This window comes from Hibiscus syriacus, unplaced genomic scaffold, assembly GCF_006381635.1.
Source record: "Hibiscus syriacus cultivar Baekdansim isolate YM2019G1 unplaced genomic scaffold, ASM638163v2 tig00110320_pilon, whole genome shotgun sequence".
NCBI classification, from domain to species: Eukaryota; Viridiplantae; Streptophyta; class Magnoliopsida; order Malvales; family Malvaceae; genus Hibiscus; species Hibiscus syriacus.
The window spans coordinates 215,602-322,535 of record NW_024062679.1 but is presented as its reverse complement, the minus strand read 5'-3'; the positions used below and the strand labels follow the sequence as shown (position 1 = coordinate 322,535).

Below are 106,934 nucleotides of genomic sequence, written 5' to 3'. Positions count from 1 at the left end.
TAGCACCAATGACGTGACGTGACGTGACGCATTGCTTCGAGGGTACGGCATTGTAAAGAAAGACTACTCGTAAATCTTATTATGGTCGTCCTTAGTTGTCTCATTGGTTGTCCGGATATCCCATTAACAACAATTGTATCCACATCTTGGTTTATATCAAATTTTTTTTTATCATATGGTCATAAATATGATATATGTATAGACGTTATTTATAGAATTTTTTGTGTTAGAGACCATTATTTTTAATATATCATATTACCAAATCATCAAATTAACAAGAATTAATAGTTCAATAACGCACTAGGAGAAATCTCCTTCCTTTTCATAGAGTTTCCTCTTCCCCTCCTTTGTAGACAAAATCAATATTAGATTTAGAATTTGTCAAAAAATAATACTTATTTCGTCCCACTAAATGTGTGTTTTTTTAAATTGTTTCATTCAAAATATCATATTAGAAAAATCAATAAATAACAATACTTATGTTTTCTTTTTTACTCTTGTATGTTCCACTCTTTTACACCTATCAAAATAAATCTGTCAATCAATTTTTAAGGATTTTTTTTTCATTTTCTTTAGTTAAATATATCTCCTAAATTATGTGTATAGTCAATATGAGACACAAATTATTGTTAAATATATCTCTTAAAATTATGTGTATATATAATCAATATGAAAGACAAATTATGGGACAAAAAGAGTAATTCAATAACCAAAATATAATAGATTAATAACATAAATAATTGAAACATAATTTTTTTCTGCATCAATAATCAAAATAAGACAAATTAAAAATAAAAGTGACTAACTGAACAAGTCTAGTATGTCAGTCATCAAACCCTCGGTGTACTCCAAGGTTTGTGACGGAACTAAGGGCCGCTAAAAATCCTTGTGGCGCAAAAACAAACGCCGCAAAAGATTGTGGCTTTGTGAATGACAAACGCCGTTAAAGTTATGTTTTTAGAGGCGTATTTTTTACAAATGCCGCTAAAAGTTATGATATTTAGAGATATTTAGAGAAGAAAAAAACGCTGCTATTTATATTTTCTTTTGTGGCATTTGTTGAAAAAAATACCGCTAAATGTTATGACATATAGTGACATTTGTGAATTTAAAACGCTGCTATTAACTACGTCTATAAACATTGCAATAGTGACATTTTTTATACAAACGTCGCTAATTAAAATAGATTTTTCAAATGCTATTCTCTGCTCTTTTTTTGCCCAAATTTAAAATTTTAACTTGTAGCATTATCCAATAAACTTTACATACATAACAATAAACTTAGAATTTATAATAATAAATCAAAGTTTACATTAACGTAAAATTTAATGTAGTTCAATATTGATAACTAGAATAAAAAAAACATATATCTAAAATAACACCTAAGATGCTAGACTCTAGGGTTGATTTTGTCGTATCATCTGTATTGTAACACCCCAATTTAGGGGCTAAAATTAAGAAATTATAAAGTGGCGGATTTAATTGATATTTTGAAAGAAACATTGGGGATTAAATTGTAAAGTTTTAAAGTTGGCAGACCGTTTTATAAAGTGCAGGAAAATTCAGTGGCTAAACCCATGATTTAACCATTTCTTATATATGATGAATTATAAGCTCCTCCCCGTGCGCAGGTTTCATATTTTCCAGATTTCCCTTCTCCAACAACCCAACTTCCAACTCCGATCTACTCGCCGTCCGACCTCCAAACGACGAGCCGAAACCACCATCGTGTTCGTTGTCAATCGAGGAACAAAACCCCTCAAACCTTTGGTCGTGAATCATCACCGTTCGTCGTGAATTTCAGTCGAAAGTATCATCGGTAATAACTCGATTTTAGTTGGTTTTTCATCGATTCACGACGATCGGGTCATCTGTTTACGACACCTCCCGCACCATCGTGTTCGTTGCATCGTTCCGAGTTTGCCGCTGTCATCCTTGGTCTCCGTCGACGGCGGCGCGTGAGGAGGTGAAGCGGTCAAAGTTTCCGATTTGTTGAAATCGAGCTCTACGCCGTTCAAAATTGTGAACCGAGCTTTGTAAGTATCTCGAAATCGCTCAAAATAATTTTTAGAAATTTTTCCGGGATTTTATCACTGTTCACGCGCCCCCACGCTCCGCCATTGCGCGTGGGGAAGAAAAAAATGACCGGTTTGACCGGTTTTGGTGCATAGTTGACCGGTTTGATCGGTCACAACCCGACTCGACCCGTTTACCCGACCCGACCCGACCCGTTGACTCGACTCGTTGACCCGTTGACCGCTGTTGACCACTGTTGACCAAAACTTTGACTGGCTTTGACCGGGCATTAAACGACCTTTGACTTCGACCGAGTATACCTATCCTGAAATTTTTCGACGTTCCAAATCCGATTCCGATGTCCGTTTTTCGAAATTCGAACCCGAAGGCCTCGAAATTGCCGGTCAAACCCGTTGACTTTGATTTTGACCAAAAATTCCAAATTTCCTAAAAGTCACATTTTATGCTTTCGACGTCCTGAATCCGAATCCGAAGTCCGTTTCGCCAAATTCGAACCCGGTAAGCCGTCTTTCACTGATTTATCACCCGATTTGATCCGTTTATCGCAATTAAGCTCCTTTTCTGATATAATTGTATTTTGATTTATATACGAGTTTGGAAATCTGTTTTATTTTTAAATAGTGATAAATGATTTTATAAGTTTACATGTTCTGATAAAAAGTTTTAAAATTTCCACTATTTTTACGGTGGGTCGCTCCGGTGGCCCTAATGTGACTTCCCGAATCGGATCGGGCTACCCGCATCGGTTTGGGGTGTTACATTTAGTGGTATCAGAGCTATGGTTTAAGTCAAAAATTTTCAAGATAGACCGGCCAGTCGAATGTCAAAATATGTCTGATCAGTACATGCCCCTCAAACCTTTGGTCGTGAATCATCACCGTTCGTCGTGAATTTCAGTCGAAAGTATCATCGGTAATAACTCGGTTTTAGTTGGTTTTTCATCGATTCACGACGATCGGGTCATCTGTTTACGACACCTCCCGCACCATCGTGTTCGTTGCATCGTTCCGAGTTTGCCGCTGTCATCCTTGGTCTCCGTCGACGGCGGCGCGTGAGGAGGTGAAGCGGTCAAAGTTTCCGATTTGTTGAAATCGAGCTCTACGCCGTTCAAAATTGTGAACCGAGCTTTGTAAGTATCTCGAAATCGCTCAAAATAATTTTTAGAAATTTTTCCGGGATTTTATCACTGTTCACGCGCCCCCACGCTCCGCCACTGCGCGTGGGGAAGAAAAAAATGACCTGTTTGACCGGTTTTGGTGCATAGTTGACCGGTTTGATCGGTCACAACCCGACTCGACCCGTTTACCCGACCCGACCCGACCCGTTGACTCGAACCGTTGACCCGTTGACCGCCGTTGACCACTGTTGACCAAAACTTTGACTGGCTTTGACCGGGCATTAAACGACCTTTGACTTCGACCGAGTATACCTATCCTGAAATTTTTCGACGTTCCAAATCCGATTCCGATGTCCGTTTTTCGAAATTCGAACCCGAAGGCCTCGAAATTGCCGGTCAAACCCGTTGACTTTGATTTTGACCAAAAATTCCAAATTTCCTAAAAGTCACATTTTATGCTTTCGACGTCCTGAATCCGAATCCGAAGTCCGTTTCGCCAAATTCGAACCCGGTAAGCCGTCTTTCACTGATTTATCACCCGATTTGATCCGTTTATCGCAATTAAGCTCCTTTTCTGATATAATTGTATTTTGATTTATATACGAGTTTGGAAATCTGTTTTATTTTTAAATAGTGATAAATGATTTTATAAGTTTACATGTTCTGATAAAAAGTTTTAAAATTTCCACTATTTTTACGGTGGGTCGCTCCGGTGGCCCTAATATGACTTCTCGAATCGGATCGGGCTACCCGCATCGGTTTGGGGTGTTACATTTAGTGGTATCAGAGCTATGGTTTAAGTCAAAAATTTTCAAGATAGACCGGCCAGTCGAATGTCAAAATATGTCTGATCAGTACATGCCCCTAGACTGCAATCATACCTCTCTGAGCCGGAACTCCAGGGCTGAGTCCCTATCTGTAACGAATAAACCGAAGTTTCTATCCGTTAAGGCTATACTTGTACAAAAAGGAATACCAGTAACATCTATCTTAACGCAGTAAAGTACCTTAGCCATGTGAGAGTTATTCATCTGAGAAATTCTGACTCGACTCCAGAAATAAAATTGAGATATGTTGCTGCTCTAGGAGCCTATTCACGTAACCAAGGCTGAATTGATTTCACAATGATAAAGTTGTTTTGATTACTTACTTGGACTGAGGGAGAATTCTGAAGAGATTGATTACTCGAGAAAATTTTCGTTCAGATTCTTTTATTGAAATGAGGAAGAGTTCTGATAAGAATGTATACTCAACTGGTTAAGGATTAGTGGAGATTCCGTATTTCTATAAAAAAACTACTCGAAGATATGGAAGAGTTGATGAAAGTTTCATTTCTACAATTATGTGACATGAATGAATTTCGAGGACGAAATTCTTTTAAGGAGGGGAGAATTGTAACACCCCAATTTAGGGGCTAAAATTAAGAAATTATAAAGTGGCGGATTTAATTGATATTTTGAAAGAAACATTAGGGATTAAATTGTAAAGTTTTAAAGTTGGCAGACCATTTTATAAATTGTAGGAAATTCAGTGGCTAAACCCATGATTTAACCATTTCTTATATATGATGAATTATAAGCTCCTCCCCGTGCGCAGGTTACATATTTTCCAGATTTTCCTTCTCCAACAACCCAACTTCCAACTCCGATTTACTCGCCATCCGACCTCCAAACGACGAGCCGAAACCACCATCGTGTTCGTTGTCAATCGAGGAACAAAACTCCTCAAACCTTTCGTCGTGAATCATCACCGTTCGTCGTGAATTTCAGTCGGAAGTATCATCGGTAATAACTCAATTTTAGTTGGTTTTTCATCGATTCACGATGATCGGGTCATCTGTTTACGACACCTCCCGCACCATCGTGTTCGTTGCATCATTCAGAGTTTGCTGGTGTCATCCTTGGTCTCCGTCGACGGCGGCGCGTGAGGAGGTGAAGCGGTCAAAGTTTCCGATTTGTTGAAATCGAGCTCTCCGCCGTTCAAAATTATGAACCAAGCTTTGTAAGTATCTCGAAATCGCTCAAAATAATTTTTAGAAATTTTTCCGGGATTTTAGCACTGTTCACGCACCCCCACGCGCCGCCACTGCGCGTGGGAAAGAAAAAAATGACTGGTTTGACCGGTCACGACCCGACCCGTTGACCCGACCCGACCCGTTGACCCGTTGACCATTGACCGTCATTGACGACTGTTGACCAAAACTTTGACTGGCTTTGACCGGGCATTAAACGACCTTTGACTTCGACCGAGTATACCTATTCTAATATTTTTCGACGTTCCAAATCCGATTCCGCTGTCTATTTTTCGAAATTCGAACCCGAAGGCCTCGAAATTTCCGGTCAAACCCGTTGACTTTGATTTTGATCGAAAATTCCAAATTTCCGAAAAGTCACATTTTATGCTTTCGACGTCTTGAATCCGAATCCGAAGTCCGTTTCGCCAAATTCAAACCTGGTAAGCCGTCTTTCACTGATTTATCACCCGATTTGATCCGTTTATCGCAATTAAGCTCAGTTTCTGATATAATTTATGTTGATATGTATCTGAGGAATTATTTGAAGTTGAATTGAAGATCAAAGGCATTCGAATGGAATTTTTATGGTCGATCGATATTGCACGGAAATTGAGGTAATACTTTACTACCTCTTTATGCTTTATGGAACATGTTGATATCGGTAAATGCATGAATAAGATAATGTTGATCACTTTTGTTGAGTTGAATAATTTATACACTTAATATGAATGTGGTAGAAATTCTGCAACTGAATACGGATCGAATGACTAAGATAAGAGATTGATAATTGTTAGAATTAAATTACAAGTTTGTGATTGGTGATAAAGAAATCAGCTCTGGATTTGTAACTTATATTTTATATCATCAAGGGTTAAATGTTAAAGGTACTTGGATGAAAAATTATGAGAATACTCCGATATGGTAAAATTACAAAATTACCCTTATGTTGGAAAATGATAAGAATTGTCCCTGGAAGTTGGTTAATAACACTGAAAAGACATATTGATCAGATATAACTACTGATGTGCATAAGAAATGTTAGTTTTATTTGGAAATTATGGATAACCGATTTTAATCCTATGAGAGTTTGTGAAGGAATCATTTCAAAATCAAAGAATGTTCGGGAAAGCAATTGATCATAGGATCTCTAAATTATAATTATTTTCGTTAAGAGCTAATATTGAAATTATCTGGTTAAGAAATTACGAAAATGCCCTTGAGAGATAAAATAGTCTGACCCTGGATGAGAGAGTACTTTGAGGATTTGTACTTAACTCGATTAAGTACGAATTTAATTGTTAAGATCCTGTCTTTGTATAGAAAAATTTATAATATTCCGTTTGTAAAATCTGAGAAGACACTTGTAACATCCTCAATACCGGGTTAGTGACTAAATCGTAAGGTTTCAAAATTTGGTAATTTAAATTAAAATAATTGAGTGGTTTAAAGACTTATATGAGAAATGAGGTGTAAGATCAAATTGAAAAGAATGAGGAATGAAAGGATAATATGGTCATTTGCAAGGAAAAGAAAAATATAATAATAATAAATGGTATATATAGATACACGTGGAAGGAAGGAAAGGAAAGTTTAGAGGTTTCCAGAGTTCTCTTATTTCTTTCTTCTTCTTCTTCACGTGTGAAGCCAAGCAAAGGTGAGTTTTCTTGTGATCAAATTCTTGATGAATTTAAGGTTTCTTATTGATCTTTAGTTGATAACTAAGCTTAAGGAAAGCTTAGATTATCTTAAAACCATAAGATGAGGAGTGTATGAAGAATTAAATAAAGGAAGTATAAAAGTGAAATTTTGGAATAGGGTTCTTAATAAGAATTAGAAGTGAAATTTGACTTGTCATTAAGTTAACTAAGAAGTATGAGGTGTTAGAATTCAAATTAGAACATGTTGGAATTTGGGTTAGATTCTTAAATTCTACATGGAGAATTAGATTTATAAGTTTTAGAAGTATTTATTGGATAATAATTAGTTTAAGTAAGAGTATGCAAGTTAGGGATATTAAAAGAGGGGAAATATAAAGTGTCAAGTAGAGTTAGAAGAGATTTTCGTGCTTAAATGACATTTCTGGGCAATGTGCATCGATGCACATTCATTATGCACCGATGCATCAATGATAAATCCCAGAAATTTGTTGAAGGTGCATCGATGCATATGAAGTGCATCGATGCATTAATTTAAATACAAACATCGAATGTCGTCAGTGCATCGATGCATAAGGAGTGCATCGATGCATTTATAATAAAATGAACATCGAATGCCCTCAGTGCATCGATGCATCAGAAGTACATCGATGCATGCCTCCATTAAAAGATGAAAATGGCTTTTCTTTTAGCCTAAGAAATGATAGTTTAGAATATACTAATTAGTATATTGATAAGTATCAATGAATTACTATGTAGATATCGAGCCTAAACGAGTTCTGGAACAATCAACAAGTAGGATCGATCAAGGAAAAAACAAGGAAATATAGGTGAGTGCATATGCATAGCATGGATATAGTATTATAATCAGTTCTAGACTTATGATAAGTCTAGATTCAATATTTTAATAGATGATTACATTCCATATTATGAAACATGATATAAGTTTATACCATATGCATTACATGACATGAATATGCGGGAAATGATATGCCTATGTGATAAAGGTATGAAAATACTATGTCTACGTGATACAAATTATGTGAAGTGTGAAAGCCCATGTTATGTAGATAAGAACTATAGGTATAGTTGGCATGCCAAGGGTAGAGGGTCTACGCGGTCCTTCGGGATATATATATATTCTGTGGAACATGTGTGAAGTCTTGTAAGACACATACTTGATCCCTAGTATATGTATATGATTCTTAAGGAATAATATGTGGTCCTTATGGACATTATTATATGGCACTACAGTGCAATTCTATGCGGTCTTTCGGGATATATATATATTCTGTGGAACATGTGTGAAGTCTTGTAAGACACATACTTGATCCCTAGTATATGTATATGATTCTTAAGGAATAATATGTGGTCCTTATGGACATTATTATATGGCACTACGGTGCAATTCTACGTGGCACTTCGGTGCAATTATACGAGCTGTGGTGACAACATAGTGCACAACCTCACAATACTCACATACCTTAGGTTCTCAATATGGTATCATGGGCCAATAAACTTATTAATACAAATTCATGAATGTTAAAGTAATATGCTTACAGGTATGGATATTGGTGATGTAAACTACATTGATTAAGTACATGTTTTCATCCCATTTCATATCATTATGACATTTTTATTACATTTCCTTGTTATTATTATTACATTGCCTTACTAAGTCGATGACTTAGCGTGTGAGTGTTTCACACGTAGGATCCAAGAAAGTAGACATGACACGTTAAATAGTTGGACAACATTACTCCTACAACCACCAGATCAGAAGCAACTTAATCAGTAGGTCATTTTGTTATGTAAATGGCAGTTGGCATGTAATTAAAGGGTTAAGTTGTGTATGCTCTGAATATTTTGGTAAACTTATATTACAATATGTATATTATCGTATTTTCTTAATATAAGTTCAAATATTTTGCTATTATTTGTTAAGAGTTGTGTTTTAAAAGTCAATGTAGTATCTCTGACTCATATCCGGGTCGGGTACGGGTTGGGGGTGTTATATTTAATGGTATCAGAGCTATGGTTTAGCCGATTCTAGGCATAAACCAGAGTCTATAGAGTCTTTAAATGGAATACATGCCAACAAATAGTGAGAACTTCTGATCTGGTATAGTATGAGTATGTTGTTTTGCTAATAGAACAATGTGTTTATTCTTATTAGATGTCCGGACATAATAGCTCCCGAAGTGAAGCGGGAGAAGATAGGCCTGCTGAAAGCAGTAATTCACCTGCCCTGGCCAGGCAAGGTGAAGAACAGGCATCTCAAGGAGTGCCTGTGCAAGATCAAGATATGTTCTTCAGAACGTTAGACGCTATTCTAACGCGTCTTCAACCTCCTGCTCCACCAACTCAAAGGATGAATGTAGCAAAAGAGTTGAGAGGTTTAGGAGCTCCCGAATTTAAGGGAGAAACCGAAAAAGGTCCAGTGTCAGCGGATCTTTGGTTGAGTGATTTGAAAATCATGCTAGAAGGTCTCCACTGTTCCGAAGTGGAGAAATTAGATGGAGCTGTATCTTTATTGAGGGGTCAGGCGAGGATATGGTGGACGAATGTCACCATGAGGATGTCAACCGACCAGTTGACTTGGTCTTTATTTTTAGAAGAATTTAAAAACAAGTATATTAGAGATCAGTTTATTCGACAAATGAAGCAGGAGTTTATGAATTTGAAGCAGATGAGTCGCTCTGTTTATGAGTACAAATGTGAGTTTAATAAGTTGAGCAGGTTTGCAGCTGAGCTTGTGCCTACTGAAAAAGATGCTTGCGAATGGTTCGTGGAGGGCTTGCGCCCTAGACTTAAAGAAATGTTGATAGTATTAAACTTGTCCTCGTTCCAGGAGGTGATCAATCGTGCAAAAGCTCTTGAAAGGGCTCAGAATGAAAGATTTGGGGACTCAAGAGTTTAGACATCAAAGAGAACGACTACTTCTTCTAGCTCAGTACCATCAAAAAGGGGAAGAGACTCAGGATTTCGATCGCAAACTAGATCCGAATCAGTTGCATCCTCAGCAAGAGGAGCAAGTCAGGTGAGACCTAGACAGACACAATCAGTGGGATCGGGTGCTGGGAGATTCTCTCAGAGTCAAGGGAGACAGTGTCAGCACTGTGGGAAAAACCATTTTGGGGCTTGTCGGATGGCTGCTGGGACTTGTTTTCGATGCGGAGATACCAGACATTTTATCCAGGATTGTCCATTGATTGTTGGTGAGCATGCACCATCTGAGAGAGTTAGTTCTACCTCACAGAGAGGACGAGGAAGAGGTAGAGGAAGGAACCAGTCTGAATCCTCTATGCAACCGGAAGTTCGATCCACTGCTCGGGTATACAATTTAAAGACAAGTGATGACCGTGATGATCCTGATATCATTGCAGGTACTTTTCAACTGTATGATAAATTAGTATTGGTGCTGATTGATCCGGGTTCTAACTATTCTTATATTACCAGTAAATTAGTAAAAGAATTGAGAATTCCTATAGAAGCTACGAGTAATGTGATGATAGTAACTAATCCGTTAGGGCATAGTACTCGGGTGGACAAGGTTTGTAAGGGGTGTCCCATAAAGATTCAGGGAATTGAATTCTCTGCTAATCTAATGGGATTACCCTTTGACGAGTTTGAAGTGATTCTGGGAATGGATTGGTTGTTTCATTATTATGGGAATGTCGACTGTAGATTGAAAAAGGTAACGCTGAAGAGTCCAAAAGGAATAAAAGTTAATGTGATCAGTGAAATGTGTAATCCTTTAGCAAATGTAATATCAGTGATGTCTGCCAAGAAATTACTGCTACAAGGATGTCAGGGTTTTCTTGCAAATGTGATAGATTCAAGAGCTCAAGAGAAAAGGTCAGAGGAGATTCCAATAGTTCGAGAGTTCCCTGATGTTTTTCCTGCTGAATTGTCAGGATTACCTCCAGGTAGAGAGGTAGAGTTCCAAATTGAAATAATGCCGGGAACAGCTCCGATTGCAATGGCACCTTATCGAATGGCTCCAAAAGAACTGCAAGAGTTAAAGAATCAATTACAAGAGTTGCTAGAGAATGGATTTATCCGACCAAGTGTATCGCCTTGGGGAGCTCCGGTGTTATTTGTTAAAAAGAAGGATGGATCAATGCGTCTTTGCATTGATTATCGACAGCTCAATAAGGTGACAATCAAGAATAAGTATCCCCTTCCACGTATTGAGGATTTGTTTGATCAGTTAAAAGGAGCTTCAGTATTCTCGAAGATTGACTTACGTTCCGATTATCACCAATTGAAGATTCAGGAGAAAGACATTCTGAAGACAGCTTTCAGAACGAGATATGGTCACTATGAATTCATTGTAATGCCATTTGGAGTAGCGAATGCACCTGCTGCTTTCATGGATCTTATGAACAGGATTTTTCAGCCCTACTTGGACCAGTTTGTTGTTGTCTTTATTGATGACATACTGGTGTACTCGAAATCCCATGAAGAGCATAGCACACATCTGAGGATCGTCTTGCAAATTTTAAGAGATAAAAAGTTGTATGTCAAATTGTCCAAATGTGAGTTCTGGTTAAAGGAAGTAATTTTCTTGGGGTATGTGATCTCCGCAGATGGGATTAGGGTTGACCCTCAAAATATTAAAGCTATAATGGATTGGGAAGTTCCTAAGAATATGTCTGAAGTTCGGAGTTTCCTTGGACTTGCCGGTTATTATCGAAGATTCGTTAAGAATTTTTCGATGATTGTGCTACCTCTAACAAAGCTGATGAGAAAGAACATACCGTTTGTTTGGACTCCTGAATGTCAAGAAAGTTTTGAAGTTTTAAAGGAAATTTTGACAGAAGCTCCTGTATTAGTTCAACCAGAAACTGGCAAGAATTTCGTAGTGTTTAGTGACGCGTCCTATAATGGGTTAGGGTGTGTGTTAATGCAAGAAGGAAAAGTGGTAGCGTATGCATCAAGACAGTTGAAACCACATGAAAAGAATTACCCCACCCATGATTTAGAAATGGTTGCTGTAGTGTTTGCTCTCAAGATTTGGCGTCATTATCTTTATGAAGAGCGTTGTTACTTATATACGGATCATAAGAGCCTGAAGTATCTGATGACTCAAAAAGAGCTAAATTTGAGGCAACGTAGATGGGTAGAGTTCTTGAAAGATTATGATGTGATAATTGACTATCATCCCGGAAAAGCTAACGTAGTAGCAGATGCCTTAAGCAGGAAAACGTTTGCAGCCTTACGAGCTATGGATGCAAGATTATCTTTAACTGGAGACGGTGGTCTATGTGCAGAGTTAAAACTTAAACCAGCATGGTTGGATCGAATTAGAGAATTGCAAAGTAAAGATGAAATGTGTTTGAAAAGAATAGAGCAAATAAAGAATGAAGAAATTAAAGACTTTGAGGTTAAGTCAGATGGAAATTTGTATTACAAAGGAAGAATTGTGATACCCGACAATGAAGATTTGAAGAAAGAAATATTGACAGAGGCTCATTGTAGTCCATTGACGATACACCCGGGTGGAACCAAGATGTATATGGATATTAAGAATCGATTCTGGTGGTCAGGGATGAAAAGAAACATCACTGAATTTGTGTCTAAGTGCTTAGTATGCCAACAAGTTAAAGCTGAGCACCAAGTTCCATCTGGATTATTATAACCCCTTTCCATTCCTCAATGGAAGTGGGATAATGTGACGATGGATTTTGTTTCGGGGTTACCCTTGACTCCGAACAAAAGAGATTCAATTTGGGTCATCGTTGATCGTTTGACCAAATCAGCTCATTTCATTCCCGTCAGAACTAATTTCTCTATGGAAAAATATGCGGAATTGTACATTAGAGAAATTATTAGATTGCATGGAGTGCCTGTTTCTATAGTTTCTGACCGAGACCCTCGATTCACTTCGAGATTCTGGAAATCTTTGCAGGGAGCGTTGGGAACTCGCCTTAACTTTAGTACAACCTTTCACCCTCAGACGGATGGGCAATCAGAAAGAACTATTCAAATATTGGAAGATATGTTGCGAGCATGTGTTATTGAGTTTAAAGGGTCGTGGGAGAAATATTTACCACTGGCAGAGTTCGCTTACAACAATAGTTATAAATCCAGTATTAAAATGGCACCCTATGAGGCGTTATATGGGAGGAAATATCGTACTCCATTAAACTGGTATGAGCTCAAAGATCGAAGTGTAATTGGTCCAGATTTGATTCAAGATGTGGAAGAGAAAGTGCGGGAAATTCAGCATAACCTCAAAGTGGCATCTGATCGGCAAAAGTCCTATTCTGATCTTAAAAGAAAAGGGATTGAGTTCGAAGTTGGAGATAAAGTTTCTCTTAAAGTATCTCCCTGGAAGAAAGTATTACGTTTTGGTCGGAAGGGAAAGTTAAGTCCTAGATTCATTGGGCCATATGAAAATGTTAAAAGGATAGGACCCGTGGCATATCAGTTATCCTTGCCACCGGAAATGGAGAAGATTCATAGCGTCTTCCATGTGTCCATGTTACGAAGATATAGGTCTGATCCCTCTCACATCGTTGCACCAGAACAAGTAGAAGTCCAATCGGATCTGACATATGAAGAAGAACCAGTGAGAATATTGGCTTATGAAGTTAAACAGTTGAGGAATAAATCAGTTCCGTTGGTCAAAGTTCACTGGAGGAATCACAAAGTAGAGGAAGCAACATGGGAGCGTGAAGAAGATATGCGTTATTAATACCCCTATCTGTTCGTGCAATGAAAATTCGAGGATGAATTTTCTTAAGGGGGGAGATTTGTAACATCCTCAATATCGGGTTAGTGACTAAATCGTAAGGTTTCAAAATTTGGTAATTTAAATTAAAATAATTGAGTGGTTTAAAGACTTATATGAGAAATGAGGTGTAAGATCAAATTGAAAAGAATGAGGAATGAAAGGATAATATGGTCATTTGCAAGGAAAAGAAAAATATAATAATAATATATGGTATATATAGATACACGTGGAAGGAAGGAAAGGAAAGTTTAGAGGTTTCCAGAGTTCTCTTATTTATTTCTTCTTCTTCTTCACGTGTGAAACCAAGCAAAGGTGAGTTTTCTTGTGATCAAATTCTTGATGAATTTAAGGTTTCTTATTGATCTTTAGTTGATAACTAAGCTTAAGAAAAGCTTAGATTATCTTAAAACCATAAGATGAGGAGTGTATGAAGAATTAAATAAAGGAAGTAGAAAAGTGAAATTTTGGAATAGGGTTCTTAATAAGAATTAGAAGTGAAATTTGACTTGTCATTAAGCTAACTAAGAAGTATGAGGTGTTAGAATTCAAATTAGAACATGTTGGAATTTGGGTTAGATTCTTAAATTCTACATGGAGAATTAGATTTATAAGTTTTAGAAGTATTTATTGGATAATAATTAGTTTAAGTAAGAGTATGCAAGTTAGGGATATTAAAAAAGGGGAAATATAAAGTGTCAAGTAGAGTTAGAAGAGATTTTCGTGCTTAAATGACATTTCTGGGCAATGTGCATCGATGCACATTCATTATGCACCGATGCATCAATGATAAATCCCAGAAATTTGTTGAAGGTGCATCGATGCATATGAAGTGCATCGATGCATTAATTTAAATACAAACATCGAATGTCGTCAGTGCATCGATGCATAAGGAGTGCATCGATGCATTTCTAATAAAATGAACATCGAATGCCCTCAGTGCATCGATGCATCAGAAGTGCATCGATGCATGCCTCCATTAAAAGATGAAAATGGCTTTTCTTTTAGCCTAAGAAATGATAGTTTAGAATATACTAATTAGTATACTGATAAGTATCAATGAATTACTATATAGATATCGAGCCTAAACGAGTTCTGGAATAATCGACAAGTAGGATCGATCGAGGAAAAAGCAAGGAAATATAGGTGAGTGCATATGCATAGCATGGATATAGTATTATAATCAGTTCTAGACTTATGATAAGTCTAGATTCAATATTTTAATAGATGATTACATTCCATATTATAAAACATGATATAAGTTTATACCATATGCATTACATGACATGAATATGCGGGAAATGATATGCCTATGTGATAAAGGTATGAAAATACTATGTCTACGTGATACAAATTATGTGAAGTGTGAAAGCCCATGTTATGTAGATGAAAACTATAGGTATAGTTGGCATGCCAAGGGTAGAGGGTCTACGCGGTCCTTCGGGATATATATATATTCTATGGAACATGTGTGAAGTCTTGTAAGACACATACTTGATCCCTAGTATATGTATATGATTCTTAAGGAATAATATGTGGTCCTTATGGACATTATTATATGGCACTACGGTGCAATTCTACGCGGTCCTTCGGGATATATATATATTCTGTGGAACATGTGTGAAGTCTTGTAAGACACATACTTGATCCCTAGTATATGTATATGATTCTTAAGGAATAATATGTGGTCCTTATGGACATTATTATATGGCACTACGGTGCAATTCTACGTGGTACTTCGGTGCAATTATACGAGTTGTGGTGACAGCATAGTGCACAACCTTACAATACTCACATACCTTAGGTTCTCAATATGGTATCATGGGCCAATAAACTTATTAATACAAATTCATGAATGTTAAAGTAATATGCTTACAGGTATGGATATTGGTGATGTAAACTACATTGATTAAGTACATGCTTTCATCCCATTTCATATCATTATGACATTTTTATTACATTTCCTTGTTATTATTATTACATTGCCTTACTAAGTCGATGACTTAGTGTGAGTGTTTCACACGTAGGATCCAAGAAAGTAGACGGGACACGTTAAATAGCTGGACAACATTACTCCTGCAACCACCAGATCAGAAGCAACTTAATCAGTAGGTCATTTTGTTATGTAAATGGCAGTTGGCATGTAATTAAAGGGTTAAGTTGTGTATGCTCTGAATATTTTGGTAAACTTATATTACAATATGTATATTATCGTATTTTCTTAATATAAGTTCAAATATTTTGCTATTATTTGTTAAGAGTTGTGTTTTAAAAGTCAATGTAGTATCTCTGACTCATATCCGGGTCGGGTACGGGTTGGGGGTGTTACAACACTTGACCCGAAAATATTCGAATAAGGAGTAAATACTTGAAGAGTAATTTATCGGAGGTATTCTGCTGACAGAATTGTTCGAAAGGACTGAAGTAAATGATAAGATTGAATTAAATAATAAGACCGGATGGAAGGAAATGATTGAAATATTCTAGAATTATAAAATGACCAAATTACCCCTGGAATAGAAATGACTCAAGAATGTCACCAAGCTCAGGAATGAATGGATATACTCAAGCTTTGAAATGAATAGAAAAAAATGTTAAGCACCAAAATGACCAAAATGCCCTTATGACCTAGAATAAGTAAATGTCTTGGATTAATTAAGAAATCCAAATAAACATGGATGTTGTGCTACCAGTAAAAGTTGTGGAACGCAACTTAAGTGATTAACCAACGTTAGTACTATATCATTACCTGAATGATATAAGTATCACTTGAATGTTTGTTCATCTTCTCAAATTTGGATCGATGATAATTCTGGAAGTACTTGGCGCAACTCAACTCTATAGCGCATACAATACTAATAAGTGGGTAGTCGTTAGTCAAATAACCACGAATAGCAAAATGACTTTATTATATGAATAAATTGAAATGAAATGAAGTACAACGTGTATTTGAAATTCAGAAACGTCTGAATTATTCTGGAAAACTTTAAAGTAATCGGGATAGACTTGCTTACCAAACGAACTAAGTAACATCAATGACTAAGGATTAAATAGGTGATTTGATGAGTTTGGAAACACTGTTGAACTTACATGATGAATTGTCATTATGGGTTATGAGCCATGGATCAAGTACGTCAGTATTTCCTGATATTGTTGAAACGTGGAAATGAAATAAAGACCGTTGGAAGATTTATTCAGTGATGATTATGGGGATGATCTATGGATCTGCACTATGGTATTAAAGAGTGAATACATTGGAAGGATAATGAATTGACTTGTTGACATGCATCAGTTTGAGAGTTGTGTAACTCAAGTTGTTTGATAATATGATCGATAGTCGTAGATTGTAAATGACTTGAATCTTCGATTCTATATTTCATCTAAAATCACTTCGTCATGTTTGAAAAAAAAAAGAAGTAACGCAAATGGAAAAGATTCTGAATATCTCATTTGGTTCAATTGGGTTGAAATCCTATGAATTTCAAGTATATTCCTGAATACCCCTGATTGTTTGGGTAATGGAATCACTCGCAGTAAATCTGAATTTAGAATTATTATGTATAAAGGTTCCTGAATGTTTTCCTAAAGCACACGAAAATATAGTGGGATTCTAATGTATCAACATTAAATGTCTGGCTAGATCGGTTAGTAATCGATTCTCCTCAATAGGACCTTGTTCCAGGAATTCGTTCAAATTTCATAAGTTTCATGTTATCCAAAATGATAACTACAATGGCCTCTGGAAATAATTGGATTCTCTAGTGTGTTCCCTACTTATTACTGAACTGTTTTATTGGTTTTAATATGTGGTACACCGAATTCATTGGTTATTGTTTTATGGATGCACCAATTTAATGTGACAATTTATGGAATATGGCTGCTATCTAATTTTTGTTTTGAAATGGTATATGATTACCATGTTTTTGGATTTATGGAATTTATGTCACGGTGCAATTGAATTTTGGAATTGAATTACGATGGAATAGCTCTGATCAAGCTAAATGGGCCTAATGTGACTCTTGAGGGCCCCAAGATGTTTCATTAGGTTGGCTTTCCTTTGCTGTGTGCTTAGGGTAAGCTATATGGACTTATTGACTTGGGCTTAAGGATACAAGCTTCATAGCCTATCCTTAAGTCGGCTTTCTTTTTGCTATGTGCATAAAGTAAGCTATATGGAAAATAATTTTGGGAACTACTGATGGTGTACCAGAAAGGGTTTAAACTATGATTTTCAAAAGTTAAACTCTTTTACGAAATTGTGAGATTTACTGGACTATGATTTGTACCTATTATGATTTTATTATATTGTTGGAACACACTAGACATCCTATTCGATCTCCTGAAAATGTCATACTTTGAAAGGTTTCTTATGAACTGAGATTCATGGCTTCTACTCGATGAACTTCTAAGGGAACCCCAAATTATTCTACAAGCTGGTATACGTATGATTCAATAAGGAAATTATATGGCTTTCCATTTATCTACATTCATGTAGCATCATCTGGTAGTTCTGTATTACTGAGCTTTCCAAAGCTCACTCTATTACTCACCTTTTTAGGTTAAAACAATTGTACCAGTGCATCTATCGACTTCAGTAAGGGAGTTCTTCCGGCGTGGTTGCAGAGTATGGTACTTGTGATTAGGGGGCATGTAATTGTATTTTGATTTATATACGAGTTTGGAAATCTGTTTTATTTTTAAATAGTGATAAATGATTTTATAAGTTTACATGTTCTGATAAAAAGTTTTAAAATTTCCGTTATTTTTACGGTGGGTCGCTCCGGTGGCCCTAATGTGACTTCCCGAATCGGATCGGGCTACCCGCATCGGTTTGGGGTGTTACATGTATCATAGTTTGAAGTTGATTTTTGAAAGTCTTCACATTTTTTCTGATTTGTTGCTTCTCTCTCTGTTTCCCTCCCTTCGGTTTCGGGTTTCATTTGAGCAATTTTTTTATCCATTTCAGCCAACCTAACTTTTAATTGGGAAGACTGACTGTGTGATGAAATGTACTGTGATGAACTGGATCCAAAATATTTGTTGGGGTAACGAATGATCCTTGACAGCGAACCCAACCATGTCTTTCAGAACCCAAATCTTCATTAATAACTTGATTTTCGATCTCATTCGCGTTAACAATACCATGACTTGAAGACATAGCTTCATACTCCGCTCTTTAATCCCTCAATTCAATAATTATTTTTAATAAAAATGTCAGACTATAGATATAAATATAACATAATTCAAATCTTGTGTCTAATAAATGTACCATAATTTCTCCAACTTCATCAGTCATAGGAGTGCCATCCTTTTTTGTATGTGTAATGTCGAAGATCTTTATTCGTTCAACTTTACTATCAGACGTCTTTTCCTACAATGTAGAATAAAAATTAAGTCTTGCAAAAAATTAATTAATAATAGAAATAATTTTAGTTACTATGTGCTACCAAGTCTAAATCACTATGTGAATAATCAATAATACATCATCATTAGTTATACAAGCAAAGCTCTTCAATCCAGCTGTGTGAGTTAATTTTTGTTGTTATCTGCTAGCAACACCAACATGCTCTAGGTCCTACAATTTAAAATTTGTACTTATAAAGTTAATATTATAATGACATTATATTATTTTTGAAAAATACATCATATATGTCCTTTCTTTGAACTCCAAAACTTGATTGCATCTTCCCATTGATACATGAGCATTCCAGGTGGGACAATTTGCAGCTTCTCTTCAAGACTAAGATCATTCTTGAAATATTTCTTTATTAAAGAACTCTTGTGGTCTCTCCATTTCTTCCCTAACACTTGCTTCAAATAATTGTCTGAGAGCTCTAAAGAAAATTTCTCCTACAAATAACATAAATGTTCAAAGTAAATATAAATTACTATTGAACTGTAATGTAGTATCTATTATAATGAAATTATTACCTTAACAAAATCCACAGCCTAATTTTTGTTACTATTTGGTATTTCACGCCATGACTCATAATTGATCAGTAAAATATTAGCATTACGTGCAACCATGCCTAAGTAAACGGATAGAAGACGTGCTTCTAGGCCATTAGGTTGACCGACATCGTTTCTTGAAACTTTCACACGGTTCCCATGAGGAAGTTGGTATAATTCCTTCAACGTTGTACGTCCTCTAGTCTTGCGTCTTCGACCATTTTCAACTATATAAGAAATAATTCAATGTAAGTTTTCAAAATCAACAAACAATTAAAGAAAGTGTCGAACATTACCTTCAATTTGTACAGCTTCTTCAACAGTAATCGGAACTTCCAAAGATCCAACACCACTCGATTCCTCATTATTTGTTTTTTCCTCCTCTTGAGAAGCTCGAACAATCCGCAAATCAATTAATTTTCTCCTAGGCATAATATATTTAATAAACAAACAATAATTTTAGTGAAAATATTATTATTAATGAATATATTGAACGACAACATGTTATAAGTTATAATATTATAAATTAATAAATTAAGATATAAAATCTTACTACATTGTTATGTCATATCAATTTTCATAAATATCTTCTCTTGGCTTGCATTCACAAAATCTAAATTTAGAAAAGTTTCGACTCCATTTCGATATTCGTCGCTTACCATTGACAAATTCATCAAACTCTTATCCATTTCGTATTTATGAAATATCAATTTCAAATGTTAATTGTTAATATTATAGAGAAAGTAAGCAACTAAACATAAGCATTACATTTACTTTCACAGTTTAAATTATAAATTATAATACAAACAAATTCAATGTTTATTTTATTAATTACATAAGCAACTAAACATAAGCATTACATTCAATGACATAAGCTTATGAAATATATATTATTTGTTTCAAGATAAAGACCGTTGAATTCATAGTTTATTTTATTAATTGAAAATTTTAAAAATGAAAATCAATGGTATATACATTTAATCACATAAGCTTATGGTATATATATATATTAATTGTTAAGACTTGGATCTTAACTACAGTACACCTTGGCCTATAGTTTTACCATGCTACAGTTCAACCTCTTCTACAACTACATATTGTTTATATAGGAATAGACACAAATCTTATCTTAAATAAATAAAATTATGTATTTCAAGATAAAAAAAATGAATTATCAATGTAAAATATATAAAAATTTAAAATTTTCAAAGACAATCACTCCACACACCCTCCATTCATCACTATATCCATAATCAATGATAACAGAAGCAAGAGGGCTTTGTATCTCCTAACACTCTCAAAATTCCTACTTAGTATACTATTATAGATTAGTTTTATACATTAAAATTGTATCTTTAGCTATCATTTTACTTTGTTCGCCGATCATTATTTATAACTTCTTAAAAGTTATGATTTGTAATATTCATCAATTCATATTTATGTGAATTTGAAATTACATTTCTAAATATTATTTATCTATAAAACTTTAGCAAATGTTAAAATGTTAATATTTTTTTCTATTTTTAAATCTTGTACTTCTTTTTTTTAAATCCAAACATTTTTTTTCTAAAAATTAGAAATTAGTAGAATAAAACTTCGATCGCAACATAACGTTAGGGTCCTTATTTTAAGGTTTCTGTTATCCGCCTCCTATGAAACACTCAAGAGTAATCTTGTGTGGTTTGGCTTTTGCAGGAGACAAATTCTTTTGGTTGAGGGATGAGGAATTTGCTAGGCAAACTCTTGCTGGACTTAACCCTCTTAGCATAAAACTTGTGACGGTGGGAAGGGGACACAGATTGTAATTGTTATGATTTTTTGTGCGTGTATAATTCAGAGTTTTTTTGTTTAATTTATCATTGTTGGTTACAGGAATGGCCATTGAAGAGCATACTCGACCCTGAAACCTACGGTCCTGCAGAATCCGCAATCACCACCGACCTTATTCAACGAGAAATCAATGAAGTCATAACTGTCCATAAGGTAATCTGAATAACATTTTTTTTCAGCTGCGTTGCTTTTATTGTATTTGCATAACATGCTATTTTTTCTTCAATTTCCATTTATGCAGGCGATAGATCAAAAGAGACTATTCATCCTTGATTATCATGATTTGTTCCTACCCTACGTGAGAGAGTTAGAGATCTTAAAGGCCGTGCACTTTACGGATCACGAACCATATTTTCTTTAACCCTGACGAGACTTTGAAGCCTATAGCCATCGAGCTAACTCGACCACCGATGGACGGCAAACCACAATGGAAGGAAGTTTATACGCCTTGTTTACATTCCACCGGAGATTGGCTTTGGAAACTTGCCAAAACACAAGTTCTTGCTCATGATTCAAACTACCACCAGCTTGTTAGTCACTGTAATTACTATAGTTTCACTGATTCAATTTCTTGATTGTTTTCCTCCAAAGATTATAATTCTTTTAGCATAGGAAACCTGAAACTGTGCTTTGCAGGTTGAGAACTCACGCTTGTGGTGAACCTTATGTCACTGCAACCAATCGACGTCTCAGTGTGATGCATCCAATTCATCGACTACTGCATCCTCATCTCCGGTATACGATGGAGATCAACGCATTGGCCCGAGAATCATTAGTCGCTGCTGATGGACCGATTGAGAAAATCATGACCCTTGGCAAGTATTATCTAGAGGTTGGCTCCGTCTTTTACGACCAACATTGGCGGTTTGATCAGCAATCATTGCCTGCAGATTTGATTAGCAGGTATATATGATTTCTTAATTATCTAATTCTTTTCTAATTATTGATCATGGGTTTCTGTTTTCTTATTACTTTTTGTTTCATATTTTGCAGGGGAATGGCGGAAGAAGATCCAAGTGTTCCTCAAGGCCTTAGGCTAACTATCAAAGACTACCCTTATGCCAGTGATGGTCTCTTACTCTGGGATGCCCTCAAACAATGGGTTACTGAGTATGTTAATCACTACTATCCAAACCCGAGCGTGGTAGAAGCTGATCAAGACCTTCAAGCATGGTGGACCGAAATCCGAACCGTCGGGCACGGTGACAAGAAAGATGAACCATGGTGGCCGGTTCTTAAAACCCCGAAAGACTTAATCGAGACCCTCATGACTATAATTTGGGTTGCAACAGGTCAGCATGCCGCTGTCAACTTCGGACAATACACGTATGCAGGGTACTTCCCTAGCAGGCCTTCGTTCACGAGAGCTAAAATGCCGAACGAATACCCTACCGACAACGAATGGCGACGATTCTTGAGGAAACCCGAAGCTGCATAACTCGAATGCTTGCCTTCTCATATTCAAGCAACTCAAGCAATGGTGGTTTGGGATGTGATCTCACATCCATTCCCCGTATCTTAAATATCATGTACTCGTAAAAACTAGTTCAATTCTAAGGAAAACCAACTTATTCTTAAAGTGAACATAATTGTCTTAAAGAAAGAAACAGAACATAATGCGAGGCGGACAACCTCTTAGAAACAATACCTTTGTCATCAATCTCCGTCTATAGATGATGACCAACGGGTGTTGGGGTATGATCACACCTCTTAGAAATTTTAATTATAGTTTAGATATTTTTTTTATTATTATTAATTTTAAAAAATTAAATTTAAAATTTGAGTGACAAACATTATTTATCCTTTTAAAGTTTTGAGGTCCAGTCCAATTCAATTTTTGAATAGTTGGGACCTTGGACAAAGACAAAAGAAAAACCATGAATCTCCAGTTAATAAAATCTCACCATCATTTAGAATAGCAATTATCAAAACCATGAATGGAGAAAAGTCAAACTTCCAGATGAGAGCAATAAACAAAAATCCAAACTACAAAAAAAACAGAAATAAAAGTTCACATATATGAATCAACAATGCATGAAGATTAACGTTTTCAAAAATTGTTTCCTATAAAATAAAATAATTTCATTAGTTATGTACTTACCACGATACGGATTGTGATGGAGACGACATAGATCTGAGAAAGCAAAGAAAGCAAAATCATGCATTGCAAAGTATACCATGTAAATCTTAGACCACGTTTAAGAGAAGAGAGTAAATTACAGTGTAGCTCTTCATCCTTTGGAAAATAGCTTTGCTAGTTAACACGACACTGATAATAACACTCAATTCGGGTTCCATAAGAACAATGTCCGAAGCACTTCGTGCGGCATCTGTAGCATCAACCACAACAATACTTATATCTGCCTTTCTTAAAGTAGGAGCATCATTAACACCATCTCCAATCATTTCATAAATGCGCTTCTTCTCCTGCAACTTTTTCACAATTTCGTATTTGTGCTCTACAAAAAGTGTCATAAATAGATGTTAAGAAAATAAACGAAGGCAAGGGTGAAGAATTCCTTGCTTGTGGATGGCCAATATGCGAAAACCAGTTACCTGGAAACACGCCAGCAAAACCATCTGTCTTCTCGATCAACTCTTCAACTGGAAGGGCAGCTATGTTTGCATCCTTGTCTTAACCCAGCAAAGAAGCAGATGGGTACATGTTCGTGCCCATTCCAAGTCGGCGTCTAGTTTCCTTAGCAATGGCAAGTTGATCACCTGGACATAATACAAAAGCATTTACTGAGCTAATGCCTCAAATGAGGTAATGCTAACAGAATCGTGCATGAATAAACTCATAAAAAGATTTAATTACCAGTGATCATCTTGACATAAACACCGAGATTAAGAGCTCTGTGAAAGGTTTCAGCACTGTCATGCCTTGGAGGATCAAACAGAGGCAACAAACCTACAAATTACCATGGAGAGCAAGCACTTTCTTTTTGTTTTTTCTGGAAATTGCTGTTAAAGTATAGCAAACAAGAAATGGTAAGGGAACTTTTCGGTATTAAGATAACAGAATAGTGATTAGAACAAAATGAGTTCTATGAAAATAAAAATAAAACCTGTCTAGCAACAGCTAATGACCGAAGCCCACGCTCGGTAAGCTTGTCTATGATGGAATGAACCTTTTTCTTAAGATCTTCTCTTGCATTGCAAAGGTCCAAGATCTGCCAACAGATACAAAATAAGAGTTACGTAAGACCTCGTAAGTTTTCCTATATTATCAGCTGAAACTTGACAACAAGGTTACCTGTTCCGGATCACCTTTGCTTGCTAGGTGCCAGTTTCCATTGGAATCAATGTAAGTCAACGCAGTTCTTTTGTCAACAGGATTGAAAGGCAAGAAATGGACCTCTCTCATGCCAGCTCTTGCCTGTATGAATATCATATCGAACATAAATATTCATGTAAGAGTCATTTCCCCTTACTTTTAGCAGAATCAAGAAATGAAACAGGAGATATAAGAAATCGATATACCTGCTTAGGATCAGCAAGCATTCCAACAATGGCGGCATCAATGGCATCTTGATTTTCAGTTCTAGAGGCCCTTGCGGCAAGCAGGACAACGTGCTCTTTGTCCACATCCTTTACAAACACCTCAATCAAGTTTTTATCAACACTGAGCTTGTTGAGTGTCAATGTTCCTGTCTTATCACTACAGAGGACATCCCCTTTCAATCTCGGATTGAAATGAAGAATGCGAGGAGGATCCTCGCCCTCCACTGTCTTTAACCCTTGGCAGTTCCATCATAAACTGCTTTACCATCACTGACTCATCCTCTTCTTTCGATACTGCAATTTTCGGATCATCCTCTGCATGCTTTCGTTGAAAGAGCTTTCGTTGAAAAGAAGACCCGACACAGTCTTGAACTCCGACATTCTACGCGGAGGTGTCCGGCTTCCTGCTTGGCGGACGAGTTTCGGGTCATCGTCCGGCCGAGCATGTGCCGATTTGTCGGTGAAATCCTCTTCGCTCTCGAGAAACAAAGGTCTGGGCAATGCGTCAGTATAGAAACCAGCGGGATTTTGAAGCTCATGAACAGAAGGTAGAGGAACAAAACCCCCATCAAGAACTGAACCAGTCTAAGTTAACTCAGCGACACTAACGAGTCAAATTCTGCTCTCTTCATCGTTTACTTGAAAAGAAAAGGCGTTGGTTTCTGTGATTTGGGTTTATGGAGATGGGTGAAGAGCTGAAACCCTATATTTGATTCACAGAGAAGAGAGTAAACCAAGAGGATATGTACTAGTCTATAACGTCGTTCGTATAAAACGTCAATAAAGTATGAGTCATTAGCGGCACCATTAATGTATTGATAAATTGTGGTGTTTATTAAAAAAACGCTATTACAGTATGAATCTCTTATGGCGTTTTTTTCAAAAATGGCATTATATATGTCCTATTACGGCATAAAAACGCCACTAAAGTACGAGTTTTTAACGGCGTTTGTATAAAAACGCCATTAAAATACGAGTATATAATAGGGTTTATATAAAAATATCACTAAAGTACGAGTCTTTAGTGGCGTTTAAATAAAATTGCGACGTTAAAAAAATGCCGCTAAAAATACCGCAATAAACCCATTTTACTGTAATGAAAGCACATATCGAGAAGAATTCCATAAACTTATAGTAGTTTTACTAATCTACAAAATGATTCTTGAAAAGTATTTGAAAAAAAAATAAAAACCAAAAGAATCCAATCAAAGCAGCAAATTTACAAAGAATTGAAGCAACTTCCACATGACTTTCGTACACACTTCACACTTGAAAAGAAATGGGAACAAACCTAGTACAATACCTGAACTTGAGACTTTGGATGCAGTGCAATTTTATCTATAGCTTTTATGGACTTTGAACTAATCAACAGCTATGAGCTTGAGAATGGGTTCTCCACCAGTTATCTGCAAAAATGCTTGTGGGTTAGTCAATTGATTCCTTGCAGAATATCGGCAAGAACAAGGAATGCGAAGCAAAAATTACAGATATACTAAAAAAATAGGAAGAGGATTTCAACTATAAAAGGGAAATTTTCATCACAGGAAAAAACACTTACTTTTTCAACATATTGATGAGAAGTGTGAAGATCTTTAAAGGATCGGAGTTTGGGATCTCAGAAAAATGAAAAATCGTTGTCGCTGCGTATAGCGCTTCACTTATTCAGAATCTGAAAATGCAAAAAACACTTATTTTTGGAACTGGAAGACAACCCAAATGAGAGAATACAATAATAGGGTCTTGGGTTCTTACTGAGCTTCGTTTACTTGGGGGATAGCTTCCGCCTCTTATACGACCCTTGAGAAGGACGACTTTTGACGGCGAGAAGAACAACCAGAAATATTACTTTTGGCGGAGAGAAGAAAAAAATGAAATGAATGAGGTGGAATAAGAAGTGGGGAATGAAGGAAACCCTATTCTGTAAAATTGTGACGTTTTATTGACAAACGCCACTAAAGTATGCACAATAATGGCGTTTGTATACAGATACGCCACTAAAGACAACCATTTTACGGCATTTCTAAAAACGGCACTATATTTTAACTCTATTGCGGCGTTTTATATACAAACGCCACTAAAAGTGCAGACGAAAAAAGCCACTATACGAGCTTTTAAAATAGTGACACTATATATATCAGTTTTTAGCGGTTGTTTTGAAAACGCCGATATATTTAAAACATTATTTCAAACATGACCAAGAATGATATTATTTCAAATGTTGTCCTTTTTTGCTTTAGTGTTCCATGAATGATATTCTTTCAAACATGACCAAGAAAAACAGTGGCTGCTAGTTTTTAATTAAAAAAATGTAATAATAGAATTTTGTAACTTGCAACATAGAAGATTTATATATGCTAGTTTTGGTGCTAGGTAGCGTGCACTCTAATACTAAAATTTATATTGTCTTTATCTTTGTAGCATGATGCTATGCTTTATGATGTTTCTCCATAGCATTTTAAAACCAGAAACAGTACACTTAAGTGGTTGTGGTGGTTGATAAAAAAACTTGAAATTAGTACAAGAAAAAGAAAGCATCGTAAAAATTTAAGTCAATTTTGAATCAAAATACAACACTTATCCTAATCTTATCACTCTGGAATTAGTTAGCTACTCCAAGTTAACTATAAGAGATCTAATTTGCATTTATAACAATCAAAATAGCAATAAACTATGCCAAAAAACAGAGTTAACAAAAAAAACAAAAGTCAGTCAGAATAGAAAACAGATTACTCTCAAATTATCGATATTAAGCTCCGGTTAGTGAAGTAGACTGGAAATACGATATCTGCTACAAAGTTAAGAAATCAAAATCCAATGTTAAAATCAATCTGGAAATTACAACAGGAACTATATCAACAATTTACAACGCCACACAAAGACAACAATATCTACTAGTATTAAAATACAGTCATAACAGTAAACACATGTATCCATTTTCTCTTCATTAGTATATTCCAACCTTCACTCCACACGAAATGACAGATTGATAGCAAGACAATAGTTCTGACAAGCAAATTCTTCTTGAAGAGACCGGCACCGAAGCCCTCAAAACATGTAAAGGAGAAAAATGAAAAAGGAATAAAGGTTTGGGGACTAAGATTCTAAACTTGTGGCATTTGTTACTAAAACGCCACTAATGTACAGACAAATAGCGGTATGTTGCAGCGTTTTAGAAAATACCACTAAAGTATGCATATTTAACGACGTTTGTCTAAAATGCCACTAAAGTATGGTTCTGTAGCGGCGTTTGTTTAAAAAGTCACTAAAGTATGGGTCTATAGCGGCTATTGTTTAAAAAGGCCACTAAAGGATGAGTATTTAAAGGCGTTTGTTTAAAAACGCCACTATAGTATGGTTCTGTAGCGGCGTTTGTTTAAAAAGGCACTAAAGTATGGGTCTATAGCGGCTATTGTAAAAAAAAGCTACTAAAGTATGAGCCTGTAGCGGCATTTTTGAAAAAAAACGTCGTTAATGTTATCATTTTGTGGCGTTGTGCCTAAAACGCCGTGATATATATTAAGTTAGTGGTGTTTACATTCAAAACGCCACTATAGATTTATTTTGCTAGTTACAATTGAACATATATTACATTCTATTTACTTAGGAAAAAAAAACTAGTTCGACATCATCATCTAAGTAAGTTCCAGTTTTTGCAATCACAGGGACATCTCATTATCATCTTATAGATTTGACTTTTGTTATATTATTAGATTAATAAATATGATAAAAATATATATAACGAACGTAATATTATTTTAACACGAATAATATGATATATTGAATACATTATTACAAAATAATTAATAAAAATATCAATACACATTTAATAATTATATATATATATATATATCAATAAATAAGAACCTTTAAGTAGAGATATATGCACAAGGTTAAAAAATAGATATATGTACTAATTTGATGAAAATAATATTATATTATATTTGATCTAGATTAATTAGTTAATAAATTAAATATAATTTGATATATAACGTATAAAAGACAAATTGTATTATAAAACTGAACTTTCTCTTGTACTAAAATAAACTTAAACTAACTGAAGAAATAACTAAAAGGGAGTTGAAATTAAGATGTATCCTTGAGGTGCTGAAAGGCAATGCTACTGCAATATTTGAAAAGCAAAACGTGATCAATTTACTGATATGATATAAGTTAATAGGGTGAAAAATTAAGGTTTAAATGGAAAGGTTCTTCTGGTTATTCTTGGGAGTGCCAAAGGGGTCACGGATGGAGTGATGGGGAACGTAGCATGCGGCGGACTTTCAAGACGGCAATCATAACCTTCGAATCGCAACGAAATCAAATCGCCAGATTTGTAATAATAGTAGAAAATAAGACGTGGAGTCCAGATGATAGCACCTTCGTCTGAGCCGGGATTGAAGTTTAAAACCCTAAATTCTTCATTCTCCGTTGGAAACTCTTCTCTCAAACCCACTATTCGAGGGTGTCTAGCCAATGCCTGGAGGCTAACACTGTGCTTCAATATCCATTCACTAGTATCAGCATTAAACATCCACATCCCAATTGATTTTAAACTATTGACCTTCTCTGCATATTGAAGTCGTCCCATGCATGAACCGATACACCCTCCTCTGTTCTCCTTCTCTCTATCATCTCCACCAGGGAGTTTAACGTAATCGCAAATGACATAATCATTATCATCGCTAATGGTGTACCACAAAAGGAGGCGAGGTCGGCCTAATCGAAATAGCTTCCCATGCAAGTAAACAGCTGTTGTATCTACACTGAAAGTGTTATTATCAACTGGGCGGTTGTACTTAACTTTCCGTACTTCAGTCCATGAGTAATAATGTAAACACAAAACATCCACAACACCGTCTTTGGGGAAGCTAAGGATTCTAACAACACCGGCATCGACTGCAAGAAGGGATAAAAAACTGCGTTTACGCCGAGGACAAGGGATAACGAGAAGTTGCTGGGTTTTCGGATTCCACAAAACATACTTATATTCTGAGGGGTGTTGGAAGAGCATCAAACCATTGCAGGAGTCGAGCAAAAAGTCTCCGCTGCCCAAATATGTTCGGAAGACTTCATAGCGGACAAAAGTAGGCCAAGCAAAAATAGCCTGAGCCACAACCTTAGAGTCAGGAAGTAACACTCTACGAATCATTTTCTTGGCAAAAGTCTCGACAGATATATCACATCCCAAAAAGGGTGTTACTTTGGGGACGCAATAGCCAAAAATCAATTCATACCATCCTTTGGAAACACAACAGCATCTCACCATAATCTTAAGTGGCAATCGGCAAAGCACTTCAATCAGCAAATCATCGCAAAATGGTCCCTTGTTTCTTGCCGGAGCGACTAATATGTCGTGCCCGTGGATGTCAGGAGCCTCCATTGGCTCCACCGTATACCCTTTCGCCGCCATGTTTGAAAAGATTTTCTTAAACTATTATGCAACTAAAAAAGCCTAACTCAGCCTCACTTCCTCCTCTTTAAATACATCAGTCAACTGTACACACTTCAAATAACCTTTCATAGGTTTTTCTTGTTTCCTTTACTCCAAGTAATGTGTTTATGTTTATACTTTGGTAAACAAATTTTAAACGAACTCAAATCTTTAGTTTATTTATTTATATAAATTATATATTTAGATTATTATCTCATAGGTAGAGTTCATAACTAGGTTAAAAAATTGTTGTGTGTATATATATTATTTATTTATTTTATTTGGTAAATTATCAGTTAATAAAATATAATGATTTAATCTCTTTATGAAATAAAAATGAAACCTTTATCATTTACATTTTTATTATATTATATACAAATTCTCTGATATAAACACTTGATTAGAATTTAATTTTACTTGAAAAGGAGTAAATGGGACGGAATCTCATTATCTTTTCATACTCATAGAATTCCATTAAAAACAAAATACACAACCTTTGGCGAGAGAAGACAGTCACCACACGGTAAGGATAACTTTTTTTTGTATATCCATAGTCCCATATTTTGTCTTTAGACTCTCTCTATAGGGACTTTGTCATACACACTTATTTCTAATTATTTACACCATTGTTTTCTATTTAGCCACCTCATCTTATCTGATTTGATTTCACTACAAACAAAACCATAAACCATATATTTGTGTTGAATTTGAACGTACATCAGCCTCAACTTCTTAGTATTACATTCGACTTAGTGATGAATTAATCCGAATTAAATCTTATAAAAATGTATTATAATATTATCCTTTCAATCTAGTTTCACATATTAAAAAAATGAAATGACAGTAATAAGTCATTTCAGCTTTACATTTCTTTATTTGGAAATTAGTTACGGGCTTAAAAAAATCAGATAGCAGATTCAACCAATTGAGCTTTTCAACTATGGATATCAGCAATTGATATAGTATAAACAAATATTAAATAGAATAACTATGAACTGAGTTAATGGGACACAAATGTCATAGATATAGAAGGTAACGCCCATGCATTGTAACTCGTAGATACCACGAGAAAATCAACAAGATTTTGAAAGAAGAAGAAAAAGGGGGTTAATTGGTAGCCCAAGAGAAAATGAAAGGGGCAGCAAAGCCAACCCCAACATCGAGTCAGAGGACAGCCCCACATACGAACAAACAAACAAAACAACTCTTCCCCACGCATGTGACCCAACCAACCACACTCTTCCCACGTATGACTCCTTTTTTATTTTTATTTTACTTATTTATTATTTGAGTTTTAACAAGTAAATAGTATTATTATTATTATTATTCATGCTAAAATAAAAATAAAGAAATATTAAAAAGAAAAATGGTTTGGTACCCAGCAGAGATTCAGCCTTTTGTCAACAGATCTTCCAGTGTCCCAACCCACATGTCCCCACTTCCTTTTCAGTCTTAAGTTCTTCATTTGCTTCATATCTTTTCAAATGAAAATAAAATTGCTTTTCCCATTCTTGAAGAAAGCTTGATTCTTTAGTTAACATTCTTACAAAAAAGGTAACATTTTTCTATACTTTTCTTACCAAAAAATACGAACGCTTTGTTTTTGGTTAAGAATTGTGTTTCTGGGTTGGTTTGAGTAGTTGTTTAAGCTTTGAAACTCTTGTGTTTTCGTGGTTTACACTGTTAAGTTTAGATGGTAATAATATCAACAATGCATGGTAAAAGATAATACATGTTTTCTCTTTACTCGGCTTACTTGTTTCCAATGTTTGGTTTGATGGGGTTTTCTTGTTTTAGATCTGTTTCTGTTTTTTTACAAGAAACGCACATTCATTGTCTTGTACGTTTTGATTAATGTTTTCTGTTTTAATGCTGTTGTTTGGTAGCTGGGAAATTTCTTCTTTTTTCCCCCACTTTCCTTTTCTTTAAGGAATCTTCAAATTCACATCAGTTTGGCTGTTAATTTGAAATACATTAAATGCTCCCTTACTGACAATTATAACGACAGCTCATAGAAACAAGACCACTGTTTTTGCTACTGTTGTACTATGTTGTTTTTTCTTTTTACCCAGAATCCAGATGGAAGTTTGATGTGTTATGTTCATAGTTCTTCCTGGATTTTGCAGGTGTTTTGTGTTTCAAGTTTAAAGCTTTCTTACTAGTGTCTGCCTAGTGATTGTAGCCGGTTTTTGTGTTTCAAGTTGAAAGCTTTTTCTTTTGTGGTAATAAAGAAACCAGACACTTTAGTTTTTGTTTCTGATAACACTTGTCCCTTGTTACCTCTTGCTTAACTGTAAAGTGTTCTTTAGAACAAAGATGCAGAAGCCTCCACAAGCTGTAGACTTCGCCTTGAAGGAGACCTCGCCGAACATCGGTGCAGGAGCTGTTCCAGGCGATAAGCTTTCGAGCACCTATGACCTCGTCGAGCAAATGCAATACCTTTATGTTCGGGTTGTGAAGGCCAAGGATTTACCTGGAAAAGATGTTACCGGTAGTTGTGATCCGTATGTCGAAGTTAAACTTGGGAACTACAAGGGAATCACTAAGCATTTCGAGAAGAAGAGCAATCCGGAATGGAATCAAGCGTTTGCTTTCTCGAAAGAAAGGATTCAAGCTTCTGTTTTGGAAGTGTATGTGAAGGACAAGGATGTTGTCGCAGATGATTTAATTGGCAGGGCTCTGTTCGATCTCAATGAAATTCCGAAAAGGATTCCTCCGGACAGTCCATTGGCACCGCAGTGGTATAGATTGGAAGACCGAAAGGGTAATAAAGCCAAGGGAGAGCTCATGCTTGCTGTCTGGATGGGAACTCAAGCAGATGAGGCATTTCCTGATTCATGGCATTCAGATGCTGCATCGGTTGGCCCTGATGCCGTTTCAAACATCCGATCGAAAGTCTATCTTTCCCCCAAGCTTTGGTATGTGAGGGTGAATGTGATTGAAGCTCAAGACTTGGTACCTACCGATAAAAGCAGGTTCCCTGAGGTTTTTGTGAAAGCGGTTCTTGGAAATCAGGCTTTGAGAACTAGAGTATCTCAAAGCAAGACTATCAACCCAATGTGGAATGAGGACTTAATGTTTGTAGCTGCTGAACCTTTTGAGGAGCCTTTGGTTCTAAGTGTAGAAGATAGGGTTGGATTGAACAAGGACGAAACATTGGGTATGTGTATGATCCCTCTCCATATCGTGCAGAGAAGGTTAGACCATAAACCGGTGAACAGTCGGTGGCTCAATCTAGAGAAACATATTATTGTCGATGGAGAGAAAAAGGAGATAAAATTTGCAAGTAGGATTCACTTGAGGATCTGTTTAGAAGGAGGGTATCATGTTTTGGATGAATCTACACACTATAGTAGTGATCTTAGGCCGACAGCAAAACAGTTATGGAGACCAAGCATTGGAATCCTGGAACTGGGTATCCTAAGTGCTCATGGACTGATGCCAATGAAAACGACGAAAGACGGACGAGGAACCACAGATGCTTATTGTGTGGCTAAGTATGGGCAGAAATGGGTCCGGACAAGGACAATCGTTGACAACTTTATGCCAAGGTGGAATGAGCAGTACACTTGGGAGGTTTTTGACACTTGTACTGTCATTACAGTGGGTGTTTTCGACAATGATCATATACATGGGGGAGCCGGAGGGTCAAAGGACTCGAGAATTGGGAAGGTACGGATTCGGCTTTCTACACTTGAAGCTGATAGGGTCTATACTCACTCGTACCCTCTTCTGGTGCTGCATCCTTCAGGGGTTAAAAAGACTGGTGAAATTCAATTGGCTTTGAGGTTCACCTGCTCAAGTTTGATTAACATGCTGCATATGTATTCACATCCACTATTGCCTAAGATGCACTACATTCATCCATTGTCTGTGATTCAGCTTGATGTCTTGAGGCATCAGGCTATGCAGATTGTCTCGATGAGGCTGAGCCGGGCTGAGCCACCATTGAGGAAGGAAGTTGTGGAGTACATGCTCGATGTCGATTCACATATGTGGAGCATGAGGAGAAGCAAAGCAAACTTCTTCAGAATCATGGGAGTTCTCAGTGGGTTGATTGCTGTTGGAAAATGGTTTGATCAAATCTGCAACTGGAGAAACCCTCTTACAACCATTTTAATTCACATCCTTTTCATTATATTGGTTCTTTATCCCGAGCTAATACTTCCCACAGTTTTTCTCTACCTTTTCCTAATTGGAATCTGGAACTTCCGTTGGAGGCCACGGCACCCTCCTCACATGGACACTCGACTCTCTCATGCTGATGCTGCCCATCCTGATGAATTGGACGAAGAGTTCGATACCTTCCCCACTTCTCGACCTTCTGATATTGTCCAAATGAGATACGATCGTATAAGAAGCATAGGAGGCAGAGTTCAGACTGTGATCGGTGACCTCGCAACTCAAGGGGAAAGATTCCAGTCTCTACTAAGCTGGAGAGACCCTAGAGCAACCACTCTATTTGTGACATTCTGTTTGATTGCGGCCTTGGTTCTTTACGTCACACCATTCCAAGTCATTGCTCTTCTCATGGGCCTTTACGTCTTACGGCATCCGAGGTTCCGCCACAAACTTCCATCTACACCCCTTAACTTCTTTAGGAGGTTGCCTGCAAGATCAGACAGTATGTTATGAGCTCAAGTCAATGTGCTTACCATCCCCTTGTGTTGGTGACAAATTCATGGTTTTGTTATCAATTATGTGTAATTTTCGTCTTCCTTATTTAGTAAACTTCATGCTGCAGTCTGGTTTTATGCTTCTTTTTCATCCTGTCAATCTGTTGTATCCTATGTTGTCAATCACTAGATTCAAACTTCTTCAAAGTTCCATTTCTCTCGTTCTCAAGAGTTCGGTTTCAATCTCATCCCACTCGATATTAAGCTGATTCCATAGACCACATTTAATTTTTTGTCGGATCAGAAAATTTCAAACAAACAGAATCTTGTATCAATCAAGTAAAATGTTTATATGAAAAAGTTTGACGGTTTAATTGGTTCTTTCTACGCAGACAAAACCAAATGATACTTCAACCATGTTTTGCACAAATGAAAGAAAAAGATGAAATAGGCAAGAGCTAACGAGCATGACGTTGAACAGCCTGACCAATCATACACGAAAAATAGCTAAATAACTGTATACATTTCAGGTTCAACATGAGAATGGTCTGATCCCTCCACCTTACAACCCCATCTTATGTCTCCGACTGCATTTCCTTTTTACGGGCTAACAGCATATCACTAATAAATGCTGATTAAATCAAAATACCAAAGATAATAATAGTTGGATTAAAAAGGATGCTTCCACGCCATGCCGGAAAAACCAGCTTTGAATGATGGGGAAAAAATTGTATGATTGTCAGTTAACCAGCATGTGATCGAATCCTGCACCGGTTTGAAGTGATGGTACCCGACTCACCCCGACATTGTGAAGCAACTGCTGCAGCCACCTCCTAGTGGTTTGATCTTCCTAGAAGCATGAACAAAGTGGATGAGACAAACAAGGAATATGTAAAAAGAATCGGAATCAATCTTTTTGACAAAGGATTTCAAGATAAAACGAGTTCCCATATCGAATCAACTAAATATAACCCTTAGCAGCTGGATTCTACAAGATAAAATACAACTTGATTATCGTGCATTTATTCTAACCAATAGCAAAAAATAGAAATATTAGTACTTACACGAAGGCAACTACTAAAGGTGGCATCTCGTAACATATCTGGAAGGCAACTTCTTAACGCATCGCAAGCCCTATATTATGAAGGAAAGCCCAGAGACCGTCAATTTTATGCATAAACCTCAAAACGAAATTATGGAAAAGTAAAGAAAGAGGATGAGCTAAAGCCAAAAACTAATGAGCGAATCCATGATCAACTTCATTAACAAACCTTGGGTTATCTGATAATCGAAGATAACATCGAATAATATGTTTTAACAGTCGTGAAGGGGGTTGCTCAGCAAGTGCTGCAACCATATTTCCTAGAACTCGACCAACTGCAAAAAACCGCTCTGCAGTAGTGCAAATATAGTCCAAGCCAACATCATCCAGTAGAATCTTCTGAACTATAAAAGTGGCAACCTGCCATCAAACAATCATTGTAACTTATCAAGAAAGTTAACTGGTTTAAAAACCTATTTTTGGGTATTCAAGTCTGCCAAAAATAAATAATTGTTCATGTATTTGCCGGCCTTGGCAGGTTGCCCGGCTGCCAGCATCTCAAGAATGTAAGTTTTTATCCTAAAAATTTCACTACTAAAACAAAAAACATAATGTCAGATGGAATACATAGGGTGTAACATCCTCCATACCGGGTTAGTGATTAAAGTGTAAGATTTTAAAATGTCAGTGATCAAATTAAAGTAATCGAAAAGTGAAGGAATTAATTAAAGATGTTGGGTAGGATGAATTATTAAGTGAACGAGAACTAAAAGGGTAAAAGGGTCATTGAGCAAAGGTAATAATTAAATAATTGATAATGGGTATTATAATATCCAAGTGAAAGAAACAAGAGTTTCCAGATAACTCTTGATTCTTCTTTCTTCTTCAACGAGAAGAGCCCAAGCTAAGGTGAGTTTAATTTCTCTTGATTAATCCTTCAAATTCAAGCATGGTTTTAATTATGGAAGCCTTAAGAAAGATTATAAAAGGAAAAGAGTTGTAGAAACTCAAAGAATTGTAAGTTAAGGGAGATTAAAGGTTAGAAGCCATTGAATGAAATATTGGATTAGAGGTCATAATAAGAATTAGAAGTTGGATTTGACTTGTTATCAAGCTAATTAAGAAGTATAAGGTGATAGAATTAAAGTTAGAACATGTTGGTATTTGAGTATGATTCTTGAATATCATGTAAAAGATAGGATTTTGAGTTTAAGGAAGTGATTATGGAGTAGAAACGAGTTTAATTATGTGTATGAAAGTTAGGAATATTAATGGAAGTGAAGTATGAGGTATGGAGCTGAAAATGAAGGGATTTTCGAGTTCAAAAATGTGATTTCTGGGCAAGGGGAATCGGTACCCATTCAAGGGGAACCGATACCCCCTCAAGCGAACCAGAATTTACAAAATGTTAAGGGGGAACCGATACCCCCATAGGAGGGAACCGATTCCCCCTAAAGGAAAATTATGAATATGGGTTTAATAAGTTCGTTTAAGTTGCTAGTATCCGATTACAAGATGTAGGTATCTAATGATTGCCTCAAAATGTACATTTATGTAGATTCTGCGCGTAAAGCAATTCCGGAACATTTGGCAAGTAAGATCGATCAAGAGAAAGATAAGAGATTGGAATTGACTAGTGAGGCCAAGGTGAGTGCATATTCAATAGTATATGGTGTGATGGGAATAAGACTTGCGATGAGTTTATTTCCTGAAGTGTTACATATGGATTCATGATTAAAGGCATGAGTTGAATATGAGTGTATGTATGTTTGATTATCTGAATTGATATATTTTGTATGTGCCATGTGGTTTATGTAAAAACACGATTAAGTGTTATTAAGAGAATATAAAATAAGTTATGAAATTATAGGAATATAGAAGATAAGTCGAGAAATGTAGGGAAATAGAAATAGATGTTTATTAAGAGTCATAAGAGAACAAATATAAGTAATATGATAATGAAATATAAGACTATCCGAATACATGGTTATGAGATAAAATATGTAATAATAGGAAAATATGATGAAAGTGAGTTTATGAGAAGTGATATGAACTAGGTAAACATGGGTAACAGTATATGCATAATGGAAACATGACTTGGACAAGTACATAGTGGTATGATTTATTATGAGAATTAGTATAATGGAGCTATATGAAAAGATTATAATGAATATATGAAATTGAATTAAGTAAAGAGATTAAATTAGTACCTAAATTAAAATACTATTAAATGATATATGTTTAGAAATACGACATAATTTATAATCTAAGGGAATACAAAGAAATGGAGCATAAGGTAGATAATATGATATCCGTTATTATATATCTATATGATATATGTCATCATGTAATATGAAAGGACTCTGAAAATTGATATAAGCTATGAGAAAGTGTTATAGGTGTTTCTATGTGTTATATGAAGCATATATGATCATTTGTGAACAAGATATGATATGTATGTTTATATGAATATCTGAGAAATGATCTACGCTATATGATATGATATATGTGATTATGTGCATTTTGGGATATATGTTGTATGATATGGATCTATGTAACTACGTAAGAAAGTATATAAGCTATGTGACATGTAAATGTGACTCATATGAAAATGTTCTATGAGTAATTGAACTATGTGTTATGTGAAATGATAAGTATAAAAGAAAATGCCCATGTTATGTGTCTTGAGAGCTACGGTATAGTTGACATGCCAAGAGTCGAGGGTCTATGTGGTCCTTCGGGACATATATGTATTCTTTGGAACATGTGTGAAGTCTGGTGAGACACATACTTGATCCTTGGCATATGTATATGATTCTTAAGGAATGATATGTGGTCCTTCGGGACATATATGTATTCTTTAGAACATGTGTGAAGTCTGGTGAGACACATACTTGATCCTTGGCATATGTATATGATTCTTAAGGAATGATATGTGGTCCTTCGGGACATATATGTATTCTTTGGAACATGTGTGAAGTCTGGTGAGACACATACTTGATCCTTGGCATATGTATATGATTCTTAAGGAATGATATGTGGTCCTTCGGGACATATATGCATTCTTTGGAACATGTGTGAAGTCTGGTGAGACACATACTTGATCCCTAGTATATGTATATGATTCTTAAGGAATGATATGTGGTCCTTATGGACATTATTATATGGCACTACGGTGCAATTCTACGCGGCATTCCGGTGCAATTCTACGTGGCACTTCGGTGCAATTATACGAGCTGTGGTGACAGCATAGTGCACAACCTCTATAGACTCACATATCTATAGTTTTCACATGTGTACATGGCTTTGAAAAGAGAACATAATTTGATATAATGATATGTGTATTTCTCGTGACATGGTAGAAGTGCATATATGTCATGGTGATATGGGATGCTATGTGTTTATATATTATATGATTATAGAAATTAGTAATGTATTGTGGTTTATTAAAATATATATAATATGTTTATATTCATTATATGTTCATATGACGGAATTGAAGTAATGACAAGGGAATTAGTAAGGATAAACAGGTTGGTGATATGAGAACAATGTATGTGATATATGTATATGGTGTGTGATATGATGTGTGCATGATATGATATATGTGTGATAGGGGTTATGGTATCTGTTACGTAATATACATGAATATATGTTGATGTATATGTAAATAAGTTGTATAATTTGATAGCATAAAACAGTCATGCATGATTAGTGGGTATGAATTCCATTAGATGTGTTTTCTTTATGCCTCACTAAGTCATCAACTTAGCGTGTGAGTGTTTCACACGCATGGTACAGAAAGTGAATATGGAAGCTGTGAGGAGCAATACAGGTCAGCATCTCCCTTACAAGATTTCAGATCAGAAAATAGATGAGTTAAATGATTTTTGTTATTTTGAATATAATTGGCATGTACTAATTGATTGAGTTAAATATGCTCTGATCGATTTTGGTTATTGTGGTCAAATTATGTAACTAAACTGCTTTTACTCTAAGGAAAGTTTTAAATTTTCTTTGAATTTTGTCAAGAGTCAAAGTTTGAAAAGTTAATGTGACACCTCGGACTCGTATCCGGGTCGGGTACGGGTTGGGGTGTTACATAGGGAAGCACAAAAAACAGATAATTTAGCACAGTTGGTATATAAGTAACGAAATCAACAAACCCAACTGTTTTTGATAGTTCGCTGCCCATCTCCATCGTGCGCAGACATAAGGGGATTATCTCAGTTGAAAGAAGGAAGCTGATAACTTCTGTATCATCAACCTGCAAAAGAAAGAAATAGCATTTTATTAGTATATTTAGAATTATTACGCAGACACATATGAATAACAATAAAGAGAGAATTTCTAGTTTGATTCCAATTTGACACTTATAATGCCTCTTTCCCACATGTTAAGTGTTGCAAGGAACAAAGATTTTTATATAAGAAGCAAAGATCATATGTTAAAACAAAAGCCAACATAAAGAACATCATCTATTGCATGCTCTCAAATCTGAGGGATCTAAACAGGGAAAGAGAAGAAAAAACAATATACATAATTGACTTTTTCCCCTTTCTGATACATATTACATGTTTCAAGTGGAAAGACATCACTAATTACCTAGGAAATAGAGGCACAACGCTCTCAACTAAAGAGATGGGGAACAGCAAGTAATAAGGAACTCCATAGTTCATTAAATTAGGCTCCTGATAAGCATTCAATATATAATTCCTACTGGGTAGATGATTATGATTACAGAGTTCAAGTGACACATAAGAGGAAAACACTATGCAAATAGGGTTTTAGGATAGCCATCAAAGCTCTTCCTTTACACAGTTTGTTACAAGTCTCTTTGACCATAAAATTCCAAAGGCTGCCTATGGAGTTTATAATAATATGTAGTAGATCGTGCAAAGCCCCACATCCTATTTACAGCAGTGGGTGAACCACATCTTTTGTCATTATGTTTTTTATCATATATTTTACACAAGGCCACTCAATCCTCCCCATGATTTGTCATAGAGTACCACTTTACTTTTAGAATTCTTTCGCAGTGCTTGGATCATACATTTACTTCAACCTAGCATGATCTAGTTTATTGTATAATGGCATTATATTCCATGAAGATCGACGATCACATTGCTGAAAATTCAATCAACTTAAATAAAAAAAATGAATTACCTTCACCAAGGCACCAATGACACCTAAGCTAGTAAGCCTCAAATACTCAAAAGGCCTTGATTTACTTGTTGTATTGAGGAAAGGATACAGATACAAGGGTATATGAGCTGCAAATGTAAAATAATTAATATGAGATGTCAATTAGAAATTTAGAATAGATGCAGCTTTATACAGGTGATGAAAAGACTATTTGTCATTTGTTAAATATATATAGGAAGCAAGAAAGTAACATCACTACTGCAAAAGAAAAGAAAAGCTTCCTTATTTGAGGAGAGAGGGGAGAACGCAGACAACAACATACTAACAACAAGCAAAAGGACCAAGCAACTAAGTGATAATGTGGTAACAAAATGTAACCTAACCCTCCACAAACAAGCTATGCATGCAGCCCAAAGGGCATAGGGCACACAGGATAGAACTTTTAGTACAAAGGTACCTACAAAAGACAAATGCACAAATGTCCAACATTAATTCAACCTTTCTGTCATTACAACCTCATGAAAAGGAACAAGAAACCAGTTTATTTCCACTTTCAATGTTTTTCTCTTTTAAAAAGCTCAAAGGCTAAGAAAATGTACTAAGTTTCAGTCAACAACTTTACCCCCAACATAAAAGAGTGTTTAACCCACTTTGTATCATAGTTCTAAAAGTTATTAAAAGATGTTAGAAATTTTACAATAATCAACCATTAACTTTTGATTATGCATATAGCAATTTGTTTACATTTACCAGTCAGCAACCATATAAAATTTCTAGTAGTCTTCTCACAGGAATTTCAGTTCAAATAAAATTTCAATAATTATAGGGGTGTTTTTACTTTATACAAAATCATTTGAAAAATAACTACATTAAAATAAGTATTATTATTCTAAAAACTGTCGTGAAATTATAATCTCCACAAGTGTGGCTAGAGGTTTTCCATATGACCATTTAATAATTAAATGTTTTATTCCTTTTCATAAATGTGCTCATGTAAACCCAGTAGAGTGAAATAACTCTATCGTTGGTGTCTAGGATAATCTGTCTAAAGAAAAGAAATCTTATGGTGAAAAAGATATTTGAAAAAATCAGTAAAATTGTTTATTCCACGACCTCACAATATTTCTCGCCCTATACAATGAATACTCGACTTCTATGAGTTCAAAAACAAGAAATCTCAATACAATGACCTACACTTTGGTACTTGGAGGAAATTCCATTTTGACAGCATGCTATTTCAGAGGATTATCCATAATTAATCACAAAATGTTCTTATATATGCAACTTCAATAATTAAATAAAAAAAAGTAAATATTCAGGTCATTTGCTAAGCAACGAAGTGCACAAGGATGCTCATCAGATAAGAATGTACCATTTAGGAATAACATCCTTGTGTCCGGATGAGAAGCCACACACTGTAAGAAAAGATGAAACGTAAGACACGTTAGCACAAATTTAAAAGAAAATAAAATGGTGGACTGGCCATTTGCCTTGGTTGAACCAAGAACTGAGCCTATGAGTCCAATACGTATAAATAAACCAGCTCAGCCAGAAACCGAATTAAAAGGGTTTTAGATTTTCTATTATTATTCTTTTTAAGTGGTGGGAATTTGTATCTTTGGCTTTCTATTTCTATATTAAATACCATAACATTTATCATTTTCTTTTGTTATTTAATACCAATTCAATATTAAAACCATGTAAAAGATGTTTAAACCCCTTTTACTGAAACAGCCGGTTGGACTGATTGAACTGAAACTGACAGCTCTACCAGTTCAACCTCTGGTCTGGGTTTTTTTTATGGATTTATTCGTTAATTAGCAATGCATTTGAATTGACAAATACCAAAATAAATAAAAGTTCCACAAAACTCCATCTTTCTTCTCCAACAACAATTTGAGGGGGGAAATGTAAAACAAACTCACAGGTAACATTAGTCAGGACTCATGATTTACCATTAGTGAAGCGAAAATTCAATCCAACGGAAACAGTAGGAAAGGCCAAAATGATATCACCTGAAGCAGTGCAAGAGCATTACAAACTCGATTCGACTGAGCTGGGGTTAGATTTGGTGGTGAGAGAACAGGATAAATTGAGACTATCTCCTGCAAGAAAAAATGGCTTAGCATCAAGAAATTGAGACAGAATAAATGCCTAAATATGACAAATTTTTCAATTACCAATTGGCACCTCAATTAATAAAAGAATATATAAGAAGCATCTAGAATGCCAGAAGTGGTTATTTGACTAAAATAGACAAGAATCTACTTGTTTTGACCGCGAAAAATTAACGCCTGAGAACTTTTCCAAGTGCAAGTTAAAGTGAAAATAAACTCAAAAATCAATTTACACCAGCTATACACTTATTTTGAAGCAAACATTTACCTTTTTCCCCCAACAAGTCATTTCTCACTGGGCAAAAGTAATAATCCTTTCTACTACAGCCCCAATCAAATAAAAACAACTTTTTCCTACCTCTTCCTATCCTTTTTTCCTATTGATTAGGTCCAAAAAGAAGCAAATGTTTTTGCAAATCGAGTTAAAATGAATTTATATGTGAAATAATCCAAATATCAGAAATGTAATTGCAACAAATAAAAATTTCACATGCTACAAGCACCTAAAAAGGAATTCCAAGTTTTACACTTACAGATAAATAAAGAATAGTCGAATAAATAAATGCAAGTCAACCGGTGATGTTAAGGCGTGCCTAGGAGCTCAGGCACAGCCAAAATATGGGAAACTGTTTCGCATCATCCCATGTGAAGCCATTTGAATTAGGCGAGAGCTTAAATGCACTGCGCTTTATTCTATACGCAATAAAAAGCCAGCTTTCACAATTTGACCTGTTTACCTCATCCCTTTTTTCGATTTGGAAACTCACAATGACATAAATGTTCTTTATTTTATTAATTAAGATCCCACCAATATTAATTAGGTTAAAATATCAAAACAAAAATTAAAAAATATAATGTCACCTTCATCCCATCCTTAACAATCATGTTCTGTCCACCTCCACCCTTTTCTTTGTTAGCTTTAATTTGAGTTCTTTTTCTTATAATCTTCATTCTCTGCCTACTCTACTATATTTTCTCCAATCCTTTTCTTCTCCTTCATGGTTAACTTTAAAGTCTGTTTAAAACAGAGGAGATGTTGTGTGTAAAAGTTAAAAAACAGAGCTCTATAGTTTGTATTGGAATTCCTTTTGTACATTCTTTTCTGATCTGTATTTGGTGCAGAGTTCTAATTCCCTAGTTATTATCATTTATTATAATTTGCATGTATTAAATAACTTTTTTATATATATTTCACATGTATTTTTAAATGTATGTGCCTTAATTTAATCAGGCACGAGCTTTTTTGCTTAGAAAACAACAGCAGTAACATCAATAACTCAATAGGAGAAAGTTGATCAAATGAACTTACCAAGTTCTCTATCAAGCCACGTGCTTAGACAGTGAATAAGAACTTACAAAAATCACAAAGAAAGGGAATGGAAGAGGACAAAAGAAGGAAGTACATTTGAACTACCAACTATAAATAGCATACCTGTAAAAGGGCAGCAATAGTACCAAAAGAATTCCACAACAATGGAGCCAAATCTTGAAATAATTCTCTCTTCTAAAAATAAAGACAAAAACAAGTTTATTAGGCATACCTGAATGAGTGCAGCTATAGTACCAAAAGAATTCCACATGAAAGGAGCCAAATCTTGAAATAATTCCTTGTTCTAAAAAATAAACCAAAAGGTAGACACTAGTTTATAGTAGTAACAAAAAAAATGCTCATATAGAGAAAGAACATGAGAGATTAAGTTGCAGAATTGTGCACAAAGAAAGAAGACAAGAACTATTCTGAGCTATTTACCTTACTTTTAAGACTTTTGTAAATGACACTGAACCCATATATTTTATTTTCAAAGATGATGAATTCACTTCAATCAACCACCCATGTCTCCATATCACTCACTGTAGTGAGTAGTTGACTAGTTGATTAATTTGCTACTCTCAAGAAAGTACAAGCATTTCAACCTCAATATTCAAAAATCATCAAGAAGATAATGCATACAAATGTGGTTTAATGAAATGCTAAATGCTTTAAAATGAAACAAAAGCCCTTGCATTAGAAAATCAATATGCATCACATGAAAAGGGGAAAAGAAGAAGAGAAAATGCAATCTTTAGTTTCCGACCCCATTTTTATCCTTAAGAAAATAGACATGAAGAGGTTATTCTTAAAAGTTAAAAAGAACCAAATACAAGATATGTATGATCCCCTTCAAGGCCACTATGTCTTTAAGGGGTTTCAACATAAGAAATGACATGCCCATGCGACCATAAAAATGACACTAGCGGACGATCAAAAGGCTTCATATAAATAAATAACTCGTTTGAGGATGAATCTGATCAATATTACATTTAAAGCAAGAGTACTCGTAAAAGTTGATACCATATAAGACAAGGAGTAGATTAATAGAAAATTCTAAAATTTTCAACACTATGGATGGAACACATTTAACGCAATCTTAATCCTGCCCTCTTCTAATACTTGATACTACACAGGAAAAGGAGTAGATTAGCGAGAAGATTCTAAAATTTCCAAGGTTCTACTATGAACATATTTAACACATTCTACCATCATCCAATTGAACTCAGTCTTCTAATCAGGGTTTCAAATCGCGGTCGCGTTTTCGGTTATTTCAGATTTACCGTGATTGCGGCCGTCGCGGATGCTATTGCGGCTGTCGCGGGTAACTCGGACGGCGGCGAAACCGCTATATCGCGGTCGCGGACCGTTTTTTAAAACCCTGCTTCTAATAGTAACTAATCTAAAGAATGTCTTTTCTCCAAGGCAAGCTGCATCATGCTTTAATAGTCTTCATCTCCCAGAGTCCAAAACCTCACATTATCCGTATTTTCAATGACTATTTGACCAAGCCATGGAAACCCGCATTAACGTATGTCATACCCGTTTCAAGAATTCCATTCTCTCACGGGAATATGACCATCTATAAACCCAGAAATCAACAAAAGAAACGTAACAAGACCTTAGGAATTAGCTTCTGAAGTGCGGGCTAGATATAGTGTCATTTCCATCTTTATGCACATAAAAATTAGAAGAAAAAAACGGCACTTTTGCATGCAGTTTCTATTAGTTCCTCTTAAACTAAAGATGAAAAAATATTTAAAACCTGATACCACCCAGGTTAAGTACTTCTTTAAATCAAAACCCTACTTTATGAAACATATAAAAGATCAGACGAACTAAAGGCAACATTTAATTAAATACTATAAAAGTTTTTTTTTTTAAATTGTTGATTAAATTACCTTCGATAGTTCGAGAAGAGCGTTCTCTCGGAGATCAGGGTTGCTGAGATCGAGAACTAAATGCTCGGCCGTTGCCATTTTCCGATCCTTGTTCGCCGGGGCTCCAGCGGCAGCTGGATTCGACGCGCTGGGTCCTCCAAAAGGCGAATTCATCGATAGAGATTGAAGCAGATTTACCGTTTGCATAAATTACAGAAATAGGAAAATTGAAAATAAAGACTTTCTTGCTTCAAAGGAGGAGAAAGTATTGTACCCCAAAAGGAAAAATGAGAGAGAACTTTGTTTCTACATAGTTCATAAAATAAAACTTATCGCCACGTGCATTACATGCGCGTGAGGTTGGCTGTCAATTCTGCCCAATTGAATCTTTTATTCCTATGTAACTATCCAATAAACTAAATGGGTTATTATTATTATTACTACTAATTTATATTCTATTTGCTTAGCTACTATCGAATTCTAAAATAAAAATTCATTATTTTTTAATTTTTCATTAAAATGTGGTAAATATAAGGAAGTATTTATTTAAAGATAAATTCTTAATCATTTGATATTAAATGTTCGTATCTATGCCATTCTTAGGGCTCGAACTCAGGATCTTAAAAAATAATAACAATAAATGTTATAATAGATAATTAATTAAAAATATAAAAAAATAAAAACAATATATAAAAACTCCGTATTTAAAAGTATTTTTAAAAATTAATTTTTACGTTTATCTTTAAATATTAATTTAAAATTTGTTTATATTATAAAAAGTACTTTTGGTTCTGGAAATACTTTTAATAAATATTAGTAATTAAATTTAAGTGTTTTAATATCGTATTTCTTTTCATCTAGTAAAAAAGTTTATATTGTTATCATAAATTGACATAAATGTGGAAAATAAAATAAAATTGAATTTTATTATATATATGATTAAAAATAACTCAATAATTTGATTTTTTTTTAAGTTTATTTTATAAAAAAATATATTGTTCATCCTGGAAAACATATTTTTTTAATAATTATTTTTAAAACTAATAAATGTTCGAATTATTATGGAAATTTGTAAAGAATGTTTCACCTGATTTGAGAAATTATAAAATATTTGTTACTTGATTAGGTTCCACCGATCAAATATTGAATATTCTTTAAATGAGTACTTCCAAAACATTAAAAATTAAAAATATAGAGTTTATTTTTTAATTAAATGGAATTTCAGTTAAGATATTAAATATGTTCATGGTGCATACACACAGGACTTAAGATGTCCTGATTAAGTAAGGAGAAAATAACTTCAGTGACCAAAAATCTCATATAATATACGATTTTAACCAACTTTTTCAGGATTTGCCAAAATGACCAACAAAATCGCAATGTGATCGCTAATTCGCAACGCGATCTCCATTATCGCAAATCAGTTTCCAGATTCGCAACGCGATTATGACTATCGCAATGTGATTTTCCAATTTCGCGTTGCGATTTTCCCAATTCGCAATGTGAATAAGTAAATCGCAATGAGAATTTGGAAAATCGCAATGCGATACTGACTATCGCAATGCAATTTTCCTAATTCGCATTGCGATTTACGTATTCGCGATGCGATTTTCATAATTCGCAATGCGAATACGTAAATCGCAACGCGATTAAGTAAATCGCAATGCGAATTAGGAAAATCGCAATGCGAATACGTAAATCGCAATGCGAATCTTACTATCGCAATGCGATTTACATAGCGCCATTCGTATTAACGCGTATTTTTTTTCAAATTCCAAACACGAATTTTTTCTTAATAAATCGGAAACTGAACCGTCTACAGTAATCGCAACTCATAACCTCAAACCTAAAATCACAACACTCAATCCCATCTCCATCTCTCACTCTCTACGGCAAAATCCGTCCCCATCTCCGAAGATTTCCGTCCCCATCGCCGGCGAAATACCTCACAACCATTCACAGTCAAAAATCCCTCACAATCATTCAGAAATGGAAAATCAACCACCGAGGGTTAGTTTTTTTTTTTTTTTTGAAATTTTTGCATTATTTTAGGTTTTTCATATTGATATTGATGATAAGTTTACTGGTAATTTCAATAATAGATTAACCATTTTCTTATTAAATTCATTCGATTGTTGCCAATACTGCTAAACTGTTTAGCCTGTGAAGTTAGTATTTGTCTTTTTTTTGTCTTTTGGTTGAAGTAATGCAGAAGAATAATAGTTTCGAGAATGAAAATCGCAACGCGGAAATAACTATCGCAACGAGAGAATCGCAACGCGAAACCAAAATCGCATTGCGATTTTCATTTTGCGTTGCGATTCTATCGTTGCGATAGTCATTTCGCGTTGCGATTCTCTCGTTGCGATAGTCATTTCCGCGTTGCGATTCTCATTATCTCGTTGCGATTTTCATTTCAACCAAAATACAAAACAGTGTTGCAAATTTTAGTTTCAAGAATAAACTACTATTTATGTTTATTGTTTTTGTTATATCTTGACAGTGTAGTTTTTGGTATATCTAACTTGGTATGTTTATTGTTTTTGTAGAATTTTTTTTCGGCTTCATTGACATTAAGGAATAAAGTTAGCCTAGCCACTACAATTGCTTCGAAGCTTTCACCTGCACAAAGAAAATTGTTTGAGGAAACCTGCTTCGGGCCATGGCTGAGAGTACAGCATCCGGGTGGAGATGCTAATTTGACCCATTTGTGGCTTCAGACCATGACTAGCGATCTACCCGACAGTATACAACGTGGTGAGGAAGAGATATGGTTTCATTTTCCACCGGCGTATACTTGTTTTGGGCGGAAGGAGTTCTGCTTAATCACTGGTCTACGATTCGGACACGATAATGTAGGCCGGTACACTCGTCATATCACCCGCCCATCATGGTTATCCAGGGTTTTTCCTGATGAGTCAATAGAGAAGCCGAACTTACACGTCGACGACATGAAGAAATTGTTTAATAAGAAAGATGGTTTTACTCGGATGAATGACGTCGATGTTGTCCGAGTATGCCTTCTACTACTTTTGTATGCCGGCTTTTTAGGCAAAGAGGCCAGACAACCTATTCCTCAGGAGCTAATATTATTGGTAGAGGACCTAAATGCATGGAATCTGTTTCCGTGGGGTTCGTATATATGGAAAGCTACCTGGACTAAGTTGTCGTCTGCCTTTGATGACCGCAAAAGTTTGCGGGGCGATGGGTCGAAATACACTTTGTCAGGCTTTGTTTGGGCCTTTAAGGTAAGAATTTCTATATAATGTTTTCAAAATTATAATTAATTATTTAACAATTACTAATGTTTGTTATTATATTGTTTGTAGATTTGGATATTCGAGGCCTTTCCCGCCATGAAGACATATGCAATAAAAACTTCAAATGATATTTCCAGGGCTATTTCCTGGAAGAGGAAACGTCTGTTGGATTGGGAAGACTTAATACCATATGCGACAATAAATAATGTAAGTTAACACAAATACTATCATATAAACAAGTTATTAATAGTAGACGTTTAACTTTGTTTGAGTTTTTATATTTTTAGGAGGCCAACATTCCATTAATGAGACTGACACCCACGGAGACTGAGCTTGCCACTGATTGGTGGCAAGCTAGTCAGCGTTTTCTTGATGGCACGAATGATGAGCAGCATCCACTTCCTCCACTTCGAGAGCCATCACCTCACCTAGAGCCATCACCTGATCGACCCGACTATACACCTCTATAACGAGAGCCATCACCTATCCCGTCACATCATCGAGCCTCTTCTCCACCATCACCTCATGATAGGCGACCGGCAAAGATGCCACGACTTCTATCTCCCTATTCTCCACCTCCACGGGATGAGTCAAGGGAGTTACGTGATGAGGCCAATGCCTTGCGTGAGGAGATCGGTACTCTACGCGATAACGATGGTGCATGGCGTGTGGAGGTCAATGCCTTGCGTGAGGAGATCGGTACTCTACGCGATAACGATGGTGCATGGCGTATGGATGTGTCTACTTTACGTGGTGAGGTTGTCGCTCTACGTGAGATGGTAGTATTGTTACAGAATGAGGTTCATACTCTACGCAACGAGGTAAGTTTAAGATTTTCCATATTTGACTTGATGATAAATTTACTCGTAATTTCACTTAAATTAATCATTTCACTTAGATTGCTTAGTAAATTTATTCGGTTGCTGCCAATACTGCTAAACTGTTTATTAACACTGTGAAGTTAGTATTTGTCTTTTTGTTTTGTCTTTTGGTTGAAGTAAATTTATTCAGTTGCTGCCAATTCTGTTAAACTGTGTATTCTTTAACACTGTGAAGTTAGTATTTGTCTTTGTTTTGTCTTTTGGTTGAAAGTTGGAAATATATTTGTCTTTGTTTTCACTATTTAAATATCATGTCTGTTTATTTACTGATATTTGTATTTAATTATTTAGCGGACCGATAAGGTGGATGCTTTACGTCGGGTTTTTCTTGCACGACAGAGTTCACGCATCAGACGGCGTGCACGTGCTATTAAGTCTCCGTATACCCCAATAGTGCGAAGACACCGCAAGAAGAAGCCCGACTCGCCTGTCATCCCTCAAGAGTCCACTCCTATCGTTGAAGAGGCCCCTATCATTCCTCGAGAGTCCCCTCCTACCGTTCAAGAGGCCACTGTCATCGTTGAAGAGGTCTCTCCCACCATTCAAGAGCCCGATTCACATGGCGTCATATGTAGGATTCTTGAGAAACCCTCTAACGTGCCGGACATGATGGAATCAAGTTGGCTCTCGTATGAGTTACCGGCCAGTACCATACCAGTATCTGAAGTGGAGAGGAAACAACTACCGGACACAATTCTGGATAACACCCTTTGGGCTAAGACCGCAGTTGATTTTTATCTACATGAGCGGAGCCAGGGGTGTTTCACTAACATATGCAAGCTCAACGATGATATCTATTTGTTGCTTGATCGGTCTTGGTGGGGCGTATTATTAGGGGTCGAAGACAATGGCTATTTCGATGGAGGAGTAAATCTTATATTTTTCTTATATTTTAATTTGATTATTTTTTTAAATTTATGTAAGTTACTAATATATGTCTTTTTTTGTAAAACAGCATATCGATGCATGGGTGTTACGTCTTCTAATAATTAGGAAACTTAAGGAAAATAAAAGAAATACACGATATACAGTTATGCCGACGTCTTTTAACGCCGTTCACTTGAAGAATCAACGAGATGAATCATTTGCGTTGGGCAATGGACAAGCTAAACTTTATCCTGCATGGTAGGAGGTCGATAAGGTTAGTGTTTATTTTAGATTGAGTTTAAAGGTATTCATAAATAAGTGTGCAAATGAATGAATTATTACTTATGATTGCAGGTGTTTATCCCTGTTTTGGAACGTAAACATTGGCTTCTCGTCGAGCTTCAGATCACATCCCTTAAGGCAATAGTATATGACAACATGATAAATTACATATCATTGGCTGATTTAAGAGATATTATTAAGGGATGGAGCTCTTATTTGGCTAAATTCTTGGATGCGATAAATTATTAGACTCGTTCTGGAAACAAGAAGCCAAAGAAGCTCAATATTACAGTTAGCAGAGATGAGACCGCACCACAACAAACGAAAGGACCCAGAGGGGATTGTGGTCCTCTCGTATGCTTGGCGTTGGACCGTTTGATCACAGGAAGTATAAAGTATCTACCTCCCACCGATAGAGATAAAGTTGTAGTAGGCTTGTGGTTTCGGCATTATATGGCTAGATCGATATATACGAGACGCTGCCTACCTGCATCCGCATTATAAAAATGTCCATAAACAATTGGTATGTTTATAGGCTTGTGGTTTGAAAATGTTTGGTTAAGTACCTAGAATTCAATAATTTGCTGTTTGTAGGTTTTAGATGTGTAGAAAGTGTTGTTTGAGCAAATGTTTGGTTTATGCAGGTTAATCTCAGAAGTGAGCTGCGTGAAAATGATATATGGCTGCAAAAGTTGATTCAATAGTAGATGAGGAAATAAGAATTATTGCTTATTTTTTTATTGTTTAATTGATTTGTAAAAGGTGATTTGTAAAAGTTGATTTGTTTAATTGATGTTAACATAATTCTTATTTGTACTTGTTTAATTGATTGAAATGTAATGGTTGATTTTGTTGATTTCAATCTGCATTATGTTGAAGGCAAAAAGTACTATCGCATTGCGATAGTAATTTCCGCGTTGCGATAGACATTAAGATGATTGCCTATTAAGTGATAACAACTGAACAGATCATAGCAATTTTCAAACTCAAGTTACTAATACATGCCTAACTGAAAATGTTAAAATTTCACACATAAAATCTACATAATACAACGTTTGCATTTAAAAATCACCTAAGTTAACAGTCCCAAAAGGTGAAGCCAGTTGTGATTGGGATTTTAAAGATGATTGCGATTTTGATTGCCTTTTCTTGACACCATATGAGCTTTGGATTTTGATGATGATCCATATTTTGGTAGAGGAAAAATGATTGTGATGGCACTGGTGATCCACATGTCAACCTTGTATGACCACTTTCCTTGTACCGACTACATGTCGATCTCTTCTTCTCTTCACCCTAGACGGTATACGATCGTGACTTTTTGGTCGGCCAGGTAGCCTTCTGTCCATGGCTAGTGGCAAAACTGTTTGTAAGTCATCTGGTATGTCCCACTCAGAAGGATGTGGAATAGGGTAGACAATCTCGGCATAAGTCTGTCGATATACTTCTGTAGTGTAGCAATCCATAGCGTATGTGCTTGAATCATCTTGGTTTAGATGAAGAGCAACTTTTATAACATGGCCACACGGATAACCAGATGTTTGCCATTTCATACAACTACACGTCCTTACATTTAGATCGACAAGCCCATTTAAGTTATTATCCAGTACTTCAAACAAAGTGTTTGAACATGGTTTAACTCTCCATGACGTTGACTTCACAACACGTTTCGTTATCTTTTTTCAGTCTATTGTGTAACACGATGTTCCAATGTTCCTGTAAATTTAAATAAATAATACCTAGTAAAATATATGATAAGTTACGAATTCAAAGAAATAATACCTGCATGGTTTCTTTTCTTGTAGTACCACTATTGAATAGAGGCTCGAAAAAACTCCATTAACATAGTAATGGGTAATTTCCGGGAATGACGACTTAGAGCGTTGATTGATTCTGCACTATTAGACGTCATGAAACCATATCTTGCTCCAAGTTGATGTACTCTTGACCATCTTTCAAACCCGACATCTTCTAGTGTTTGAGCACACTGAGGCAAAACACGTCTTAAACAGTTTATATGCTTATTGAAATCCACTTCCCGATAAGCTTTTACAGTCTTCCAGTATGTCCATTTGTGCTTTTTTATACCAGCAGACCTTGATTTTAGATTTCTATACAAATGAACACCACAAAGTCCATGAAAAGCATCTGGGAAACACCTTCTAACAGCGTTGTCAATTGAGTTTGCCCTATCAGATATGATTGTCAGATTGCTAATAGGACCTATGCAATCCCTAAGATGCCCCATAAACCATGTCCATGAATCAGAGGTTTCAGATTTGCCAACCCCGTAAGCTATTGGCAATATCCCATTATTAGCATCCATGGCTACTGCTAATAAGTTTACTCCAAGGTATCGACCTTTCAAATGTGCTCCGTCAACTATAATAACTGGGCGCATGCAAGTAATAAACGAACGAATCTACAAAATAATATACACAAGAAATATAATCATTTAAATGTGAAATGCATGTAACTAACAAAAACGAGTCAACAGAATTATATTGATTTACTAACCGCAGCACCAATGGCAATAAACAGCAACTCAAAGCGTCCATCTCTATCTGTTTTGATATGAGTTACCGACCCAGGATTTTTTAGCTTTAAATTGTGACAATAAGCCGGCAGTTGGGCAAACGATGCTTCTGGCGACCCCCTCAACAATTCCAATGCATAACATTTGGCTCTCCAAGCTTGAGAATATGATATACTAATCTTGAACCGAGCATTCATGTCAGTCATAATTTCATGTCCCCGATATACCCTGCCATTCAAAAACATTAACTCAGCCAGAAAACCAGCCAACACCTTTTTGTTTGCCTGTCTATGGTGAGGAAAAACTTGGGTTCTTGAACATGTATGTTTATCAATAAAAGTCCTAACTTGAAACATTTCACAATCTTTTATCCTCTTTGCAATCATACGCCACGTACAGTTTTTGTCAATCATACACCTTGTTTCGAAACGATCTTTGCTTGATTTGTTAACTTTTAGTTGATAGCCATCATCCACACATTTCGTATACAAAGCTATCTTCAAGTCTTCCTTTGTATCAAAACAATCATCTTTCTTGATACGAATAACTTTTGTGTAACAATCAACTGCTTTCTTTACCAACTCTTCTTCCGGTATCTGAAGTAATTCTGGCATATTACAATTATACTCCCGTGGCATTTTCTTTTCTTCGGGGACTTTTTCTTCTTCTTTTTCTTCTTCAGGATTATATGAATTACAGAATGGATGTTCAACATGTTCATTCACAGTCGTAACTTCCTCCTCATTATCATCAACAACATCTTCCTCGGCAACAGTTGTTTCATCATCAAAATTCGGGTATTGAACAATATCAAAATCATTACACGCAGGGTCTGTTTCTTCTTATGAAACATCATCAAAATCCGAGTATTGACCAATATCAAAGTCCGGGTATTGACCAAGATCAAATTTTGAATACTGACTAGTACTCACAATTTTTTCTATTGGCTCATCATTGTCTAATTGGTCAATACGAAAACCGAAATTTGGTGCTGAAAGTTGATTGGGATTTGGATTAGAGAAAGGTTGTGGGTTTTGAGAAAAACTTAGTTGATTACTACCCGCTACTGACCCAACAATACTACTTCTAGGTTCAACAACATACAATGTAACATCATCACTTGAAACACTAATGTAAGCAATGAATCGTTCAACATCTTCATTGTCGGTTAACAAATAAACTTTACCATTTCTCTAATAAGATAGCCTAAATCCACTTAGGGGATCTAAATTCAATTTCTTTGAAACACGTAACATTAGAGTTTCATAAGTTAACTTTTTTAATGACATTTTTAGTTGAAGATTCATGGGTAAAGGCATATATTGTAAAACACCATGAACATTCTCCCATGACCCTCCAAAACACAAATCTATCCAAACATGATCAATATTAGATGATTTCATGGTTGTAAATTAATTTACTAAACAAACGAGCTGCGAAACTAAGACCTGTTGCCGGATGTAGGAACGGATGTCGCCGGAGAGAGTGATAGATGGAGATGGAATGAGTTACGATTTAGGGATTTAGGTTATGAGTTATTGCTTCTGCGTAGATATATACACAAAAAATTTGTGTTGCGAAACTAAAACCTATTGTGAACTTTGAAAATCGCATTGCGATTCTGTATTATCTCGTTGCGAAAGTAAGTATCGCGTTGCGATTTTCCTAATTCTCAATGCGAATAAGTAAATCGCAATGCGAATTTGGAAAATCGCAATGCGATACTGACTATCACAACGAGATAATACAAAATCGCAACGCAATTCTGACTTTCGCAACGAGATTCTGAAAATCGCAATCATCTTCAAAATCCCAATCACAACCGGCTTTACCTTTTGGGACTGTTAACTTAGGTGATTTTTAAATGCAAATGTTGTATTATGTGTATTTTATGTGTGCACTTTTAACATTTTCAGTTAGGCATGTATTAGTAACTTGAGTTTGAACATTGCTATGATCTGTTCAGTTGTTATCACTTATTAGACATTCATTTGACTATCGCAACGGGGAAATCGCAACGTGAAAATGGCTATCGCAACGCGAAAATGGCTATCGCAATTTGAAATGAAAAATCGCAACGCGAAAATGGCTATTGCAACTAGAAAATCGCATTGCGATTTTCTCGTTGCAATTTTCATTTCGCATTGCGATTTTCATTTCGAATTGCGATTTTCTCGTTGCGATAGTCAGTTTTGTGTTGCGATAGTCTGTTTTGCCTTCAACATAATGCAGATTGAAAATTAACAAATCAACTATTACATTTCAATCAATTAAACAAGCACAAATAAGAATTATGTACACACCAATTAAACAAATCAACATTTACAAATCAATTAAACAATCAAATAATAATAATAATTCTTATTTCCTCATCAATTATTGAATCAATGAATCAACTTTTGCACCCGTACATCCATTTCACGCAGCTCACTTAAGGATTAACCTGCAAAAACCAAAAATTTGCTCAAACAAGACTTCCTACACATCTAAAACCTACAAACAGCAAATTATTGAATTATAGGTACTTAACCACCAAAAGGAGTATATATGTTAACAAAACTTGCATTTGACTTACCAATTAACAATGGATACTTTCATAACGCGGATGCAGGTAGGCAGCGTCTAGAATATATCGCTATAGCCATATAATGCCGAAACCACAAGCCTACTGCAGCTCTATCTCTATTGTTGGGAGGTAGAAACTCTGTGCTTCCCGTCGTCAAACGCGCCAAGCACATGCATACGAGAGGACCACAATCCCCTCTGGCTCCCGACGATTGTTGTGGCACGGTCTCATCTCTGACAATTGTGACATTGAACTTCTTTGGCTTCTTGTGTCCAGAATGAGTCCAATAATTAATCCCATCCAAGAATTTAGCCAAATGAGAGCTTCATCCCTTGATAATATCTCTCAAATCAGACAGTGATATGTAATTTATCATGCTGTCATATACTATTATCTTCAGGGATGGGAGCTGAAGTTGGACGAGAAGCCAATGATGACATTCTAAAACAGGGATAAACACCTGCAATCATAAGTAATAATTCATTTATTTGCGCACTTATTTATGAACACCTTTAAAAAATTTAAAAAATAAACACTGACCTTATCGACCTCCCACCATGCAGGATAAAGTTTAGCTTGTCTGTTGCCTAACGAAAATGATTCATCTCGTTGATTCTTCAAGTGAACTGCGTGAAAATCCGCCGGCATTATTGTATATCGCGAATTTTTTTTATTTTTCCTAAGCTTCCATATTATTAGAAGACGTGACACCCACGCATCGATATGTTGTTTTACAAAAAAAAGACATATTAGTGAATTACATTAATTTTTAAAAAAAATTAATCAAAATCATATATAAGTCAAATATAAGACTTACCTCCCCATCGAAATAGCCACTGTCTTCAACCCCTAATAACACACCCCACCAAGACCGATTAAGCAACAAATACATCTCATCGTTGAGTTTGCTTATGTCAGTGTAATACCCTTGGCTCCGCTCATGTAGATAAAAATCAACTGCGGTCTTAGCCCAAAGGGTATTATCCAGAATTGTTTCCGGTAGTTGTCTCCTCTCCACTTCAGATACCGGAAGGGTACTAGCCGGTAACTCATACGAGAGCCAACTCTCATCCATCATGTCCGGCAACAGTGGGGGTTTCTAAATAATTCGATATATTACCCCATGTGAATCGGGCTCTGGAATGGTGGGAGGGACCTCTTCAACGATGACAGTGGCCTCTTGAACGGTGGGGGGGACTCTTGAGGGATGATAGGGGCCTCTTGAATGATTGGAGGGGACTGTTGAGGAATGACAGGTGAGTCGGGCTTCCTCTTGCGGAGTCTTCGCACCATTGGGGTGAACGGAGACATAATAGCACGTGCACGCCGTCTGATGCGTGAACTCCATCGAGCAAGGAAAACCCGACGTAAAGCATCCACCTTATCGAGCCGCTAACAAAAATTAATACATAAATCAGTAAATAAACAGACATGATATTAATCAAAGACAAATATGTTTCAAACTTGCATTGTATTCACCCAAGTCATTATTCTATCATAGTTCACAAAATGCATAAGATAACATTCCAGAAGTAAGCACTTATATAAACATTTAAAAGGATAACATATATAAACATTCAAGAAGAATAATAGTTTACTTTCGCAACACGAAACTTACTTTCGCAACGCGGAAATGGCTATCGCAATGCGAAATGAAAATCGCAACGCGAAACACAAATCGCATTATTTCCGCGTTGCGAAAGTAAGTTTCGTGTTGCGAAAGTAAACTATTCTTCTTCTGCAAATTGAAACTTGAATGGATTGTATTACTTCAACCAAAAGACAAAAACAAAATCAAAAACAAATACTAACAAAAACAGTTTAGCAGTATTGGCAGCAACCGAATGAATTTATTAAGCAATCTAAGTGAAATGGTTAATCTAAGTGAAATTACGAGTAAATTTATCATCAAGTTAAATATGAAAATCTTAAACTTACCTCGTTGCGTAGAGTATGAACCTCATTCTGCAACGATGCTACCATCTCACGTAGAGCGGCTACCTCACCGCGTAAAGTAGACACCTCAACACGCCATACACCATCGTCTTTGCGTAAAGTATCGACCTCCTCACGCAAGGCATTGACCTCATCACGTAACTCTCCTAACTCATCCCGTGGAGGTGGAGGTGGAGAACAGGGAGATAAACGTCGTGGCATCTTTGCTGGTCGCCTATCTTGCGGTAATGGTGGAGAAGAGGCTCGATGATGTGATAGAATAGGTGATGGCTGTCATTGTGGAGGTGTATAGTCGGGTCGATCAGGTGATGGCTCTGGGTGAGGTGATAGCTCTGGGTGAGGTGATGGCTCCCGAAGTGGAGGCTGTTCATCATCCGTGCCATCAAAAAAACGCTTACTAGTAATAACTTGTTTATAAACATATGGTAGTATTTATGTTAACTTACATTATTTATTGTCGTATACCGTAGTAAATCTTCCCATTGCAAGGTCTGTTTCCTCTTCCAGGAAATAGCCCTGGGAATATCATTTGAAGTTTTTATTGCATATGTCTTAATGGCGGGAAAGGCCTCAAATATCCAAATCTACAAACAATATAATAACAAACATTAGTAATTGTTAAATAATTACTTATAATTTTGGAAACATTATATAAAAATTCTTACCTTAAAGGCCCAAATAAAGCATGTCAAAGTGTATTTGGAACCATCGCCATACAAACTTTTTCGATCATCCAAGGCAGACGATAACTTATTCCATATAGCTTTCCATAAATACGAGCCCCATGGAAACAGGTTCCACGCATTTAGGTCTTCTACCAATTTGATTAGATCATTCAGAATAGGTTGTCTGGCCTCTCTGCATAAAAAGCCGGTATGCAAAAGTATTAGAAGGCATACTCGGACAACATCGACGTCATCCATCTGAGTAAAACCATCTTTCTTATTCAATAATATCGTCAGGTCTTCCACATGTAGATTCGGCCTCTCCAGCTCAGGAAAAACCCGAGATAACCATGATGGGTGGGTAATGTGTCTAGTGTACCGACCTACATCATCGTGTCCGAAGCGTAGACCGGTGATTAAGCAAAACTTCTCCTGCCCAAAACACATATACGCCGGTGGAAAATCAAACCATATCTCTTCATCACGACGTTGTATAGTATCTGGTAGATCCCTAGTCATGGTTTGAAGAAACAGGTGTGTCAACATCGCATCTCCACCGGGATATTGTACTTTCAGCCATGGCCCAAAGCAAGTATCCTCAAACATTTTTCTTTGTGCAGGTGAAAGCTTCGACGCAATTGTTTTGGCCAGGCTGACTTTATTTCTTAAGGTCAATTGAGCCGAATAAAAGTTCTACAAAAACAATAAACATACTAAGTTAGATATACCAAAAACTACACTGTGAAGATATACCAAAAACAATAATAAACATAAAGAGTAGTAGTTTATTCTTCAAACTTAAATTTGCAACACTGTGAATTACTTATTTGTCTTTGTTTTTTGGTTGAAGTAATGCAATTCATTCAAGTTTCAATTTGCAGAAGAAGAATAGTTTCTGAAAATGAAAATCGCAACACGAAAATGAAAATCGCATATACGGTGATTAAGCAAAACTTCTCCCGCCCAAAACACATATACGCCGGTGGAAAATCAAACCATATCTCTTCATCACGACGTTGTATAGTATCTGGTAGATCCCTAGTCATGGTTTGAAGAAACAGGTGTGTCAACATCGCATCTCCACCGGGATATTATACTTCCAGCCATGGCCCAAAGCAAGTATCCTCAAACATTTTTCTTTGTGCAGGTGAAAGCTTCGACGCAATTGTTTTGGCCAGGCTGACTTTATTTCTTAAGGTCAATTGAGCCGAATAAAAGTTCTACAAAAACAATAAACATCCTAAGTTAGATATACCAAAAACTACACTGTGAAGATATACCAAAAACAATAATAAACATAAAGAGTAGTAGTTTATTCTTCAAACTTAATTTTGCAACACTGTGAATTACTTATTTGTCTTTGTTTTTTGGTTGAAGTAATGCAATTCATTCAAGTTTCAATTTGCAGAAGAAGAATAGTTTCTGAAAATGAAAATCGCAACACGAAAATGAAAATCGCAACGCGAATTTGACTATCGCAACGAGAGAATAAAATCGCGTTGCGATTTTGTCGTTGCGATTTTCATTTCGCGTTGCGATTCTCGGTTGATTTAATAAGCAATCTAAGTGAAATGGTTAATCTATTATTGAAATTACCAGTAAACTTATCATCAATTTCAATATGAAAAACCTAATAATAATGCAAAAATTTCAAAAAGAAAATAATTAAAAAAAACTAACCCTCAGTGGTTGATTTGGTTGATTTTCCATTTCTGATTGTGAGGGTGGCTCTGAGAGATGGAGATAGACGGATTTCGCCGGAGATGGGGACGGATTTCGTCGGAGATGGGTGAGAGAGTGAGAGATAGAGATGGGACTGAGTTGTGATTTTAGGTTTTAGGTTATGAGTTGTGATTACGAGATATACTGTGAACGGTTCAGTGTTCCAATATATTAATATTCATGTTTGGAATTTGAAAATAAAATACGCTTTGCGATACTAATGGCGCTTTGAAAATCGCATTGCGATTATGTATTATCTCGTTGCGAAAGTCAGTATTTAGTTGCGAAATTAAGTATCGAGTTGCGAAAGTCAGTATCGCGTTGCGATTTTGTATTATCGCGTTGCGATAGTCAGTACCGCGTTGCGATTTTCCAAATTCGCATTGCGATTTTCCAAATTCGCATTGCGATTTTCCAAATTCGCATTGCGATAGTCAGTATCGCATTGCGATTTACTTATTCGCATTGCGAATTGGGAAATCGCAACGCGAAATTGGAAAATCGCATTGCGATAGTCATAATCGCGTTGCGAATCTGGAAACTGATTTGCGATAATGGAGGTCGCGTTGCGAATTAGCGATCGCATTGCGATTTTGTTGGTCATTTTGGCAAATCGGGAAAAAGTTGGTTAAAATCATATATTATATGGGATTTTTGGTCACTGAGGTTATTTTCTCTTAAGTGAAATGTCAAAGGAGTTAAAGATAGAATCAAATAGATTTAGTCGGCCAACATCAAGTTTTGCCATGTAATTAACAATCATATTCACCTCACGTTTGTTAATTTACAGTTGGACATTATTGTAGATTAGATGAGCAAATAGAATTTAAAAAGATTATAGGTATCTTATAAGGATAATATATTTATAATAAGAGGATGAGATCATAATGATATTATTATAATGCGTCACAATTTAAGGATGTCAAGTTTCATGTGGTTAACGATGTTATCTAAAAAAGTATTAAATCAATGGATAATTTGAGAGTTTGGATATTCAAGTAGCAAATTGAAAGAAGAGAATAAGTTAAGGAGCCAAATCCAATTTAAACCTTTTAATAATCATAAAAGAATCATTTTCGGATACTGCTATTTTGTTAGATCCAGATCCAATGTGCAATTCGGGTTATATATAAAATAACTTCCAAACCAAAAGTAGGAAAGCTCTTTAGGGTTCTGCACGCTTTATTTACAGGGGTTTTGGAAGTTCGCAGAGCAAACGATGTGGAGATCAATGGCGGCAAGGTCCACGCAGCTGGTAGCACGGGGATTCCGTGCTTCCCAAATGAACCAGGTTCTATCTGAAACTCGTAAACCTTTCAATTCCTTCCCTAAAACATCACTCTCGCCATTCCATCGTTTTTTCTCCCATTCATCTGCTAATCCAAGTGATGACTCGCTCGGTTTAGCAGAAAATGGGGATCCCGAGTTGGATTTTATTGCTGGGATTGAAACTAATGCCGCCCAAGTCCCCTCTTTTGAGGGTCTCACCGGTGATGAGACCCGGATGGACAGTTTTGTCCCTGGAGATTCCAAAAACGACATGGAAGAAGAAACCCAAGATTATGAGCTTGATGCTAACAAGTTAGAAAATGTGTTGTCTTTGTTGCAAAGTAAAGTTGATGGGTCTTTGGAGTCGAGTCTTAATGCTATGGCTTTGGATTTGCGTGAAGATTTTGTTGTCAAAGTTCTTCGGACTCCATATATTTTGGGTGAAAATCTGCTTAGGTTTTTCAAATGGGTAACGAATAAACCTGGGTTGAAAGTGACTACCTCTGTTGTCGAGTCCCTTGTTAAGGTTATTTGTAGTGATATTAAAATGAAGAATGCGTATGATTTATGGGATTTGGTTAAGGAAATTGGGGAGAAAGATAATGAGGTTTTGACTGTTGATGTTCTTAATGAGTTGGTTGCTCTGTTTTCCAAGTTGGGTAAAGGAAAGGCGGCTGTGGAGGTGTTTGATAAATTCTCGGATTTTGGGTGTACCCCGAATGAGGAAACTTATTATTTCACCATTGAAGCTCTGTGTCGACGGTCTTTTTATGATTGGGCTTGGTCTGTATGTGAAAAGATGCTTGATGCAAGGAGCTTACCTGATGATGAACGATTGGGAAAGATTATATCCTGGCTTTGTAAAGGGGACAAGGCTAAGGAAGCCCATGCTGTTTATTTATCAGCTGAGGGGAAAAACAAGAATCTTCCTCAGTCTTCTGTTAATTTCTTGATCAGTTCACTCTGTAAGAAGGATGAAACAGTGAAGTTAGCTTTGGAGATGCTGGATGGCTTCTCGGGAGATGCAAGAAAATATGCTATCAAGCCGTTCTCAACTGTTGTTCGTAGTCTTTGTAGGACGAAGGATGTTGATGAAGCGAAAAAGGTTCTTCTGAAGATGATTGAACAGGGCCCACCTCCTGGAAATGCGGTTTTTAATTCAGTTGTCGGTGGCTACTCGAAGGTCGGAGATATGGAAAAAGCAAAGGAGGTGATGAAATTGATGGAGGATAGGGGTTTGAAACCTGATGTATACGCCTACACTGTTGTGATGAGTGGTTATTCTAACGGCGGCCAAATGGATCAAGCCTGTGAAGTATTATCAGAAGCCAAGAAAAAGCATACAAAGCTGACTCCAGTGACTTATCACACTCTAATTCGTGGATACTGCAAACTTGAACAGTTTGACAAGGCTTTGAAGATGTTGGCTGAAATGAAAGATTTTGGGGTCGAACCTAACGTTGATGAATACAATAAACTGATCCAATCTCTTTGCTTAAAGGTCTTGGATTGGCAAACAGCCGAGAAGCTACTCAATGAAATGAAGGAGAACAGCTTGTACCTTAATGGAATCACCCGAAGTCTTATAACGGCAGTTAAGGAGCTGGAAGCAGAGGGAATGAAAAGCTTGGAAGCAACAACTGAAGTTTGAAATCTTTGCTGATTTTAGGAAATGGATATCACATTCTGATGTTCAACCTTGAAGTTTGTAGCCTCCCCTCCCTTATTGACATTAGATGAAATGGTGAGGCCAGTTTGATTTCTTTGTTGTCATCTATATACATCTATTTTCATGAATCAACTGAAACCATATGTTTGTTTGTTTTTTATATATTTCCAGTGGTTCATTTTGGGTTCTTTATGCTTTTAAATTTGAATTGGTTTTTGTTTCTTTGCAAGTGAGAATAAGGAACTATTCAACATGTGCCAACTTAAATTAGAAGTTATATGGTTATTTCTACTGAATTTGGGGGATTATGTGTCACATTTACTTAAACTGACCACCATTGAATGGATGATTCTATGCTTGAAGTAATTCTTGTTCTTAATTTCGTAGACTATATATTATCTTTACACTTGTTGGGTCTTTTTGCTTCCAATTGTGGTGAACTCTTTAATTCAATTATTTGGAGATAAAACAGGTTGGTGAATCATGAACAAGAACAGACCCTGGCTTTCTGGTTTGAAAACGCAACAATTGAAATCTAGAAACATTCAGAGGCTTGGAATCATTCTCCTTTATGGAGGAAAATGTTACCTTACTTGATGCATTCTACAAATCAAACATCTGTTTAACTTTCAAAATACAATAATTTTGCTTCTACAAGCTAGAATCTCAAACTAATTTTGACTATATTGATACACATTTGTCCGTAAGAACAGCCAATTGATCAAAACACATCAAATAAGGAGCTAAACAGATTTCAATGAAGATTAAAGCCAGTAAAAGTAGCTGCATATATTTTTCAAACATGAATTTCATCTCTAACACAGCATAATCCCCTAAACTAGGAGAACTACAACTAAAGGAAACCTAAAAATGCAGATTCCAGAAGCGCACATCTTACACTGTAACATATAAACGATACTACTGATATACATTATCAAGCCCTCTCTCCCTGATCCGCCTTGCCAGCTGGATGTCCTTGGGCATAATGGTAACTCTCTTGGCGTGAATAGCGCAGAGGTTGGTGTCTTCAAAGAGACCCACCAGATAGGCCTCCGCAGCTTCTTGAAGAGCCGCTACGGCGCTGCTTTGGAACCTCAGATCCGTCTTGAAATCTTGAGCGATCTCCCTCACCAGTCTCTGGAACGGAAACTTACGGATCAACAGCTCCGTACTAGTCTGGTAATTCCTGATCTCCCTCAACGCTACCGTCCCGGGCCTGAAACGGTGTGGCTTCTTTACTCCTCCAGTGGCCGGAGCAGACTTCCTGGCGGCTTTGGTTGCCAGCTGCTTACGTGGCGCCTTCCCTCCTGTTGATTTCCTGGCTGTTTGCTTTGTACGAGCCACCGATTAACTGACAATGATCGGAAGACTGTATTTGGTTGCAATGAAAACCAACGGAATTTGGTGATTGGATTTGTGATCGATGCCAAGGGAAAATGGTTTTGGTAGTATATATTAATAAATTTCAATGTATTTTAAAAAAAAAAATCAGAGCGCGCGCGGGGGAAAATTTCAATGACAAAAATCTGGACGGTTAGATTATATCTTATTCATCAACGGCTGTGGATACTTTTCGACTCGGCGATCCGGGTCATGATCCATGACACTAATTTGTAATTAGGCTTTCTTGTTCTAATTTTGTAATTCACATTATTCGGTATATTTAATTTGAGTAAAAATAAAAGATACATTTTGGTAATAAAAAATCCATCAATATACTTTAGAAATTCACAAGACTTGCCATCTGTATCAAGTAACAAAATTAAAAATAAAACTTTTCTGAACATATAGATGCGTACTAGTTTGTATGATAGATATATCTATTTTGCACATTCAATCTAGATTCAGCGTACGTACTTTGAGCTTCAACGAGAAGATGTTCAGGCAACATAATGCCACTCGGCCCACTCCAAGATTCTAAACCATCTAGTTTCCAAGTACTTACTAAGACCATCTCTTCTTCGAAGTAAAATCTTTCGATGCACTACGAGTTTGCTTCTTAATTCTCTTTGAATCTTGACTGGTCGACACTTGCCTTTGCCTCGAAGAGGTGGTTTAGACTTATGATTCATCGATATTTCCCTTAATGGAGTAGCTGGTTCAGGCATCGAATGGCAATCAGTTTGTCTCGCAAAAGAGCTCGATACTTTTGCAGGTGCTGATTTCTGCTCTCCCTTTAAAGGGAGTAATCATTCTGGAAACTAGCTTCCTCTGTTTTGGGAACCTGAGCTTGTGGACGGTTCTTCGGGGAGGAATCCGAATCTGACGAAGAAGGGCTAGTAGTACTATCCATGTCGTAAAGGAGGTTATCCATCATGGGTGGAATTTGCCAATAGTTTGGACTTGAGGTAGAGGAGGAAGCTCTTTGAAGCCTTGTCAGGTGGACAACCTGCATGTAAATATATGTATGGTTAGTTTTTCCACATTCGCTTACTAAATTTAAAATAGATCTGCTGAGAACTAGTCACCTTTTGTTCTAGAACAATCATGTCCTTCTTCAATCGAGTAATTATCGTGTTCTTTCTGCGTATAATGTCCTCCAACTCGGATATCCTCTGTTATCAGAAAACATTTACACTCAGAGAAACCGAAGGGTGAAGTTTAGCAATTGAAAATGGTGAACAAAAATGAAAATTACCTTCAAAGTAGCCGCATTAGATGACTGGACAGAAGTGTTTAGTTCCTTTATGATCGCATCCTTCTCTTCACATTCCCTCTTAAGATTGTAGATATCTTGTTCTATTGCAAGGTTGTTCAGCTGCATGCACAACATCAAACCAAAGAAATGTTGAAGCCTTTGACAATTAACATAAATCGGATTTCGGCGATCCAAAAGACAAACCCTCCATCACCTGGATTTCTGATGCAGATGTGACACTTGAAGCCCAGTCCGACAAATCCGACATGCGGCGCTCCTCGTGTTCTGTCTCATTCAACAATGCTGTCACATTCCCACCCGAGGTTTTTACATTGTAGTCACCCTGACACATCAAAGAACAAGGGGGGGGGGAATCAGTTCAATCAGGTGACAAAAGAAGATAATCCACATGCAACTTTAATAAATCGGTTTCTTACTTTAAACTGTTCTCGATGTTGATAGCAAATCCAACAACCACAGTCATCAACCTTTACTCTCAGAGCCAAAAGTTCCATTCAATGAAGATTCTACTTCAGTTTTGGCCCATGTTCCCGGCTTCTCTTCGGTGTTATTCAGCTGTTCGCATAGACTGTCTACCTTTTGCTGCATGCTTGAAAGCACCTCATCCTGCAAATTCATTTATATAACATTTGATCATATTGATCCAGGATAACTCTGCACTCAAATGACTCGTAAAAACTTCAAATTCGAATCAAAATTCAACAGGGATATTGGAGTTTTTATACATATTGGTATCAATATAATCAAATCCAAGACATCTGAATTTGAATTTTAAGTGTTCACCAAGCATATGTTACATAGCAAAAGTGATATCCAAAACAAAAGCGTCTGTTACAAAGTAACTAACTTAAGCAAATGTATTTGTAACTGATAGTGGAGATATGTATGCAGGTAATCACAAAGCAATTTAACTCTAGATATCTTCTTAATCATCCATAACGGAATCAATACTTCATTAGATCAACAACAAATCATTGTGAATTAATTGAACACTAAAACTCCATAGATTAATAAATAAGAAAACCCAATAGAGTAACACTGTTAAAAACTGAAGTGAAAAAAGAAAATGAATTACGCTAACAATTCCTACTAAAATTAAACAGTAAATCAGAAAACAAACCCTTAGCTGGACCGATTTCTTGAGTTGGCAAATCAACCAATTCTTCTTAGACTCAACAGTCGCCACGCCGATCACCGCCACGATCAAGAACCTTTCAATGGGACTAAAGAGCTCCCAGGCCACAGCCTCCTCTCGGCCCAAACCGCCTCTTATAGCTCGAGCCGAGCTGGCTTCCTCGACATTCAGGAGGCGCCCCTGGAGGGAAAGCCAAGACAGTCGCCTAGAAGAAGGAACAACCGGCCGGCTCGGCTTGGCGAAGTTGGTTGAGAGCCGTCGAGGGCAAGGAGCGAACGAGGAAAGAGAGACCGACGTTGGTGGCGCCATGTCAACTGAACCAGCTTCTTCCATCGCCAAACGACGGCGAATAAGTTCCAGATGGAGCCTTTGTATATATAAAAGATTTGATTGATTTGGTAATTGGTATGAAATTAGGAAACAAATTTGAATTTCGATCCTTTTAGGTAAGAAGTTTTGTTTAAGGGATTTAACACAATCATATATGAGAGGGAAAGCGAATAGAGACATTGGGGACGGTGAACGTTAGAAACTTTTGAATTTGCCTCGTTGGCTGCTTGAGATGATGACAAGTGTAATTATTACGAATTTGTTTTCACTGTTTATTTTTAGTTACCATCTAAATATAATTTCAAATTCAAAAACTTTCCTTTTCTTTTGTCGGAGAAACAAAAGGCAACTTGGAATGTAGAGATTTGCAATTAATATTTTTTATATAAAATTGAGATTTAATTAGTTTAATCTAATTAATAAAAGCACGAAAAGAGTGACACTGGCCATAAAAGATTATTGTTATTCCTTAAATTTTTAGGTTCGGAAACTATAAATTTTAAAAGTATGATCGTTCATTATCAAATAATAAATATTTATCTTTGAATCAAATTAACAAATATATGCTTGAAATTGAAAAATATGAATTTCTCTAAGTATCGTGTATCAAGTTTTTTCAGATGTATTTATTTTTTTTTTCAAAAGGATGTAGAAATAATTGGTATAGTATTTATAAATGATTTATTTAATATTATTAAATTAATAAATATATGTTTGAAATTGAAAATATGAATTTATCTACGTATTGTGTATCCAGTTGTTTCAAATGTATTTTTTTTTCAAAATGATGTAACAATAAATTGATATGTTTTTATAAATGACGTATTTAATACTATTCTTCTTAGAAAATCTAGATTCAAGTAAATGTATTTATAAAATTTATATAAGAATGATAATCAGATCGGAAAATATCACTTTCTTTCTCGTGCTAAACAATATAGGACTTATGGTTTCGTCTATAGAGCATGTTCAGTCTTAGGATTTGATTTGAGTTTGCGGCTTTAATTCTTACTTTTTTATCGAATAAAAAACAACAACAACACATACTATGGATAGTGTGTTTGAGTTCAAAGTCATGGGACTTTATGTAAAACTTTTCGTGGCCCGTTTTATGACGTGTGATGAATGGGTTGGATTATTTCATTTAAGGGAGTATTTGGTTCAAGGATTGTGGGACGGAAATCCTACATTCTCATGTTTCGTTGGTCGGAAATCTCATTCCTGGTAATGTTTTATTATCAATAGTAGATTTTTTGGGGTATATTACCGGGAATGTCATTACCTCAATTCCCTTAGGTACTGTAACATTACCGGCGTTTTGGACTAAAATGCCCTTAAATTTTTATTTTTTTTCAAAAATATCATTCTTTTGTCATTGAATAATAAAAATTCTACGAATGTTAAATTACAAATTTATCCTTAAATTATTTTAGATTTACAAAAAAAATCTATAATTAAAATTTTATATGAAGTTCAGGGGTTAAATTTTTTTTTACCCTTTCATTAAACATTTTTTATATTTTTAATTTTGTAAAAAAATATATAAATATTATGAATTTAATTTTTTAAAGAAAATGTATAATATTTATAATTTGTAATATTATATAAATATATAATAAGTACAATTTGGTCAAAATATATTTCAATAATCTTTTATTCATATAACCAAACGGTAATCTTACATTCCTGCTAAACCAACCAAACACAAAATACAACATTTTCAGTAATTTTATTCCCTAGTAATTTATTCCCACTGATAATCCTACATTCTTTGGACCAAACGTACTCGAAGTATCATTGGATTCAGCTTGGTTGTGGGACTATGGGCATAGAGTTACCGTCACTAAAATCGAACTATTTTAAGTGAAATATGTTTACATCGTTTGGTTTAAATCAGTCTAGCTGTCTAGGGGTAGGGGACGGGCACCCTACATTTTGCTCATCCTTAGACCTCTTTTTGTTTTAACCTAGAGCATTTCCCGAAGAATTTAGTAACTTTGATTTTTTTAATCTATCAATTGATTTTAGTGATAAAAAATATTATTTTTCTTAAAGGTCTCAAATTTATGTAGTTGTGCCTGCATGATATGTATACATTATCAATAACAAAAAAAATATTTTTGAACGTATATTATCTTATAATTATCCTTAAAAACTTAAGTTTATAACAAGTAATACAAATGCACGAACAAGTTACTTAAATAATTAAATGAATGATTATTATATTTAAGGGTCTTATGTTTAAGCATTAGAGACTATAAAATATTTAAACACTATTATCACTCTATATGAATAAAAAAACAATTCAAACAAGTGAAACAATTTGTTTCTAAAAAGAGAATGAAGAGCGAGGAAAGCAAGGGGCGAAACTAAGGCATTGTGGGTCTCTCCTTGTTTGAAGGCATGACTTGCGCCTCATATGTTGTGCTCGGCCTGGCTTGGATCTCAAATATTTGGGCCGCAAGCCCGAGCAATTATATATTTGGTCAGTGTTTTCTTGTTAAATTACCAAGTACGTGACCTTGATAACGCTCTAGATTCATATCAGTATCATTAAATAGAAAGTTTAATGAAAAGAAAGAGTAAAGTAAACAAAAAATACTCTTTTTTCATTTTTAAATTGATCGATTTATTTGGCAATAAATATCAATTAATATATGTACTGTACATAGTATCTTAATTTTATTTCTTCGCTTGATCTATTTTATTTGTGTTGATTTCATTCAATCTGAAATAATTAAAAGACAAGTCTTACGATTTTCTAATTCTTTCATTTCATGGATTTGATTTTTTTGATGGATACCGAGATTCCTATTGAAAATAATCAGAAATGAAGGAAAAATGGAATGGAAATGGAATAGGCATATATTAATAAAAAAATATTACTTGGTTATCTTTTTTTTTTTACCATTCAAAGAAGTAATTCATTGAGTTATCTTTCCATTTCCTCTTTTTGGTCTCATATAACAACCATATAATGAATAATAAGAATCGCTGTTATTGACTCAACTGGATGCTGCTACCCACCCAAATTATATCTTATTATTAACATTATTAGCTCAAAATTCAAATGAGATGTCAATCATGCAACAACAGGAAAGCCATGTTTGATATCCAGTCTGTCTATAATCATAATTTGGAAATAGATTTATAAATAACAACATGCAAACCCTCTGAATTATAATCATAATTAGCTCATCATCCTCTAAAACCTTGTTATTTTTATGCAACTAGACCATTAAACATTTCTTTGCCACGCTGTACCAAATCTGGCAGAACCCAAATCAGATTTCTTTTTATTTACGCCAAAATTTAAATTTTCAAACTTTTAAATATCGTTTTTAGGTCAGCTTTTCTGCCAAATTTTAGGATTGGAAACATGCATTGTTTAATTTTTAATTAATTTATGTCGAGAGATTTCCTCTTCCAAGAGGATCTTACAATAAGGTTCTCCTAACACATGACTCTTCCACCGCCTTGTCGGAAAGTTTGTGTTTATCAATTACAAATTTTATTTATTATAGTATTCAAAGGGAAATAACTTAGTATCCAATAATATTAGTTAAAATGATTTTTTATAATGTTTATATTTTTATAGAGTCAATTATATTTGTGAATAGAAATATATATATATATATATATATATATATATAGGTTTATATTTTCATGTATATAAATTTAATAAAATGCAAAAATTCTACTAAAATTAAACTAGGATAAATATATGAAACGTCCCATCATTTGTTGAAGCTGATCACTTCGGTTGAGTCACAAGGGACACTGAAATCTACATATCCTGTTCGACATCCACATGACTACCTCATGGCTTGTCTTCTATCCATGATCTCAACTTAACTAGGACACCTGTGTCGTTTTTGGTGGGAATGAACGGCCCATATCAATGGAATGAAACCCTAGTTCGCTACATTTATCAGGAATTTAAATAATAATATATTATCAAAATAATATATGCTATATAGTGTTAATAGTATATTCAAAATTATTATTATATAATATAACATTCGTAATAATCATAAAAACATTAGTTATATTTATTATTACAATAAAACTAATGTAATTAAAAATTTTGACCACAAAAAGTATTTAAATCCTTGCTACCCACTATACCTCGTTATCTTCGTAAACTGTCTTGAATAAATAGTGATTTCCAAAGGGACCGAACCAGTGATCCCTGTGCAGAAGACAGAAATTCAGTGGTTGACGTTTGCCCGTTTATTAAATAATCCAGAAATTTAAATTTGCGTTTTTATAATTAATTAATTTAAATATAAATTTATCGTGAACGTTAGGGGTAAAACTGTCCGAAAAATATCAGTTCGCGCTTATAAATAAACACATCTTAGTACATACCACCGTGCTTCACTCTCCAACGTAGTAGTATCTTTTAAAACAAAAACATCCCCCGTTTCAGACTAAACAAAAGAAACAATGCAGAGGTTGTGCAGCATTATCTTGGCAATATTATTTGCCGTAATCTCCAAAGTTAACGGCTGCCCGCCATCTGAAAGGGAAGCGCTGTTAGCATTCAAGGCAGCTATCCACGAGCCTCGCTTGGGAATCTTCGATTCATGGACGGGAACCGACTGTTGCCACAACTGGTACGGCGTCAGCTGCGACGCCGAGTCACACCAAGTCGCAGATATTAACCTCCGTGGCGAGTCACAAGATCCCATATTCGAGCGAGCTCATCGGACCGGTTTCATGACCGGTTTGATCTCGCCCGAAATATGCAAGTTAACTCGCCTTTCCAGTATCACTATAGCTGATTGGAAAGGAATCACGGGTGAGATCCCTAAATGCATCTCTACGCTGTCGTTTCTCCGAATCATCGACTTGATTGGTAATAAAATATCGGGAGAAATTCCTGCTGATATCGGGAAATTACAACGTCTCGCGGTTTTAAATATCGCGGATAACCAAATATCGGGGCGAATCCCGGCTTCATTGACAGTTTTATCGAGCTTGATGCATCTCGATTTGAGAAACAACAAAATATCGGGTCCGATCCCGAGGAAGTTCGGGCGACTCCGAATGTTGAGCAGGGCTTTGTTGAGCGGGAACCAAATAAGTGGGCCGATCCCCGGCTCTATATCTCGCATTTATCGTCTAGCTGATTTGGACCTTTCAATGAACAATTTATCTGGTGCGATTCCTAGTTCTCTCGGAAAAATGGCGGTTCTCGCGACATTGAATTTGGATTGCAACAAAATATCTGGAACGATACCAGCAACTCTCTTTACTTCCTCCATCGGAAGCTTAAATTTGAGTCGAAATGCGTTAGAAGGAAAAATCCCGGATGTTTTTGGGCCGAGATCTTATTTTACCGCCATTGATTTAGCCTATAACAAGCTTTCCGGCCCGATACCGACGACATTGGCGGTGGCATCTTACATCGGACACCTAGATTTGAGTTACAATCACTTATGTGGGCGCATTCCGGCAGGAGCACCGTTTGACCATCTTGAGGCATCATCATTTACTCATAACGATTGTCTCTGTGGAAAACCACTCAGAGCTTGTTGATTAAGTCGTTAATATTTTTTTCCAGTGTAAACCTTATTAATGAGAATTTTTAAAGTTTTAAATTTAATCCATTTTAATCATATGTAATTTGATGTTATCCCTAACTAAAGTTCCTATGTAAACATCATTCTAGCATGCAGCTCTTCCGATCCTCGCTTGCATCCACTCTGCCGATCATGTTCATATAAAGATTTAATAGGTTGATTTCACATTACCACGATATAAATACACTAATTGTTTTAATTTCTCTTTTCAATTATAAAAACAAAAGTGTGCACTCAATTGAAATTATTTTTTAAAAAATCAGATATAAATATACACTAGGTAGTAATTGATTAGAAGAAAATATATTTCATTATATTTAGATTTTTTTTGTCTTCCTGAACCTTTATAAGAACAACAATATATTTTAGTCCATTAAAAAAGCCCAATAGTTAGAGAAGTCTAAAACGGGTATGAAGATAGAACCCACTTACGACTTTAGAATTTGAGACCAATTCATATCTAACACTATTAACTTCCTTGTACGTTTAAAGTCTAAATTTAAAATACGTTCCACATTTATAATAATCTGAACCATTGATATAAGGATTTTAATTATATATATAAGAGGCGCCTCCAATCTGTCTTCTATCAATGATATCATATAAATAAGTATCAGAACACTATTTCAGTGTGATGCAATTTATTTGAGTTAAATTTGAGAAAAATAAGTTTTTTTATCTTTTAGATTTAGATTAATTTAATTATCAAAACAAATTATAATTTAAAATGTAATAAAAACATAATACTAATGTTAGTTCGGCAAACTACTAAATAGTCACTAATGTTTTGAGTATCCGCTGAAATTTTAGAAGTAATAAATTGGTCACAAACGTTATCGATTTGTAACAAATCGGTCACTCGACATTAACAACCTTTAACGTGAGTGACAAAAGGTTTACCTGACCCGTTAACCACTTACTTGGACCCTCTGTTAACCAATGTTTATATTTCTCTTTTCTCCTATGAAATTATCGTCCAATATTCGTCGTTTACTTCTTTTTTTCCTTAAACGTTGTTCTCGCTTAAACTTATAGAGGTGTTTTCTCAATCTTTTAATTATATCTAAACTAAAAGATGAGAAACGAGGCTCATTCATATTGGAGGTATAGCGACTCTCGCCAACCTCTGTCGTCCGTTTTAGTTTCTCCTTCTGTCGGCAAATGACCTCGCTCTGATTATGGTAATTTAGCTTATTCTATTTTTTAAATGTTTTAAGCTTTACATTATTATTAATATCTTATCAATTTATAGTTTCATATTTTTTTGTATTGCGAATTTGAATTACGTTTGATAGTGTAGAAACACGAAAAAAAATGAGAAGTATATGGTGCTAAATGTTCTTGTTTTACTCTAAGTTGGAAAGTATGCCTTTAAAAAGTCCAGAAACAATCAATTTATGTTCATAATTTCAAAGTCAGTGTATGCCATGTCTGCTACTCCAAGCTCCAAAGGGAAGGCTTGTTGCAGATCACTCATGTGTTGGCATGCCTATTTTATTTTAGTATGACTTGTTTACTTATTTAAAGGCAAAAGGCAGAATTGAAATACAAAACTAAGAAGGTTCCTCAAAATTCTTTGAGAGGTTAGAGTTTTATTCATTATAAATCATCAATTTGAAACCAAATTGTCTTTTAAAAACTAAACACATACTTATCTAAAAAAAAATCCAACATGTAGCCAAACAAATCCCCAATTTTGAAATTGAGCTTCGTTGGCGAGTTCGTTCTACCTTCAATATGAATAGGCCACGCTTCTCGTCTTCTAGCTTAGATACAATGAAAAAAAATGAGTAATTACTTCTATAATTTTTAAGCAAGCACAAACGTTTAAAAATAAGTAAACGGTGTTGTGTTGGTCAATAATTTTAGAAGAAAAATGGAGAAACATAAACGTGGGGTCAATAGGAAGTTCAACGAGGTGATGAATGGTCTAAGTAAGCATTTAATATGCCAATTAAACTTTCCATCACTCACGTTAATAAATGTGATAACGAGATGAATAAATTTTGATTATTACTTTTTTAAAATAAAAGTCTCAATAGTGTTTATGAAATTTTAACACATCCATAAATGATACTAATCTCATCCACAAGTTGATTCCTATTAGATTTGTAGTATTAAAGCAAATACAAAGAATAAATTTACCTTAGAATGCAGAAGGAGATACTTTAATGATATTTCAATAAGTCATTGACGATAAAATTGTGTTAATTATATTATCTAACTAAATGCCGATAAGATGATGTATTAACTCTATTGTCAAGGACAGAATTAGGAATTTATTAAAGCATGGTTTAAATATTTTTTAATTTTATAAATACAATTATTTTAATTGAGAGGGACCTGATAATTTTTATTTAATTTTCAAAAATATTTTTTAATATTAATTAATAATTAAAAAATTAGTAGGGATCAAGGCTCCTCGATATCAAATTAAATGAGAAATGAAATGAATTATTTTTATGATACGTTTAATATAATAAGTTATTTAATAATTAGATAATATTTATAGTTTGTGTATCTGCTGAAAATTATGGTTATCAACGGATAACAAATTCAGCACCTTGGTTTGTGACAATTATATTTGTGAAAAATTTTAGCATAATTTTTCACAAATATAGTTAAATAATTTCTATTCCTCATTTGAATATATAATGTTAATTAAGTTTGTTATTTAATTTTAATAGGTAATATTTTTTCGATATATTGATTTGACACATTTATTAATGAAGATAAACACTAACATAAAATTTATTTTCATTTATAAGGTTTTGATTTTCAAATTATAGTGAATTAAACTATTAATATATATATATATATATATTGTTTTTTCACAAAAATAATTTTTTCCTGTAGTATTTTAATTAATATTTAAGAAATAATTAATAAATTTTTTGGTACATAAAAACTGGGATTTACATAGGAATTTTCAGATTACTTACCAAGAGTGACGGTGATATGATTTGAACTTGGTCTTGCAAATCAAATTCTCGAATCCTAACTATTTGTCAACACTCATTGGCGAAATAATCAATAATTTTTTAGTTAAAAATATATTGGATAAATTATATATATATATATGCAAAATTTAGTATAGAGCTACAATGACATTTTTATATTATAACAAAATTATTTTATGAATTCTCATTCAAACATTTATACGTGTCTATTAGTAAAATTAGCATAATTCTATATTTGATCCTCATTATTTACATATTCTATTAATTTAGCCTTAATTTTTAATTTAATTGAAAAAATTGACCCTCAATTAAGAGGTACACGTGCCACCTGTTTAATTGGAAAACAACCAATTTAAAATTACAACCAAAAGGAATTGATACAAATCCCTATGAGGTATATTGGCATGCCTCAACCATCCAAAAGGTTTTATATATTCTCTTTTAAATTAAGGAAGGAAAAAGGAACAAGAGGGAATTAAGAAGGATTCAAACTTGGGGATTTTAACTTGGAATGGGTGCACATTAACCACTGGGCAAATCAAACTTTTGAAAAACATTTACATTATAATTTATATAGCTAATATCGTTAATGGTAAAAAATAAAATAATCAGATCAGATCTTAAACTTAGGCCAATAGAGCATATGAAAGCATCTTAATCATTGAAAAAAATATAATGAATAAACTATATTTCATATATATATATATATCAAACTGTAGTTAATGCAAAATTTAAAAATAAAGATGAGTTCAAAAGTTTTAGATTTTTAAATTATATTTTTTTCTTTTAATTTTTTATAATTATTTTTAATAATTATGTATAAAATTATGTTAAAGTTTCATTTAACGAACATAAAGTTACGAGTACAACTTAAATCGCAAGTTAATAATTCAAATCTTAAATTTTGTCTTCAAAAGGCTTTTTTTAAAAATTATTTCTCATTTTATTTAAATTTATAATCAATTAAAATAATTGTGAAAATATAAAAAATAATTTAGTTTACAAATATATAAATATTAAATTTACTTACTTTAAATACCCGCCAGTAATAGATATTAAAGATATACATAATGTTGTAGGCTATTCCAAATCAATATCTTCTATTTTTCACTTTTTCCCATAACCTAAACCATAATATATAAAACATTATGAAACTGAGTAACAAATATGGCTTTACCCCAATGGTTTGAGGCGTTGACAGAGTTACTTATAATCCCTGGTTTGGATTTCCAAGTGCCGGATTCAATTTGTTTTGATTTCGGTAAATAATTTGATTGAATGCATTTAAATAATTATGTTACCTAATTGATAAAATTTTTAAGGTAGTGGTCAAAATAAAAAGAAAAAATAATTAGTGGTCAATGTTGTAGTTGTCCTAAAAAATATATCAAATAAATTTTACTTTCAAATAATCTTATATCAATCCATCTAAATATTATAATTTTATATCACTACTAAATAATAAATAAAACAACATTCTGAATATATATCAAATAATTTTAATAATCTTATCCTAAAATATAATCCTATATCTCATGAACTAGATGTGATTTAACCTCGCACTCAAAGCACAAAAAAGTAAACTCAAGCCTAATTTAAAAGTATTCAATATTGATTCCACCCATGCATCTGCCTCTCATGACTCTAAATCATTACAGATTAAAGTCATTTTGTGTAGTCAAAGGATGATGAAAATGCTATGGATAGGCAGGTCGCTTTGTAACATAAATAAACAAGAAAGGGAAAATAAATAAATATCCTTTGTTAATTCTACATGTACAGTGAGGAACTGCAAAGCTATTATGATATGAAATGGGAAAACTTGAGTTTCTTTTGTTTTTGTTGAAGAAATGTGAGTGTGATAAAATAAGTATATACGGGTGATTTAAGAGAAGCTATTACAAAGTATAGAAACAGTACATGCCATATATTTTGTGTCAGTGAAAATAGTACGTATTCTGATGAATATATTTGAAAGCTTTGACATGACATTTCATTGGAAAATCTTTTAACCCTTTTTTGCTCCCTCTCTCTCTCCCCCTAAGTAAAGCTGCCACAAAGATCTCATCTCTTTGTAAACCCTTGTGTTTCAAGTTTGGAGTGCCCATTCATACACACACACCAACAGGTAATGTATTAAATAATGTAGACCTATCGCATCATTGCCTTACCTCCTTTTTCTTTCTTCACGTACAGTCTCTTCCTAACTATCTCTGATGCCATTATCACACAAGGAGAAGAACAACATCTGAACATGACACAGACTATACACTTCTTCACTCTCACACACACTCACACACATATATATATATACACTATCTTCGAGTATCTTTGATGTGGTTGCTTAACTTGAACATATGATCAAGCATAGATTCAGTTTCTGCATGTTTTATGTGCTCCAAAGTTGAACGCCTGCAGTAATTTATTAAAACGAAACCACTAAATTCAGATGATAATTCCACGTTTCCCTGATTAGAATTACAGATGAGGAGTCTCTAGTAGTACCACCGAGCTAAAGGAAAACCCCGAAAACTAAACAAACGGAGGGGGTACAAACTACACATGGATCATAAGGCTTATTGATATTTGTTACTGAGAGGATTCATTATCTTGCTCGTTTTCAGAACCTGGTTCATCTTCTCAAAGCAGTCAATCCCATAAGCCGAATGTCCATTCCCGAATGCTTTAATATGATCTTTGAGAGACCTCTTGTGTTTAAAATCGGACCCACAGCTACAATACCAAAGCTTCCCACAGTTCTTCTCGTGTGTCCTCCAATCACCTCGCACTGCAAAGCTCTTCCCACATTTCCTGCACATGAAAGGCTTGATCCCATGCTTTCTCTTGTAATGTGTCTGAAGGGTTCTGAAATCTTTGAGCGGCTTAGACCGAGGATGGTCGATGTTGTTCCGACACCCAGGTGCGCAACAATAGCAAGGCAGCCTCAGCATTGCCGTCGGTTGGGTTCCCTTAGTGACTCTGGCCCTTTCCTATACTGAGATCCATGCCCCCACATATGCATCTATACAAATTTTTTTTTCCAGAAAAAAAAGCAAAATTGGAATTCATCAATTTACAGATCATCAGGTACCCTTTTTAAAGAAAAGAAAAAGGGTTCTGCAAATCATGGGTTCCATGGAAAGAATATTTGCTTGCATTAATGGTGAATGGAACAAGAAACTTTCAGTAGCAAGTCTAAACACAACTAACTAACTGAATTTTTTTCAAATAAAGAAGCATTTTTTTCTCAACAGAACTGATTAGGGTTCCCTTCCTATTGTGTTTTTGGAGTGTATTTTCTCCGGCTATTATTGTATGCATTAAAAGAAAGACGAAATGGTAATTGTAACTTCATTAAAAAAGGGTTTTAGGGCTTTTGACGAAGATTCATCTGATTAGCCTGGGTTGAAACTGGGATACTTACAGTTCCAGGACATCAGCCAATGTGTGGAACACAAACTTCAAGGTACCAAAAAAAAAAAATCTTGTGTTGTTCAATCACATAAAGAGAGTTAGTGATCTTATTCTCAACTGGACCAGCTCTAGATTTATTCTTAATTTTCAAATCCCAACACCCACAAATCATGCAAAAGTAAAGGGGTGGACTAAATGAAAGATTTAAGAAAAAAATACATACTTATACATATATACTATATTCAAAGTGTCAAAAGCAGAAAAGAGAAAGATTTCATTAAAGTATAAAAAGATGAAAAAGATGAAAACCCTAAGGACCCATATGTTCCTATCTTATAATCATAACCAGACTTAGAATAAAGTGAAGTGTTGAAATAAAAAAGAAGGAAACATAGGTTTTCTCCTTCAGGTTCTGAAAATTCAAAAGTGGAGAAAAAAATTGGGGTTTCCTTTTTTATTTTGGCTTTAGATTTAAGGTTACCTGCATGTTGTTGTATCTGTTGAAGGTCTTGAGGCAAAGTGGGCATGAAAACTGAGTAGGTCCAATCAGAATCTGGGATGGAGTTGGGATCCAATATTGACCCTTGTTGAGACAATTCGATAGGTATTGCGAAGCATTAACAGTGTCATGATCTTCTTTATCTGCCGACTCCGACTCTTGTTGAGTATCTGCGGACGACGAGGTTGTAAATCTTGAGATCAAATCAGCAGCACAAGAACTAGGGCTTGCAGGGGCAAGTCCCAAATGAAGAGCAACGTAACAGTTTCTTCATCATTTCCATTGCTTTTCTCCACTTCCATGGAAGAACTCTCTTGTTGCTCCTCATCAAACCTTGTTGGAAGAAGAGGGAGAGCTTCTTTTAGAGGAGGGGAAGAGGGGTTCCCATGGAAGTTGTTGGAGCAGCCATTGTAGTAGTAGCCAGTAACAGGAGAAGTGGAGACGGATTCGAAGTCGATGGCGAGTGAAAGAAAGGGTTGAAAGGGTGAGATTGAACCAGCCATTGAAGTAATTGGAGTAAGGATCAAATCAGACATGGTTAGGAAGGGAAGAAGAAAGAAGAAGATAGGGTTTTGTTTTAAGGTTGAGAGACCCAAAAGTTTATATGGGGAGACTCAATGAGATCACCAGAAAAAACCCAAGATTATAAGACTAAGCAAAACAGAAAAAGAATGGAAATAAAAAAGAGTGGGGGCAGAAGTTGAATCTCGGGAAGTAGAAAGAACAGATAATGTACAAATAGAGGTTGAAGATGTAAATTTCATGGTGGGAAAGGAGGAGTAAAGACAGACGGTAATTGGTTTTATAGTTTTGTCTCTCTTTCTTTCTCTCTATTTCTCACTAACAGACACGATGTGCAAAATTAGTGTCTGCCTAGTTATTTTCTATTTCATTATAAAATATTTCTCTATTTTGTTTCAATCTTATGTAAGAAATTAAAAAAAAAATAAAATATATAAATAGTCTTTTTGTTTTGTTGTGTCTTTCAATTATTAAAAATTTCAAAATTATCTCAATATAAATAGATATTGATAATACAAATACAAATCTAATATTTTTCTTATATTTTCATTTCATTCTCTTTATGTTTTTCTCTATTTTATTTTAATTTTAAAAAAATAAATTACATTGGATGAAATAAAAATTTGATCTTCTCTAAACTTTTGAATTGATGAAAATTAATCCTTTTATAATCACGTCAAATTTTTTAAACATTTTAGATTATTATTTTATTCTATAAATAACGGTAAATTTTTATTATTTACTATGTGTTTATGAGTTTTTTACGAGTTGAGTGTCAAGGTCTTTGGTATTATTTCATTTATTTTATTTTAAGAAATTCTTAACAGAGAATCTGCAATAAATATAATATATGTATTTATTTGTCCCATGAAATTCATATAATCATATATGGTTTAGTATATATAACTACTATTAAAATTATTTTCGATGATTACTCCAAACTAAAATATCTTGCTCCACAGTTGACTAAAGAATTTACTTATTGTTATACACGTTTTTATTTTAGAAATATCAATAAAAATAATTATTTGTAATAAATTACAAACAATATCTCAATCACCAAAATATTTAAAGATTATTTACTTTTTATCTTTCGTGACTTCTTATTCATCATATATTTTATGTAATTCGTCGAGACGAAACTTTTAGAACGGTGAGAAAAAAATTTGTGACATGAATTTAAGTATGAAAATAAAAATGCTTGACATGAGTTCAAGTATAAATAAGAAAATTATTTTTAAAGGAAACGAATGTAATGGTTAAATAATTAAGTTTTCTTTCTAGACTTAAATTATATTTCACGAATAAATTTCAATCGATTTTTAAAATAATCAGAAGTTCAAAAATTGTAATGATTGAACTTTGCTCGACTTTATTATTATACTATTCACTACAAAAGAATTTAACCGTACATAAAAATAAAAAATAATTATTTGTAGTTTATGGTCACTAATTAAAAAAATTTAATCATTACAGTGAAATAATATTGTAGAAATTAGACCAAAATGATCAGCTAAACTAGAGATCAACGATTCATTTGGTTTGAAATAGAACCAGGAATCCTATACTCTCGCTGGGAATCGACAAAAATAAAATGTACAAATAGAAAGATATTGAAAAGTTGGTTTTAAATTTTTCTTGAAAAATATTTTATGTGATTAGAATGTAACATTTCTTTTAAAAATTGTATTTTTTTTTATCATCTTGCTTATTTATTTATTTATTTATCAAGCACTTTTGTATTTGAATTTAAATAAATATAAATTTATGTTAAAGAAATAGCTAAAGAATTAGTACAATATTTGGGGTTGGTTAAATTATTAAAATATATTTTTTATTTTTATTAAAGTAGTATTAAAAAAGTTTTATTGTTTAAAATAATATTCATTTTTTATCACAAGATAAGATAAAGACGTTAGCGTAAGAGAAACAACGTAAGTGATCTACCACGTAAGTAGAAGTGTTGTTAAGTGAATACCTTTATCTAATTGGATAAATAGACGACATTTGAGAATTAAAATTTGTGAAGATGAAATTATATAAATAATTTAGGTGTTGGTTGATTGGCCTCGGGAAACAGATAATGTAAACCGGTCTGAAAGGAGCAAAGGCAACAGTTGCTTGGGTGGGCGCGCTGTGTCGTCTTGGCTCAGTACCACTCTTAAACTGTCCCCCAACCAACTTCACTGTTCACATATCCTACCCTTTTGAACTTTATAATTTCTCTTTTTTATTTTACTCTAAATTATATTTATATATTTTTATTATAATTATAACGTATTATGTGAATACATTTGGTTTTTATTAACTAATTCAGCATGTTAAATTTAATATGTGAAGTAAAATAAATAATGCGTTATTTATGTGGTTCCGCGCAAGTGCTGTATGTCAGAACATGAGAACGACACTCGCGTACACAGCCCACTCGCATAGAATGGGCTCACCCCCTCAATAATGTATGATTTTTATAGGAAAAATAAAACATATATCAGAGTTGTGATTTTTTTCCTTAAAATAATATCGCAACAAATTAGTAATTTAATTAATATTTAAGCAACTCTGGTTGATTAAGCCATATAGTTAATGTTTTACATTTTTAAAAAATTAATAAATAATGAATTAAATGCTGATAAAACCCCAAACTTTCTTAAAAAGGAAATTTCACTGTTGCCTAGTGGAATTGATGAATGGTTTTTATATATAGAAAGGAAAATGTTAATTAGAAAACTATACTCGATAAACGAAAATATAAGTAATAATACAAGTTGAAGGTGTTAAATAAATTAATAATTTTGTGTCGACTTAGGCTCTGGGGTTTTAAGTACTAGAACATTAAAAAAAATGAAGTTTATGATCCAATTTGAAGGACTTCTGCCATGTACAATTATATATCTTTTAAATAAAATTCTAAAATTATTATTATAATATAATTTGTAAAAAATATAAAAAATATTAATAAATTTCTAGAATATAATTCGAAAACATTTTGACATTGACATGTTGATTCAAAAAAACTTTTAGACTTAACGATTAACATTGTTGAAAGAGATAAATTGATGAAATTTATAATATAAAAATTTAATCGGAATTAAGTTTTTTATAGATTTTTTAACTTTTTTCTTCAGAAGATTGAAGGCTTCTTATACCCTTATCTCTCTCTTTTTATTTTTATATTTATTTATGATATATATATATATATAGAACGCTATACATTTGATAATCGTAGTACTCGGACTCGGGACCTCAAGAAATAACAATAATTTTTTATTATCGAGGTCGTTTGGTTCGTGATATTTGAATATTTTTTAAACAATTTCAATCTAGAGGGAAGATGAAAGAGATTTTTATTTATAATAATTATTAAACCCACAGCCTAAAGAGAATAAAGATATCTATTGAGAATGTTTAAATTCAAAAATAAATTCTTTTGTTACAAAAATATAATGATTCTCAACACTTAAAACTCTTTTGAAGCCGCGAGTAAAAAATGAAATTCATGCATGCATGCAGAGTAAAATGTTTACGGTAAAAATCAAGGCGGAATTAATTAAGTTGGAAGATTAGTTTGACAATTGACATGCATGATTTCCGAGGTAAATCTTGTCTTCTTTTCAACAAGCATGCCGCCATGGTAGACTAAAGACAGGATGGGGTGAATAAATATAAATAGTAATTAATTTTGAATCCACAAACCCTAATCTCAAAACTATTTCTGAATATTAAATATACTTAACTAATTAGTGTTTAAATAGAAATAGAATAGTATTTTCGAGGTGGACTTGGTGTTCCAATATGATCCCAATGTTCCCGAGACAGCACGAGTATGTGGTAGTAATTTGTTTGAGTATCTCATTAAAATTTCATGTCTTGGGGCTGTTATCTCATTTTCAAACATTTGCCTCTGTTTCCTCTAATACCGTCTCACAAAAGGCACCAACCCTAATCTTTTATAATAAATTTAAATAAATATAAGATATTATATCTTCAAAGACTCTCAACTATGTAACAATGAATGTCCATCTAGCTACATATACGATACTTAAATTTGAGATCTCAAAAGATAATAATAAATTTATTAATAACTAAAATCGTGTGTTTGATATTTCAACCCTAAACCTTAAATTTAAATAAAAAATGAAAATGTTCACTTACTGATTATTTTTTAGTTTGATGGTGCATATGATGCTTCTAATTTTCTTTAAAAGAAATTAAATTATAAAGTTTTTATATTAAATTTAACTCTCAAAGAGAAATCAAATCAATTAAATATTTAAATTGGAAAAGTAAATTAATTAATAAACATTTTGATAAATTTTTCCTTAAGATGTTACTATCATGAGATACATTATAATTCTATTACATGAAATATATAGACCTTTTAAGGAAAATTTTTGAAAATATTGTCGAAACGATTTTTAAAAGGTAGGGAGCGAGATTTTGAAAACCGCGTTAAATTTTTAATTATTCTCTTTACGATTGAATTTTAATTAAAAATAATGCGATTTTAGAAAACTCTTGTTTCGAAAAATTTAGAATTTTATTTACGATAAAAAATGGTTCGAGGAGTTGCCACCAATCTTTGATTAGGGTGTGATTGGGCACCCAAAAATGTTGTCATTTTAAATAAAAATTAATTTTAATTAAAACAACAAATTAAGGTCTACGTGATCAAAATCTGAGTTCGGGAGTCGATTACGCGTGGGAAAGGATTAGCACCCCCACAACGCCCTGAATCGGTACTTAGTCGATTAATTAATGTCTTTGCAACGAATTTTACAAGTTCAATTTTAATTTAATTTTTGATCCCTTAAAACAACAATGCAAATTTTGTACTATTCAAAAGCAACAAAATAAATTAAATTAAGATTACCAAGCCATTAGAAAGATAAAGAATATTCGATTATTTAAAAATATCGAGACCAGATCTTAAGTTCAGTTCTAAAGACCTTTCCTCGAAAATTTTAAATAACCGAATATTTCCTTTTCTTTCGCTCCCAACTTTTAAGGTGACTAAATCGAATTTTTGGTATCACTGATGGGATACACTTGTAATTTAAAATCGTCAAAACAACTTTCCTGTAAGTTAAGAAAGACCATTCTGACAATTTTAAATTAAAAGGGTATTACCTTAATCCGATTATGTGATTAGATCGAGTTATGCACGTGAGGCTATCATACAAATTATGCTAAATGAATTTCATACAAAGAGTAATTAAATAAATATTATGATTAAAATATCATGCAACGTGAAATAAAAAATTATATACATATATTTTAATTAAAAGATATAACCACACATATTAACATATAATGTACATACACGACTTAAATATAATAATAAGAACATGACATGCAAAACTATAATATTTAAAGATATAGATATATACATATTTTAAAAAGTGACTAAATATGAATGAAATCGAAATTAAACATACGAATCAAAAGAATTAAACAAGGGCTAAAATATAAAGAAATTAAACAATAGTCTCATTTCATAAACATTTCAATTCAAGGCACTCCCAACATAATATGACCAAAATACTACACATTACCAAAATAAAAGTTCTCAAGATTACACATCCAATGTAAAACAATCACGAAAGTAAACATAACATAAAACTGGACTAAAATGAAATGCGCTGAAAATTACGATACAAAATTAAAATTATAACCAAGCTCAGTTTAGGGACCAAAGTGAGACAAAACAAAAGTAGGAAGGCCTCTCACACGATTAACCCTTCCCCAACAAACACGCAGCTTATCCCCAGATATCAAAACACTGACGTTTTGGACATAAATGAAGTGACACCGTTTTGGCGTGGCAATATATGACATATCAGGGTAAATATTCTAACCCTAACTCATTTATTTCACTCTCAGCCTAAACCAAACCCTATCAGATTCTAACCCTAACTCATTTATTTCACTCTCAGCCTAAACCAAACCCTATCAGCCACTTTCTCTCATTCCCCCTCTATTCTCTCAACCCATCATCCTTCGCAGCCTCAAACCTAAACCTAAACAAAAAAAACCCCAACGCCAATGGCCACCGTGGCCTCTATCAACCCCAACGGTTCCGATGAGGAACCAAACGAGCCCTAAGCCTTTCTCTTACCCATAAAAAACCTAGGTCTAATTACCTCAAGTAAAAACTCCATTGACAGAACCCTTCAAATCCCTCAAACCCACGACGTAACTAGCCTTTCACTCACCTCCACCGTTCTCCGATGCGAGCATGGACAATAGGGACCAAAACCAAACTACAAACCTATATGTAAACCCTCAACCCAGAAACCCGAGACTAACCCCTTAAAACCCATACTCCACAAACCCTTTCTCACGCATCAACAGTAGTATAGAGGTGGAAATCTTACCCTCGACGACTCAGCAGGGCTCGGGTTTTGTGCGACGGTGACGGTTTCTCTTTTTAATGCAAGGAAGTAAGGGTTCTGTTTTTCCCTTTTTGTTAATTTTTCTCTCTTTGATTGCTTATGAGTTTGTTGCTCAAAGCTTTTGGGGTCATTGTTAACAATTTCTTTTTTGGTTTTGTTGATGATTGGTTTTCTGGTTGATTTGTGTTTTCTTTCTATTTTCTCTTCTTCTCTGTTGCTGATGGGTTGAGAGTTCTCTTTTGAATGGTTGTTGACCCCAGAGCCCCTTCCCCTGGTTACCATTTTTTTGTGTTGGTTTTTTGGTTCCGTGCTCTCATGAACCTCCCCTCTGTTCCTCCATGGTTATTTCTAGTAGATCTCTTCTTTTCATTTTCTGTGCCTTCTGCTATGTTTCTTGTTTGGTGTGTTTGCAGGTCACGGGCGCGAGCTGGTCACGGGGGTGGCCGACAGTTCTAGGAGTTCCTCCTGGTTGATCTGCACGATGGCTCGGTATTCACAGAGAGCTGTGAGCCGTTGGATCGTGAAGTCAAATCCAATGGTGGGGGCTCAGCTGCGCATGGAGATAGTGACAGGAAACCCTAACAGGTCTAGTGTTTCCTCAAACGGGTCGCAATTCTCGGGCTCCCACTTTGGTTCAGTTTCGTTTATTGGGTCAACGAGCTCTTTATTAATTTGGGCTTGCTGTAATTGATTTTACCAATATTGGCCTATAAAATAAAATACTTACTTAGTGAATCCATGTACCATATTTATTTATGTATATATATATATATATATGATCACATGCATAACCACATAGATAAATAGACAATCACTATGTAATTAAACACACCCATACAACTAATAAACTAATAATAGCATAAATAAATAAATACATGCAAAACCTGGTAATAATAACTAATTAGTAATATGAGAACCCCGGACAAAAACGAGTGTCCACAGCTGCCCCTCTTTGACATCGAACACTCGTACATCTAATATTCCTAGTGTTCAAACACAAGACCTCTAAAAATAATAATAATTTTTTTACCACTGAAATTGTTTAGTTTATACTAAAAATAAAAAATCTTAAAAAATCTTAAAACACTATTAAAAAATAATAAATTTCTAAAACTACCGCTTAATAACATCATGATATGACATGTTATAATAATTAACAATATTATATTTATCGATCCTCCAAAATAAATGCACATATCACCCAAAAAATGCAGCTTGGAAGATAAATATATTACAATAAAATGGAATTGTGTGAATGTGTCGATCCTCCAAGTGTCAGGTCTGGGTCGATTATCGAAAAGTATCTGAAAGAAAAAAAAAGTTTGGGGGAGTGAGCTAGGGAGCTCAGTGTGTTCCAACAATGCAGAAATAAAACATACAATTAAGTTTTCAAATCAGTTCAGTTTCAAGTTATAAAAACGTCAGTAGTGTTTTGGTTTAGAGTACAACATAGCCCTCCAACCGTAGACCATATGCAGTTTCCCGGAACTACATCCATAAGAACTTATCCTAAGCTCAAAGGGCGTAGGTGTCAACCTAAGGGAGCACCTTGAGTCCATAAGGTCTTACCCTAGCCGAAGTGTAAGTACCCACCTGAGGGGTGTGCCCTCATGCCCATAAGGACTTACCCAATTCACATAGCAGATGTACCACCCTAAGGGAGTACGTTAGAGTCCATAAGGTCTTACAACTAGGCCCATTGAGCCTAGGAGCTAGCCCCCCCAAAGGTCGCCTTAGGTCAATAAGAAATTACCAGCTGATCTGTGTTGAACCTATATAAGGAATTACCAACTTGATCGTAACTGAATCTGCAGAGACTTTATACCAGATCTCAGAGTACCCCGAAGAAAAACATTTTTCAGACAATAACTAGTGGTAGCAGAAAATCAAAGTTCTGACATATTTATTTATCAATAAAAATAGTAATCAGAGAACATGTGTTAATCAAGCATGATTTAAAATACAATAAATCAGGAATCATACTTAAATCAGATGAATCATTACGGTAGTTAAATCAGAGAAAAAAATTCATTTCAAATTAGAGAAATTAATTATGTGCAGATGACATTTCAAACAGATATTTAAAACAAATATATGGCACACAAGGAACACACCTCGTAAAAAAATCAACCTGAGAGATCAACCGAGCATCATTTTCACTATGCTCTTCGATTGTACGCGAACCTAGGTTATATCAGAAGAGGGTTATAATCAGAGTAATATATTAAACTGAATATTTAACAGGGTTGTAGAGCTATACGAGTAATAATGAGATCGCGCTGACGACATATCAGGAGGAAACGGGTCGAGCAGATGAACGATCAAGAGTTCCACGAGTACCTTAAATATACAATAACATAAATTCATCATTGACCCTTTAATTAAATCAGATGTACTAAAATAAATACTTAAATTACATATGCATGTTCGGGTTAAATGGTCGATTCGAAAGATTTCGGGTTTGAATTTGGTAAAACTGACTTCAGATTCGAACTCATGACATCGAAAAACATAAAATATGATTTTTTTGAAAAATTTTAACTTTTCGGACAAAGTCAACAGTCAAAGTTAACGTGTAGGTCAACAATCAATGGGCATGTCAACGGTCAGGTCAAAGTCAATAGTTTGGGTCAAGGTCAATGAGTCAGATCGCTTAGGACCCTACGCGCACGCGACAATGATAATAAGGTTGGGGGCGGCGACCGAACATTCCGACAATTTCCACTTACCATACTCCATCAATTACAAACCAAAAACCCAACCAAAATCCATTCAAAACCGAGATAATTAACCAAAAATATAAATTGAGCTTCCCAACACCGATGACAAGGAAAACAGTGATGACAACACGACCCAGCAGTTGGGTTTTGAGCGAACAGAGGTAGGGAGTGCGGAGGTGGCGACGGTGAGGTGATACAATGTCAGATTCGGCCAGAAATCACAAATAATTGAACAGGTGGGGCCTTTTCCGTCGATGCTTCAAACATTCAATTCTAACTAACAGTGAGACCACTCAACGAAGGGATAGAGGGTTTTGGTCGCGGGAGGTTGCTGGTCACGATAGTGGTGACGGTGCACACCGACGACGGTTGGAACGGGCGGATCGAGGGAGACCGACAAGGTGCGGTTAAAGGGGTTAAGGATTTCATGCAGGGGTTTTTGGTTTTGGTTTTTGGATATATAACCTGACCAAAATTATAATAAAACCTATATTTTATTAATTAAATCATAAACATAAACCTAGCCTAATGGCTAGGGCATGGGTGCCCATGACCTTAGGGTCGTTTGGTTCACGATATAAGATATTATCGGGGGAGTGAAATCCTCATTCCCCCGTTTGGTTGGTCGGTAATATTTTATTACCAAATATAGATTTTTTGAGGTATATTACCGAGAATGTTATTACTCTTTCCCTTAGGTATTATTAGATTACTGACGTTTTGGACTAAAATGCCCTTAATTTTTTTTCAAAATTATCCTTATTCTTTTGTTGAATAATAAAAATTCTACGAAGGTTAAATTACAAATTTATCCTTAAACTATTTTATATTTACAAAAAAACCTATAATTAGAATTTTATATGAAGTTCAGGGGTTAAAATAAAATTTTACCTTTTCATTAAACATATTTATCTTTTTAATTTTGTAAAAAAAAATTATATAAATTTTATGAATTTTATCTTTTTAATTTTGTAAAAAATTATATAAATTTTATGAATTTAAATTTTAAAGAAAATATAAATTAGTTATAGTAATATAATAGAATTCAACTTGTTAAAAAACAAATATAATCATAACAATTTAGTAAATATACATTCCATAATCTTTTATTCCTTTAACCAAACACGATAATCTTACATTCCTACTAACTAACCAACAAAATACAACATTCCTAATCATATTCTCTGGTAATCTTTTATTTCCCCTGGTAATCTTTTATTCTCACTGATAATCTTACATTCCGTGAACCAAACGCACCCTTAGTGTATGGGTTCAAACCCCTCGGCCACCATATTCTTTTTTTTTTCAACTAACCAGAAATAGGATAATTCAAGGCTCCATGACTTCCCATATTTTCAAAACTAGTCCAAAAGTTCATAAACTCACAATTTAGTCCATAAAATCAATTAATCATTAAAATTTAAATTGAAAAATCGAGGGTGTGACAAAATCAAATTAATTAATATTTAAATTGGAAAAGTAAATTAATTAATAAACATTTTGATAAATTTTTCCTTAAGATGTTACTGTCATGAGATATTATAATTCTATTACATGAAATATATAGAAGAAAATTTTTGAAAATATATTAAAAATAATTTTTTTATTAATCTGAGATAAATATAAAATAATATTTTTTAAGATAAATCTCAACTATTTGACATCAAACACTCGTACATCTAATATTCCTAGTGTTTACCTCGAGACCTCTAGAAATAATAACAATTTTTTTACCATGAAATTATTTAGTTCGTACTAAAAATAAATTTTTAAAAACTTAAAATACTATTAAAAATATAAATTTCTAAAACTACCGCTTAATAACATCATGATATGACATGTTATAATAATTAACAATATTATATTTATCGATAAATATAAAGCAAAGGATGATTGGTGAATTGTATAATAATAACTTATTTGAGTGTAAGAAAATATAAAAACTTAATTAACTTTTTTTAGAGGTTCGATGACTTCTAAGCGAAATTATTTTCGTCTAATTTGCTTTGTGGCAGCGTGGAGGGTTAATTAAGTGCCTTGAGAGAGAGACCCATTTTAGCAACCCAGTCAACGTATTGTCCACGAACTATTTGATACGATTAAATTTGGTTTGATTATGATTTTTATCTTTTTTCACTGAATGAAAATTGATAAATTAATATCTCTATTTTAATTTGTTAGAATTTAATTAAAATTTATAAAAATGGTATAATACTGGTAAATACATGAACTCAAATATTTAAAAATTATATTTTGACCATTTAATTACTATCAAATTACAATAAAATATGCTTCGCCGCAAGCATATTCGATTTGAGCGTAATCAAAAGAAACTTGTAAATTAAAATCCCACACTTGTTTTAGTGAACCCTTTATTTATTTTTATTTGATGTAGATGTCTCTCATCTGTGATAATACACAGTTGTGGCGTTTACTTCAACTTGCAGTTTTTTAATTATTAAAAAAATCATATGTCATTAATTAATATTTTAAATAATTACTATACGAATATTTTTTAAAAAGAACAAATTTGAAAGAGAGAACGATAATAAAGAGAATTCAAATTAGATTATCCCCATCTTGGTACATGAAAGCATACAATTCACAATGAATTTAAATTAACGTGATAGTGAAAATCACAAACAATTACAAAGTAAATAATCTTGAAAACATAGCAAATCCATTACCCGCAAAGAGGGCTACGACTCGAAGGAATAACCCAAAGCTTGCAATGAACAAATTGATGACTTCATGTAGCTTCAATCTCTTCTCTTATACATCAACGTCGAGCACATATATTATTCGTGGATTTAATCAAATGGTAGTTCAAATCACAAGGCATGCACATAATGCCTCTGTTTTATTAGACAATTAGGGTCTTTTAACTTAGCATAGGCATTGATAGGTAGGAGGTGATATATAATGGTAAGGAAAGGGATGGATGGAGAAGGAGATGATGGAGACTTGTGGCAATACGGAGTTGGATGGAACAAAGAGAGTGGGAGAGAAGACTTGAAGGTTTGAGGTGGAATCGAATGAAACGAGGATATGAAGACTCACATATGCAATAAGGTGGAAATAAAGGAGTTGAGGAAAATGGGAACTTTAGATGACAAAAGGGTTATGCGAAGTTTACTTGTAATATGTGGGAGGTGGAGGTGACTTGTAAACATATGGAGGAGGTGGGGTGACTTGTACACATATGGAGGTGGAGGGGTGATTCATACTTATATGGGAGGTGGTTGTGGTGACTCATATTTGTATAAGGTGGTGGTGGTGACTTGTAGACATATGGAGAAGGAGGTGGTGATTCATATTTGTATGGTGGAGGTGGAGGTGACTTGTATACTATGGAGGAGAGGTGGTGATTCGTACTTGTATGGAGGAGGTGGTGGTGATTCATATTTGTATGGAGGAGTGGAGGTGACTTGTACACATATGGGGTGGAGGTGGTGATTCGTATTTGTATGGAGGAGGAGTGGTGATTCATATTTGTATGGAAAGGTGGGGGTGACTTGTACACATATGGAGGTGGAGGTGGTGATTCGTACTTGTATGGAGGAGGTGGGGTGATTTGTATACATAAGGAGGTGGTGGTGACTCGTACTTGTAGGGAGGTGGTGGTGGTGACTCGTACTTGTAGGGAGGTGGTGGTGGTGACTCGTACTTGTAGGAGGTGGAGGCGGTGACTCGTACTTGTACGGAGGTGTGGTGGTGACTCGTACTTGTACGGAGGTGTGGTGGTGACTCGTACTTGTACGGAGGTGGTGGTGGTGACTCATACTTGTAGGGAGGTGGTGGTGTGACTTGTACTTGTAGGGAGGTGGTGGTGGTGACTTGTACTTGTATGGAGGAGGTGGTGACTCATACTTGTACGGAGGAGGTGGTGGTGACTCATACTTGTACGGAGGTGGTGGTGGTGGTGACTCATACTTGTATGGAGGGTGGTGGTGACTTGTACTTGTATGGAGCTGGAGGTGGACTCGTACTTGTATGGAGGCGGTGGTGGTGACTCGTACTTATAAGGAGGTGGTGGTGACTTGTATTTGTATGGATGTGGAGGTGGACTCATACTTGTATGGAGGTGGTGGAGACTTGTACTTGTATGGAGGCGGTGGTGGTGACTTGTATTTGTGGAGGAGGTGGTGGTGACTCATACTTGTACGGAGGTGGTGGTGGTGACTCATACTTGTATGGAGGTGGTGGTGACTTGTACTTGTACGGAGGTGAGGGGGGACTCATACTTGTACGGAGGTGGTGGTGGAGACTCATACTTGTACGGAGGTGGAGGTGGTGACTCATACTTGTATGGAGGTGGAGGTGGTGACCCATATTTGTAAGGAGGTGGAGGTGGTGACTCATACTTGTACGAGGAGGTGTGGTGACTTGTATTTGTATGGAGGTGGAGGTGGAGACTCGTACTTGTACGGAGGTGGAGGTGGAGGTGGTGACTCGTACTTGTACGGAGAGGTGGTGGTGACTTGTACTTATATGGGGGTGGAGGTGGAGACTCATACTTGTAAGGAGGAGGTAGTGATGGAGGAGGTGGTGGCGATTCATACTTGTATGGAGTCGGCTCGTCGTCGGCAGCTACATTGGTTTTATCAAGCACACTGCCAAGGCATAGGATAGGTATGGCCAAATCTGGCCATCTTGAGGGAATAAAGCGCAAAAAAAACTCCAACTTCTTTGCACTTACTATACCAAATCGAAGACTATTTGTAATTATGTTTTGTGAACTACAAATGAGAGCTTCAAGTTTATATAGTAAGCTCCCCGTACCTATTCAATTTTAAATGGTCCATATGAAGCTTCCTCTCTCTAACCATCCAAATAATTATTTCCATGCTTATCAAAGGTCAAATTAATTATTGAAAGAGGAATGTGACATCCCACTAACTCGGCCCTACACTAGAAGTTGTCAATCAAGATTGTACTTGAAATGTTCTCAACAAACTCTTATATTAAAAAAGTTATTGAAATCTTCAACTAAATATATAATTTCATATCTCACAAAACCGGCGACTTCCCAAGCAATTGTTATTCTTTATATTAAACTTGTTATAGTAATTTAATTTTTCTTTACAAAAAATAAAAAAAAAGGTTTACTTGTAAATATTTTATGAAAAAATTTAATTGGCTAAATTTTATTATGTATGAATTTTATTTGAATATATACTGTTAGTAACTGGTCACGTTGTAACTTGAAAAATACGAAAACAAATTATTTTGGCAATTGATAGAGAGCAAACTTATGAGTGTCATAATAACAATATCACTGTCAATCCAACTGGATGGGTAAATCACCTCCCCCGGACTTGGTCACAGTATATCTAAAGATCAAGTCATTTCGTGTGTTAAAACATCAATTTTAATTTTTATTTCAAAATATGGAATGAAGATAATCTTAAGTGGAATATAAATTTTAGGTTAAAAATTATGTATTTATTTTATATCCGTAATTAAATCGACCATATATAAAGAACAAATTAAATATATATATTATATGATCAATATTAGATAACATAAGAAACATATATATTACTTTAATAAAGATAAAATACAAATAATTAATCAAAAAATAAAGAAAAATATAAAGTGATATATGTAAGCTCGATCGGTTCAACTTCATCTGTCTACGCTCTGTTATAATATAAGTATTCATTGACCAATTAAAAGATATTTTGTATTAAGATCAAAGCCAAGTAAAAGGAGACCTGTTAACAACTATTGGAATAAAAAGTCAACACGGTGCAAACAAATGGATGCACGTTATGTACGTATTGAATTGTTGAGCACTTCATATTTATTTTTAATATTTGGAACGTCATACTTTGTTGGTTTAGATGGAATATATCGGTATATAGGGTTAGAATCTACTTATACAAGGTAAAACTTTTTGTTTTACACGTATTTAGAATCATCTTACGAGTAAAAATAGATTATAATATATATCTATATATATGATTTTTTTAGATTAATTTTTATAATACTTTGAGTTTACAAACATGTCAAAACAGGCTCATAAAAGTAAATTTATGCCGTAAGGAGTCCATATTTCTATAAAGCCCAAAATTAACTCTAAGGTTGAATAACTCATTCAAAACCCCAAAAACCTTAAGCCCTAACGTTTCGATAAAGTCGGATGCTAATTTTTTAATTTTATTGGAGTTCTCTCTTTTCTTTTTGAAAAGTGTTGGAAACATAAGGCTTAAATGTTAAATCAGTCCCTATAATTTCACTTCGAAATCAAGTCTGTCATTGTTTTCGATATAGATCAAGTGAGTGTTTGTTCAAAAAATTATGATCAAAATAAAAAAAAAGTCCAAGCTAGTGCCTGCCGTCGCTTATAAATATGGATTGTACGTTCACAGGATGCATGATTAAGGGGATTAATCATTGTTTGTCCATATTTTTATGCAAATTTAAGTAAACCCCCATCCCAAGCGACTTGCGTAATCAACCCAATTAATTATGTCACTTCCTCATAAATCCAACTTAACACCCACCCTTATTCATTTCTAGAAGCTATTTGGTTCAAACTCACCCCTTTTCTTTATCAGAATAGTAATATTTCTCAACGACTACTTCTATATACTCTCATCCGGTATTAGTTCATATGATATCGACTATTATATATTTTTTTAGAAATATAAATTTGAATAAGTTTAGATATATAATTTCTTCTTTACAAACAATTTTAATGACCATCATGTGTCTTAAATCAACAAACATGATAACAAATTAAAATACTTTTAAAGAAAAATCGTAGTTGATAATATATCAAATAATTATTATATATATCGAGAATTGTTTAATAGATAATATAATGATGAATTTTTCACTATTTTTTAATTACTGGAGAGGTTTATATTCTTAAGACGAATATTGAAGTTCAAATTCATACAATATAAGACAACATAATTTTTGTTACTCGTTGTAATAACTAACTTTAATTATATGTATATGATAGTATGGACCACTGCATTGTGTAAAGACTATTACTTTTATACGAAAATATAGTCATATGATGAATCTAACTGAAGATTAAGATTTAAACTTTATGCATTAGTATTTTCTTTTTCTTTTTCAACATTATAAACATAGGTAAATTTGTTGACACAATATAAAATTTAAATGTTTTATATATTTTTAGATCGTTATTTGAGTAAAATATAATTGATATTAATAATAGAAACTAAGAAAATTATGAGGGAAAAAGGGATAAATTTCTTTAATTTTTTTTTTTAAAAAAACAATCTCAATTGCTAAATTCATTAATACAAGTATCTAAACACGTATAAGAATTTTAAATTTTACAATCTATAGAGATGTAAGCATCATTGTGTTGCTTCCAAAGGGTGCAATTGGAAAGTCAAAGACATGAGTGGTGATGCATGAATTTTTCTTTTCTCCATATTTTCCTACCTTAATTGTGAGATTCATTTTATATAATAAATTATGTGTTTACTAAAAATGTCAGTGGCTCAACTTTCAAGGCAAATGGAACACTTTTTCTTCAATCACAATTCTCTTATTCTTCATGTGGATTAATTCGGAAAATAAAAGGTAATTGTAAAATTTTTTACTTTTTTTTTAACTTCAATCCTGAAATTTTATGTTTAAGTGGTTTCAGTACTAAAAGTGGTTCAAGAGTCATATTATTATTTATTATATCTCATTTGATAACATTATGCATATGACAAAAGACGATAATATTTATAATATATAACAAAGAAAACTTTTCTACTTTTCGTTTTCTCATCAAAACTTAAATGTGCATATTATATGGGTCTGTGTCCCGTATGCTCAATTAATTATTAAATTTTTGCATGATTTAAAGTTAGTAACCACGCCCATATCTATAGCTTCAAATGCAAGTGTGGGCTCATTAGATGTTGAAAGGAGGAGGAAAGATGGCTATGTGAATTAGAAGCAAATACAAAGATGTATATTTGGTAGAATAATAATATATAAACTCATATACTCACAATTTTATATTATATCATTTCATTAAAGAAAAAGAGTGTGCATAGTTAGGGAAACCCTTCTATTAAAATTAAATTAGGCTTTATTTTACGAACGACTAATTTATTTAAGTGATGAAATACTAGATTCATTCAGTAATATCAGATGTTGAATCTTAACATTGTAAATGGATAAACTGAGTTGGGAGAGTTGCTTCGTAAATGTACCTTTGCAATATCTTATTCAAATCAATCGACTAATAGATCAAACATAGGTAATTAAACAAAAAAAATAACCCTAAACAATGGATAAAAGGCTGAGGATGTCAATAAAGATAAAATACTATTACATTCTAATTAATATTTCTTATATTTATTTATTTCACTATTTCTCTCTCTCAAAGTCTCCTTCCAAACCGTTTACTACTTAGACCCATCCCAACTGTTTTTTGCTCCTTATTTCTTTCCAAAATTCTAAGCAAACCCCCGGCAACCATCACCATAATCATCACCATGAACCCTCCTCTCCTAACCCTTCCTCTTTCACTTTATAAAATCCCCCTTAACCCAATTCACAAAACCCTGTTAGTTATCAACAAAAAAATAACCCAAAATATTATATAACTTTTGCTCTTGGATAGTGAAATCCAAGGCTTGATTCCACTCTCTTTAGGGTTTTTATTTTCATGATGAGGAAGCCTACCAAGGGTAGCGCAACTACTACTAATAATAAGCTTAGGAAAGGGTTGTGGTCACCGGAGGAAGATGAGAAGCTCATCAACTATATGTTAACCAATGGCCAAGGTTGTTGGAGCGATGTAGCCAGAAATGCTGGCCTGCAAAGGTGTGGCAAGAGCTGCCGCCTCCGTTGGATCAATTACTTGAGACCCGATCTCAAACGAGGCGCCATATCACCGCAGGAGGAAGAGCTTATCGTCCATTTGCATTCCATTCTCGGCAACAGGTCTATTTTCATCCCTACCTTGAATGCATGCTTTTCCCCTTCTTTTTTCCAAATTAACTTTAACAAGAACAATAACTTGGTCAAATTCGGGTTTTGTCTCTTTATTATGCTCAACTTTGGGATTTAGCCCCTATACATGAATTAATCAAAATTTGGCCCCTTTACGTTCGGTATTTTAAGTGGAATAGTTAACAATTCAGACTAGCTAATGATATCTTAACAATAGAGAGATTAAATTATGTCAACTAAAGAATCACAAATTTAAATATTAGTGGAGGGATTAGAATCATAATTTGACCTAATCTGAATTAACAGATACATGTTGTTGTGGATTAATCATTATAGCAATGATAGTTACATAGAAATGATCTAATTGCTTGCTTCATTGGGTTACCTTTCAACCATGTTTATGATTTCATTGACAATATAATATCTTTTGAGCATAGTCTTCTTCATCATTATAGTCCCCTCATCCCCAGATCAGAAAGGAAACCTAAAGCAATACTTCTTTTCATCTCTTTTAAAGGTCAATTTCAATTTTGGTCCCTTTACTATATTTAAATGCCTATACTTAAATTTTTTATTTGAGAATCACAAAAGAGGGTCACCAATGAAGTGCTGTCCTTGTTTGGTTAATTGTGCCACATTGATGTTTAAAGCCTTGAGTGAAGGGGTTCATCTGAAAAAACAGTATTAAGGGGTTCATCTGAAAAAACAGTATTTTAGGCGGCAAACATATAAAATTTCAATGAAAAAACATATTATCAATAAAAATACCTAAATTATATGGGATTCAAATTTTCAAGGGAGATAGCGCTCCTACCAACCTCTAGTTCATCCATGAATGGTTTATTAGGTAGTTGGTGTGAGAGACGCAAAAGTAAGAATCACTTAAAGTTGAAAGCATATTTGAATTAGCCAAATTTGTTACCTTTAAATGCATATTTGATGTATAAGTTGAAAGCAACATGGAAAATACTCCAACCCTATTTACCAACCGTTTGAGTTGAAGATACTCAAACCCTACAATTATACAATGCTTTTCGGCTTGTGTAGAACTAAAGCATCATGCATGAAAAAAACATTGACCCTTGTTTTCCCTTTTCGTGTTTTAATCTTTGTTGTTTCAAAGGTGGTCTCAAATTGCGGCTCGCCTCCCTGGTCGTACCGACAATGAAATCAAGAACTTTTGGAATTCAACGATAAAGAAAAGCTCAAGAAATCCTCACCGAACACAAGCGATTCATGGACGTCGTACCCCAACTATGATTCCAAGGCCGTCGGCGGGTTCATGTTAGCGGAGGAGCAACGGGTTCTGCCCATGTACGTTGATTTATCGTCGACTTCGTCTAACTCTTCTTTGCAATCCATGGTCTTGAATCCCTTGGACCTGTGTTCGGTGCCACCACCGGATACTTCGCGACACAGGTCGGTACAAATCGTGATTGTTTATATGGCAAAACGAGATATTTGGTAGCGTCGACAATGTGGAGGAACTATATATCCCTCCTCTAGAAACCATTGGAGAAAACCATAAGCTGAAAATACATTTGATAGCGACATCATCACTGACGCCGTGACTACTACCACCACCACCGACAACATCATTAACAACAACCCTTTTAGTATTAAAACGGAGAACGTAACGGCCAGCCCGGCCATTGGGAATTTTTGGTTAGGAGAGAGCTTAAAGTTGAAGAATGGGATTTAGAGGATTTGATGAAAGATGTTTCTTCCTTTCCATTTCTTGATTTCCAAATTTGAATTATTAAACACTTAGGTCAAGAAATTAAAACCCTAGAATCCATTTCCAAACCCTAAACCCGTCTCTTTGACAGTGAAAAAAACCCTACAAATATCCTAGATTCCGTCAACACTTACAAAACCAGTAGGGTTTTTCTTTGAGTTGTCTCTCAAGAAAATATTTGTATAAGGTTGTAAAATAGCTACGTTTGGAATAATGGTGGGTAGTATTAAATTACTGTGCCAATTCAATATAATAATCATCTTTATGTCATCATAACATCGAATTACGTCTATAACGTAGAATTATTTAGATTTTTAAAAGTAAATCTCATCCACACATACATAATGTCTGCAAACGTTAGCTTCGGAAACATAGGCATGAAAATCTTTGAAAGTAATTTTTTTTTTATTATCGACAATAAGTGAATTTTATTCGACTTGAAATGTATTAAGTAAACCATGTAAACAGTGTCATGAATAAATGGAATATTTCATTTTTAAAAAGTAATGTAGTTGCCATGTTTAAGTGTCATGAATAAATGGAATATTTCATTTCTAAAAGTTATTTGGACTATAGATAGAAGTAAATAGATGATCATAAATAAAATAATAAGAAAGTAATATAAGTTTATGTGAAATATAAAGAAAAGTATATACAAATAGAAAAAAATTCACTTTTATCAATAACAAATTAAAATAGAATTATATAAGAGTATATAAAATTTTAAAATTTAAATTTACATGTTTTCCTTTTAATATATTTTCACCTATCAATCACATCACGATTTTTTTGCATCGTGTTAAACAAATTTCAAAAAAATAAATTCTTTATTTGAATAAAGAAAATATATTAACTTTTAAAATAAATATAATTTTATTTGTCCAAAAAACATATCTTTTTTCAAATTAATTCATTATTATATTATACAAGAGTAATTTTACGTGAACAATAAATATAGAAATTTATTCAAGACAAGTTTTTGATGTGTCAATATTTATGCAAATATATAATTTATATTGAATACAATTAAGACATGAAAAATAATAAGAATATAATACAAAATTATACCACCAATAAATATGAATATTTTAAAAATAAAAACATGATCTAAATGCCACGACGAAGAACATGAGAAATTGACATAAACGAAATATTAATTTATCAAAATATATTTTTATATAGGATAACTTGAATATAATTATTACATAAATTATAAACATAGTATAAAATATCACGGCTAGAAAGAGATTGCTTTTAATATATTGTTATAGATGTTATAAAAGATTGCATTTTGAAAAGAAAAAAATATCAAAAATTAAAAATCGTGATCGAAACATTTTTATTTAGATAAAGGTTAACTTTTATCCTTATATTAAAGTTAATGTATCATTTTCATCCCTTTAAAATCCTAAATTGAAGGTTTTAAGTTAGAGATTAAGATTTAAAGTTTAGCGTTTAAAGTTTAGAGGTTATGGGGTTATGGTTTAGAGCTTAGGGTTATCAATTTAGGATTTTAAGTTAGAGGTATGGTATAAAATGATATAATTAAACAACTTTTAGGACTAAATTGATACGAAAATACGATAGAAACGAAACCGTCTACTACACGAACAAAAGTGACCCTTAAGCCTTTTATTTATTATAATCACATATTCAATGCATTTAATGATTAATTTAAATTGGATACTATAAAGATTAATTATAAGGGTGATTTTTTTTATCTTAATTTACTTCATTCACAATGTCATAATATAACTCTTAATATTACTTAAGAAATATAGTGTCTTATCTTATTAGACTAATTAATAATTATAACATTTATGTTAAGAATTTCATTAATGGATACTTTATTACTTGGGGTTGGAATTTATTAATTATTTTATTTGCATAGTATCATTCTTACTTGAAATTGGAAAACACTTAATTTAGCTTTAAATGGTTGAAATTAAATCTTGGATTGGAAATGAATTAAAATTGGAAGCTGCCGGTGCAAATAAGTAACTATTAAGCAACACAAAGCAAAGCCTAATTATTACACAATGACTTCAAAATTATAAAAAGAAGGGGTGGTCATGTATATTTATATTTCAATTTTCTAAATCGTTTCCCTTTCTACTTTTCATTAGTTATTAACTAACTTCATTGTGACTTGAGTCGATTATTATTTAATTTGGAGGAGCGTTGAAGGTCAAATTATGATTGTGGTCCTTCAACCATGCCAAAGTTTTAGATTTGATATTGATATTTTTTTATTAATCTAAGGTAAGTATAAAATAGTATCTTTTTAAAAGATAATTCTTAACCGTTTGACATTAAATATTCACACCCCTAACACTCATGATGCTGAAACTCATGACCCAAAAGAAATAATGATAATTCTTTTCTCACCAAATTGACTTGATGCTTAATATAATTTGGGGGTTTTTACATCCTTTGATCTTGATACTTTAATTTAATATAATTTTGTGTGTTTTTATAATGTTATTAGTTAAATATTGTTAATTATTTTGGAAAGCGACGGGCAAGCTAGACTACATAAATTTAGGTGTGTTTTTTTAGGGACAATAACGGGTCGGGTTGAGTCGGGCTTTTTACCAATTTGACTCGATCTAAAATATATATACCTTTCATCCAAATTTAATTTGACTCCGAAAATATATATCTTCCACCCGACTCGACTCGACCTAAAGAGTATATTTCCTCCACCTAAACTCGACTCAACTCGAATTTTTAGAGTATAAATTCGACCCAACCCATTATAAAACAACGATTTAATTAAAAAAATATAGAGAGTTTGATATTATAGCAATTATCCATAAATTTAAATGAACACTTACATTATTATAGTTATTCTCGAGTCGAATATTTTCACCCCCATCTGATCTGACCTCACTCTAGGCCTGTAAACGAACCAAACGCACACGAACGAGGTATGTTCCTGTTCGTTTATTTAATAAATAAACGAACACGAACATAAACGAACAATTTTTTTTTGTTCATGTTCGTTCATTAAGGAATATAGCTTGTTCATGCTCGTCATTTAATAATAAACGAACATAAACGAACACGAACATAAATGAACACAAACATAAACGAACAAAAACGTTGAGACCATACATTCCATTGTTCTTTCATGAAAAATAGTCGACAATGCAAATCAACCAAATATACAGTGATAAATAGTGTAAGAGCTGATTAGCAGTTATGAAATGTTTGAAGATATCAGATATTTCGATCGATCTTTTAAAGATATTAAATGATTCACACGACTTTAATTTAACGCTATAATATTTATCTTAGTGGTCCATGATTACATATGAACAATCATTTTCCCTAAGTTATTCTAATAAATTTGTTGGCTAAAAGTTTTGTGACATCAATGTCTGACTCTAGTGAGATTTGTTAATAATGGTCCTTTCCGTTGGCAGAGTAAAAAATTTAACTGCATGAAGATTTCGAACGGTACAAATTGGACTACAAGGCAATAACATAGATCTGAAATCCCTCCGATACTACATATCGTAATTGATATTATTGCTAAACCACCATTCAAAATTTTAACGTACCTAAAGTCTACTCCACAACTAAAGGTCACACAAGAACTATGAAAACAAAAGTTCATTGTCAAAGTGTATTTTCTACTTATTAATGGGTTCTTCCTAAAAATCCATTACTTCTGCTATTACACTCTTTTTCATAAATTGCATAGAAACCTTTGTTTTGTTTTCTGACTAATTCTATATATTTTTCTCTTTACTGGTGTTCATATACTTCCGATTGTTACCTTTATCTTTCCATCTATTTCTAGAAAGAAGTATGATGTTTTCTTGAGTTTTAGATGTAAAGATACCTACAATAACTTTACATATCAACTATTAAGCCAAAGAAAACAGAGAAAGAGATGAAAACAGACCTGTAAAACTTTAGATTGCCTATAATGTAACTTGTTTTGAAGCTGTCACTGATCGTCTCCACTCTCAAGTAAACATTAGGGTTTGGGAAAAAAGGGGAAATGAATATAGGTGCTAGTGCCTCACAGGTTAACATATTGGATTTAATATCCAAATAAAATTGGGTTAATTATGGAGTTGGTCATCAGAATATCAGATTAATTAATATTTTTAAAATACTTACAAATTGGTCACCAAAATTGATTTAAGAAGATTGAGTTAAACATAAATGAACGAACATAACCGAACGTTCACGAATGTAAATAAACAAACGAGACCTATGTTCGTGTTTGTTTATTTAATTAAACGAACACAAAATTTTATTCAAGTTCGTTCATTTAATAAATAAACGCACATAAACGAACTTTCCGCCACACGATTCATGAACGGTTCGTTAAACGTTCAGTTCATTTACAGACCTATTCATCTCACTCTTATATAAAATCCGACCAAATCGAACCCGAAATCAAATTTCCTTTAAAAATGAATCGAACTCTATTAAATTAGATTGAGTCGAAATCTAACATTTTTTCGGGTTAAATTTCCATCCCTAGTTTTTCCTTTTGGCTAAAGCATGGTGCTTAAAGCTTGGCCGACCATTTAATAATTACCTTTAAAAAGGCTTTCGCTATTTCTGGAATTTTCAAATAGCTAAAATAGATGAAAAGAACATCTAATGCGACGCCTGAGAGATTCGAACTCTCGCGGGGAAACCCCATGTACTTAGCAGGCACACGCCTTAACCACTCGGCCAAAGCGTCGCTTGATTTCTAACTTGGATTTTCCGTAGCAAGGCTTGTACGGTTCAGTAATATTGCTTACATTTGATTTGATCCATTCTTTATAATCCTGTGTGATTGTGATTTATTTAATAGTATGTTTTTATGAAGAATAGGTAATACAAGAAATTTAAAATTTAATAAATATATTTTATATTTATCTTGTAAAATAGACCAGCTTATTTGTCGTTACTCTAATGAAAGTGGTCCCGGGTTTGAGACACGCGTTTCACGTATTCTATGCTCGTCAAGTGCGTGTCACGTGTGCCTTACCTCCCATATGCCAATTCTCTCCCCTTTTTTTATTTTTATTTTCTTTCCCTCCGTTACTCCGTCTTTTCATAACGTAAGCCTATGTACACTCGCTTTTTCACCGGCAACCGGCTCTTCACCGGTTTTCTCTTCTTAATAAATGCTCTCCACGGAAAGGTCAATGCCATTTTCAAAAGTTTTAATTTTGGTAAAGAGTTTGTGACGCGTATACGATAAGCGGCAGTGTGGGATGGCACCGGTGCGGTTGGTTGCGGATGAATTTATGTGTGCATATATTGGTTTTGTTTATGGTAAAAATTAAATTGAGATAATGTTTTATTAGATAAAATAATTCAGCTGCTATGATGAAAAAAATTTTATAGAGTGTGGAGTGAATTATTTTCTCATACAACATGATTGTTATAGTATTTATTAAAGGCGTTCGAACGATTAAATATCTTCTTCTTAATTGTATACATATCTGAAAATTTGTAACGTTTAATTTTGTTAAAAGCATTATGTTGTTCAGACATCATCCGATGAATACTGTAATAATCATATTATATCATACAATATTTCTCCTAAGACCCTAAATAATTTTTTCCATCATATTATCCAAAAATAGTACAATTTTTTAACAGTTTATTTTTTTTAGTTTAGATAAAAAATCATGATTGGTGATTTAACGGATAAAGGAAATAAAAAGATATAAAAAAAGAATTAGAGAAAGTGAACTCAAGAGAGAAAAATTTATTTTTCTATGCAATGCACGATAACTTAAATAGTAATTTTAATGTCGGTAAATAATACATTTAGTTTTGATAGATCACATAAATTTATTAATGTCGTGTTAAGAGGTTATCAATGGTTTAAAAGACATGTAAATTTCAAAGATTTTGAGAATTTTTAAAAGATGTTTAACAGTTTTGAGGGATTGAAATTTACAATTGATAGAAGAAAGAATAAGAATAAAAATATATCCGAGAAAATTTAAAAGA

General features: G+C 34.3%; 6 protein-coding genes, 1 long non-coding RNA gene, 1 other non-coding gene and 4 pseudogenes across 52 annotated transcripts; 6 read left to right on the top strand and 6 right to left on the bottom strand.

Moving 5' to 3' along the window:
• The first annotated feature begins 21,163 nt into the window (after positions 1 to 21,163).
• LOC120117529 lies at positions 21,164 to 22,916 on the top strand (annotated as a pseudogene).
• An 862-nt stretch (positions 22,917 to 23,778) lies between these two features.
• LOC120117534 lies at positions 23,779 to 24,256 on the bottom strand. The gene is made up of 3 exons (XR_005515672.1): positions 24,160 to 24,256; positions 23,898 to 24,062; positions 23,779 to 23,800 (listed from the first exon to the last, which is right to left on the bottom strand). It is a non-coding gene; the product is annotated as an uncharacterized LOC120117534 (long non-coding RNA).
• Positions 24,257 to 31,714: 7,458 nt separating this feature from the next.
• LOC120117511 (FT-interacting protein 3-like) lies at positions 31,715 to 35,061 on the top strand. The gene is made up of 3 exons (XM_039137782.1): positions 31,715 to 31,827; positions 32,401 to 32,470; positions 32,586 to 35,061. The coding sequence occupies exon 3, from the start codon at positions 32,593 to 32,595 to the stop codon at positions 34,909 to 34,911; it is 2,319 nt and encodes a 772-aa protein (XP_038993713.1). The 5' UTR covers positions 31,715 to 31,827; positions 32,401 to 32,470; positions 32,586 to 32,592; the 3' UTR covers positions 34,912 to 35,061.
• A 299-nt stretch (positions 35,062 to 35,360) lies between these two features.
• Positions 35,361 to 46,664, bottom strand: LOC120117512 (CCR4-NOT transcription complex subunit 9-like). 3 transcript variants are annotated; one of them, XM_039137784.1, is made up of 9 exons: positions 46,407 to 46,664; positions 44,738 to 44,809; positions 43,095 to 43,184; positions 42,452 to 42,494; positions 41,101 to 41,207; positions 40,106 to 40,201; positions 36,164 to 36,354; positions 35,957 to 36,026; positions 35,361 to 35,742 (listed from the first exon to the last, which is right to left on the bottom strand). In XM_039137784.1, the coding sequence occupies exons 1-9, from the start codon at positions 46,590 to 46,592 to the stop codon at positions 35,632 to 35,634; spliced, it is 966 nt and encodes a 321-aa protein (XP_038993715.1). In that variant the 5' UTR covers positions 46,593 to 46,664; the 3' UTR covers positions 35,361 to 35,631. The 3 variants fall into 3 exon arrangements, with proteins under 3 accessions (XP_038993715.1, XP_038993714.1, XP_038993716.1); XM_039137783.1 differs by lacking the exon at positions 44,738 to 44,809 and adding an exon at positions 44,629 to 44,700; XM_039137785.1 differs by lacking the exon at positions 44,738 to 44,809 and adding an exon at positions 44,629 to 44,697.
• Positions 46,665 to 62,291: 15,627 nt separating this feature from the next.
• On the top strand, positions 62,292 to 64,243 carry LOC120117502 (pentatricopeptide repeat-containing protein At3g02650, mitochondrial-like). Its single transcript, XM_039137771.1, has one exon. It carries the CDS (start codon positions 62,340 to 62,342, stop codon positions 64,038 to 64,040), a length of 1,701 nt encoding a protein of 566 aa, XP_038993702.1. The 5' UTR covers positions 62,292 to 62,339; the 3' UTR covers positions 64,041 to 64,243.
• A 594-nt stretch (positions 64,244 to 64,837) lies between these two features.
• On the bottom strand, positions 64,838 to 65,660 carry LOC120117528 (annotated as a pseudogene).
• A 165-nt stretch (positions 65,661 to 65,825) lies between these two features.
• On the bottom strand, positions 65,826 to 68,088 carry LOC120117506. Its single transcript, XM_039137773.1, has 6 exons — positions 67,838 to 68,088; positions 67,134 to 67,323; positions 66,911 to 67,039; positions 66,697 to 66,816; positions 66,527 to 66,613; positions 65,826 to 66,447 (listed from the first exon to the last, which is right to left on the bottom strand). Exons 2-6 carry the CDS (start codon positions 67,209 to 67,211, stop codon positions 66,235 to 66,237), a joined length of 627 nt encoding a protein of 208 aa, XP_038993704.1. The 5' UTR covers positions 67,212 to 67,323; positions 67,838 to 68,088; the 3' UTR covers positions 65,826 to 66,234.
• A 4,425-nt stretch (positions 68,089 to 72,513) lies between these two features.
• Positions 72,514 to 73,793, top strand: LOC120117503 (DNA damage-repair/toleration protein DRT100-like). The gene has a single exon (XM_039137772.1). It carries the CDS (start codon positions 72,632 to 72,634, stop codon positions 73,724 to 73,726), a length of 1,095 nt encoding a protein of 364 aa, XP_038993703.1. The 5' UTR covers positions 72,514 to 72,631; the 3' UTR covers positions 73,727 to 73,793.
• Positions 73,794 to 79,269: 5,476 nt separating this feature from the next.
• LOC120117505 lies at positions 79,270 to 81,220 on the bottom strand (annotated as a pseudogene).
• A 12,051-nt stretch (positions 81,221 to 93,271) lies between these two features.
• Positions 93,272 to 94,908, top strand: LOC120117507 (serralysin A-like). Of its 43 annotated transcripts, XR_005515637.1 has the most exons (8): positions 93,321 to 93,435; positions 93,639 to 93,665; positions 93,782 to 93,808; positions 93,865 to 93,983; positions 94,101 to 94,187; positions 94,304 to 94,333; positions 94,417 to 94,482; positions 94,568 to 94,606. XR_005515637.1 is itself a non-coding variant. In XM_039137774.1 (7 exons), the coding sequence occupies exons 1-7, from the start codon at positions 93,421 to 93,423 to the stop codon at positions 94,615 to 94,617; spliced, it is 417 nt and encodes a 138-aa protein (XP_038993705.1). In that variant the 5' UTR covers positions 93,285 to 93,420; the 3' UTR covers positions 94,618 to 94,636. The 43 variants fall into 43 exon arrangements, 7 of the variants coding, with proteins under 7 accessions (XP_038993709.1, XP_038993705.1, XP_038993708.1 ...); XR_005515652.1 differs by lacking the exons at positions 93,639 to 93,665; positions 94,304 to 94,333 and adding an exon at positions 93,581 to 93,607 and having other exon boundaries at positions 93,283 to 93,435; positions 94,101 to 94,199; positions 94,371 to 94,482; XM_039137774.1 differs by lacking the exon at positions 94,304 to 94,333 and having other exon boundaries at positions 93,285 to 93,435; positions 93,865 to 93,924; positions 94,101 to 94,199; positions 94,371 to 94,503; positions 94,562 to 94,636.
• A 3,995-nt stretch (positions 94,909 to 98,903) lies between these two features.
• LOC120117501 lies at positions 98,904 to 101,056 on the top strand (annotated as a pseudogene).
• Positions 101,057 to 105,584: 4,528 nt separating this feature from the next.
• Positions 105,585 to 105,666, bottom strand: TRNAS-GCU. The gene has a single exon. It is a non-coding gene; the product is annotated as a tRNA-Ser (tRNA).
• Between the last annotated feature and the right edge of the window lie 1,268 nt (positions 105,667 to 106,934).

Bases quoted from the DNA above. Each gene is read 5' to 3' on its own strand.
- LOC120117511 (XM_039137782.1), top strand. From the start codon at position 32,593: ATGCAGAAGCCTCCACAAGCTGTAGACTTCGCCTTGAAGGAGACCTCG.
- LOC120117512 (XM_039137784.1), bottom strand. From the start codon at position 46,592: ATGCAAACGGTAAATCTGCTTCAATCTCTATCGATGAATTCGCCTTTT. The intron at 43,185-44,737 runs GTATGCCTAATA...TTTTTCTTGCAG, and splicing joins CTATAGCTGCACTCATTCAG to GAGATAGTCTCAATTTATCC. The intron at 35,743-35,956 runs GTAAGTACTAAT...TCATGCTTCTAG, and splicing joins CCTTTAGTAGTTGCCTTCGT to GAAGATCAAACCACTAGGAG.
- LOC120117502 (XM_039137771.1), top strand. From the start codon at position 62,340: ATGTGGAGATCAATGGCGGCAAGGTCCACGCAGCTGGTAGCACGGGGA.
- LOC120117506 (XM_039137773.1), bottom strand. From the start codon at position 67,211: ATGGAACTTTTGGCTCTGAGAGTAAAGGTTGATGACTGTGGTTGTTGG. The intron at 66,614-66,696 runs GTAATTTTCATT...TTCTGATAACAG, and splicing joins CTAATGCGGCTACTTTGAAG to AGGATATCCGAGTTGGAGGA. The intron at 66,448-66,526 runs GTGACTAGTTCT...ATTTACATGCAG, and splicing joins TGATTGTTCTAGAACAAAAG to GTTGTCCACCTGACAAGGCT.
- LOC120117503 (XM_039137772.1), top strand. From the start codon at position 72,632: ATGCAGAGGTTGTGCAGCATTATCTTGGCAATATTATTTGCCGTAATC.
- LOC120117507 (XM_039137774.1), top strand. The intron at 93,666-93,781 runs GTGGTGGTGATT...TTGTATGGAAAG, and splicing joins TTCGTACTTGTATGGAGGAG to GTGGGGGTGACTTGTACACA. The intron at 93,809-93,864 runs GTGGAGGTGGTG...TGTATACATAAG, and splicing joins TGACTTGTACACATATGGAG to GAGGTGGTGGTGACTCGTAC.